Source organism: Lepisosteus platostomus, chromosome 10 (genome assembly GCF_059453375.1).
Source record: "Lepisosteus platostomus isolate fLepPlt1 chromosome 10, fLepPlt1.hap1, whole genome shotgun sequence".
Taxonomy (NCBI): domain Eukaryota; kingdom Metazoa; phylum Chordata; class Actinopteri; order Semionotiformes; family Lepisosteidae; genus Lepisosteus; species Lepisosteus platostomus.
The window spans coordinates 40,022,082-40,143,977 of record NC_142620.1 but is presented as its reverse complement, the minus strand read 5'-3'; the positions used below and the strand labels follow the sequence as shown (position 1 = coordinate 40,143,977).

At 36.0% G+C, this 121,896-nt stretch overlaps 1 protein-coding gene across 2 annotated transcripts; it reads right to left on the bottom strand.

The window, feature by feature from the left end:
* Nucleotides 1–2,112: 2,112 nt before the first annotated feature.
* gabrb4 (gamma-aminobutyric acid type A receptor subunit beta4) lies at nucleotides 2,113–115,828 on the bottom strand. Of its 2 annotated transcripts, XM_088648982.1 has the most exons (10): nucleotides 114,388–115,828; nucleotides 112,523–112,611; nucleotides 52,112–52,179; nucleotides 31,590–31,810; nucleotides 24,446–24,528; nucleotides 18,560–18,697; nucleotides 13,789–13,941; nucleotides 13,003–13,259; nucleotides 11,138–11,227; nucleotides 2,113–10,763 (listed from the first exon to the last, which is right to left on the bottom strand). In XM_088648982.1, the coding sequence occupies exons 1-10, from the start codon at nucleotides 114,465–114,467 to the stop codon at nucleotides 10,410–10,412; spliced, it is 1,533 nt and encodes a 510-aa protein (XP_088505108.1). In that variant the 5' UTR covers nucleotides 114,468–115,828; the 3' UTR covers nucleotides 2,113–10,409. The 2 variants fall into 2 exon arrangements, with proteins under 2 accessions (XP_088505108.1, XP_088505109.1); XM_088648983.1 differs by lacking the exon at nucleotides 11,138–11,227.
* Between the last annotated feature and the right edge of the window lie 6,068 nt (nucleotides 115,829–121,896).

Here is a 121,896-nt window from a genome sequence, read left to right as displayed (position 1 = left end):
CTTGTCCAATCTCTAGTGGAGGTATAGAGTAGAATCCCACAAGACAGCATCCGCAATTTAGTACAAAATATGTGTCACTAATTTACACCTTCCAATGGTTGTCACATAAAATATGCTACTAGCCTATGACTTTCAATATAGATCCCCCGTTGATCGACCCTATTAATGACAAATGTTATCAGATGTCTGTCACGATCGCTAACCCCTCCTCTTAAGGGCGCTCCAGCCCTTCCTTGTTATGCCCCATTGTCTGCACCTGGTCCCTAATCCCGCTCCCCCTTAAAAGACAGACGCGGACCTTACTCCTGGTTCCTCATTGATTTCCACATCATGAGAGCCCGGGGTCTTGCTGCGTCTGGCTCCGTTATGCTTTTAACTTTCTGTTCCTAGTTCCTGGTTCCCCTTGCCGGTTCCGACCCGGTTCCTGTTCCCCCCTCCGGATGGATCGCCTGGCTATGGACTTCAGCCCTTGTTTCTGATTTCCCGTTTGGATTTCCTACATGGATTGTTCGCCTGGATTCACTTCCCCTGGACACCTGCACTGCATGGACACGCCCCCCCCGTCTCCAGACCCTTCTCCTGCATGACCATTTTTCCCCTTGTGTCTTCACTATTCTGGATCGTGTCATCCGCATAGGGCCCGGAAAGAACTGTACGTGACAATGTCATCATATTTTGTAATGACAAAATGTTCATATCATACAGTAGATAATGAATTCCAAAAGAATAACAACAACTAAACATTAAATGTATTGAAAAATTATAATTGAGTGTTTATTCAAAGAAAATTTGTCTTAGCTTAGGATGAAGAGGCTGAAACCCCCATACAGAGTGAGGAGTTAACCATATGGTAGCTGCAAAGGTAGAGTTGGGGTGGAGGGGGGATGCAAAAGATGAAAGTGAATTAGAGAAAGGACTTATGGTATTTACGTTTTTATTTTCTAGATATATGAAATGAAATCAGAAATAATTATGATTTAGGACAGATTAGGCAAACTGGACTTGGCTGCCATAATCCCATCCCAAACTTTCTTTGTAAACTCCACTTAATTTCTGTTCAATAAAATGTCAGTGTACCTTCTACACAAATTATTTTGTTTTTCTGATAAATTATTAATGATAGAAACTTGTTGCAGTGATAATTGATGTTTCTGTTGATGCCCAGAATATACAAGTACATATTACACATGCAACATTTTGAATATCCCAAGTAAAAAGTCAAAACGAGAGAAGACATTCCACCTGTCTCGCATTTTTGGATGCCAGAAACCTAAAAATCCATTAATTACATTAAGCCACTTCATATATGCCTGTAAGGTAAAGTTATGATAAACAAACACCCTTTTCCCACCATTCATCACTTTGTGTTCTCTTGCCACCCCATTATTGCCCTTGCAATGACTCATCCCGCCTTGTGGGGCTTCTGGTCCTTAGGCTAAGCATTAATTCCCAGACAAATTAGATCAAAACCAAATCTAAAGTTTGGTAAAGTGCTCACACACAACAATGCTCAAAACTAGGGCTAGCTAAGATCTACAGGAAAAAAAAGGCATTTATGCTGATATAAAACAAGATGGAATTAGACTGAAATAAATCAGTATAAGAGGAATAAAGAACAAAAGGATACCATCTCCTTCCCTACACCTCAGACACCTAGCAGTTGTGTCTTTTTTCAAAGTTTTTTGACTCAGACGGAAGGGGAGGATAACTGAGTAAAAGCAGTTGCTTGTCATTCTCAGTGACATAGAGTTAGAACCAGTTTACGATGAAAGGGTTAAGCAATGTTAATCCTCACCTTTGACAATCCTACACTGACCATGTACTGTATCTTGAGCCAATGGGTCTTAATGCCTGTCAACTACAAACAGAACTAATTAAATGAATTAAATAGAAATAAGATCTTTCAAACATCTCCAAATATTCCCATTTTGTCTGAAGAATGGTCTTTTCAAGCAATCATTGTGTCAAATTGTATAGTGTCAAATAATTTACTTCTCTTTACAGTACGTCTCATTATATAGCTCTGCTTCATCAATTCACGTTTTGGATGTTTTGTTATGTTAGTAACGTTTCTTCAGAAAAGGGCCATTCACTCAGAAAACGTAAACTCTGTGCGCTTCAGCAAGATTTATTTTGCTTTTATATTCAGAAAAAAAAAGAAAAACGATATTTCCTTCTGATATGACAACTTTGCAATTGAATGTTTGGATGCATTCCAAGAAAAAACAAAAGTTTTTTTCACTTATGACTGAAACAAGCCCAATCAATTGATTTACCCATCTCATTATCAAACACCTCTTGTGAAAAGAACTGATTAATAAACAGGGAGTAAAAACCAGCAGAATGGCTTGAAATGAACACGGTACAGAATTTTTGTTTTTACTGTTTTCCAAAAATGTAATTATTTACCATTTGGGGACTAACTGAGTAAATGCCAGTATTTGCCACCAATCAGACAAATCCTGAGACCAAACAGAAATTGCCAAAAGAAAAAGATAGTGGTAATTAGTCCTCAAAGGGCAAATGAAAAAACTTTGCATTCTCATTCAGTATAAGCCTTTATTTGTAAAAATTCAGTTGGTTTCATTATAACTCTTTTTTTGTATACCACATACATCTTGAATTAGTAAAAAACACATTTTGCTCAAACATCTAGAAAAGCAGATTTACACATTACATTAATTGGCACTGACAAAAAATTGAAGGAATACAGCTTATAGCTAACTTTATACAAAAGATGAATCAAATTTTTGGAATTATGAAAAAGAGTTGTATGTGAAAGAAACAAAACACTTGAATAAATAATTGAATCACTAAATGTGTGAGTAAACCAATATCATAAAAAATGCACTTTTTTCAGGGCAGGATGTAACTAGAAATGTGTTTTCTTCCAATTGGATTATGTAAATGAAAGAAAAAAGTGTTGTGTTTAGTGGGCTTTAGCAAATGAATTGTATACTGCAGGACTTCCCGAGAATTTGTACGTTGTGATAAAAACTTTCCTTGAGAGAGTTGTGTTTGTTAAACAAATTCTACAGATCCATGTTCAAGAAGTAACTCCACAATGGAGAGGTAATAGAAACTGAGCATGTGTGATAACGTTTTCACAAAGTTAGTCATTAACCTTATTCTTTATACCAAAATATGACCATGTTCTGCATATATCACAGTCAATTACAATAATATTCACATTTTATGTCCTAAAGTGCTCATCTGAAGGGAAAAGAAAGGGCCTATCTAAAGAGTGACCCCATAATAGTGAGTTTAATTTAGCTTCTTCCAGTTAACATTTCTGTGATTCTTTTCATAATTTTACTTATGTACTAACATGTCTGTTACAATGTATTTTGAACAAACTTCAAACCAGTAGAGAGCAATTTGTGGACCCTAGCGTCATTAGTATTTTGTAGCATTTTTCTGTTTGTAAATGTTTTTTTCAATGTGTTTCAATGATGAGCCAGTGATGATAAACTACTATCTGTGAAGTACTATGTGCAGTTTCTATCACACACATGGTTTTGTGGAATTTTGTATACCATTTTAACAAAACACATACAAAAAGGACTTTTTGGTAAAGATACAAAAATAAACCTTTTGAACTAAAGTCATGCGAAATTAAGACCTTTCAGCAGGTTTCATTTGCAGAAGAATGCCAGTGCTGCAAAAGCTGTACATGCCTAAGAGGAAAAGCGAGCTGCCATTACGTACTGCCCTGTGTTGTTCATGCATTAAGAAATATTAAGTGAAGTTATTATATTTACAGTACAATTCACATGTAATTACACACATACACAAGAGGCAAGAAAATTCACATTGAAACAGTTCCACAGATTTGCACCTCCACATCTTCTCGTGTCATGTGGATGTGTCAACGAAAGAGATATGGCGAGAAAAAGAAGTACATTATCCCCAGTCTATCTTCACAGCCTCCTAAGACAGTACGAAGGGTCAGCTCTGAAGCCCAGAGCACCAAGAGGCAGTTTTCCCAAAATGAATTCATGTGTATAACACGTAACGGGTTGTTATAAAGTCCAATATTTTTAAATTTTTTTGGCTACAGCTGAGCAGTATTATACACAGAATTGTTAAAAAAGGGCCACATTCTTGAGCCTTAACTCCAGTACAAAAACAAGTTTGATAAATATTGTTTTGTAAGGACATTGCTGGGACTTTTTACTGCATAGGTTATTTTTATTCCTAAATCCATAACTTGGATGTGTTATGATCCAGTCATTCCGCAATGAAAAGGAAATAGCACTTCTTTTCTGGGAGGGTTGTCTTTACTATGTTTTTTTTATCAAAGAGACTAAAGGGATATTACAGTGATATTAAGAGGATTGTATACTCCCACTGTCACTGAAAAGTTGTGGCATAAGGGATTTCACAGTGCGACTCCGTAAGCTGATAAGATTTTATTTGTGACCACCAAGGTAAACTACATGTACAGTATAGTGCTGTTTGTTATCTGGTCACCAGTTTTAACATTGAAGAAAAGGTTAAAAATGCCTTAAATGCTGCGGAAAATTATTTCATTTCCATTAAGGCCAGAAAAGCATTCAACAAGGTTTCCATCCATTCACAATAAAAGTAATCAGACTGCCCACAAGGCTGTAAGTCAAAGAATCTGAATGGTTTCTTTATAACAACCCTGGAATCCTGGCTATTGGGTGAATTGAAACGTGAAACACAAGAACTAAATGCCATGGACTGGCACAGCCAGATATCACATTTTATGATCACCCTTCAGGAGTTGGAGTTGAAAAACTCTGACAACCCAAATGAAGATGGAAAAAGGTCAAACTTTATTAGATACACAGGTGGCACACAGGCAAAGCCCCCATGAGGTGCAAGGCAAGAATTTTCATTGCCGGCTAGAAATTCCACTTCGTGACATAGTCCATATTTGAATCCACCGAACATCTGGTTCTTACGCAGAAGCTTTGAACAACTGCCTTCCACTCAGTCAGAACTTATGGTTGATGACTTTTTTTCATTCTTATATGTGGTGCCCTACGATAAGGCCACATTAGAAGAATCTGGGGAAAAACAAACTTAACGGTCCTAGATTCTGCTCAATAAACCTATGGCTTTCAGGTTTAAATAGGAATAGTTGTCACAGAATTGTTAATTTACTGGTACATCATTCAACCTTTCTTACTTTAATTTCTAATAACATGGGACAATGAAAATGTGCTTTAAACCAAAACATTGCTGAAAACTATTTTCATGTGATTGCAGTTATCAACTTGTGCACATTTTGTATACCTGTCATGCGCAAAACTACAAATACGTGGCACCATAATCTTCTTCTGCAGCCCCTTTCATAAAAGTGATGATTACACTATATTCAGAGAATGTGAACAAATTTCAGATCTACAAAATAAGCACATTGGCACCAATGTTTTACTACTGCATGTATTTTTAAAATAACAGCACATTTAGTTGGCCATGCGTTTCCTTATTCTTTTCCATGTCTAATACTGAAAGCTTTTATTTCAAGTATTATAGTTCAGAAATAAATATCAGAGTATTTATCATCTACATAAGGCTCAGTGTGTTCAGTTTTGTACTGTATCTTTTTGAGGTATCTGTAAACTTTCATACCAAGCGACTGAATAATATTTAAAATCACGGAACAAAGAGTAACTTGCCCATATGTTTGTGTTGTCTTTTAAATGTTAGCTAACTCCAATTGATTCCTGATTAATTTACATATGGATCAGTCATTTAAAAAAATGTTTTAAAACACCTTTGATTAGCACATTGTATGGCACTATAGAGAAATATATAATGCAAAGCTCATTCATTGTCTGGGGGAGGTGTCTTAATTACGATTTCTAGACAAAGCAGTTGAATTGCATGGACAGGCAGTGCAAACATTGCATTGTGACCAATGTTAGTGCAGAATTTCTTTGTGATACATGCATTTGTATTAACATTATAAAGCAAAAATGCATAGTTACAGTAGATATACATTAATGGTTTCCTGGTTAGCTGATAAAATTTCAAGAGGAAATCAAATAGTTCTCAATGCAGCTGAACATTGGCTATTGCCGATATTTAAGATCCTAAAAGTTTACATGTTTACTACTTGGAACAAATTCTTAAACTTCAGAAGGAGCTTTCATTTTCCCACTTTGAATTCATATTAACCTCCTTTTATAAATTTAAGTACCCGCTCAACCATAGCTCAGAGTTCTTTATTGTGCATATTAATTGCATTTTGGAAAAAAAAAATCAGAAAAGCTTAGATTTTCATCTACTGCACATAATTAACAAGTTGATTATTCTTGAGAGATTACTCTGAAGCTCATTTTATGTCCTTTAAAGGGTTATATTATTTTGTTAGTTTACAGATATAAGATTCAAATTGGCAACCATTTATGGCATTCTTATGTACAATAAATACTTTTCTCATACATTTAAATTATAGGCCTATATTTTATTAAATATACATCCTTTTAACTTTTAAAATGTGTTTTTTGGTTCTTATTTTATTTTTACACCCTGTAAATGTCATTGAATTTTTTATTCAGCTATAGCAATATCTTGGTTGTTCCACTAACTTCTTGCACATTTGCATCCATGTCTTTCTTCATCATATTAGAAGTATAAAGTTCTTATAGGAAGTAAGTAAAGCCTGGCTGTAATCTGAAGTCATAGATACACAACACTATTCATAATGTATTTACTGAAATGATTTAGAAAACTCTATAAAAATGGAAATACGGGTGCTTTATTCTAATTCATAATTCTATCCACTAGGTTTACGAATACTCTGTTTTTTTGGAGTCACTCTTTATCACTCCCAAGTTACTAATCCATTTTCTCATTGTTATTTTAAGGCATTTTACATGTTTATTACTGTAGATATTTCGTTAAAATTATCATGTGTTTGGTAGCATAACTAAGTGTGTAAGTATATTCAGTAAAACAAATAAAAACAAATAGTCCTAGAAAAAATTTCAAGTGGCTAACATTTTTAAAAAAATTACACCTCAAAATAAAAGTGCTACTTATTGTCATAGGGAACTGGTTTATCATAATAATTCTGTGTGAAGACTCACACCTTATTATGGATTGGAATCTCAAATTTAAGCCTGCTGTGATCACACAATTATCAAAGATATCAAGTGTTAGTGTGATCCTGTTTTATTTTTATTTCCAATCAAAGGACTTGTGCCAAGTATGTTCCTTTTTTGTTTTTGTAAGAATTAATTGTATCATCTTTACTTCCCTCTTCCTTATTTACCTTGCCTTCTCTTGTGATACATTTTGTGTGATTGTTTTTTTCTTCCATTAGGCCATTAGCATTTTTAAATGTTCAAGAAAACATTGGCTTCTGAAATCTCTTCTCAACCCTTTGAGAAAATATATGACACAAATGAATCCATTTGTCAGCCTATCTTGCTTTAGCTGGTGCTCTACTCTTAAGCCCCCCATTGTGACTTTCTGTGATTGAGCTTTGAAGTCTTTCCAGCAATTACTATTTTTGCTGGAATAGTACATTTGTGTGTCAGATAGCAATCTGCACAAAAGATATTTGACAATACAGCAGGACACATACAACAGGACAGGCACTGACTGAGAAATAAAATGACATGTAAGTGCAGGTGACAAACTACTCTCTCGATGCGTTCCTTTAGTGTTCACCACGACGTGCTAATCAATAAATAGTTTGATTTTTCAACAGCTTTCCATTCCGTTTACAAACCAGCGCTCATCAATGCAGTCACGATTCTATCCTGTGATTGTATTCACACAGTAAAGTTTCAAATTAAAAAGAAAAAGCAGTAACAGTGACACTGAAAAAGAGGCCTCTTTGGCATTGCTGTGAAAAAAAAAATCTTCATCTCACAAATAAGATGGCTGCATTTGTAATTAAAAAAAATGAAATTGCTAATTATTTTATCTTTTCAGACACTCAGACACTCAGTCTGGAATTGTCAAATTGGAAAGCCTATTATCTTGGCTATAGCCCCAGTACTAGCAAGGAGGAAACAAAAACTTAGACTGTTTTTCTTCTGACAGCAAAAGTACCACCTTGCGGCCTGATTTTGTTACATCTCAGCAAGGCTGGGCCAGATTACTTCTCAGATGAGCTCTAAGAAAAAGCAGGTTGCTGCTGCAGCTGGTGTTGTGGACCTGTAGATGGCACTCTTGCCTCTGGACCAGACTTTCTAATGCAAACCACTATGGTCACACTGTGCCGAAGGAGGTGCCATGCTTTGGATTAGATGTTATGGCGCTGTTTGCAAGTGTAGGTATGTTAATCCCAGTGTCATGGTTTTATTTCACCAGGGCTTGCAAAATCTGGCCTTCTGGCCTTCCATTTCTCGGTTCTCTATCTAATCCGCTGTGCAGTGGAGCTGCTGATCCATAATGGCTGCCACGTGTCACCCAAGTGAATGCTGCACTCCAATGGAACAGATGAGCCCGGTCCCTTCCTATATGTAAAGCACTTTGGGATTCAACAGAATGAAAAGCACTCTACAAAATTAATTAATTCTATGCTTCCTGTAGAACCACCCACCATTCGATATGTTATGGGGTCCACAGTGTCTAACAGATTTACTGTCAGACGGAGGAGTAACAGGCCTCTCACTGAGATGCCTGTAAATCCCAGGAGTCACTGCTGAGTGGCAGGATTAGGATATCATGGCCAGCTGAAGCACAGATGACAATGCTCAGTCACTTACAAAACATCACTTGGGAGTCCTGGCCACTGTCAAGTACCACGAATTCTAGCCAACGTCTTTGAACAGGAATCATACTTTGTAGCACTTCTATTTGAGATACAATGGGGTTCCTGACTGATATGTACTATTGTGAAAGGTGACTGAAATATACAGGAGAGTGATGCTACAGAACTGTTCTCATGAAGGAAGGCTCCTAAGAATGTTGACAGATTCTCTCTTAAGGTGTGCTGAATTCCTGTCATGTGCAAAGGAGGTCATCCAAGAGTACAACTTGTTTTGAAGATGAAGGAACAGAAAGTTTGACATTAAAATGTTTTTTTAACCCCCTGAAACTCCAACCATTTCCAGATTCATACTCAGCTGTGCACAAAGGCAATGTATTGTAGAAACAATATTGCAGGCTGCATAAAATAGTATATGATCTAAGATGGAACTTAACGAGCAGGGTTTCACTAACCATGCTACCAGTTTTAAAGGCAAACTAATCAATTCATGAAACTTTTGACAGGTATTGGTAACAACCTGAAATATTAATAACACTTCCAGGGTGTAAAAAAGAATATGTACATATGATGAAGGAGCAAAGCATATCATATAGTCCACACTGTGTTGAGATGTAGTTTTACATTTAAAATAGGAAAATGTAAATTGATATTCCATTTTTAATACACAATATTTTTTTATACATCTGAATATGGTTGATGGAATACTCTTCTTATCCAAACTGTGAATAATCAATGCTCATTAGGGGTTTCTCGCTAACTACACATAAAACAAAGCAGTGAATATCTATAGAACAGATGGAGCACTAAGAACCAGTTCATAAAAATAATACAGTAACGAACTAACCATGTAAAAATGTACTTACTGATTGAAAGAATGTACAGTAGATGCTATTTTTAAATATAAATTAATTATGCATAATTGTGCCTCACTATCTAATAATGCACAAATCCTAGAGCTTGTGATAGTGACACTCTCCTGAAACACATTATTTTCAAGACAAAATAATCATAATAAGAATTAAAAAATACCCCAAGGAATTTCTCCAAAGCATAATGACATGAAAATCAACATTTTTGCGCTGACTCTGAATCATATCAGGTTACTCAAGATGGCTACCAAACGTAGGCCAGAGCTAGAGCCAATGTCCATTAAGCAATTCCTTTCCAATTCAGAACCGAGGAACAACACATATTCCAAAAAGTTACTATACAGAGTAAAAACAGAGAATTCTGTATGTTTATCCATGGTAACAAAAAGAAGATTCAGACGCTGCTTATGAACTTGTACAGCTGATTTCCTGGAAAATAAAAGTTCCACTGGTTGAATGAGCTGCTGGCAGAATGCTGAGTAGAACATGTACTGATAAAAATCCAGTGGTACAGTCTGAATTGTCTTTGCTTAAGAACTCTTTCTTTTAGCAAAAATATCATGCAGTCTTGAGTTCAATCCCACTGTAGTATTTTTTTATAGATTATTTTTCAGAAGAACGAAAAGAAATACAAAGGCTTGAAATGTTTATCTCATTTTTTTTTCTTAAACATTCAAGTCATTCTTATAATACTTTTTACATCGGTAGGTCTTTTAAACACACACACACATATATAAATATTTTCATATATATGTGTGTGTAAATTCTTTCAGTCATAACAAAGCCAATTTTATGTGCTCTCAAAATATGGCCCACGTTTCCTGGGATGATGCACATCAATTCACATAGTACAACCAATAGATTAAATTGAAAAATCCAAAGGTAATAGGAAATACAATCCTGGACCATTTGTCAATGGTGCTGACGTCTGTAAGGTTTGGGATTTTAAGCTTCAGCTTAGAAGATCGCCTCCGTAGACGGCAGTTGGCACGGTTGCGTGCAGCACTACGGTCAAGTGTGGCATGGCCAAACCCATCTCGCGATGCCATCTGCTTTCTAAACTGCACCCCGGAGCTATCAAAAGACATAACGGAATTCCTGGAGTCGCTGACACTGCTGGCAACTTCAGAAGGCATCACCTCGTTGTTCATTTCCAATGTTGTCAGAAGAATGTTCCCATAAGGATCAACCTAAGACACATAAACATACAAACTGTCAAAATGTAGCTTTCTTGCAGTTCCTAACAGATACTGTACAAGCAGCTAGGAACTGCAAGAAAAATGTATTAATGAAAACATGATTACTTTAATACTGCTTTAAATGCAAAGCAAATGGAATGATGGTTTATGAACATAAAATGCACTGTATAAGTTAAATATACATCTTAAATGTTAGATACTGTACCAAAGAAAATAGAATAATACGTTATTTGAAGACAGTTGCCCTTTTTTCAGTTCAAATGAATACCAATTGCTAAAAAATGGCCATAGAAGGTCAGTATTTACATTTTCGCTATTTGTTAAATAGCTGCCTCTTAAGTAATATGATTTCTAAATGCATGTACCCCAACTTTTCTTTGTTCCTCGAGATACAGATTCCTTCGTTGTGAATATGACCTGATGGTGTTGGTTTGATACGGCGCTGAAATGGAATCCTTGCAATGTTGAAAAAAAAAATGAAAAGAACATTAAAACGTCCATAAAACAGCTACAAAAAGGCACATATTTATATATATATATGCAGAAAATCAACTACAGTAAAAAATGAAGTAAAGCAATACATAAACACATTGCAATTTTGTTTAAACAAAGACAAAACAATTATCATAAGAAACAAGCAAAAGCCCAGCCAACTCTTCTACCAGGTGAGCAATAAACTAACTGTGGTGCTGGAAAAAAACTTTGAAACCTACTAAGCACTGAACGGCTTGCTAATATATTATATAATAATAACAGCACTAATGCAAATTGATTTCTTTCTTCTTCTGTCATTTAATTTAATATCAAGATGAAATTCAATCAGGATCATGATCAGTTTATTCAGACTCCCAAGTGGTTCTAATTTAGAGAGCAGGTTTACTACTAGGGATAGTAGTTCAGGTGGGTAGCTGTGTCAGCATGCTTAGGCTGCAAAGGAATCATAGCTTTATTCCATGCTTAAAAAAGAGAAGAAAGAAAACACACCCGAAGAAGGCTCCACAGCCGAAACGTTGTGTTTTCTTTGTTCTCTTTTCAGCATGGAATAAACCTATTACTTGTTCCTTTGCTTACTACTAGGGATGCTTGTTTGAGGATGGGTCATGTCACTATCCACTTGTGACTGGAATACTCCAAGTGGCAGCATACAATTGACAGATCTTCACTGGGGTAGGGTTGTTTGTTACTTGTTGTGTGCCTGTAAGCTTGCAGTCAACTCAGTGAGAGATGGACTGCTTCTCTAGTTGGAGGAGGAGTTTGCTATATTTCAAAAAAGGAAATGGCTCTGACATCTGGACATGGCAGAAGAGCAGGACCTGGTTCTTTCTGTGCAGCCCAGAAGTCATAGATATAAAGTCAAGTCAAACTGAACTGGCAAGTCCAAGTTAGGTGGATACGCTGCACAATAAAAGATCAATTTAATCTTGACCTTTATCAAGTTAAAAGGGTTGTATATGGATTTCCTGTATTCTAGGAATGCTTTCCTTAAATTCCAATGTCATATACTACAATACACAATACACATACTACAATATCTTCAAAAAATATTTTGAGGCCTGAGCATCTGTCTAACCACCTCGTATGGTATCCATTTACAAATCCTGTAGAAATTTTACATGAAAAATTAATTTCAAAACAAGCCTAGAATGGAAATATTCATTACTCCACCTCTGACAATTCTATATTTAAAAAGCAGTTTTAAATGACTCACAACTCAGCGGAGCATGACTGGGCCAAATGTGAAAGCAATGGCAGATGGATTTATTGTATGGAGTGTAATATGTGCATTTGTCAAAGATAAAATTCAGGAATACTTCCTAGTGCCTTGGACAAAGAGCTGATATTGTAATGCAGATAACTGAACATTAGTCTAGAATCCCATTTCAAATAACTATGCAGTAGAATTTTATCAAATAAACACTATTCCAAGTTTTTAATAATGAAGCTGAGTAATACAGCACTTTTTAAAATACACCCATACAGCTAGACAAGGACATTAGATGCATTTATATTGATCATTTTTTTCTAAAGGAATATTTTAATAAAAAAATAAATAATTATTCAAAAAGATATACTGTACAGACTCATCAGCGTTCCTGTCTACACAACCCCCCCTGGTAAAGAGTCTCTTGGCAAGCAAAGTCTGGGCATTTTTCTGAAACTCAGATTGGCATACACGTGAAACATGTCAAAAGATGTAATAAGAGACAAAGTTAGAAGTGGAAATGCAAACCTGTTCCCTCAGGCGCTTCTCTTCATATCGTGGGCGCTCGTTGTTAGCTTTATTCAGTCTCTCGTTGATTTTTTTCTGTTGCTGGGGGCCTCGGCCAAAAAAGACATAGTTCACAAAGGCATATTCGAGCAGGGCCAAGAAGACAAAAACAAAGCAGCCCATGAGGTAGACATCGATGGCTTTCACATAAGGGATCTTTGGGAGGGTCTCTCGAAGGTGGGTGTTGATGGTTGTCATGGTGAGCACCGTTGTGACACCTTTAAAACAACGAAAGAAAATGGAACGGCAATGAATGTTCAAGAACATCCCATTATCCTTGAGAGTTGATGTGTACAGTTCTGCAGGCACATAGACAATACACTGTCATTATCTTTAATGATAAACCATTTGAACTCCAAGTATCCTACGGCTGTAAGGTTATGGTAGTAGGTCATTCTCATATTTATTTTTCATCAACATGTTGGTTAGGGGTAAATGAGTGACTTCTTATTAGGATAACTAGTCAGCATTGCAAATAGCCTTAAACTGGGGACAGGCACTGTCATCTGTTCAGAACAAAAACAAATTGAGCTCCTGCAAAGAACAAAAACTTTGTGTTGTTTGTGCTGCTTTATTTAATCACACACCACCTCGCCTTGTAGCAGTTGGTCTCTTAGCAACCAAGCACATGGTTGTGCTGTGCAGTATGGCAGCTACAAATGCAGTTGCTCCCCTCAAGCACATTGACAGCTTAAACAGTGACTGGTTCTGAAAGCCAAAATCACACAATGCAAACATAACACTTACCCAGCGCCACCCGAGCAGCAGAGGCATCATAGTTTATCCAGAAAGAAACCCAGGAGAGGATTGTGATTAAGATAGAAGGCATATATGTTTGCAGAATGAAATATCCAATATTTCTTTTTATCCTGAAACTTAGGGACAACCTGGGATAGGAACCTAGATAAAAAGAAAAGCAACTTTATTAGCATGGGAGAAAGGTGTGCACATTTATATGGGTTATAGCGTATTTTATGACATGAGCTAGGCCTGGGGAACCTTCTCTCTTCATTCAAATACCCCTTAAGTGCATTATCAAAACACAAAATCACTTTCAGCACAAAAACTGAAACAGTGCACACAAAAGGAAAAGAAGCATAAACTTCTTCCGAGCTAAGAACACAAGGTTCTTTTATTCTGAGTTCAAATTGCAATTCTGTAACAACAAAACAATGGAGAGATATTTTGGCCCAATAATCTATCCAACCTGCTGAAAAAGACAAATTACTGCAATTGATTCGTTATTTTTCTTAATGTTTTAATATATAAACAAATGGTACTTGGTCCCTATTCTGATGATCAATCTTAGTATTATTTCAAATGTAACAATGCAGAAAGATCAAAATGATAAAATATTAAATATCTTACTTACTTGTCAGGTTGCCAAAATGCTTTATTTGACTCAGGCATTTTCAAAAACAATTGCAATTTGGAATGCATTCTGATTTGTACATTTCATCATCTGACTATCATTTTGGTGGTGAAACACTCAAATTTGACATACTGTAGTATACTGTACATCCTTGACATTACAGCGTATTCAATGGCCCAACAAGCATTAGCGAAAGAATTTATTATGATCAATAAGAGCATAAAAAACGTCCTTCCAAAATGACAGAAGCATGTTCAAGCAATAAAATCAAATTGAATCATATGTGGAGCCTGACAAGTGCCGTTATTTAATATTATATTAGTAAGTTAATATCAACTCTTTAGAGCTCCAAGCAAAGAACAGAGAGTGATTAGCTAATTTCAGTTCCTAACAGAACCAACATTTTCTCTTTAAATTATTAAATAACCATACACTAGTGGAGAAGACAAAAGAATGCTTGGGATATTTCACATCAAGAATCCAAAAGTTTACGAAGTGAATCTCCCCCTCAATAAAAAAAATAATAACAACAGAAAGGTTGAGAAATTCTGGCACATCTTGCTCTCGCAGGTGTTGTTCATGAACTGAGATATACATACAATATTACCTTTACATTCACAATATGCTTTAAATGCTATAAATGAAGAAAGGCACAGTACAAGGAAACATGTAGACCTCCATTGCTCAAACTCAGACATTACAAAAGTAGCAACAGGTCCATGTCAAACCCCCAAGGGTCAAAACTGTCTTATGTAAGAAAGCTAGGTCACAGTGAGGACCTAAACAGGTCAGATGAAATCCGAAAGGAGCAGTCACAGAGACTTATCAGAGATTGAATCTCAACCATCATGTGAATGAAAGTGATACCTGAAAGAAAGGCTGTTTCAAACACCTAGAAGTGTGTGTGGGGGGATGCCATATCTAGAGGCTCAAAGCAGGCCTGCATCAAGGCCTACCCGACTAAAAGAAAGGTCACAAGCCAGAGTCCCAGGAGACACAGGAGACACTGAAGAAAGAGAGCTATATAGGAAGCCATTAAGGAGTTTTCTGGGCCATGACTGAACCCAGTAATGTTATGTCCAATAGGCAGTCCCGCTCCTGGAGAAAGAACCATGACTGACAATGTTTCAGCTTCCCGACAAAAGCATTCCAACATATGGAATTCAATCTCCAGATGGAAGTGTCATTCCACATCCTCTGGGCCACTCATGAACAGTGGATCTGCCGCTATGTTAGAGGGACCCAGAAGGTATATCTGGAATACAGAAGTTAGATGCCTTGTCTGCCGGGGCAGACAGCTGTTGCAATAGTCCACTGGGCCTTTTAGATCTAATGAGAAGCTCATCTGCACATTTATGAGGGGATAATCATGTTCTACCAAGAAACTATAATGAATTAAATGATGAATAGGGATTTTAGGAATACAAATTACTGCTATTATCTAAAAAATAACAATTTTGACACGGAATGACCAACAGAAAACAAAAACTAGACTAAGAAAACAAATTCTATTCTGCCTAAAAATGATTGTTTTATTTGATTGAATGTGGGTTTCATAGATTAATTGTTTTAACCTTTCTGTTAGTTATTAATTCTTTGATAGTTTATTGTTATTATTCTATATTTGTTATATTCTGTATTCACTGTTTTTATATAATATTTTACTATTATTTTTTAGTTTTTATTTTATTCCTGCTTATACTTTAATTAAATGTTTAGTATTGCCATGTAAATATTTCATTCATGTAAACTGTTTTGAAGCACCACCTTTGCAAAAGGTGCTATATTAATAGTTTGAATGAAGCTTGATTATTTAAGCTTGTACACTACAATATCTTATGCACCTACAATATCTCAAATTTTGTCATTTCATAAGCAGGAAAGGTGCTAAAACCTTATATTTCGTAATACTATTTTTATAATAAAACATATATTTAATAATTAAATCTGAAAATATATTGTGATTTCCTGATATCTTCCAGTACACCTAAATGATTAAAAACTGAGATGCTGACCATGATGAAGTAAACAGGAATATCCAGTTATAATAAAATCCAAACATAAATTATACCAAAGTGCAAGTCACAGTATACTAATTTATTGTGAAACAATTGTATGTTGCAAACATCTCCATAACTCCACAATGTCAATATCAACATTCACTCCTCTCAGTGTAGCTTTCTGAGTCACTAGATATGCCTGAGTCACAAAGAGGAACTTGTATTGAGGCATCACACCCTTTGCAGCATCTGTAGACACTAAAACATTTGTGTAGAAATACTTTGATCTAGTAAAAAATGCAATTTCATTAATCAATAGTGGTCCCATAAAACAAGATACAAAGAAACAAGCTTATTGAATGATATTATTATGTATTTGATACAGTAATTTAATGAGTTTTTTTTATTTTGTTTCAATTGCTAGTTGTATTACATGCCTCAATTGAATGGTGTGTATCAATTATGTTTTCCTGTTATTTAAACTTTTGTCTGTTTTTATTAAACATGTTAACAAGGCTTTTTGGATATAAATAGCTTCTGAATAGACATCTCCAGCTAATTAACAGGAAGTTGCTCAGAAGATGCTAATTAGAATCAGAGAGGTCTAGTAATATGAACTTTGGAGTTTTTCTCTCTTCAGCTGTTATTTATTTTCTATACTTTTGTCCATGATCTTGTTTTTGGAAGACATGCATGAACATTACCTTAGCAGAAACAGTAATATCAAATAAAACAGTTCACATGTAACAGAAAACCACTTCTAAAATATGCAAAAACAATAGGGTAGACAACCTACCAAGTACTAAAGTACAGAAACAAGAAGGGTAAAAAACAGAGTAGTGCCATGTTTACAGCTTATTGTCCTAATGGTGAAGGAAGAGACAGAAATACAGTATCACACATTTGCACCGCTATTGAAATCAAAAGATAGTCAGCTAATCTTAATTGTGCTTGACTTAATTGTGATTTCTGAGCAGTGTTGAGGAGAAAACAATGTTCTTGCAAAGCTGCAGCTACAACAGAAAATTAATTGATCCTTTTTCTTGAATAGTAAATGCTAACACAAAATCCTTGATTATTTCATATTGCTAAAACTCAAGCAGAAGGAAAGCTGACAAAGTATCATTTTTGCTGGACTTAAAAATAGACAGTCTGCCCTGTTGCTTGTCATTTCTCCTAAAAGGAAAGGAGTTAATCAAAGAAGACAACAACTTAACATTTAACCATCATAGCTGTACAATGATCTGACTAAGTGTGGAGGTGAAGCTGTTTTATATTATAACAACATGTTCAAATCACAATTTCAAAGGAATGTCATGAGAGTGACCTTAAAGCTCTTGGCTTCTTTCTCTGAATTTCTAAGTACCTCATTGTGAATTTGGTTTGCTTCTGTGGATTTAATGATCAAGCTATCCTGTTTTCCTGTTTAGCAAACAGTTGATCGAATGTTCATGGCAATTCACTTCCCTTTCTACAACTCTCTCATTTATCCTAGTGTGTGAGTCACTGAGTGTGAATTCACCACGGATTACTTTTTTTTGTCCATGATCAGTGCTATTTGCAAAATATTTGATGTGGGATGATGGAAGGTAATTAAACTGGAAATGTCTCGTTAAGAATTCCAAGAAAGAGACAATGATAGTCAGTTGTCATGCTTATGAATTTCTCATGCTTCTACAACTAATGAATTACTAATGGTTCTACTACCTACTGAATATTTGAATTTGCAGACAAAATGCAGTATAGGCAGCCCAGTGGAGAAGTTAGATACCAAATATTCTACCGAACCATATGCAAAAAGAAAGATAGGAATAAATGTGAGCTCCGTCATCTTGAACAGAACACCTGGAGCCATAGTGGAATTGTCCACCTTTTACGCAATGCTTCTGTGTATACATTAGATATTAGATATGTTACTGAACAGAGACATATTTTGGCTGTCCATTCTGCTTATCTATATTTTTGTGCAGTCACAATACTATTAAGGAATATTTATTAAGGATTTAATTTGGTCTGCCTCTGTGAACATATGTACTGTACCATAATAAATGGAGAAAGTGAAAAAGTAGCATATGTAATGGAGGAAAACAAACTGTATTGGTTATTATGATAGGTATGAAATCTGCATACCAGATTTAACCCTTACCTGTTGTAAACCTGACTTCCTTGGACACCAGCCGCAGTTCAACAATTGAGAACTGAGGCAGTTCCAGTTTGTCTACCCCTGTAACTGCATTGTCACCCCCTTGCCAGAAAAATACAATGTCGTCTGTCGTGTATCCATCTATAAGAAAGAAACCACAATTAAGGACAGTCAGGGTTTTGCACTTCTCAAAACAGGTTTTAAAAGGAACTGTACAGTGAGAGAAAATAAAGACCATGTAGAACTTTTGAACAGTTCTGGACCACATTTATTTCCAGAACAACATGGATAAAGTACTAAGAAAGTAAGTTTAATATTAATAGTAATATTAGTAATAAACTATTAGCAGAATAGCAATAGTAGTAATAAACTGTTAGCAGAACACCCCTTGAAGCTTTTTGGTTCAGTTTAAAATGTGCAAATCCATGTATTTTAATTAGAAAATGTGTTGTGATTCCTTATTTTAAATTACCTTGTAGTAGCTGACTTTCAAAGATGATGTCATTAAGCATTTTCTTTCTCTGAAGCTAAAAGCATTTACTGTATGATCGTGTCACTGGTATGAATTTGTTCTTCACTCTTAAATGGTGTCATTTAAGACACAGTAAACACAGTCGAGTTATACCTTATTGAGATTAGAGTTAGTATTTTTAGATATGCTACCAGTTCTGTTTCCAACAGGAGAAAATACCTACACTATATTCAGTTTCCTAATTTTCTATTAGGCTTTTGGTTTCCTGGACCTTTACACATTTCATTCATTTTTAACAAACCAGCTTGCTGGCTTTCTGTCACAGATGTATATTTTAAGAAGGTTAGGCATTAAGCTGTTTCTATTGTTTATTTAGTGGTTTTAATTCTTTAACTGTTCTTGGTCATAATTGCTCATGTCTCGAAAGTGTCTATATTAATATACTATAGAGTATATTAATAATGGGCTAGACATAGAAAAGATCTCCCAATAAAACCCATGCATGAACAGATTTGCAATTTGCTACATTTCCCTAATTTCCTTTCATTTTTAAAAAGACCAGTTCCTGCTTTGTAAAACTGCCATCCCTACTAGAACAGAGAATGCTGTGTAATCAATAATAGTTTGCAATACAGCAATTTTTGATGCTGCATATGGCAACAATAATAAAACCGAATGAGAAGGGAACAGATTACAAGCAAAACGCAAGCAATATACTGTAGCCTGGTGCAAGAAAGAACAAATGTACAATACAGAGTAGTACACATTCAAACTGCATGTCTCAGTTTCTAAAGACATTCAAACACAGACAACCATTTCAGGAGGGCCTAGGTATTTTCTTTACTATTAGAAATACAATCATTTGTACTGTCCAATGTACTTTATCTATGCAGACAACATTTAGATTTGCAGAACAAGAGGACTGCCTGTTTCATCTGCACACTCAAGGCTCATTAAGCTATCAGTGAAACACAAGGTCTTTAATAAACTAGCATCACGGTGAATCAACAGCAGATTCACTGTTCATTTGTCTCTTGCAAGACATCATTATCAGAAATCTATTTACTTTACAGCATCTGCACTCCCCTTGCAGGGAACCGACTGATGTTTCTATAACAGCCCCTCCACACCTGAAGAGAAGGGCTTACTCATCAACAGAAGTGAACCTTGTTATGATAAGATTTATCCTTTCATTTTAAATGCTTGTTAAGGTATCATTTTCTTTTTGAGTTTACAGGTGCTAGCATTTAATTACCTTCAATCAAAAAATTGCAAACAAAGCTTAAAGAAAAGACAGCCATGTTTGTGAGAGAGCAAACAGTTAACTGCTCATAACTGCTCATCCCTCTGTACAAGGGGGTCTTCGGAAGTCATGTTGTGGAGAAACTGTCAAAACAAATGATGGTATCAACGACTAAACTTGGATAATTCCATCTTCTAATGAAGTTGAGAATCATCTTTCATCAGATGTTCTGTGAAAGGTCTTTTGTAAAGAATGCACACATAACCAGCATGTTTTAATTGTCTGCAAAACCTGCATTCTAAGATTTATGCACAGCTACAAATCAATGATTATATAGTGAAATATTAAAATTATCACAATTCTATTCAAACAGGAATCTATGTGACTGTATCTTTCCAATGCAATGTTTCTCATCAGTGAGTGAGTTGTTGGTCCCACAAGTTGTTGCTGTGAGTTGTTGGTCACAGTAAGTAAATAATTTTCCCAATTAATTTTAAGTTAGTACAGTACGTTCATAGTTGGAGTTTACATGGTTGTTTTATTTAGGTGAGCACTTGATACAATATCCTCATTTTTCTCTTTTAATTTACTTCTTGTTTTGATATTCTGTGTTTTGCTGCTTCTGATTCATAACTTCAAAAACATTTTTTCTAGTCTCTCAAAAGTTACCTCCATCTATTAGTAATGGTTTATTTATGCCTAGGTTAAGGGTAAGGTTGGTCACCTGGTCCTCTTGCCTTTAACATGCTCTTAAGTGAGGAATAAGCTAACATCAATCATAGCCCCCAAGTCACTTGGCCACTCAGCTTGCAGCATGTACCTGGCAAAGACTGGAAATTGCAGGTTTGAATCCATGTTGTGCCTTTAGTGATTATTCATGGTAGCTCCCAAAGAGTGGTGCACAACTGGGTGGGCACCTCAATAACTGATTGGGTTTAAATTGCAGGGAATCCCCTGACTTACTGCTTTCTTGCCTTGCCTGTGGCTGCATGTTTGTGTGGCATCCAGTTTAAGCTATGTGGGTCCTTTGTCTGATTAAATAGTTTGTCTGCTTTCTGGACTGCATGTGCTAAATGAGGAGAATGTGCAACACAGCTATATTTGGAGGACACCTTTGCGTTCGTCCCGCTGATTCTTTGACCTGTGACTTTTGAGTTGGGATGTAGCTAGCAATTCTTAACTGGTGATTACATAAAGGGAAAAATACATATTATACCTCAAATTGTCAGCACGTAGAGTGAAGGTGAACCTCTCCTTGAAACACCATTGCTTTTTTTACTGATCACAGCAGGTTTTGGCCAATACCGTAGGACAAAATTTAAGTTCTCAGAACCAAAAAAGTGATAAATTTAAGCTCTTCTTTATAATTATTTGTAATCTAGCAATAAATACAGAAATTGGAATGGAGACCTATGCAGTGTATTAGTGTAAGCTGTTGTTTTATAGTTTTCTGTGTTTTTTTTTGGTCTGTAGGTACAGTATGTTGGAAGACTTAAAATATATTCAATATATATTTTCATCTGTAACTAATAATTATGCAACATCAGTTACCTTTTTAGAATCTTATTTTATGGGATTTAGAGACTGTGATAACTCTACACAAAATGTAAGAGCTCACAGACTTTTTTGTATTCACTAACACCAGACCACAAAATGACAGAGGGTGTTACTGTGCCTGTGCTAATAAATAAGTGTGTTTTCACTTCAATGTTCTAAAACACAGTGTTGCTTATTTTAGGCACTAAGCAAAGTTCAATGAAAGAAGTAAAATACTGTGTGAATTTTTGCTGGCAAGAACATTCCCACGTGAATACACTTGGTCCCATTTATGCATCCTCACTGGACTTACAACTGTGCTACCAACTGACTTGAAGTACTTATGAGCACTTGACACTCTCTGAACGTTATATCACACCCAGGAAGGAAATGTGGGAAAACATCTCCACAGCAAGAGTTTAGTTTATAGTTGCTGACACAATTATTTCAAAAGACCTATTTCTTGATTAAATGACTAAGTGACATATGGTTATATAAGTACAGGTTGAGCATCAATATGGATGAATAACAAGTTGCTGGGAATTGTATCCCATTTGTTGAATCTAGATTTATAAACAACCCCTTTTCTGTTATAAACACAACCGATTGGAATAGTATATTTTGGCAGTGTATTAAAAAGGTATATTTTTCAAATCTTCTCTCATTCTCTCACCCACAGGGGAAAATGAAGAAGTGTGTGCAGACTCAAACATGCCTAGTTTTTTAACATGGCAGTGTCTGTGCAGTCCTGTGTAGGAGGTTTAGTGCTGATTGAATGACCCATCCCAGTGTAGACTGGATTTTACTAGTACAGTGAAGAGAACACTGTGCTATAGGAGGTACCATCCTTCAGCAGAGACACTGAACCAAGATCCTGCCTACTTGTTCAGAGTAGGAATGTTAATTCTGCATTCAGTCTCCTATAATTTTCTCCTTAATTCGTTTGGTAAAGCAGTCTGGTCTGAAGTAGTAATCTGCTGTGTTGTGGGGCTGCTAGAGCATAATGAATGTTGTGTTTTACCATGATAGGTGCAGCACTTGGTATCCTTTGAAGAGCAAAAATAAAAAATATAATGTGCTATAAAAATGTAAGCAATGTAATTATTATTTTTATCATTATTATTAGTAGTAGTATATGTAAACCATCTGTAGCTTTGTCTCATCTTAATTTATCTGGGATCTGGTGTGGTTTAGGAAGAGTTTCAGTACTTATCATAAATACTGTATATCATTAACATTTCTCTTCAAATCAGTCACTGTACTACTCACTCAGAATCACATGATACAGATACAGAAGCAGTATGCAGGATTGAAAACACAATTTTTCAATATTTAAATTTAGTTTTTAATTTAAAGACGTTTCAGCTTGTAACTTATCTTTACTTGTGAGGGCAACACCACGGTCTTTTTCAGTGCTTGTTCTACTTTGTTCTACACTACCTAGAATAGTGAATGCAACGCATGTGAAGAGCCTTCTTCTCTAGGCAGAGAAGGAGACACTTTAAAAGTTACTTTTAACAGTATGTATTTTGTGCTCGTATATGTTCCTTTTTGTATGATGTACAACTACTCACATCATTTTTAACACAAAATAAATAGATATAATCACAGCATTAAGTTGAAAAGGACCTTAAAAAGGAGGTACATACTACACTATTGAGGAACACTGGTGCAATAGATGCTCATTGTAATTTTACAGCATACAGTAAGTGTACTATACACTTGACATTGAGCTAGTGGTACAGATTTTGCCCAATGCACAAAGATACTAAGGAAGCCCACACAAAATGACAGGGAAGCAGTTTTATAGTAAGCATACTCTGCCTTTGGGACATGCTGTCTGTGGTGCACTGAACAAATCCATCATTTGGCTTTCTAGATGTAGCTTTATTATTATTATTATTTTTGGATGTTCCCTGTTCACCTTTTTGTTTATTCCTTTTAGCTAATATTTCTTCTTGTCATCCTCCAGGGTTTTATTGTTGTGTGACTAGTCTAGTGAGTGTCATAGAATTCCAAATATTTGTTTCTAAAGCCAACTGGCTGTTTGAAGGATCTCATAGAAGAATGTCCTTAGATTTGGCACAAAAATAATGCAGTTGCACAACACGTAACTGGGCATACATGCTGTATATCACAAGAGGAATTTGCATATAATTCCCCATTGGTTTATCAAATTCTATTGAGGATTCAGAATTCTGAATATTTATTCAAAAATCAAAAAGGGGGAACTACACTTTGACAAAAGGTCTCACAAAAAGGAGGACAGATTTTGAGCAGAAGTTTAATCCTTTTTCAGTATATCAGGCAGATGAAATGACTACAGATTTTGTTTGGGTTCTGATTTGAAATCAACGTTATGATCTCTGGCTGTATTTGACTTATCACATGAAAAGGGGAGTCGGATTATGAAGTCAGATGGTTACAGTGTGGCCACTTATGATAACAGGAAAGACATATTTCACACATGACTCTACCACATAGAGCAAAAATTGGGTTACAGTGTAAAGATGCCCAGCCTTTAAAGGTTTTAATGCAAGATTAAAACAGTGAATTGTACTGTGCAATAACCCTAATACCAATAAAATTAAATGTAGCTAAAATAAATACAAATAAACAGGGCTGGGAGTAAACATACAGCTTTCGATTTCAAGGGTACAGTTCTGCTGATCCAGGGGGTATCTCCGCAGATCCATCATGCAGGCAGCCGTTGTGGTTATCCTGAAAAATAAAGGAATAGAAAGAATTACTGTTACCTTGGAAACCTTTGGAAATTGCAGCTTAGCCTTGACTGCACCACGTGAATCTTTAAATGAGTAATTTCAGCAGCTGCTGTCTTGTGCTGAAAGAAATTTTAATCACTTGCTTGCTAAGGTTGAATACAACCTGCTTGTGGTCCTTCTTCAGGAAAAGAGGGAACCACTGCAACTGGGCTGTTCTTCTGGATGCAGGGCCTTTGTTTTTCATGCCTGCCCATGGAAAAAGCAGGAAAGCACATCGTAGAAGCTCTTTCAATGAGCTGTCCAGCACCTGCTTGGAGCATGCCAATGTGTCATTTGTTCACCATGCAAAAAGTATAACCTCGTTCTGCCCTTTTTTGCATCACATTCAATGACGTTTACAAAGGGGATAGAAAAGCAGTCCTTTTGGGAAAGCACCAGCAGGAAAGAATTGGATTTAAAGTGCAGTGATATTTACATCAGCAGGAATTTAGATCATTAGAAGAGAATGGGTTCCCCAGCAGCTATACAATTGCAATTTTGACTGGTCGGCATGGCCAAAGGGATAGAATGGCTTCAGTGAGTTGCCTTTCATTGTGGCCATTTATCTGTTTTTTTCCCTTTTTCCTGTAATACAGTTACATTCTATAACAGAACACATCAAATCCTTAACAGAACAAAGGCCCTATTAGTTTTATGCTCAATGAAATGACCTCACCTTGTTATTGTATACTGTTACCATGTCCACACATTGCATTGACCTGTAACTAAATCAGTGTTATATACTGTATTACTTAATTGGATAGATGAAAGCTTTGTGGAAAAACACAGGAATTGACAGGGAAGGTTTTAGGCTAAGGGCATACAGTAAAAAGCCTTGGAGTTAGTCTGAGGATCCCCCGTGTAATAGCAGGTGTACTGTGTGAGCACAGGAGTGGAGCAGATTGGAGGCCTGCGGCTAAGATTCACTGCAGGAAAAGTGAATTGAAGTCTCCATGGGGTGAGGAACTCCATGGTGGAGAAGCTCCAAGACTTTCTTGAAGTTTTGATTAGATGAAAACATTTAAGAAATTGTGGACAATGTATGTTTGACAGTAATATGGCCATTATGAAAATGCTTTCATGATATGCACTCCGTATGATATCAAGGTCTTAATTAGTCTTAAATCCCAATGCAGTTCTGCATTTAGAAAATGTTGTTGTCTTTACAGCATATTTGTTTTCTACCCCAGTATCCATCAATAAAAAAAGACCAAATCTTATTTTTCTGTGTACTGTAAACAAGAAGCAAATAAACAAGAATAAAACCTTTATTATTTTATTTTGGGCTCATCATTCCTGTACTATTGTTGATGTGAAGAATCTGTTTCTTAATATTTTTTTAGTTTAATTTGGAGTGGAATATTATGGAGCTTTTTATTTATTCTGGAATAGTGAATAATGCTTTTACATAAAAAAAAACTATTTTTCCTAAGGGGGAATGAAGATTAAAATGTGAAATTAGTTACCCTTTTGCAATAACTTAAGTTTCTTCAGAAATCCAATCCCTCTACCTCCTCAAAAGCATGACCTGCTATAATTAAAGTTTGTTTGATAAGTCCCATACAGCATCAACACTACAATTGTCTTTGACTTAGTGCTCAAAACATTAAAAATAACACTGACAAGTTGTTTAAAACATTGTCATATATATTTTTAAATATACAGTATCTAAAGCTTTTTCTGATTAATCAATTTTTCAGTAGATCTTTTATATTTCTCTCACCAATGGGCTATTGATATTACTGCAAAACACTTCTAAAGATTATAACTTAAGAAAGTAAAAGCCAGTGGTATTATTAGATGCATAGGCGCTCATGATCATTAACCTTTAACCTCTAACAAGAGTTGCTACTACTTTGTCATAAGAAAAATAACACAATGCCATTCTAATGTGATCCCCTGGTATGGAGAATCCCTAGGAAGATTACATATCTTTTGATCTTGTGCCAATTCGTCAAATCAACTGATATGTCTTTATCTTTTCAAAAATTGGTGCTTAAAAAGATTGGAACTAAAGAGACAACAGAAATGGAACAGAAATCATTACATCTCCAGGACAGCATCTTGTGTGCTACTTATTTTCACATCCCACACCCAGCTACAGGAGATGACTTCTCTGCATTCCATCAGGGGCTTCCTACACAAGCCTAATTATTTTAGGCCACATAGTACACTAAAGAACCCTTCTGTCTAATAGTACTAGTACTGTATCTTTTTAGCACAATTTCATCTGCGTGCCTTACACATAACAGCCTTTTCTGGTCTTTGTGAAATAGCAAGGCACATTTTGCAAAGTAAGTCATTTCAACAGGACTTCTTTCAGTTGGAAATCAGTAGTACAAAAACAGCATTTGATGTTGTTACATATTTGAGTATTCATGTGTGTGTGTGAGGGGGAGTGTGGCATCGTATTACTTACTAGGGCAGCACATTTTAGTAATTACATTTGTGATATTAAATCATACAAGCTCTGTCAGCTCTCAGCTCCTTTTGCAAATGAAATACTCCTCTCTATGTTTGGAACAGAATGAATATCATTTTATCATTTCTCTGGTAAAGAATGCAGTGATACAAAACAGGGGGAATTTGATACATATTAGGTGTGTGGGGGTCTAGTGGCTGTACAGGTTGCCTGCTAGTGCAGCACATTTTAATAATTACATTTGGGATACTGAATCATACAAGCGCAGTCAGCTCTTTTACTCTTATTGCGAATGAAACAGTTTGCAATCCAAGGAAGCAAAAATGAATTTAACTTCATCTTTTATTTCAGCAACACTACTGCACCAGAGTAGTCCTTGTGGGGGAGGCATGACACTCACAGGACAGAACAGTTACGAGACCATTTTATATATAGTAAATGTAACAAATCACTAAAACTCATCCATTGAAAACATGGGATGTTTATCAGCCGAAAGTTCTAAGAAAACAGTATCAGCATTCACTTTGTTTACCTGCAAAGGACTTGTGCTCCTTTCAGGGGAGTCTTGTAACTGTAATCTCCTAATGTTACAGACAATGAGATATTCTTTGGCCCTGTAAATCTTGTGAAGGACTTAATATTAAGAATCATAGTGCTCACTTTGTTCAAAATTGTCACCTATAGTATATTTCTGCATTCACTCACATCCTCACAGTCATAGTGAAAAAATCAGCAGATTGTACAGACCCAATTGCAAATGTCTTCCTAATTACAGCTTATTAGAATGAAAAAAAAAACAGAAGTCTATTAGAGTGTACTCACTTAGACATCATTCTATAAAATCTGTTTGTCACAGTACACTAGTTCACATGTTTGGTCTTTAAATCATATCTCAGCAGAATCCATCTAAGCATTTGCCTAATAGGTAGGTTCTAACAGGTAATAATTTCTAATTAGAAATTCAACATTAACTGAAAAAAATGCAACTGGATGCTTAATTTAGATCTGCCATGAAATGACAGGCTCACTTTGCTATTTCAGGCAAACAATTGTGCCCTCATTAAAATGAGTGTGCGCTTGTCTCAAACATTTGTGTTTCTAATTGGCCTGGGAGGCAATTCTCCAACATTGTTTTTCCTTGAGGGTTTTTTTCTGTTAATATGATAACATCATGTTAGTTTAAAGCATGAGTTTTAGATGGAATGTGAACAAAGAATTAGTGTAAGGTTGGTAAATAATATTTAATAAAAACTGAATGTGATCAAATATATCATATTTCCTTTCATCTTCTATCAGTGCATTAGAATAGTGTCTATCCTCTGGGGTTGCTCACCAGAAACTTTACTGGATGTCCCTTCTCTTATTTGTCTTTATCTACAGTTCCCTTATATCTCAATTTACTCTTATTTCTTGCTTCCATCAGGTTTGTGCCAATAAGTTTGAGAGATACATACAGTATGTGCTGGAATGATCAGAAACACCGAAACAGGAATGTTCTTTGGACCAGTTGGATGTTTTTTCAGAGCCTAAGTAAAGTCAGAATAGACAATTTTCTAAAACTGTTTTTGATCTTTCTCTTAACCGGAACTATTCACCCTTTTAATTAAAAATGAAATGTAAGATTTTGCAGCTCTGTCAAGAAAATAAGAAACAGAGCTTGCTCCCTCTGAGAATTCCCTCTGAGTATGTATTAAAAACTTTTTGCACTCATCTTCATTTTTCTCACTTCCAAGAAAATAAACAAGGAAACAAAAGCAAGAGGTTCTCAGCTCACCAGTGTCTTGTCACACTTGGTAGAGGTTCCCCAGTGTCAAGCTCACAGTGAGATTTACTGTACGTCCTAATTTTTATAGACATTTTTAGACATCAGAAGAAAACTGAACAGCATCAACTTGGTTGGTTTTGTTAGTAGGATAAGAAATCAAATCCACATAATCTTCCCTTTGGACTACATGTCACAATAGAGGCCAATGCAATGTTTCCTGTGGGCTTCCAGTCAGATAAGCAGCTAAGCAGAGTGCAAGCCATCGACCTTTCTGTTATGCGAGTCAGGCATTACTTCAATCTGTACCGTTAGGTCTCTGAGGACCCCTCCCTCCAGTTCAAATATAATCATTAAACAAATAGTATTAGAAATCCATTTTGTAAAGGATGCTAAGCAAATATATTGGACATAATGAGACTAAGAAGAAGGTGTCCCTATTAAGTAGGAAGGGGGAGAAATATAGAAGGTTTGATACTGTACAATAGCTGGAGGCTTCTGATAATTAACATAATTGACTATTTTTAGCTCTGAAACATTTTACTACAGTATGTGCTTTTGCCCTGTGGAACAAATAATAACAGTTGTGGAACATCATTGTTTATATAACCCTTAATAAAGGCTACGAGTGCATTGCATCTTCTTTTCCATGCTATTTTCTTTTTTGCTATTTATAGAATAGGATGTATGCAAGCGAAAAAGAGGTTTAACAGGCAGAAAATAACCAGGTCATTAGAATGGCTGCACTGTAAATACACTGCTAATACTGTTGTGTATGTACGTATAGTACTTACAAATATCATACTGTATGCATACAAGATATCTGATTTCATATATGCTGACATACAGTACAAATATAAGATGGCAGGACCATATATACACATGTACACTATATTAGCAAAACAATGGCAGCAAAAATAGTCTGTCAGGAGCACATAAACAGTATACAGTAGAACTTATATGCTCTTGCCAGACCTAATTTTGCTATTGGATATAGAATGCCCTTTATGTCCTTTCACTAACCATGTCACTCTTACTGTACTGTATATGTGTGAGTAAGACGATATAAATGAGTACCCTTTTTCCTGGTTATTCAAGGTGGTCTTTACATCTGAAGCTTAAATTATTATCCCAAGTGGACAAAGTTGATCTCTAGGGGTTTCAGGCACCTGCTAAATTACACAACTGACTCACCTTGCAATCATTTGAGATTCTGTGAGGGTGACCTCCACCCAAGTCAAAAGGGTTCTTACAAAAGGTGACGGTGTTTTTTTTTTTCTGAGGCATGGTTCTGTATATCCTCAAAGCATTTTTTCTGTACAGCGAAGCATTTAAAAAACACGTATCTGTACGCCACCCATGTGTGTTAAAAAGCATAAAGCTATCAAACTAACCTGAAAAATGTCTCTCATAGTGCAGTAATATTGTCCACAATGTGCCTCCAATGGCAATCTCGGCAAACAATAATACATTAATCCTTCATTCTTTGTTGTTAATGAATCCTCCAGGTAGGAATTTGTTTTCTTTTATCAATTTAGCATGAACATAGTTATCAAGTTAATGATGTTTATATATACTCAATTGCTTTAGAATATGATGCAATATTTTATAAAGAGGTAGCCTTAAATCAATTTCTTTGTGGAAAATGCAACGTAAGAAAAATACAAATGAAAAATCAAGATAATGTATTGCACAGGTCAATATATGTAATTTAGTGCAGATTGCACAAATGTTGGAAAATTTGATTGTGAAAGGTATCTGACATACTTTTCACTGGCATAATTGCCTAATATCTCAAGAAGACAAATGTTTTTCTTGATTATTTTTTAAAATTAGAATCTGCTTTTTTAACACAGCTCAAACAGCTAAGCCTTCATCTATTGTATAACATTGCATCTGCATTGGAGAAAGAAGTCTGTGCAAACCAGCCTTTAAAATAACTGCCAGAGCCATGTTCCATTTTGTATGATAGAAAGCATGACCACCTGGAAGATATTTTAGATTTTTCTTTGCAGGATTTAAACTTCCTTTTTCAGCACTTCCCTAAATTTTCAATATTTCACTCATTTTCCAAGGATGTTACTCAAGGATTTTAGGTTTTTGTTTGCTTATATTGTATAAATGTATTTTTTAAGGATTTGTTTAAGTACACTGTAAGCAAATGCAGAGAAGAAATTGAGATATGTTTTGTTAAATTAATATTTCTTTTTGGGAACCTTTAGTATTTTGAAGTTTGATGCATGTTTATCATACTGTTGACAATACCCTATTCTCTACACAAAGCTGATTTGTATAGCTGTCAAGTAAAGTATGATGATAGCGGTATCACATTATGGGGATAAGTCTTAATAGCATGGACTGCAGGGATGTAAAGTGACACACACAGAAAATTAAAACTGGGATATATATATATTAGCTGGACAATGACCTCAGCCACAAGGCAAAGCTGATAGAGACATATACAAGAAGTTGCTTTTAAAGGTGCTTACACCAAGTCCTGGCTTAGGGAGCTGAGTACTTATGCAATCAGTAAATTTAACTTTTTTTTTTCAATTTAAACTTGAATACTGAAGTTTGGAATAGAATATTGTATACATTACTTGCAATTTTTCAAAATGTGACATTATTGTCAGGTGGTTAATACGTTTCACTGTATGTACATACTGTATACTAAGACATACTGCATATACAGTAATGTGGTGTGTTTGACGATTAAAGCTTTTCTGTGTGATAGGAATACATTTTTGTACATTATTAAATTCTTTCCTAAGCTATTCAACAAGCAAGACCATTAAGCATCAAAACATCAAAACACAGACAATTAATGAAAAATTACCTTAGGCCGTACAACACTGTACCATCCGGATGCAGACGGATCATACGGTTCTTCACCGTCACACCATGCAGGAAAGACTTCTTGTCATTAAGAAAATAGGTGTCTGGGAGCCAGAGCTGGTCAGCAACACGGTTGTCCAGAGTAAGGTTGAGAGCAAGCTCTGTGTAGGCTAGACGTTTGTCTCTCCAGCTTTGCTGGAAATACATTGTAATTGTATAATCCTGTGAAAAGAAACAACAATTTGTCTTGATACTGTATATCTATCCATTACTATGATTCCATTCAATCATTCATTTTCAAACCAGTTTTTCCAAATTAGGATCCCAGGGTGGGACAACACCAGTCCATCACCTAGCACACACAGATATAAACACGGACACATTCACAGCAGAGTGATTAACCTACCAATATGTGGGAGATTCTTCCTAGAGAGCTAATTAACCGACCAATATAAACCAGAGCACCTGGAGAACAAACATCTGGAGAACAAATTATAACCATGTAAATATAATCCAGAATTGAACCTGTGGCCCTATTATTATTATTTATATTATTATTATTATTATTATTATTATTATTATTATTATTATTATTATTGAATTATATATATATACTTCCTTGTCTTCTGCCTTTGGTCTACTCTTTGTTGTGGCAGCAAGACGAACATGCTGATTTTTCTACAAGTATTGGAAGTACTTGTAGAGCACTACTTTAAAAACAACTTCTTATTCCTGTTATTTTATTTGTGAAGGTATACAGTAGACTTGCCTTCTTTTGCCATTTCCTGTGAGATGAATAAGTATGCCTACTAGTTCTTTATTCTTTTATTTGAAATCAGGAATTTCATACCTGATGGGGCTATTTTTATCTGTGATGATGTGGCTGAAATATACTATGCTTTAATATCTTCAAGAATGTTGAATTATTCACTTTGACATAAACAAAGAATGGCATATTTTAACAGATTAACTACAGAAAAATCCTGGAGCCCCTGAAAGGACAACAATACATTTCTGAAAAGGTATTATTAATTAGTATCTTCACATTAGTTTAATGGTATCCACAAGTGTCCACCATTAAATAGGTCCTCTATTGGCCAATACATTTTCTATTCAGTCTCAGTGCTCAAGAGTATACAGTATACTGTATGCTTTGCTGGACGTAAAGCAACATTCAATTTGACATCACAAAGTGCAGTTACAATAGCATTATTAAAAAGCTTTGCAATGTACCCTTTTAAATCTATGAATTAATACTACAACAAGCAGCTCAAGTGTCCTTGACATTCACACAAACACAAGCCTTTTTTAAAAGTTATGAGATAAAGACAAAGACTACATTTTGGATAGCATCCTCACAGCAAAGTTGCTAAAACATCTAATACAAAATGGATTTCAACACAGATCTGAGAAAAAGTACAATAGATTAAGAATCCTTTTTTACTTACAGGTAGTCAAAAAAGAGACAGTTTATATTTGAATGAATACTGAACAGTATTTTTTATTTTGTGAGCAAGAAAAGTCTTGTGACTTTTTTCACACAGATGGAAAATTAATCTCTTCATTACTGGGAAAACAAGTGCTTGGACACATTAATTTGGAAAAATAATCACCTGTTAAACTGTAAAGTGTAACAAGACTACTTGGAACAATGTAATTAAGAACAGAATATATAATTTCCCCAGAGAGTATCCCATTATTAATATATTTTAGTAGTAAACAAAAAATTGAAATACAAATTATGTTATATCATTTCAAATTGGATAATGGCTTAAAGTGATACCAGCTGAACAGAAGAAGAAATAAAATGACTTCCTTTGTTTACTTTTAGCATTTTATTTTTGTGATTTTTTCTTGAATCTTTTTTCCATACATTTTTCTATTTGTTTTTACTGTTATGGAGAATATACTGTAAATGCAAACCTTAGACCTTAAGAAAAAAAGAATATAACTTAGTTTAAGCTTTATAAATAACATACCAAATTCAGGGACATTTGAGGATTTTAAGGTATCTCATTCATTTCACCTTTTACCTTTTAAAATCATTTAATAATACTTATTTAAAATTTGACCATGGCTGTTAATCACGCAAACAATTAATCTGAGCATGCAGTTAATGTTAATTGTTTCTCATGCTTTTCTTTTTTTTTGTTTAATATTTGTATAAGCAATAAAGCATGCTTCAGTAGACATTAGTATTAGTAGTATGCATGTTTGTGTCTGTGTGCACCCTGCGATGTACTGGCATCTCATCCAGGTTGTATCCTGCCTAGTGCCTGTTGCTTGCCGAGATAGGCTCTGGCTCCCTGTATTGGATAAAGTCGTTAGAAAATGGATGGATGGATTTCACAATAATTATACATTATTGAACTTAGGGTCTGCTTTTTTCTTTGTTTGATGATACCCATTTTGTCCTGTCTGCTTTCTTTAACATTTTTTCTAATCTTTTTGGTCAAGGCTTATCCAATATCTTCAATAATTCATATCTTTATGTACCTTCACAGTGTACATAAATGCTATCAATGTCTTTTACTAATTCAGTAGTCAGAGGGAGGGGGAGTTGTCCCATTTGATCAATTCTGCACTTCAAAACTTCAAAAATTAAGTAAATGTAATTACATTTTTATCTTTTTTTTAGTGTGGAACAAAATTCCTACAAATTTCATGAAGAAGCTTCTTCATTTCCAAATCTTTAATATGTCAACAGCTTTCCTTTTTAAAAAAAGCATAGCCTGGTCAGTACCTGGATGGGAGACCTCCTGGGAAAAACTAAGGTTGCTGCTGGAAGAGGTGTTAATGGGGCCAGCAGGGGGCGCTCACCCTGTGGTCCATGTGGGTCCTAATGCCCCAGTATAGTGACGGGAACACTATACTCTAAACAGGCGCCATCCTTCGGATGAGACGTAAAACCGAGGTCCTGACTCTCTGTGGTCATTAAAAAATCCAGGGGCGTTTTTCGATAAGTGTAGGGGTGTAACCCCAGTGTCCTGGCCAAATTTCCCATTGGCCCTTAGAAATCATGGCCTCCTAATAATCCCCATCTATGAATTGGCTTCATTACTCTGCTCTCCTCCCCACTGATAGCTGATGTGTGGTGAGCGTTCTGGCACACTATGGCTGCCGTCGCATCATCCAGGTGGATGCTGCACATTGGTGGTGGTGGAGGGGAGTTCCCATTACCTGTAAAGAGCTTTGTGTGGAGTGTCCAGAAAAAGCGCTACATAAGTGTAAGCAATTATTATTCTTATTCTTATTATTATTCTTATTCTTATTCTTATTCTTATTCTTATTCTTATTCTTATTCTTATTCTTATTCTTATTATTATTATTATTATTATTATTCAGCCAATTAGTAAAGTTCCATTTATATTTCACAAACAGATAATTTTAAATATGGAGGCCAGTGACTCATGGAAATCTTAGCTGATTTGTTTTTACCTATGCAAATGACATGAAAGCTAATGGAATTTGCAAAAGACAATAACTATATATTGATTGGAAGAGATATTAGAATGGCTTTATGGAACTTTGTTTTCCAAAAAAAAATATTGCTGCTGTCGACAGAAATGCCCAGGCAGTGGACAAGTTTAAAATGTAATTCATGGCACCTTATGTAAACGCTTGTATTACATAAAATATATGTGAGAGGCAACTTAGGAATCATTAAGTAGGGTTAATCTTTTTTACATATTATAGTGATATGTAGCTGTGGCACATCAAAATATTGCATTTTGTTAAATGATATAACCACAACCTTGTGCCTTGTGATTAAACATATTAGAGTATAAGAGTATGATGTCCTGTCTCTTGAAACATGAACATGGGAGACCAAACCTATTTTTTAGAAGGAATTTCATTATAGTCCAATGCCAAGATTGGGGCTACTTAGTATAGAATAACTCACTTAGCATTCGGTGCAGGTGCAAAGCAGGCCTGTAACCGTATGTCTGTAATTTGCCGACAATCTGCTTGAGATTGTGCATATCAATGAATCTGTCAGAGGGGCAGCTGTATACACAGGCAGTGTTATATATCCCTGCTGTGTGTACTGGATTGTTCTACAGGTGATTCAACGACCTACACCACAACCATTAGACTCTGCATAGACTGTAGCTTATGTGCTGTATCAATGTAGTATTTTTATTTCTTTTCCCATATTTTGAATACATTTTCAATACATTTGATCTTTTTTCTTCTTTCACAATGGTTTGTGTGTTATAACCCTCCGGTGCGAAGTTTGTTTTATAAGACTAAGTTCAAATACCGTGTTCTTTGCTGGTTGCACAAAACCACTGTTGTTTTAATTGCCCCAGTATGTCACACTTTGGTTTTTTTATGTTTTAGGATTTTTTATGCCCATTTTAAAACACCACTTCTCTGTACATACAGTATGAACAGGAATAGGTAAGTATAGGGGATAGTCCTTTCTCAAGGTCTATTCTGTAATGCCTCAGCAAATCAAAGAAATGATAAAGTGCTGTTGAGTTCACAAAAATAGAAAATATGGTTGATCTTTTCCTGATTAACAGGGACACTCTACTGGAGGGGAAATAGTAAAACAGAGCCAATTTTCCTGAGCAGAACCTACACTAATGCAATGCTCGTCCTGTATCCCAAAATATTCCAACTGAAAAACCTATAGATTTGTGGCTTATCATTCACTACTCCAGGGGTCATAGTGGAATATTAAAAATAATTTAATCTGGCACTCTACACTTGTCAAAGGTATTAAACATTTTACTGGACACTACAAAGACAGCTAATACATACAATTATAAGCATTTCTCTCCTGACAGACCACGCACTTCTAACACAACCAGAATGGCAGAAATTATGTTTGCTATATGAACAGTATAATTAAGAATATACTGCAGGAACATACAAAAGGCTAAGGACAAGAGGAGGCCGTTTGACTCATTTAGCCCATTTGTAGTAGTCAATTAATCCAAAGTTTAGCCATTTTTGTGGCACAAGCTGGGGTATTGATGTCAACAGCATGGTCAGGTAGCTTGTTTCATAGTCCTATAAACCTTTGGGTAAGCTTTTGTTCTCAGTTTTAAATGTGTTTCATGTAGTATCCACTTGTGCCCTCTTGTTCGTGTTTTAATGTTAATTCTGAAGAAATCCACTGGGTGGACTTTGTTAAATCTTCTGAGCATTGTATCACATACATGAATATTCTTCTCTTTCCAAGTCAAAAAGGCTCACTTCTTTCAGAGGTTTTCTTAAGCCCTTGGACTGATTCCAGACCAGCAATATTTTTGCATACAGTAGCATAATGACCACAAATATACAGAGTCTTCTTAATGAGGCATTAAATGATGCATTGCACAATTTAAACATAACATCTCTATTTAAATTCTATGCTCTTAACTATACAGTGAAAAGTATTGAGACATTATGAGTCATTTTCAAGTGTACTGTTCAAACTTGTACAGTTCTAAATATGAGGCAGACATACAGAATGTTAGCTTTTATGTCTAGATATTTTTGTGCATAAATGATAAACCACATTAGAACAAAATTGTTTTTGTATTCACCCCCCCCCCCCCCACACACACACACACACACACACACACACACACATTTCAGGTTAGCATTGGAGCAAATTAATTGGGGCAAATTAACTTAAAGAAAATTAAACTAAACGAACATACTCTTTATGCATGTATACAATAACTGCATCAAGTCTGCGACCCATCAAAATCATCATACTCTTGATATGCTCCTTTGAGATGCTTTGCCAGTTTTTTTCTGACTTCAGTTTCCTCTTCAACAAGTAAATGCACGCTACATAGGATTCAGATAAGGAGACTGACTTGGCCAAATATTTCAACTTCTTCCTGATGAACTCCTTAGTTAATTGCTCTGTATGTTTTGGGTTATTGTTTTCCTGCAGTGTGAATTTCCACCCAAGGAGTTTGGGCAGACAAGTTGATTTTGTACTGTTCATAATTCATTCTACTGCTGCTCATCAGTTACATCATCAATAAAGACCAGTGAGAAAGTTCCAGAGGCAGCCATGTCATGAGACTACCTTCACCATGTTTCTCAGATGACGTGCTGTGCTTAGGATAATTTGCAGTGTACTGCTTTCTCCACACTTTTGCGTTTCTATCACTTCAGTAAAGGTTTATCTTCGTCTCAGAATTGATGTGGCTCATATTTCTACTTCCTTGGAAATTCTAATCTGGTCTTTTTGTTTTTAGCAGTGATAAGAGGTTTTCATGTTGCAATGTAGCTCTTGTACTTCTCCAGTCTATAGTCTTCTGCGCACAGTAAATCGAGATACTTTCAACTCTGCACTGTGTGACTATCTACAATCTCTTTTGCTGTTATTTCTAGGATGGTTTTGCAGGGCTCTAATGATTTTTCTGTCACCAAAACTGTTGTTACAGTATCTTCCTTGGAAATCCTGTTCTTTGCCGATTGCTTTCTCAACCAGTAATTTCTTTCTTTTTGTCTGTTTTTGTTGTTGTTTTGCCCATTCTATTCATAATTGTTCTAATTGGAATTCTCTTTGCTCCCATCTTCACAATTCCTTGCTTTTCCATTATAGACAACTCTTCTGTTTTCATCTTGGTTTATGCCTTCTATCTCAAGAGGTGGAACTAAATAAGAAACTCCAAAGGCTGGAACCAAGGCAGTACATTGACAGCTCTTTTATGTCTTGAACAATACTGCAACATGTAACACAAGAAGCAGTAAGTCCTGTCTATATTTCTAATACTTATATTCACCTGAAATGTTCAGATTGAACACAACAAAAGACGACTAAACCTATATGCAAAATAATACCAAGAAAAAACAGCTGAAATGTTATACTTTTTCCTCATATTGATCCAGTTATCTGAAATACAAATGTCATTGGTAGCCAGAAAAACAAAAAACAATTTACATTTCATTGTCCCAATACTATGCTTTACAGTGGACTGTACATCTAGTATTTTGTTTTCCTTTTTAACTACTTGCCCACGTTTTCTAAAAGGTGGAACTACACCAAGATATTGTGTCAACATAAACATTCAAATCAAAGCCTCTTCTAGCTTAGCATTTCCCATTTTGTAATTGTAGTTTACATTTTTACACTTTATTTATTGAATTTGTTGCCAAAGAACAGCAGTGGCCCTAATACAGATCCCTGTGGCACACCCCCAATCAGAGCATTCAACACTTTTTGTGCTCTTTATTTTTTATCTATGAACATGAAGTCATGTTCCCAAATACCTACTGTTTGTATTTTGAAAATGAATGTTTTATCAGAAATTAATCAAAATACTTTTGAAAATATAAGTATGACCTAATACTGTATGCTCTGTATTTATCCACTGTATCCACTGTTGTTACTGTAAACTGAAGTAATTAATACAATTTCCTGATCACTGATGCAGTGATGCTAGTACAGACCTCTGTGCTATTCCATTAATTACTTCATTCCAAATAGGTGAATCTGGGTGGGGAGAAACCAAGCTTAACATTTAGGAGTTTTTAACTGGGATCAGATCCAACAAAAATGTGATCACACCTCAACTCAAGGACAACAATGCACAGAAAGCCAATATAAACTATATTATAAACTAATATAAACTAAAAAAAAAAATCCTTCATATTTACTAAGCAGATATTGTTGAGTTGTTGTCAGCTTTTCCATGTCATTAACACACAGTAATTGTGCTTTTTAACATATCTACTCTATAAACTGAACTGATTACTTTTTATCGTCCAAAATACATACATCTTTCCAGGTTGACTATTAGCTTCAACAAGTCTAACATTTTAGTATACTTCTATAGAATTGTGTTTCAGTATAAATCAGCGAAAATATTAAGTATTAAATGATGTAAAAATACAAAATATTTTTGTACCACTTTTGCACAACAGTGTATTTATGTATGGTTTGCCAAATAATGCATGAATCCTCATATGCCATCTAAAGTCATTGCTGCTGCAATGACATTTTTTATTTTGCCAATTTGTCACTAAATATTTCTGTCACATTTCCAATCTGGAAGACATAAAACCTGACCAGAATGCCTTGTAACAGATGTCTGCACAAAATCCTACTGATCAATGTGATGAAATATACCTAATCTCATGGGGGCAAATTACAAGAATCTTGGGAAATCAGTGTTAAAGAATGAGTCAATCATATTTTAAATCTAAATTTATAATGGGCATGAAGATAGATATGCTAAATTAAAGGACACCTTTCCTATGGTGTCCCATTTTGTGAAAGTACAAAATAATGTGTATGCATCCTTTCCTTAATATTGTGGTCAAATCCTGAACACTCATGCTAAAGAATACTAAGAGCAAGATATGGTACAGTAAATGTCAGCAAAACCTAAAGAGAAAAAATGAAACATGTTGACTGCATAAGTATTCAGACTCTTGATCATAATATTTGGTGGAAGCACCTTTAGGGATAAATCTCTTCCAACTTTACACACCAGTTTGGTGCATCGTTTGCCTATTCTTTCATGTTTTTCCAGTATAAAAAGGGAAATGTTAAGTGTTAATGGATGTTAATGTAATGTATCCAAAAATCTTGCACAGCTGTGTTTCTATGCAGATTTACTCCAGTTATCTCAATTTACTTGGGTGATCATTTATAAACAGCAGTTTTCATGTCTTTCCACGCACTTGACCACTCAAGGACTTTTACTTTCTTATTCAGAAATCACTTCGATGCAGCTTTGGCCATGTGCTTTGGGTCATTGTCTTGCTGAAATGTGAAGTTTTTTCCCAGTTTTAGGTCTGAAGCAGGTTTTCCTGTCTAAGATTTGCCAGTACTTTCCTCCATCTCTTGTATGTTGCCATCAATATTAAAAACCTCCAGAGTCCCTGATGATGAGAAGCAGAACAATATAGTGCTGGCACCACCACACTTGACAGTAGGAACATTTTTGTCTGAGTCTAACACTATGTTGTGATTGAATTAGATCTTAAACTTTGTTTTTAGACCAAAAGTGCTCTGTAGCAGGATACGACTGAAGACTTCTGAGTGAGAGCTGCATGATGCCCATCCAGTTGTCACACTTTCCTAAGTCCTCTTTCTTTGTCAACTTGACAACTTTCCACTCTTCAGGTACTCTTTAAGTGCCCCAGATTTTCTAGTATTTGCTGGAGAAGTTTTTGGGTTAATAGAACACCACCCTTGATCATTTCTGCACCATCTCTTTGTGCTTTCTCCATACTGGCGACTTGATGGCATTTCTAAGTTCTTCCTCTGTAATAGGACCAAGGTCTATATCCAGGTCTGCAGATCTAAAGCGAAGTTACCGTACATTTGTTTGTCTTGATCTCCATGTCTTTGGCTACATTTTCCTGTACGACTTTCTCCTTCTGCAGGGGTGATTTAGTAGCCAGTAATCTCTTCTTTATCTCCTTTTTTCATCAATCTTCTTCCAAGGTTCATTGCTGGTTCATATTTCCTTCTTGTTCCATCTGAAGCCCAGCACTTCCTTCTATGCTTCTTCCATGGCCTTGCTGAACTTCTGTACCTCTTCCTGTGGAATACTGAAATTGGTTTTCTTTGGAATCTTTCAGTTTGTCTACATACAAATGCTGCATCCCTGTGGTGCATCTCCTAACCTTCCCCAGTTTCAGCTTGAGTTTAGCTGGAGATCCCAGATAATACTAATACTAATACTAATACTAATACTAATAATAAGATTATTACACACAGACAGGGAATTTGGTTAATTGTGTGAGTAATTAATGTAATTTGTATATACCTTAATGTGGTTTGCCCAAGCAAAAGGTTTGAATATACTGTATATTCAATCATAACTTTTCCACTGTTATTTCATATTCAATACTTACTTCTTTATTATTATTGCCACAGATGTGTGAAGTATGTTGCATATATAAAAATGACTACTTATTTAGTGTGTCATGAGTGCACACTTTAATACAACAAAATGCAAAAACTGCAAGGGTCTGAATTCTTTTGCAAGGCACTGTACAGTATATGGCCTTCATTCAGTTGGATATTGCATAAGTATGACAGTCATTCAGCTGGATATAAGATGACCTACATTTCCAGCCTGTTTTTGTAAACAGAAATACTCCAAAAATAAACTAATTGCTTTAGTGTAAACGTGATGTAAACTGGACCAATGTCAGATCAGTATTTGAAATATAGAGTTTCCTAAATAAAGCATCCTAAAACATTGCAAATTATCACCTTATTCACTTCTAAAGTCTGCTAGATTTTGCAAGCATAGTCAGATTCCCTTCCAATCTGCTTAAGTGCAACCACCTCATTAATTGCTATATGGATCTTGCTAATTATCAATTAAAGAAGTGATGAGGTGGTCGTTGCATAGACATAAACAGTTTTATTCCCACAATTCTTACAGCAATTCTAAAAAAAATGAAATCTGAATTAGTCCATGAGCATTGTAATAGGTAAACTTCATAGTCTTGGAAACCAGTTACAACATTTGTCTGATTCAGCATTGTTTTTAAAAGGGTTCTTCGGACATCTTGGGTTGCAATCAAAAAAATAAAATCCAAAAGAACATGCTGTGTCTTCAAAAACAGCAGAGCACAAAGGATGTTTTTGCAATAACTTGATAATGAATAAATCAAAGGACCATATTGCTCGACAAAGGAAGAGAAATGAAAGCTTTTTTAAATGAGATTTAAAAAAGGTTTACTGCAGAATTGCATCAGAGCACAACGTTACACTGGCACTGCAAGGAATTTCTCCTGAAAAGGCAACTTTGCATTGCTTGTAGGTTTATCTAATTTTCAAGTAAGCATGTCACATACACATACTGTACATATGAGTAATGAAAGCAGAAGGAAAGAAGAAGACCCTCGGTATGTGGCTTACTTTACAGACACATGCTACTCTAGGTGCCTTGAATTGTTTTTTCATCAACAGGGAAAACTACAGTATAAATCCTCATCAATTGTGATATTGAATACTACTTATAGTATATTTAATTTAAGATTCCTCCAGAGACGGTGGGTGAGTTTAATAAATTACGAAACAAATGGATTCCCTAAGCCAAGTAAAAGATCTGCTTTTATTATTTATTTGTCATATCATTAATCTCTTTTGGAACAACAGTTATTCTGAATCGTGAATCCAGGGCGTTAACATTCCAAGAATTTATTACATTGCTGTTCATTTAATAAAAATCACATTATAAGGTGACCTTTGAGCACACTTTGATAATGCTGTCTCATAAAGCCATTAGTGGGAACTCCTCTTTCTATATCACTAGGCAAAGAAATCCAAATTAAATGAACAATGGACAGAATTACCCCCTTAATTACCAGATTAAGATGACATTCATCAAGGGCATGCATTTTCATCATTGTGACCAAAGACAATATTATATTTACACAACCTTGGAATCTACGGTATTTCCATTTCAGCTAAACCACAAAATTAACTTAATCACTTTCACAACATTTATGTTTTTGTTTGTTTCCTGTTGAATTTTATCTGCATTTCTTTTGGGTATCTTCTGTAGTGATGTGATATACACGCTGAAAACATTTTCATAGTGTTCAGTTTCCACACCATGCACCTCATCCCTCTTGTTTAACAGACATACTACAGTGACCAACTGCATATGAATAAGCTGAACAAGACGAATACACTATGCAGACTTCATTTTATTTATAGAGCTGCTGTAGCTTCTGAATGCATTACAAAATTGGCCTTTTCAGGGAACCTGGAGCAGGGTGGCTTTGTATTTTTAAATACAGATTTCTAATTTACTGGTGAAGCAGGTTCTTTTAGTTGCAAGAGATGCATTATGGATGAAACATGGACTCAATTGCAGGTCATTATAACCCCTCCATAACCTGAGTTTGACCTAGTGTTTATTCTTGTTGACAGAAAAGTAAAAAGTAGAATGTTAAAAACCAGAAAAATACAGGCAGACCTGCATTGAAAGCTTTGATTTTTTCTATAACTTATAAATGCACAGTATGAAGCTATGTGTTTCACAAAAGGAGAATTAACTTGGGGAATTTTAATAATTGATTAATGTAGACTATCATTTTATTTTTTAACGTTTTACCCTTTGTTAGTCCATATGGTAGGTATTTGAGAAATACGTGCAACAGGATTGAAATACTTTGGATCGTTAAACACACCGGTTCATAAATCAACTGGAATCAACTTAGTGGCAGAATCGAAATTATGATATTTAATGCAAAGACACTTGAACATTTGAAAAAACATTTATTGCTTAATTTCAACTGATGCCCATTATATACCAAGGAATAGTCCTTTGAAATATATAAACTGATCTACTTACTAGCACAACAAAAGGACAGTATTGTTTCTATAATAGAAAAATAATCTCAGGAACCTAAGAAGTCTGAGAAGAAAATGCGGTTGCATAATAAACATTTCAAAAGCATGATATAATCCAGATTTCTGATATTAAGTATTTCTGTGTCACAGTGCCAAAATGGTTCATCACTGTTTAACAGCTGATTATTGCATTACACGTATAACATCATGAACAGCACGATAAACTGCAATAGAGCAGTGAATTCTTTGTGAAAATTATTTCACTCCTTGTTCTGTCCTCCATATTAGTAAAATAATAAGAACAGTGGCAAAATATTCCTGATGGTCATGCTAGAGACCTTGATTCAATTAACTATAAGGGAGTTCTTGGTTTAACAGCAGCATTTTTCAGATTTTAAATGCTAAGCACAGTTGCTCTGATCACTACTGGGATGGAAGGCCCCTAGGGAAAACATATTTACTCCTGTATTTGATGCTGTTGGTTGACCAATAGGTGGCATTCTGTACCAGAATTTCCATCCAATGATGCAATTGACCTTCTTTTTCCCAGACAAAGTAATTGTTATCAAGGGACAGTGTTTGCCAATGTGTATGGTGTAGACTGGCAATGTTACTTAAGCTGAGAAAGAGGATCATCATCACATCTTTATCACATGTAAATTAAACACCCAAACAAACTGAAGAGAGCTGGAAATCTTTACAGAAGAAGAAAAGTTTGCTTATCTAGCAACTTGTTTGTTTACAACACATTGGGTCCAGTACCGATTTCATTTGTAGGTTTTGTATTCACTTCCAAAACCATTTTCATTTAAATTTACCCTTTTATTTTGGAGAGAGTAGAAATAGATAATTATTGCAAGAAAATACCTATATTCCAGGTAATTCTGTACATTTTCAATAGTATCTGGTTTCACAAGTTATCTTCTTTTCCTTTTTGGCACATTTCAAAATCCATCTACATTGACAAGCTAAAGCATGCCTTTTGTTTGATTGACAGGAGATAGAGGCTGACTTGACTAACAATAGCGAATCAATGTTCCTCCTTGAGACTCAATAACAAATGACTGGGTAGGAGGTTCTTAATTTTTAACACACACTTTCAAGGCAAATCAGCCATATGGCTATTTTGTCTATACCAACTGCTTTTGATACCTTGTCAATGTTAAGTTTTGGCATCTCATATATAAAACACATTTTTTATCAGAAAACTCTCCTGTGAAAACAAACAATACGTGAAAAAACATTTAATGCTTAATTTCAACTACTGCTCATTATATATTCTCTGGTGTATGAGTTATCTTCTGTGTAGCTTGGGACCAGATGAGGGTTAAATATTATCCATCCATCTTCTAAGCTCCACACAGATAACAGCCCAAGCATTGAGGCCAAGGCCCCAGCAGTGTAAGGCAGCAATGCTAACCGCTGTACCACTGTGCTGCCCAGTTAAATATTGTATGTACAGTATCATAATTTATATTAGTAACTACTGCTTTTAAAAATACTGTAATTTCACAAAACGTTTTGTGAAACAATTTGACAACTTAAAAGTTTATAAAATATTTAATTTCATAGCACTTCATCTCCTCCAATTACCCTCTTAATTCCTATAAGTACTGTATGCAGATGCAGTTACTGTAACTGCTTCTCACAATGTATCAATTACAATTGAAACTGCTAATTGCATATTTTGACTTATGATTCATGTAATTGATCATTGTCTTTTTATCACAATTACTAGTGGAATTTGGAAAGTATTCAAAAAGCATTTGTCTTACGCATTGAAAATGTACTGTCAAATGCAAATACCGTAAATATGCAATAAATACTTATATTAATGTATCTAATGTTTACTAACATTTAACATGAATCACTATTAAAATAATGAATAAATGACTTACTTTACAGACTGTACATACTTTAAAAGTTTAGTCATTTCAGATTATGTCTAATAATAATAATAATAATAATAATAATAATAATAATAATAATAATAATAATAATCAGTCATTAAGTGATTTTAATTTGTGCTATGCATTATATTATTTAACATTTGTATATTAATACCCATGTTTTAACAGCAATTGAAAACAAGAGCATGCTTTTGTTTAAAGTGATATCTAATCTGCACTGTGCCTGAATTCTAACACTTTAACACAGCTCCACAAATCTTCACGACATATTGCGTGATTTCTGCTGCTTTTTCCCCAGATGCCCGGTGTAGCTGCCAGTTAAAGTACCTATGGAAATACTGAACAGTTGCATATAAGGAAATGTTTTTTAGAACACTATGCAGAATAGGTTTGGAATCACAGATACACCTATACATAATTCCCTGCTCTTTGCAATCAACCTGTCACTCTCAGCATACACAACTACACACCCAACATGCAAATGCACACACAAACGCACAAAAAAACATGGATCAGCCAGATTGTTCTGTGTCAGAACACATTTGTGTAAACAATATCCATGAAGCTATGACAGAGGTGAAGGAAGGCACAGAGCAGACAAAATATGCTGATTTCCATGATTTTACTGTTGTTTTGGTTGGGATTCATTTTTACTGCTTTACTACACTGCATTATGGTTTTTGTAAACAGGCTTGGCTCTTGGCTTAGGCGAATTAGGTGACTGCCTTGGGCCCTGAGGCCCCCAAGGGGCCTTCAATGGGCAACACAACATAGTTTTTTTTTAAATCAGCATGTTCACAAATGTAAAACATAAATTCCCTCCAGTGGCTTTTTCTGTTGCTGCTGTGATAAGCCAGGCTATTAATGTTTGTTGGTTATAAATTATAATATTATTAGTTGCGAATCTAAGTGTAGTAGCTTATTTCACTGTTGATATAAGTTAATGACTCTCATCTTCATCATGACTGACAATATCAGTGCGGTTTCAGCTGCTGCTCCATTAAAGCTGTATGTTTAATTTCGGAAAGTAGTAAATGTTGTGATAATCAGTGTTATTAAACTTTCATTACATCTTACATGAAATAAAAAATTACAAGTGACTTTTTACTTGCATTGCAGACTATGTTGTAATGCTTTTAAATTAAAATCATATAGTTGCAACTGGTAAATGCACATCGTCCTCCAAAAGGACATACTGTACCTATCGGGCACTGAGAAAAGGAAACCCAGAAAAGAAGAGTAGGATAAGTCTTAAAAAATGAGGTACACCAAATCAAGTCACTGTGAGAAAGCATTTGCATTTCATTTGGTTTTGAGCCTGTCAGATTCATGTAAATAGCGAGTGGCAGACATGCCACATTTTCTAACTAGACATGTATGACTTGAATTGTTCTATAGAAGTTAGGAGATTCACATTTCATGTGAATGTTTTCATGTTATCTTTGTAAAATGTTTACTTCTTGTTCTTCTTTGTAAGTTATTTGTTATGTGTTCTTAAACCTGGTTAATAAAATGTTTTCTAGTTATATACTATTCTATTAATTAATCATTAATCTATTAATTGTTCTAAATAGTAAACTAAGTTTGGGTTGGGAGCTGATAATAGTAGTGTACATGAAAACTGTGATCCAATTGTGATGAGAGAAGATTTCCAAAATCTTGCCTAGGGCCTCCAAAAAACTAGGGCTTAAAGAACATTAAAGAACAGAGAATTTAGCTCAGAAACAAGCTAAACTAAACATACAGTAAATACTGAAATGCCTGATGGGCTTGGAAATGACAACCATTTACTATGAAGGTTTCCTTCTGTATATTTATTTTAGGAAGGTTATTTTTCACAGATAATCTAATTTTCTCAATGACACACTGCTTGTTGTAACATACACACATTTTTATATCTAGGTAATTTAATGAAAAATAGTAAAGAACATAACCTATTTAACATTTATTTAAAATAACTTTAGTATAAGGACCAGGTGGTGCTTGTTAGAAAAAAAAGTTTATAGAATGGACAAAAGTCATTGGATAAAATGGTGCAAATTGAGAGAATACATAGCTTGCATAAAAGGAAGATTTGTCTTGGATTGTCAGTGTAGCAGTGTTTTTGCACACTAGATGCAGTGTAGTTAGTGCTCTCTTTATCATGGATGTCCTCTGCTCTTTCCTTTTGGTGTTTTTGTGTTTGTTTTTTAATTGTTTTTAACTGTTTGGTACAGTGGTTCTCAAACTGTGGTACCACTCCTGGTACGCGGAGCGCCGCCAGCTGTTATGCCATATGACCGCTGTGCGGTCGGGACCGGTGTGCACTGAAAAATCGGGATGGGTTTTCATATTTTCTATTTTAAGACGTGTCGAATACACAGACTACGTATAACGATACAGCGAGTGCTAATACTTGAGTGGACACAAGAGCTACAATGTAATTCTATACCACTCTATAGGAATGCGTGCTATGAACGTAAGTGACCAATTGTATTTAAAAAAACGCATCTCCAGCAAATAGAGAGGTAGGAGAATGTGCGTGATTTTGGAACAATGCCAATGTTGTAAACACAGGAATGTATAGAAATGCGTGCTAGGAACACTGGTAATCTCATGAGCACAGGAAAGTGGGATAGATAGAAAAATATTTAAGAACTGTTCTAGGTTAATTTGAGAAAAATACACAGAGCGTCTCTGTTTCGCTCCCATGCTCATAAAATAAAAACTTTTTTTAACTTCTGAGACAGACTCCTGAAACGGAAACAGGGAAAAATGCAAGCTTGCGGATTGCTAAAGCAGGTAAGCCCCACACTATTTTTAAAGAACCTTATTTTCCATTGGCAAAAGAGCTGACACATATTATGTGTGGAGAAAAAGCTGATAAACAGCTCGACCTGCTGCCCCCTCTGAAAGACAGTCACAGACTTATTGAAATGGCGGATGATATCAAAAGTACGCTGGTAGAGCGCGTTAAGGTGAGCAGATGCTTTTCACTGCAATTAGATGAGTCTGTAGTCAATTTGGCCAATTTGCTCGTTTACGTTAGATACGAGTTTGAGGGTACGTCCTATGAGGACTTTCTGTTCTGTAAACTGCTACTAACAGGAACTACAGGAGAGTACATATTCCAGCTTCTGAATGAATTTATCGAAGAGAATGGCATCGACTGGATAAAATGAGTTTGTACAGATGGTGCTAGAGCGGTGCTAGAACACAGCGGTGTAGTTGCACGAATTAGAGAAGTTGCTGCAGAAATGAATGGACGTATTGCAACATCCACCGTGAGACCTTTGGCGTCAAGAAAATGCCTGATGATTTAAAAGCTGTTAGACTCTGTTGTGAATTGTATCAAGGCTCAAAAAATGAATTCACATCTGCTTTGCCCTCTCACTGAAATGGTGCTTTTTTATTGTTTATTTTTATTTGTTGTTGTTCCTGTTTTTTTTCTGTAAACGGCTTTGAGAAGCCACCTTTAAAGGCGCTATATCAAATAAAGTTTATTATTATAATATGTATTATATATGTATGTGAGTGTGTGCGCACGTGCGCGCCCATGTTGGTCATTGAGAATTTCTGGGGCTCCTATGAGAAGAAGACTTGGAAGTGGTACTTGGATGCTGTAGCGGCAATGCTTGTTAATAAGACAGAATTAAGTGTTGCTAGGCTTTCCCAAATGAGGCCCCATCTCATGTGGCTGCACCACAGAGAAACTATTCATGCAGGCTGATTTAAAGATGTTTTCTTTTGATAAGGGACAGCTCCCAAATGGGGATGCACTTAGCTAAGCCTGGCTATCATGATCAATGGTCATCCATTGGCGCCTATCTGTCTAGGGAGTGCCAGATGGACATCTGGACTGCATTCCTAAGTGTCAGGAGTAAGTGACTCATATCTCACCTTGATCAACCAATCAGGGACTGGTAGGGCCGAGTAACCCACGTGGGACTCTGATGCCCATGGAACTTTCAGCCAATGAACGAGCTGAAGTTCCTCCAGGTAAAAACAGGCAACTCCGCTCTATTCTATCTAATTGCATCTCTGACATAAAAATTTGGATGACTCATAACTTCCTTCATCTTAACTGTGACAAGACTGAAGTCATGCTTATTGGTACCCCCCATCAACTTCGTAAAGCCAGTCCTGTAACCCTGTCTGTAGATGGCTCTGTACTTGAGCTCCAATCAAAATTGAAAAACCTTGGGGTTATATTCGATTCTGGCTTAACATTCGACCCACATGTACAGCATACTGTCAAAACATCTTTTTTTCACCTTAGAAATATCGCAAGACTACGCCCTATGCTATCATTAACTGTGGCTGAAAAGCTGATCAACATATTTGTATTCTCTCGAATTGACTACTGCAATGCTCTGCTCCCTGGGGTATCTAAATCTACTCTGAACAAGCTGCAGTATGTCCAAAATTCAGCAGCCAGAATCCTGACCAGATCTAGTGCAAGTGTCCACATTACTCCTATCCTGGAGTCCTTGCACTGGCTTCCGGTCAAATTCCGCGTAGACTTTAAAATCCTCATGCTCACCTACAAGGCTTTACATGGCTTGGCACCTCAATACCTGTCTGAACTTTTATCACCCTACTCCCCACCTCGCAACCTCCGCTCTTCAAATTCTGCCCTCCTTACTGTCCCCCAAGCCCGTCTACATTGTATGGGCGACAGGGCCTTCTCCTGCTATGCCCCCAAGCTCTGGAACTCCTTGCCCAAGGATATTAGAGAGTCACCTTCTCTAAACTCCTTCAAATCCAGACTCAAAACCCTCCTTTTCAGAAAAGCCTTTACCTAACTGGTTCCATTCTTCACCCCTCTGCTCTTCTTAATACCATCTTCCACGGTCTCCTCTATTGTTATTGTTGTATTGTTGTAATTATAATTGTGTCCTGTCTTGTGAAATTTTCTTATTTATTGTTGTAGTCTTCTTATTTATTGTTATTGTCATCCTGTAAAGCGCTTTGAGAAGCCACCTTTAAAGGCGCTATATAAAATAAAGTTTATTATTATTATTATTAACACAGAGGGCCTGAGAGACTTTTTCGGACTTTTCTAAAGGGAATTCAAAGGAGAATTCCAGGGCAGGACGACCCAGGAGCAGAAGGCTCCCAAGGGCAGGACATTCTCGCAGCGCGCCTCCTGACCATCCTGAGACTCAGCCCGGACAACCACGGAACGGCCAGTGTGTCCGAGTGCCAGAACTTTCCTTTGTTCTAAGAGTCTAGAGCGGAGGTTGCCAGAGAGTAACCAGAGGATCCACCCGAGGTTAGCACCAGCAGCAGGCCTCGTGAACAGTTCAGAACTGTGGACGGCTGAATCACTATTCAGAACTAGCTCTTCATCAGGAACGAACCGGTCCTCTTCCTGACTTGCTGGGACCCACAGTCATCATTTCTCCTGTGCAAACTTTGCTAGTTAAAGCCAACATCAGCAGCGCACCGTCGCAAGCTGCACAGCACAGCCTGGCACCAAGCCAGAGAGCGCAGATTGGACAGCAACAGCCTGAAACTGTTTCTTTGTGCCCGCAGGAGATCTGAATCCCCAGAGATTGGATGAGTATTCAACTTCAATGCATTACAGCTCGAGAATTCAATTGTTATCCCAACCAGTTGATATCAATTTAATCCCTAGAGGTATGTACTTGTTTTGAGTATCTAATGTAGAAGTTATAACCAAGTTCATTTATGAAACGGTCTAAATGAATGATATACTGAACGTATGTCCTCTTGATATGTGTAACACTTTGTTACTGACTGAATATACACCTTTTGTATTCTGATAACCCTCTCGATAAGATCTGATAGGTTTATATGCATATTCTATGTATTAATAAATGTATCCTCGTGTATCAGTACCTGTGTGTGTGCGTTGTTTGAGTTATATCCCATGGTTGGATTCTAAAGCCATCAAAAGAATCAATTTTGTGATTTACTGCTACAATTAATAATTGTCCCAGTAAATGCCCAAACCCTACAGAACTGGTGCCTTCAGAGAGCACACTACAATGCTTTGGTTTAATCAGGGCTGGTACTTGGTCCAAAAAGTTTGAGAACCACTGGTTTGGTACAATGAGATTACAAGTAGATTATGCTCAGATAATTATTCAGTAAAAACATTGGTGTATACATACAGTAGGTACACATGTAAATTACTTTGGAATCAAAAGTCATTGGAAGCAATCAATAATATAATTTTAAATTGATTTAAAAAACTCCAAAGTTAAGATGTGGCACTGCAAGAGTTACCTGAATTTTTTAAATCTGGAATGATATTCACTCTTGGGCCCTCTGGCCAGTTTTATACTCTTTAATCAATACACAAGTGAATTGTATACTCACCATGTTCACTTCTGATATTGAATCGATGCTGGCGATGTTTATACTCATGCCAACTATCACTGGAGGACCTTGTAAAGATAAGACAAGAGAAAATCTGTTTAGTGCCATGTTTTAATGCTTAAAGTCTTGAAAAATAAAAAAATATATTTTTGGTTGCTTAATATGTTATTTCTGTAAAAAAAGAGGTCAAACTGGAGTTTCAATTCATTCTAATGGTTAATTTGAGCTGCACAAAATTGTTTTTTACACCAGGGATGCACAGTGGCACGGTGGTTAGCATTGCTGCCTCACAGCACCAGTGCCCTGGGTCTGTGTGCGTTTCCTGCCACGATTGTAGTCCCTCCCCCTTAAGGGCGCTCTGGCTCTTTCACTTCTGAGTTGATTTTGTGCTCCCTGTTCCAGCCTCCTTTTCAGCCCACCTTAAAAGCCAGATGCTCACTCTGTTCCAGGCTCTACATTGGTTTCTGTACCAGGCGAATCTGGGACCTGCCCCCTTTTTTCCCCCCGACCCTCCACCGGATCCCACTCCGGTTTTTAATCCCATTTGTCTTCTTCTCGGATGGACCGCCCGGCTCTGGACATTTGCCTCATCTTGGATTTCCCTTTGGACTCCTTTTTGGATAGTTTGCCTTGGACTCACCCCCTAGAACACCTGCGTACCACGGACATGCCCCCAGTTTTCATTCCTGACCCCTGCATGCTTTTTTCCCTGTGTTTTCCTCACTCTTCTCCAGATTGTGTCGTCTGCATAGGGTCCTGGAAGAACGCTTTCGTTACATTCCCTGTATTTGTGTAGGTTTGTTTTGGGTTCTCTCGTTTCCTCTCACAGTCCAATGACATACTGGTAGGTTAAATGGCTTCTGGCAAACTGGCCCTGGTGTGAGTGTGTGTTCGTGTCCGTGTGTGTCCTGTGATAGACTGGCATCTTGTCCAGAGTGTATCCTGCCAACAGTACGTCTGTTGATTGATGGGATAGGCTCCCTCGTGACCCTGTATTGGATGAAGTGGCTAGAAAATGGACGGATGTTTTACATCAGCTTCAGCTCTTGCCTTTGTGGCTCTGAATAAGGAATCTCTGGCTTTTAAAACAATAGAGTGTAGAACCTTATAGTACCCTGCCAGAGAGAAATACAGTAACTGCTCAGCAAAGAATAAATGCACAATTATAAATTATAGCAAACTGATGACTGCCAAATGGATACTGCAAATGGACTTCAATAAACTGTTTTCCCACAGGTTCAGCCTAATCTGGTAACAATGACATTGTAAGGGCACTGCTTGTGTCAACAATGTTTTTTATTCCAAAGTGGTTTGTCTTTTTCTTTTTTAATAGAAGAAATCTTAGTCACTCAACATAAACAAATAAAATAAGAATTTCCCCTTGTTTTCTGAGTGTGTTTGAGACTATCACTGTCTAAAAAAGTTAGCTGATCATATAAATCTTCTTGCCCCTGAAATACGTGTTCTGTATGACCTTAATAAAACAGTTGGGCTAAGTACTGTACAAATAAAAAAGTAACATTTAATAGGCAAAATGCAAACACACACCCGTAACATCTGTAATTTACAGCGTCGATATATAAAGTACTATATGAATTTCAGTTGCTAGGCACAGATTTGTACTCCTTTCATCTATTGTAATGAAACTAGTCCATATTCCCATTTCAATGTTGGCTAGAATCTATTACAGAAATGAGAGGCATTACAACATAACCAATGTCAGTGTTTCTAATACTCATCTGTTGATATCAGGGATGGGCAACTCTGGTGTATGAAGGGAAAATTTCAGTGGGTTGTTCATGTTCATAATCATGTATGCTTCAACTACCAAATGATTAAGGTCTAAAACCAGAGGTGATCTGACATATTATCAAAATAATTAATTTCTTCAGTACTGATTACTTCAATTACGTTCACAGGTTGAATAAAACAGAGACATTCCCAGGTTTGTTGGCCTGATTCTATTTTCTAACTTCTAACTGTTGACTAACTAAAATGAAATCTCTGCATCCAAGGACTATGACATACAGTAGCTTTGCAAAATACATGACATCAAGCGGGTTACAGTGGTAGAGATCACCCAACAATCGTGAGAAACACTGTGGAATTTCTCATGCAAAGTAGGATGTAAATTATAAAGCATGGAAAATTGCAAGGTACCAACTGAAGATATTTCCAGAAAATAAAGAGGGTTTTCAATTTGTGGAAGTAATTTCTTCATTAAAAATTCACATCGCTTCTGATGCAGTCACATTTAGTAGAATGGAACATACATAGTTATACAGTATATTCTGTTATATATACAATATAGACACTAAGAGGCATTAAAAACATAAGAAATTACTATTGGAACCAACAACATTTTTGTGGTTTTACTGACTCAGTATAAATTTTAAATATACAGCACCTTATTGGTATGGTGTTTATTATTGCCACAAGATGTGCCACAAGGGGTCACTGTAGAAAACCCAGGCAGTGGAAAATAATGTGCAGAGGGTTGTAATGAAGGGGAATGGAGCAGAAAATGCCAGATGGAGTCTCATTTGGATGGCTTGTTCTCATGAGACAGAAGTATTAAGGTCCTGGCAACTTCCATTGAGAAAACCATATTTGGTCTTTACCACAGCATCTAATTTGCTCTAAAAAGACTGCACAGCAACACAAACAAAATAATTATACCATCTGCAACACACAATGTATTGTAATTGAAACTGTTGAAACAAAAAGATTAATTAAAACAAACGTCCTTGGTGTTAGACTTCAAGAGACACAATTTATGTGGTTTTATAGGTCTTACTAAAACTTACTTTATAGTCTCCATTTTACACCTGGTAAACTGTTAGCATAATTAAGTAAGTGATTATTTTCATTGCCTCTTTAAAGGCTTAGATTGAACAAAAACAAGATAAGCCTCAAGGACTAAATTTTTGGAACAACCATGTAAGCAATCCAACAGCATCCCAGGCTTGGCATGAAACACTGACACTGAACTGCCAAGCACAAAGTTGATCTCAATGAAAATCAATGTTATAAAAATTACGCATTATGTGTTCATGCTATTGGAAGCCATTAAAAAAGCATAACTCTGTGGTGTATCAGCAGAATTACAAACCAATGACTTTAGATTTTCCCATTTTTTTATTTGTTAGAAATCTTATTTAGGACTACAAAGTATATATTAAAATTATATTGAAATTCATTTTTAAATAAAATATGGTTTTGTAATATTCAAGATGTTGCAGTTTTCACCGACATCTACAGTCTTTCTTATGTTACCATGTTTAAATTCACATAGAAGATGCACAATGTGCCATTAAAGAAGAACTTCATTTAAACTTTTGGAATTTGGAGTTGTTGTAGATTTAATGTGAAACTCGTCCCTCAGCAGATCCCCAGTTTGATTAATTAATACATTTACATTTGATCTTAGAATTTCCTCCAACAATTTCTTGAAAAAAGACAGAATATCAGCTTCAACCATATGGTTTGGCAACTTTTTCCACACTCCCACAACCCTTTGCATAAAGAATGCTTCTCATTCCCAGTTTTAAAGGCACTTCCGAGTAGTTGGACCCTATGCGGTGTCTTAGTTGTTGAAGACGGGGCTAGGCTGTAGACGTGGTCGAGGACGAGATTCAAATCCGAAAAGACTAGAGAAGTAACTTGGAAGAGAGGGCGAGGTAAGGACCTCCTAAAGGAGAGACCAATACCGGGCAGTCAACAGAGGGCAGTGGAGTTTTAAGTATTACAGGAGGTGGAAGGTGCAGTGGTTAGTGAAGTGCCTTGGTTGGTTGATTGGTCAGAACAATGTAATTTGCTAGAAGTGCTCAGGGCTGGAGTGTAACAAAAGTGAGAATGTTTCCATGTTGCAATCTGGTTAGTTGTGGGTGTGACACTTCCACATAGCTGCCACTTCTGCCCTCTGCTTTGTGTTAAGGTCACTTTCTTAGCCATCTACAATTTCTTGCATTAGGAATTTGTCTTTTCACATACCCCAGCTTAGGGAGAGAGAATCTTGGGGTCAGAGCGCAGGGTCAGCCATTTATACAGCACCCCTAGAGCAGCTGAGGTTAAGGGCCTTGCTCAGGGGCCCAACAGAGTAGGATTCCTCTACTGGCCTTGGGATTTGAACCAGCAACCTTCCAGTCACAGGCACAGATCCTTAGCCACAGTGGCACTGCTCCGCCACTGCTCTGTCACTGTGTTTCGCTGTTCATTCTGAAGCAGGACACTAAGTTGATGTCAATGCCTTTGAGGGTTTTGAAAACTTGTATCAAGTCCCCTTAAGACCTTCTTTGTTTGAGACTTAAGAGGGTAGTAGCAAATTTGATCAAAATTGCACACAATATTCTAAATAATGCTTTACTAGTACATTGCACAGTTTTAAAATAACATCCTTTGACTAAACTCTATGATTTTAACTATATACAGTATATGGGTGTAACTATACTGTATTTGTACTGGCTGTCCCATATTGTATAGATTATGTAAATTATATGTTAAAATAAACACCAAGAAGTCAAGAAGCCACTTCTAGCACAGTTACTCATATTGCATTTTTAGTTTTTGTTCTTACTACTTGCATGAAAAACCCTGTGTATGTCTGTATTAAAAATAATTAGCTAAAATGATTTCTAAATCTTTTTTTCCTTTACTGTTTCTGTAGTGTTTGATATTCCTCCCAATTTGGTATCAACTGAAAACTTAACTAGTTTATTAACTATACCAGAATGTAGATCACCGATATAAATTAAAAACAGCAGTAGTTACAGTACCTACAGATCCCTATGGTACTCCACTAATTACTCAACTCCAATCAGATCATTCACACCTTTTTATGGTGTTTATAGCATATTCATTAACTGTTTCTCAATCCAAACATACTCATTTCCCTGAGTACTTACTGCCTGTAATTTGAGACTTGGTCTTTTAAGAGATACTTCATCAAATGTTTTCTGAAAATCTGAATATATTACACTATATTGTGTGACCTATGTACAGTATATCCATTATTGTTGTTGTTTGTAAACTGGTTCCATTAATGAGGTTTCCTGTATTTGAAGTTGTTCATGAAAATGTATGAAGTGTTTAGTCAGGTCTTATGCTAGTCATACTTTAAAGATGATTAGAAACCCTTAATTCACAGATGGATTTTTTTTCTATAGAGTGCAACATATTGTATTCATTTGTACATCATTGTTTCCTGACATACAACTTTCAAACAACTGTGGTTAATTTTGCTTCATTAACAGAAATTCATTACAATTTATAGAAATACAAAGACATGTAGAAGAACTGTATAAGAATACACCCTTCTGTGCTAGAAATTTGATTTAACTCCCTTCTGGTGACATGGTGAAAATACAATGATTCAGCAAATGTGGACAATCCCCATTACTGTCTGTGAACATGGGATCCTCATACAATAGCACTCACTGTGAAGTCCAGGCAGGACACAGAAACTCCACCACCCCCCACACACAAACATTGCATATTATACACCCACAACTGCTTTTTTCACATGGGTAGGAGCAGCTCAAATCCAATCTCATGTTGCATCTGATGAGCTCCTTGAATTTTGGAGACACAGCGCTGAATTAAAACCCTTGTGACATTAGTTAAAGATCTGTTGATGGCTTCCGACTCTGCAGTAGGTCCTGTAATATTCTGTTCTTTCTGGCAGTTTTTGAAACTGTCAGTCATGGCATTCTTCTAGAGCATGTGGAAAATAATCTTGATATCATTGGTATGTCCCTAAGTTGGTATGGCTCCTATTTGGTTAACCTCTAAGGTACCAAATAGGCTTCAGCACAGTCAGAATGATATGAGTCAAGAACTAGAACTACATTGGACTAGCATATAGCGTCTGTTCTACGCAAATTGCACTGGAAATTTAGCATGGACTTAAAGAATCTCTAGCTCACATTTAAGGCATTGAATGGTCTATCTCCAAGTTATTTTAAGGATTTATTGCGTTGATCTGCTGCGTGAGCTTCTTACATTATCAAAGACCAGGCTCCATACCATGAACAAAACCAGCTTTTGCATCTGTGGAACTCACTAAGACTTTCAACATGCTTAAAACTTGCTTACAGACCTATCTGCTCACTAAACTTTTTTAATATATAATTTAATTTGGCAAGTGGTTTTATGTGGGTAATACACTGTACTCTTTCTTTCCTTCTTTTACTTTTAGTATAAAAGTAAAAAGTGAAGTGCATTACATACGCTATTATACAGTTTTTTTGAATATTTGGCCTGAGAATTGGCTTCACTCCAGATTACTGTAAGTCACCTTTTCTCCAATCTATGCCTCTGCAAACTGAAAGGAAGGATACCACAATCAATTGGTTTAAGCCTGGTGCCACCAAAGAAAATGACTGTGCTAAGCCAAATTTTAGTCTTAACCAAAAATAATCTGATATATTTTAATGTATAGGAAGCACACCTGGAAATTCTTAGCTGAGCATAAGCAGGCAATAGCATGCACTTCTTAAGTATTCTGAATCTTTGCCTTTTATGAAACTGTAAAGAAAAGATATGTCAATGCATAAATTTGCAGCTGCTGTGAGTTTGCAATGTCACATCTTAAAGGAGAGATCTGATTTCTCAGACATGTACTTTAAGGATCTGTCATTATTAAGAATCTTGTCAAAGCCAAAACTACAGTGACCTTAGAATTCTTTAGAAAATGCTTCAGTTGGCAGGTCTGGCAGAGAGAGAGACAAATCATATTAAAATACTGTGTCACAGTCCCAATTTCCAAATATACAGCATGCCATAATGAATACTGCAGACAAGACCTGTTTTCATGTGTTTGAGAAACATAATGGTCTTGATACTGAAAAGAAAAAAAGTAACAAAACAAACATTTTTCTTTTTGCTAGCATAATTTGTGCAGAAACATCTGCCAAAAAGACACAAGTCTTAAAAGTGACATACTGTAAGTTATCTTATTTAATCAGTGCCCCCTTAATAATTTGAGAGAAGACTGGAAGAGCTCATTTAAATGAGGTTACTTTGTATTGTTATTTATCATACTGTATTTTTCTTTAATTATTCTGCTTATTTTTAAAGGAACACCCAGCATTTTTATCTTGGTAATGAGTGTGTCCTATACTCCAAATTAAAACTGTAGCTGTAAAAATAGCTGGGGTAAATACATAGCTAGGCAAGATGGTGTTCAAATTGCATTCTGTAATTTGAGTCACTATAGCTACATTTTAAATTAATGTAAATTACATAGATTGGAAACAACTGAGGAGCAATAGTGTTACAGTAATTTTGCTAATATTGCTTATTGTTTAGTAATATTATTTAATTTATTGTGGAAATATTGCGTGAAAAACATATCATTGTTACCAGTGAATAAACAACAATGGCTTCTGTTGCAAAGTGTTTTACTACCAGATGTACCTTTTCCTTTGATGACATTAGAAATGTTTTCTCTCTGGAGTTTTGTATTGTTCCTGTATAAGCAGCAGGCATTGTGCTGACTTGCAGGTATGTCTGCAGAAACAGTAGATGTTCTGCATGGTTGTTCCTGCATTAAATTTCTCCTCGCTTCTACTTCACTGATTCCTTAAATACAACAAAGGAAGTTTTAGTTTAAAAAAATCCATAAAACTTGCTACTTGAGTTTGTAAAGACTGCAATAGTATAACTATTGTATCATGGATCACACATTTTTTGGTATTGTAGGTGACAATCAATTTTACTCACATGCACACTTAAAAATGGACATTTTGAGTGACAGTAAATCATTTCCTAACACACTGTACTGTGTATAATCCTTCCATGCATTAATTTTCTCATCTGATTAGTCTGATTAGTATCTGATGAGAGTTTATCAGTTTAAACACTTCATGTTACTGTCTAGTCAGAAAGTTTAAACAAGCAAATTTTAGCCAACCTCACCAAAAAATATTCCATTTAATAAATGGGTCTTTGCTAATTTCATAATTTACTCCTTGCTGCATATTTCATTACTCATGTGTTCATACAATTTGCACTGCTTACACTTTTTTTAGATTATCACACTGTTTTTACAGAAGGTCACTTTAAAAATAACCAGGCAAGCAAAATCTCATGTACTGAACACCCATCTCCTTTACAATTGTTGTTATACTTCTTTAGACTTTCAAAAGAAAAGGTACAGTAAATGTTTGACTTCCCAAAAATTGTTTACTTTTCCTTGCTGTGGATGTGATTCATGTAATTGTGGTGAACAAATAAAAAGTAAATAAACAAACCATTTACATAGATTTTGGTGAATTTCAAATGCAGAATAATTTCAATTATAATTATTATTATTTCTTCCAACACTTCTTTAACAAATTGATGTGTATCTGTGACCTTCAAGTAAGGCAGAACTTACTTGTTTGGTTTTTTTAGTTGGATTGAAAATATGTTCGTTTTGGAAATACTGGATATCTTCAGAATGTTGCCCAACCACAGTGGTCTAATAACATTCCAAGTCATTACCCTAGCATTTGCAACCCTGAAGATAAAATGCCTGATTATTTTCATTTTAAAGCTGGGTGCCTTCCCCTCTCAAACACGCCAGATTGTAAAATCCATTCATCCATTTTATAACTGCTTTATCCTACACAGGGTTGCAGAGAAGACAAAGCCTATCCTGGCATGCAACGGGCGCAAGGCAGGGTACACACTGAATGGGACGTCAGTCAAACGCAGGGCACCTACAGACACTGACATACACACTCACAGAAAGGACAATTTTCTCTGAAGTTAACTGACCTCCTGGTATGTTTTTGGACTTTTGAAGGAAGCTGGAACACTGGGAGACCATACAAACTCCATACAGATAGCATCCCAATTTAACCAACCAAGGGATGCAAGGCAGGGATGCACTGCTGTGCAATTGTTAGCACTACTGCTAAACATTGTGCCACCCTGGGTTTAAAAATTGTATATTATTTAGAATAATATTCAGGGTTCCAGGGGACTGTTAAGACATATTAAAATTTTAGTTTTATAGTAGCCTGGATATAAAGAACTGAAAAAAAGATGAGTTCATTTGTGTAGTAACAGGGGCATGCTTATCATTTACTTGTGCTTTTGCCTGTAGCTGTGCACAGCATTTATTTCCAAAAAAACAACTGATTTTAATTTTTAGAAAAACCACTAGAAAGTTGAAATTCATGTTTGCAATAAATAATTTTATAACACAATGATCAACAAACACATACAAAAACAGACCCATTGAGCAAAGGGGCAAGACTCCCTTCTCTTGAAGCAAAAATTGATTTGCTTTTAAAGATATTTTGATTCCAATATGATTTTGTAAGGAACAAACCAACCTGTTTCCAAGGAACAGGAAATTAGAACAGAACACACACAATTTATAAAAAGTATCACAAAACAAATATCAGTGTGATATAGATTCCAGCAGTGAATGTGCTTACAGGTCATTAATGATTACTCTGTAGTCACAGTTCACACAACCTAAATTCCAAAGAAATAAATTCAATTATTAAGTAGTATTATTAATACACTACAATCAATAATAGTTGCATAATGCCCACATAGTAAATAATTTAAAAACAGGTCACAGTGGTGTTTATGCAGTGATTCATAACTCGGGTTTTCCAACACTGCAATGCTTTGTTGGTAAGTGACTGGGTATCTGCTTTGTTTTGAGTGTGATACTGATGCCAGGCTCCATAATTTAATTTTCACCTGTTCTCTAAGCTCTGGGTTAGAGCCCCATTGTGTGTTAATTTCCTATTATACAGCATTTATGATACCGTGGTTTGATGTGCTGCGTAGTAAGACAGGTCTCAAGAAAGCGAGAGAATGCATCAATATATATTGCATGGCTCCAAATTGTCCCAAACAAGGATGCTTCCTCTACAACCCCACATAATTGATTTGGATTTTTTTTTCATAGTATTGAATAAAGAATTTAAAGCTCTGGAGATTAGTTTCACTTCAGCAGGATGTAAATGAGTTATTTTCCACTATATCTAAACAAATTACCATTACATAACTGCAGAACAATCTTGCCGGGCCATTGGGATGTTTTATGTGTGTGTGTGATATTAAAGAAGAAAGAAGGCAAGCTTTTGAACATATTTGTGGATGATAAATAAGAAACAAAAGACAAATTATTAACTTTTTCTGTGTCTCGTGTCTTCTGTGTCTTTCAATCATTACTTGAAACAAAATACTGTAAAAGCATTTTGTTTTCTGTCAATGGTTACACATTGGTGCACATGGCAACTTCTGAAGCTACTCCAGTATTACATCTATTGAGACAGGAGCTTGTTGGCCTAGTAAGTCCCCTGATTGAAATGCCAGTTTTTTTTAGTCTTTTCACTGTCTCGCCTACAAATCTCAATATACTTCTATCTGTTTGTGTTCAGACACTGTGGTGTTTCTTTTTCACTTGCAGTTCAATATTGAGTAAAGTACGTTTGCTAATGAATCTCACCAACCTTTCCTGTATATTAAAATTTCCATCCTCCAATACCATAAGACCCCAAACAGAGGCGGTAACAACAAGATATTTTAAACTACATTATATAGGAAACCCATTTAAAGTAACTTTACCAAAGTATTTATGATTAGTGTGAGATACAACATGAATTCAGGTTTCATTAAATTTTTATCTAAAAGTGTACAAGTGGTCAGAAATAATTTTCAACGGAAATCGGTCTAGAGTATTCTCATCCAGTTTCCCCAAAACTGTATCCAGTAACCCTGTGTAACATTTAGGGGCAAACTAATAGCTTGTTTCTTCTATGATATACAGTATGTACTGTAAGTGGTTTTATATTTTGATCAAATGACCAACATTTCAAAGGGAAGCCTTACAAAAGCAATACAAATTCAGAAGCACTAAAAATGGGGAACTTTGCCTTTCATGTTCGATGGGGCTAGTTCATGATAATTTGGAGGTAACTGCTATAAATGTTCACATAAGCAGCTTAACACAAAAGCACATTGAGCCTGAGTAACACGTGCTGCCTGAAGAGAGTGACATGTGGAGAACACAGCAAAGCTCCAGGAGAGACACCTGAAGGAATGTTTGTGAGCAAACAAAAACAACAACAAAAATACAGTGAAATCAAAGAATTGATCATTGTTTGCTTTCATTTCTTCACCATAGTTTTTATAATGATGTTATTTGACAGTTGAGTTGAACTAAAATTATTGTCTGCATAAGACAACTTGAAAATGTAGAAGGAAATCTGAAGAAAAAGTGCAATTTTCCAAATCAATCAAATCACTACCCAATATTGTTACCATTGGTTGTTCTTTTTCCCATTAACACAAAACACTTGCGAGACATTTTTTAAAACAAACAGTTTAAGCATCTTTATACATTTCACATTTTGATTTTTTCCTTGTGTATTGGAAGGCTAAAATGCATTTTTCTCTTCTATAAATGTAACATTTACAGTATACATTTTGAAATTGACAGTTTTGTCAAAAATCACTCAGCTGAAGCCTGGTTTAAATCTGAGCTTTATCACGTATTTGGTTTGGAATTTGTGATAAGAGTTAAAAATACAATTACTGTTATAACGATGTTATAATGGTGTTATAATGTCATAATTCTCCAGAATAGTAATATTTATGTCAATACTTTTTAATTGTGCAGTGTCTGAAAAAAAATATTATTGCAATGGAAGGGTTAGAGATAATCTCAGTAGTGTAGTTATTTTTAGCAACGTGTACTATTTATTTCGGGTATTACTGTACTTGAGGATGTTGTGAAGGCCATGTCCTCAGCTGTGGTTCTCAGCCCTTGTCCTGGAAGACCCCTGGGTCTTTTGGTTTTCATTCCACACGTTCTTTATCAGTTAGTCTCCAAATCAGAATGATTTATGGTCATAAATCATTCTTGGTCATCAAGAAATGTTTTCTGTTCAAGGACTTGCACAGGATTATTTCACACATGGCCTCTTTCTGGCGGGTGGAATGTACAGGAAAAGACTTAGCCTCCGCAGATCACGGAGTGATTTGTTTTAGGGGGAGGGAGGGTTTAATACACTGTATACATCATTACTTGTTCACTTATTCACAGATACACAAAAAATACAGAAATCCCTCCATATGGACATTGAGGAGGAAGGTGGAGCTGTTTCTTGATGTGGTTGGCAACGATATACCTTCTGCAGAGTGTATCTGATAACAAGGACTGAGTGCAGGGTGAAAATGTCTAATCAAACATGATGTTTAATTAACAGGACCGACTAGCGATACAGTGATTAAGAGTTCACTTGGATCAAAACCAAAAGACACTGGAGGAATATCCTACATGACTAGGATAGAGAACCACAGAGCAAGAGGGACCCCTAAAAATGAGGTGATGCCTTCATAAACTAAAATTGTGGGCTTCATAAGACACTATGAAAATGTGTAAGGAAATCAAAAGAAACTACAGTGGATATAAAAAGTCTACACACCCTTATTGAAATTGCAGGTTTTTGTGATGTAAAGCCAGAAATCAAGATAAATCATGTCAGACATTTTTCCATCTTTAATGTGACCTTGCAACCAACAAAATTCAAGAGAAAAAATAGATAATTATTAGGAAAAATAAATTACATTAAAAAACCTACAACACCCTGGTTGGGTAAGTGTGCATAAGCCTCTAGCAACTTTGCACACCTGGACTTTGCAATTTTATCCCATTCTTCCTTGCAAAAAAGTTCAAGCTCCTTCATATTGTTGGACCCCAGCACACAGACATGCACACACTTAACACCAGGGCCAATTTCCCCAGATGTCAATTAACATTCCAGTGTGTCTTTTAACAGGAACACCCAGAAGAAACCAACACAAACACTGGGCGAACATACAAACTCCACACAGACAGCACCCCAGGTCCAGAATTCAACTTAACCACTAACCACTGTGCTGCCGATTGCCTAATTCTGATACCACCCAGTAACCTTACTAGAAAGGAGGTCAAGATCAAACAGACACCTTCCCCAATTCTAAATACCAAGCTTTCTAATTTATAATGAACATGGGGTATAAGCAATCAATTTCTTTGCATATTAGCAAATATAATGTTATATTTTACTGTTATAATAATGTTATATATCATAGTTAAGCATACTGTCCTATCGTTAAAAGGGAATGCTTTATTTGTTGTGAATTCTATCATTTGCTATGATTACCCTAACATAAAATAAAAGTGTGTATGGTCATTTTCATACAGTTCCTCTCTTTCTTTTCTTGGACTGTTTTATTGTTCATAATATAAAATGTGTGGACAAAAGTTATATAATTGTATGTGAAAGGTGGAATAAAAATGACAGAAAATGTATTCTTGTGTGCTGCAATATTGTGTATGACATATTACATTGTAACACCTCCATGTTACCTGAAAAAGCTCGGCACATATAATGCACTGGCTTACACATTTACATAGTTGTAGAATTTAATGTTAATTGGGAGATTATGTAAAGAATATCAATTTCAGATACAGTATGTGCCCTTACTTGTTTCTGTGCTCAAAATATATTCCCATTTTGTTTCCTTAGATGATGCATGTTATTGATACTGAATTGTGACACACTTTGTTTCATGAGGCATATGAGTTTTGTCTTTAACAAAATGTCTTCCTTGGGGGTTTTGAAACAATAGGCTTGCCAAACAAGTTTTTCTTTTTCATACATATATCAGGACGGTAACTGTAACCATGCATAAGCTTTTTTGGGAAAAACAGATACTTGGGATGTGTTAGTATATTCATGCCTGACAATACAACAAGTCAGTAAGAAAAGAAAACTAAAGAGGAAAAAGATTGACTTTTGAGTAAATTGTTTTTTTCCAGTTTCTTAAATTATTGCAGATTCCAAGACTGAAGTATGTATTATTGCTAACATAAAAACACAGAGTAGTTATAAATGAGAAACCTCATATTTGGTCAGTCCAGTTCCTTTGGTTGTTAGTAGCTAATTGATTCAATTGATTCTTATGCAACCCTTTCTTAGAAAAAGCAGGCTTTCAGCTTCAGCAACGTGGCTGGGTATCTTGTTCCCAATTCCTATATCACTGTATACAAAGTGCCTCTTGTCCTCAATTTTATATTGTAGAAAATCACTGTTTCTGTTATAAGAGTTTTGGGGACACAAATTAATAAAATACACAAAACAGCCTTTGTTAATACCATTTCATATTTAAATTTATTTGAGATTTTCATAATTATATTATTTTTCATTTCTCTGAACCCCTTTCAACAAAATAGTAATTAATATTGCAAGGTTAGAACTTATTCAAAACCAACATCTTCTCCTATTCCAGCCAGTGACATACCCTTAAATAGACATACCCCATTAACTAAACACAAACTAAAGAATGATTCAATTATCCAATTAATGATTTTACCAAATGAACTATGACAAGTCTTTAAGGCCCTAATGATAGACCAATGGAACTACCCACCACACAAAAGCAGTTCTCTGCAGTTTCTACTTATGACTTGTTTATGTATGGTTTCCAACATCAAATCACAGTATGTATATTTTAGAAATAGCTTCTGTCTTTCTGATGTTATATTTGTTTTTCTACCTATACGTGGAATAGGAGGATCCTTATGCATGACTAGAATCCCACAGGCCACAGAGTAGCAAAGGGACAATCCAAAAGACAAAATCCAAAGGCTGGGTCGATAAGGGAGGCAGAGGGTCCAGTAACAAGAGATATCCAAAAACAATCCAAAAGTCAAAAACCAGAAGCAGAAGCTTCATAACAGGAGATCAGTCAAAAGGTTTGGAAACACACACTGGAGAATACTACAAAAGGCTTCCCAATAGTGAGCATAGGAAGGTGTGCGAAGGGGGGTAAAATACTGAAAGGAAAGGGGTGTGATTGGATGATTGGTTAGGGAGTGAGAATTTGAGGAATCTGATGCATGTGAGAATGTGATGGGTTCAATCAGGGATGAGATTGTGAAGCAGAGGTTCCGGGAATGTAACGTCGTTTGCGAGGGAGAGTGTGGAATGTGACAGGGACAGAACGCCGTTTCTGAGTTAGAGTGTGGGGCGTGACACCATGCAACACTGCACTTATAACTGCCAAGTGTTCACTCAATGGTCTCAATCTTTTTGTATTTCCTTTGCTGTTTCTACAGTGTTTGTTAATTCTTCTGTTTTGTTATTGAGTTTACTATTTAACTAAATTAAATAAAATAAAAGATAATTTATATTTCTATAGTTTCGTCTCCCTATTTCTTACCTAGGAGCTGCTTTGTATATACTTTATTCATTCAAGACATTATTTATTTCTTTTTGAGATTGAGATGTGATCCAGCCCCTATGATTAATGTTTGTAATTTGCCCTGGAGCATATGCATGCTAAATTCCTCTATGTAGAACAGATACGCAGCCATGGTACAGGAATCACATGTGAAACAACACTGTTTACTGATTTGCTAATAAATAATATTTAATGATTGTAAATCCCTTAAAAGAAAAAAATATTCCTCACTTTGAGCATTCTGTCATCTCATCTCTTTAATTTGCTCTGATGCCAAACTGCTCTCATGCCGTTCTGGCATCCAGAGACCTTTATGACCAAATCAATATTCCACGGTCAGACTAGTTTTGAGGGAGTCTTGCATCTGTTAACTTTCTGTGCCCCCTAATAAAAAGCTACAGGCTTGGCTGCCTCTTGTGCTTTTCTTCCATCAGACCTTTGACAAGCTTGAGTGGAAGTATCTTTATGTGGTTCTACATCCTATGGACTCCAGATCTAGTTTCATGAATATGATAAAAAAAATTCATATGACAATCCTTCATCAATAATGTAAACGGGTAGCAAGTGTTCTTACAAATTTCTTTTTTTCTAGGAGCATTAGCCAGGAATGTCCACTTTCAACTCCACTATCTCCAACCCTAATTCCTTCAGCAAAATTCATCGTTGCATATTTGTTGTGTGCTGTAGATTTTGTTATTAGCAGACAATGCTTCTCATGTTGTCTCGTGTTAAGTATTTGGGATTATTTCAGTGTTCTATGAGGGTATAAAATCAATTTCTCCAAGTCTGCATTATTACTTTTAAGAGTAGAGAACGTTTGTGACACAGATTAAACACTTCAGAAATATTGTTTGTATTTCCATTGACAATTTCCATTGACAATTGTTCTTTTTTACATGTGATCACATTAAAGACTTTTAAAAACGTTTTTCAAGCATGCCATGCTTATTATATGCTTATTATTGCCATGCTTACATTTCAATAATAAACATAACACTTTTTGACAGAACCTGTGCATTAGAGGCCATGACATTTGTTTCAGCATGTCTTCATAACTGATATGTTATGAAGTTATGAAGGGATTATTAAAGTATTATGCAGATCCATTCACATTAAGCATTAAATAATAAATAATAAAGTATCACCAAATTAATTGATCGTATTACGTTTCTATATCCTTACAGTACATCCAACTGAGGAAATTCTGGTTTTGTATAGACCATATAAACATACAGTTCAGGTACAGACATACTGTAATATACAGTATAATACTGTTCCCTATTGCCACTGAGAAGGAAATAATAATAATAATTGCTTACATTTATATAGTGCTTTTCTGGACACTCCACTCAAAGCGGTTTACAGGCAATGGGGACTCCCCTCCACCACCACCAATGTGGATGATGCACCTGGATGATGCGCCAGAACGCTCACCCCACATCAGCGATCAGTGGGGAGGAGAGCAGAGTAATTAAGCCAATTTATAGAGGGGGATTATTAGGAGGTCATGATTGATAAAGGCTGATGGGAAATTTGGCCAGGACGCCAGGGTACACCCCTACTCTTTTCGAGAAACACCCTGGGATTTTTAATGACCACAGAGAGTCAGGACCTCGGTTTTACGTCTCATCCGAAGGACAGCGCCTGTTTACAGTATAGTGTCCCCGTCACTACACTGGGGCATTAGGACCCACATGAGCCGCAGGGTGAGCGCCCCCTGCTGGCCCCACTAACACCTCTTCCAGCAGCAACCTTAGTTTTTCCCAGGAGGTCTTCCATCCAGGTACTGACCAGGCTCACACCCGCTTAGCTTCAGTGGGTTGCCAGTTGTGAGTTGCAGGGTGATATGGCTGCTGGCCATAATAAATGTGTGTAATAATTGCACACTTAATTACAGCAGGGAATTTGGTAGAAAGATTAATAAAATCCCAGAGGATTCAGCATTATTTTTCTCTTATTATCCATAATTATAAGCTTCTTCCAGATATATTTCCTTTCCTCTCTCCATATTGAAGGAATACATAGTTTCACATTCTAGCAGATATGAGACAAATGCTTTTTTTTCCTGTTTAGGATTGTTTTGTTTTTTACTGATTTTTTATATGAAATTTAATAAGAATTGTGTACTTAATTAAAAAACATTAAATTACAATTAAAATTAAAATTGTTAACAAAAACTACTGTAGCACCTACTGCAAGACCCAGCTTTTCTAGTAGCAGCAGTTTTTATGTAAACTGTGCTATTCCCCATAAGATCTTGTACTATGTGACTTCTACACAATCCTGTATATTAAATAAATTAAACTTCAGATTTACTATAGATGAAATAATGCACATTAGTTATTATGTATACAGATATGGTATGTACTGTATGTTTTAGTGAAACAGGTGAATTAAACAGCATGTATGTACAGTATTAATGTGTCTAGAGGAGAACAGATTATTTTATTTTCACTGCTTGACATGCTTACACCTTACATTACTGTTGATTTGTGAAATGCCTGTAATTGAGCTTAGGTTTAACTTATGGTATGTATAAATAATTTTTGTTTTTACTTTTACATTAGCGTACTCATTCAACACTATCTTTATGGGATTAATTTAGCACAAGACAAGCAAAGAGGATTTCAGATGTTGTCTTTTGTCCATGAATAACCATCAAAGCATCTTCCTTCCCACCCACTCTTTTTGATAGTTTTTTTTGGTGTTGAGGATATTAATTGATACACATCTGTGTGATGAGCTGTCTGTCTGGCTGATGAGGCACACAAACCCTTGATTAGGCTTGCAAGTGGCCTACTTGGGTGGCCTGATGCAGTGATTCATCTAAATGAGAATGTGGCAGGATGCCTTGTTCTTATTGTTTGGACAATCACTCAATCAGCAGCCTGGGATAAGACTGCAGTCTTTTTAAAAAGCAGAGACAGTTTTGTTTCAGTTCATTCTTTTGATGGACTCCACAGAGTAAATAGTGGGTCCTTTTGCAATGTGTCATTAGTTATTTTCTTTTGTTGTGCTCCAAGCCATTAGGATTGCTTTGTATTTTTATTGTTTTTTTCCCATTTATAGGGTCTATCCCCTTTTATTTTTCTTATTTCCTATTTGAAAGATGTTTTTAAGCTTTGAACCATAAGTCTCCAGTGTCTCTTTGCTGCCCTGCAGGACAGCCCAATCCGCAGTTTTTAAGAAAGGGCTCTGTATAGAATGAAGCTGCATTCTGACAGCGGTTCTTAAAAGCTTTGATAAGCTGAACCCATCATATTCCATTAAAAAATAACAACTAGAAATGTTATGATCACAAAGAGACCTAAGACTAGCTTTTCCCCTCATATATTTCTTACTGGACTAATAGCAACAATATTTCTCCTATCTTTGTTGTCTGTCCAGCCTAACAATTATCATATTTCTCCACCTTCTGCTTTACACAGTATTAACAACAACAGTGAGTGGAGTTCTCCTTAGTGTGGCCTTTTATAATACCAATTTTTTCATCTTTGTTGCTGCCATATTGACACAGCATCCCACCTCTCTCTTCAGTGCCCTGCAGCATTATGGTATTCTCTGACCCATCTTTCTAAAAACCAAATTGAAAGCCATTTTCTAGGCAACAGCAGCAATTTTCCTCTGAGATGTCAGATTCTATTCGTGCACAAACGTAAACAGAGAGTGCAAAGATTTCTTTCTGCCTATTTTTGACCTATCCCTTTGAAACAGAAGGCTGGATTTTCCAGGGAGTTGCTCAACTACTTACAGCCCTATTGTTGTATCTTCTGAATGCAAAAAAAAATGCTGCTTGCCTGAAATACCAGGAGTGTCAGGCACCATGTGAAATACAGCTGTTAAATGGACATAGAACTCTCCAAATATATGAAAAGCTTAGTTTTGGTGTAGGACAGATTATTTCTTAGAGCCATCCTTTTACATGGAATCCACATTTGCTTGTCAAGAATTCATATATTATATTCTAATTTGTGTTCATATACAGTATAAAATTTAACCCAAGATGCTAAGATGCACTCTGTGAGGCTCCTACAGTTCCCAGAATGGCCATAAATATTTATGAGAATTTAAGCACCAGAGTGTATATAAGATATATATATATATGTATATAAGATATACACTCTTATACTGTATAGTGTATATGGACCATAAATCAAATTATGCTATTGTTAATTGTAGTTTTTCATTTACTCTGTACTACTGACAAATTCAAAGGACTCAAGCACAAGCAAGGCTAAGAATGGACAGAGAAAAATCTCCTCTGCTACATGCAATTAACACATCACACTGTTAGAACCTTAAAATAATTTAACACTAAGGCATTGTGTTCAGCACCTCCGTGTGTTCACACAAGCTGCCAACAACAAAAATGCAGAGGTTTCTGGGTGTAAGAGGTATTCTGAGATTAGTATGATACTGTATCTTGTAGGGTATTGATGAGATGAATTAAAGAATCATAAAGTGTTTTTAATAACGTCAGGCAGCAGGCCAACACTGGTCTTGTGCTGAGGCACACGAAGAATGTAAAAATATCCTTGTCTTTTTAGTGTTTGCCAGTATATCATTCTGCTCTTTGATTTCTGAAGCTTCCCTGACTAAAGATGACAAGCCTCTTTAAACAAAATGCAGTCTTGCTTTGCTGTACTTGTGGGTTTTTAATCTTTTTAATTAAAATGCAGAATTGATTTTAATTCTAAAACTTTAGTCTTTTCTCTTAAAATAATGATATTTTGGTTCTGAGGTGTCTCCTCTTTTGTAATGATGAATAAGTTATAGCAATTGACCTACGGTGTCTATTTAAAAATATCCTCACATATTACTCATTCTATAGTCAGATATCAAACTTCCTTCCCCCACTGAAATCAATTTAAACCCCCCCACCCTTCCTTCAGCTTCCTTCAGCTAAACCTCACTCTTCACCTCCTACTTCACCTCTTCCTACCTACTGTACTTGACCATGTTCCATGAACCACAGAAATTTAGTGGTTGTTGCACCATCGTGATGCCTGTCCAGGTCTTCTTTTCAAAAACCATGGTTGAGTTTTTTGGCTGTCCCAAATCAATTCGGGCAGGAGGAAAATATTTCCCCAAAACAGATTAGTCAAAGTCAATTAGTCAATTCTGTGGTTAGAATTTGAAATCCTTCAGTGTATATAGCAGAGTCGAGCAACATTCGCACTATTGAAAAGGTAGCTTCAGAAGATAATTTTTTATCATCCTATTTAAAGTACATCTACTCTAAAAAGCAAATGTACCAGATTTATTCTTGGTTGCTTTGTTGAATTTTTTCAACCTCTTAAGGACACTCCTTTTACGTGTCTATCAATTCTCTTTTCTTCTGTATTTATGGTTTATGCATCTAAGAGTTAAATTGCATTTCTGACAGTAACAGGACTGTTAGAAGAAAGATTGCTTCTTAAAATAGCACATGCTAAACAAGAATCTCTCGTATTTGTAATTGCATTACTGGTGAGAATGCGTTTGATGTGTTTAGCATCATGAAAAAGTGAGACAACTACAGGATGGCTGTTGTGGTAAGTCAGGCTTCTGCATGGGTGGAACAATAATTGGGAGATGGAACTGTTCCTTGTTGAGATGCACAAGTGAAGAAATAGTCCTCCACATAAGGACTTCCTGTATTGAAAACTAGGTTTTCAAATTGGGGTCACAAGATAATTTGGTTTCTGTCATGGTCGTCATCCCTCCTCTAGAGGGCGCTCCTACCTCTTTTGTATAATTTTTCTTTAAGTACCTTCACCTGAGTCTTGTCCCTCTTTTTGTTATTTAAGCCCAGCATCTCCGCAGTTCCTGGCTCAGCTTTGGAAGACGGATGCCCGGGCACAGGAGTGGCCCAAGGGCATTGGCTTCATCACGGTGTCCTGACTCTGAGCCTGGGGCGCCCAGTGTCATTATGTTTTTATATTCTTTGTTCCTGATCCCAGTTCCCTGTTCCAGTTTTTAACTGTCTTTGTCTCGGATGGACCTCCCGGCATTGGACATTGGACTGCGCCTGAACTACCCCATTGAACCTCCCTTGGATTTGTTACCTGCTCCTTTTCCCCGTGCACCAGACCAACACTGTCACTGTCCCCTGTCTGTCGACCCGACCTTCCCTGATGTGCTTTTCCAGACACTTCCGAATTATACCATCCCGCATAGGGTCTTTTACAACCCACTTCACGGGAGTCAGAACTGGCTCTTCCAAAGGAGAATAGGTGATCACTGGAAAAGCCTCGCAACACCTTGTCCAAAGGAATTCATATCAATCCAATGCTTTGACTCCATAACTTACTTTGCTCTCATCAACAGAAATGCTCCATCTCTTAGCCCGCTGGATTTCTTTAAATATTTTATTAACATTAGTGTACTAATTACTATATTTGAGTTTGATTTAGTATCATTATAAACTAGTGGGGGATCCGTGTTAAAGCAGTAGGCTGAAAACAGGTTCTCCTGCAAAAGCAGTATGGGAATTCTGATGCATACTATTGTAGGTCTGACAGAATGGTTAAAAGAAAGTTCTCACACTCTGAGACATTGACCATACATTGTAATCAATGGTCCTTATATTTATGTAGATTGCAGCAGTGAGTGATATGTGAACTTAGTATTAACATATAATAAGTAAAATAAAACAAAATGTGACATGATTTACAAAGGTAGAACTTCATATTTAATTTCATGATTCTATTAGTTCTTAAAGACAGGATGTATTTAGGTGGCTGCTAAAAAAAGAAAGCTTTGCTAATCTTCAGGCATATTGACAAATATTCAATAAATACAAGCTGTTTAAATGTAATGAATTTTAAAAATAAAATACAAATACATTTTATGGCACTTGAGATCACCAGTGCATGCTCATAATTTTTGCTAATGTTGCTTAGGCTGGTTTTTAAAGTTCACAAGATATTGTTTTACTGATTTGAAACTGTTGATGATAGCGTTTTACCTGGATAGATGCTACAGAAAGGTACCATGAAAAATATGGATTTGGAATTCACATTTGGTACAGCAAGTCCCAGTTTTGCTGTTACATCTTGATGAAGAAAATGTACAAAGTCTAAAAATAAATCAAATATTATATTAAAAAGTTTATGTTTGTTTACAAAAGGACTCAAGACAAGCAAACAATTTTGGGTAGGCACCTAGCCAACCTCTGCCAATCAGTCTCTTATTCTTAAAAGAAATTGAGAGAATAAAAAATAGGATTATGATCCTCCAGGAGGTGTAGTGAATAGGTGCTGGAAAACTGGCTGCAGGATACTACATTACTCTCTGTTCACAGCCCTTGGTTATTAAGTCCGGAGAGCAATGCAAGCCCAGTTTGCTTAATATTCAGTGAACAAAACAAAATAACAGCGTCAACGCCTGGCACAGGCATACCCTACAAAATCAGGGAACCTCATCATGTGCCTCAAAGATTTTAATACAGTCCCTATCACTTCTACAGATGGCCGCCAATCCACCATGGTAGTGGTATTTACATATATGACATCCAAGAAAGGCTACTGAATTTTCTCTGGAGGAATTTGGCTTGTGAAGCTGGTGCTCATGTCTTGAACATTCAAAGGTTTACATGGTTTTGAAATGACAGATATGCTCCACTTGACCATGCACTTTTTAACTCCAACTCGAACGCTTACGTTTACCAGACCAGGGAGACAGACACAAATCATTACCCATGTTTAGTAGCCAGCAGCAAGAAATCATGACAAGTGCCCTACTTGAGATCACCCCCACAACGTTGTCTCAACATTCAAAACCTCTCAATTAGCATTCCAACTGCAATTCACAGTGACAATTAAAAACTAGTTTCTTCCTTCTCCAATGAAGTGCACACATATTGTGGCCTTTTTGAAACTCTATAAATAATATTGCTAAAACTTCCATTGAACCAGATAAGATGTGAATCAGTGATGAGACATAGAGCCTAATTGCCAAGTAAAGCAATGCACAGCTACAAGGGTCTGAGCAAGACCCAGACCAGCTTTACTGCCATAGATCAGCTGATAAGAAACAGACAGTTGCAGTGGTTTGATGGGTTTACTGAGACAATTATTAATTGTAGCAGTAATCACGAGGTTGTTCGTTGGGGCTTTTAGAAAATCAATCGTCAGAACAACTAACAACGCACACACACGGGTTCAATACACGAGATACATTTATTAATATAAACTGTGCACCAAACCAATACTAGTCTGCCTGGATACGAGCGGCAGACCTTACTGTGAGGGTTATCAATATACAAGGTATATAATCTCGAAGAGATGCAAACACAAAGAGATACACAACAGAGAATATATGTCAATATATATCGTTCGGTTACCAAATCGCTAATCAGTGTTATTACCCACTGTTACTCTAAACTCGGAAGTAAATACATTACTCATGAATTAAATTGATAACAACTTGTGTTGAGGTACAATTGAATTCTCGAGACGCAATGTAGAACATGGGGTTTACTTATCCACTGTGTTTGGATTTGGAATTTCCCGGCACGAACACCAAACCAGCTGACAGGCTCTGTTGCAGCCTCTGTTCCAGCGGTTGTCCAATGAGCGTTGTATCGGCGTCCTCTGGCTACCGGCCAACCAGTCAAGGTGCAGCTCGGAGTAGGACGGGCGGAGGAATCTAACTGCGGCGCGCAGGGCAGTCGTTGCTCCGAGGGGATCTACCAGCAGTCTGGCTGGCTAGTAGAAAGTCTCTATGCACAGAGTGTGACTGCGAGTCCTCACAAGTCACTCTTTTGCCAGGGAAGAAACTGGTTCGTTTCCTGGTCCAGCGCTGCTTCTGAATAAGCTATTCAGGTTGTCGACGAGGGTCCAACTGTAGGCTGCCGTTGATCAAGCGGAGCATTCACGTTGGTAGAATTCTGAGTACGTACGGGATCCTCGGCCTCGCGCTTAGAACAAAGTCCAAGTCCTAATGCAGACAACAGCAGTTGTCACGTGATTGTCTCTGAGGATGCGCGAAAATGGCCAAGGAGAGCTCAGAACTGAGCTTGCGCTACCTTTTTGATCAAGACCCAGATGTGTGCTGATTGGTTGAGAGTTTGGCGGGCATTGGAGACCCACGTGGTATTACCACGCCCTGCCAGTCCCTGATTGGTTGGTCAAGGTGAGATATAAGTCACTTACTCTTAGGAATCCAGTCCAGATGTCCATTCGGCACTCCCTAGACTGATAGGCGCCAATGGATGACCATTGATCATGATAGCCAGGCTTAGCTAATTGCATCCCCGTCTGGGAGCTTGTTTCTTATCAAAAGAAAACATCTTAAATCAGCCTGCATGAATTCTTTCTCTGTGGCTGCACCACAGAGATGGAGGGTGAGATGGGATGTTTACTTTAGGAGCATACCAACGCTTAATTCTGTCTTATTAACAAGCATTGCCGCTACACAGTGTACCATGAACTCACTAATTCCAAAGTCTCTTACACCCTTAAGCTAATTCAAGCAGCTAGTGGGGGCTTACTGTAGCCCGGCATTTTTCAGCCCAATCATAGATTGCAGTGACTGCCTTCAACTTGTACACTGGAAAGAATTCTAACTGATAAATTGCTCTCCATCATCTCCCCTGGAAGTAAGCTTGTTGATCGCAGAAATAGAAACTGAAAACCTCAAGCTCTCCTGCTTTTAGCCATCTGAGGACAGCGAAAGCTGCTCTTAGAAAAAAAAGGAGAACAGTTGGGTGCTTGCAACGGCATGACAGAAGTGCTGATGTCAGGAGGACTAGCTCTCATAAAATGACTAACCAAGATTTTTCAAAACCTGGAGGCTTTATACTAACAGATTGGAAGAAATACATCATCTTTCCTTTTCTAAAAGGACAATATATGCAGACACAACTGTAAAAAGTTCCACACTGCTCCACTGCCCCAGAATGCTTTTTGCCCTGATTTTACTGGGTTACAGGAAAAAAAAACTTTTTGAATCACGCCACAGGAAAAAAATGGTTTCATCTCCCATCAACTGCATCTCCACATTGGCCTCTCTCTTGGAAACAATTTCAGAATTTGTGAGAATTTTGGTCCCTTTTGCAGTAGTCTCTGTGCATCTCAAATGTCACTTTTGACTATTATAATGCTCCTTGTCTTTTCTTTACCCACATCAGATTTTTGCATAGGGATAGGAGAAGGCACTCTACATGGACATTGTTAGTTGAGCTCATGTGGATGGGCAGTCCTCTGAATGGTCTTGAAAAGTGTTGAGACAGCATTACTGCTCTGAACCTGTTCCTTCTATTAAAATGGATCCTGCAGTGCATGGTTCACAAATTCTTGCTGGGAACAACTCCAAGAAATAAGGCGTTCAATGACCATTAGTATGCAATATAAGTAATGATTTGCTAAGACACTTGCAGAGTTATAGTTCTCACTGATCACGTATAATCTTCTATAATGAAGTCCTCCCATTTAGCCTTACTGTGCTAAAGCCAAAATACAGAGCACCCATGAGCAGCCACTCACCTTCACCAATGTAAAAGCAGCAAACACTTCTAAATTAGTTAAATTGTTCACCTACAGTATCTTGAGTTTTATTGAGCTTTATGTTTATGTTAAAAAATATTAAATGTTTCATAAAGATTAAACAATTGCATCAAAATTCATCCATTGCAACATCAATGTAAATTACATAAAGGTACTGCAACTACCACCACATCTAATTTAAGAACCAGGAAGGTTTCCTAAACAATGTTATGTGTTGCTCCAAATTCAGTTCAGTCTCTGAGGCTCTTGCCTCAGGTAATTACATTAAAGAAAGAAAAGTTATTACAGAAAGTGGTAGACTCATTACACTTTCAGAAACCACATATGAACTTTCTGTAAGAAGTTACATTTCATGAAGGAAATTAATTTTAAGAAAGGCACATTTTAAGAAAGTTTTCAATGATCTCAATTTTGGAGTATGATTATGTGCAGAACACATCCTGTGCAAACAATGTAAAGGTAAAACATGATTTTTCTTTCAAGCCCTGGAACTCGTATAGGACCATCATTTACAGTGTATGCAGACACAGTTAACTTCAACAAGAACGAATCACCATCAGCAGAGTACTGTACCAAATATTCAATTTGGTAGTCAACAATCAACAACTAAATCCATTTAATGACAATCTTCTTTTCTTCATCCTCTCTACCAACACTTTTCTGGCTAAAATCAGGGGACGTTTGTGGGCTTGGGTGAGAGAGGCTGGGTTGCCTTGAAGAAGACTCAGGTAGAAAACCAATGATGTAATTCACAGAAAGCTCCACAGTTGGAATGGTGAGTTTTTTTCTTCATTCTATTTTTCAGCATGTAATTAACTTCTGATTTTCACTTTGCAGCTCACACGCTGACATAGCTTCCCACTCTAATAATGCAGCGTGAAAACAGAACTGATCATAGTAAAACAAAATAAATTTAAGGCCTTGCAAACTTTTTAGAACTGCTTAATGTGTTTTAAAGACGAGACCCTGATCTTAGTGCTGTGTTGAGAACTCTCTCCTAGCCCCTTAACTACCTAACATTTGTACTTTGCCCAGGAATAGCTATTTTATTAATGAACAGATTAACATAATATCTATGGACACATCTTTATATTCTGTACAGTATGATTGAGACTTCAATAATGTATTGAAAATTTCACTCATATTTACAATACCACTCATATAATATAAGGTAGAGTATAAGTATAAGAAATCTGCATTACCTTATATATATTCTTGGTGGAGCTTTGGATATCTGTCCATCACATCTAACACGTAATGCACTATTTGGATCCATGCTGTATGATTGTGTAAGAGTACATGAATGTAAATATTAATGTATTCCTTTTATAGCTTAGTGCTTTTATTACATACTTTACTACTAGTTTTCTTTAACTAAGTCCGAATCTGAAGGCCAAACAGAATAAGAAAGGAGAATGATCACTTTGAATTTAAAGAGTAAGCGAAGAATTTGTCAAGGTGCTTCAGTTTAGCAAGGAACTACTATCGGGAACAAGAAATAAAACTGCTGAGAAAAATAAAAAATAAAACTGCTCAGAAAATTGAGGGATCCAAGACATACTCATGAGTAGAATCTAAGCTTTGAGTTCACACAAAATAAAACCTTATATGAAATCTTTATGCTTTAGGATTTTAGATGGTTTCAAAATTCTGTATTTTCCCCTAATTTTACAAACAGGAGACAGATGGTACTATCATCTGTGTACATATTTGTATGGCAGTGTTTAAAGCAGTTGCCATCACTAGGGGGTGCAGACTCAATCCCTACTTATTTTTTCTCGGAAACCCTTGCATCACCAAACAGTGGGCAATATGAATGGAAATCCCTTCAGCTATGGCACATACTCTCATTCTGCCAACTACTGTTTTAGTGGTACCTATCCGCACTTCTAACCCCTTATACAGTACACACCCGATCTCTTGGGCTTTCCCTCATCTTGCTATGAGCTTTGTTTTCAGGATAGCATGTTTTAAACTGTACTGATTCCTTTATTCAGTAAGCCTCCTTTATTATTATTGGATGATACTGCTAAGTACATAGAAATTATAGTCTCTTTGTTCATTTACAAATATGTTTTCTGTAGCTCCCAATTCCAATCCTAGAAGGCTACATCCTGTTTTCTTTAAATCAGCACCTCATGAGAAACTAAGGAAATGTATTTAAAAATAGCTCAAATACGATCATCTACCACAAACAAAGAACACTGCACTCAGTAATATTAGAACACAATAAAGACCACTTCCTACAAATGCAGCCAAATAGTATGTGTGTCAAAACTCATGTTAGTGGAAACGAAACTGTTGTACACCGGATTCTGGTCAGGTATTCTGAATCCAGCCTTTAACTGCTCAAGAAAGATCAATACGTGGCACTTGTGTTGCATTAGATGTTATTGAAATTGTAGCTTCATTTAATCTGTTTTTGTTAGTCTAATACAGTGCCTTGCGAAAGTATTCGGCCCCCTTGAACTTTTCAACCTTTTGCCACATTTCAGGCTTCAAACATAAAGATATAAATTTTTTATTTTATGTGAAGAATCACCATCAAGTGGGACACAATTGTGAAGTGGAACGAAATCTATTGGATTTTTGAAACTTTTTTAACTAATAAAAAAATGAAAAGTGGGGCGTGCAAAATTATTCGGCCCCCTTGCGTTAATACTTTGTAGAGCCACCTTTTGCTGCGATTACAGCTGCAAGTCGCTTGGGGTATGTCTCTATCAGTTTTGCACATCGAGAGACTGAAATTCTTGCCCATTCTTCCTTGCAAAACAGCTCGAGCTCAGTGAGGTTGGATGGAGAGCGTTTGTGAACAGCAGTTTTCAGCTCTTTCCACAGATTCTCGATTGGATTCAGGTCTGGACTTTGACTTGGCCATTCAAACACCTGGATACGTTTATTTGTGAACCATTCCTTTGTAGATTTTGCTGTATGTTTGGGATCATTGTCTTGTTGGAAGATAAATCTCCGTCCCAGTTTCAGGTCTTTTGCAGACTCCAACAGGTTTTCATCCAGAATGGTCCTGTATTTGGCTGCATTCATCTTCCCCTCAATTTTAACCATCTTCCCTGTCCCTGCTGAAGAAAAGCAGGCCCAAACCATGATGCTGCCACCACCATGTTTGACAGTGGGGATGGTGTGTTGAGGGTGATGAGCTGTGTTGCTTTTACGCCAAACATATCGTTTTGCATTGTGGCCAAAAAGTTCGATTTTGGTTTCATCTGACCAGAGCACCTTCTTCCACGTGTTTGGGGTGTATCCCAGGTGGCTTGTGGCAAACTTTAGACGAGACTTTTTATGGATATCTTTGAGAAATGGCTTTCTTCTTGCCACTCTTCCATAAAGGCCAGATTTGTGCAGTGTAAGACTGATTGTTGTCCTATGGACAGACTCTCCCACCTCAGCTGTAGTTCTCTGCAGTTCATCCAGAGTGATCATGGGCCTCTTGGCTGCATCTCTGATCAGTCTTCTCCTTGTCTGAGCTGAAAGTTTAGAGGGACGGCCGGGTCTTGGTAGATTTGCAGTGGTCTGATACTCCTTCCATTTCAAGATGATCGCTTGCACAGTGCTCCTTGGGATGTTTGAAGCTTGGGAAATCTTTTTGTATCCAAATCCGGCTTTAAACTTCTCCACAACAGTATTACGGACCTGCCTGGTGTGTTCCTTGGTCTTCATGATGCTCTCTGCGCTTTCAACAGAACCTTGAGACTATCACAGAGCAGGTGCATTTATACAGAGACTTGATTACACACAGGTGGATTTTATTTATCACCATCAGTCATTTAGGACAAAATTGGATCATTCAGAGATCCTCGCTGAACTTCTGGAGTGAGTTTGCTGCACTGAAAGTAAAGGGGCCGAATACTTTTGCACGCCCCACTTTTCATTTTTTTATTAGTTAAAAAAGTTTCAAAAATCCAATAGATTTCGTTCCACTTCACAATTGTGTCCCACTTGTTGGTGATTCATCACATAAAATAAAAAATTTATATCTTTATGTTTGAAGCCTGAAATGTGGCAAAAGGTTGAAAAGTTCAAGGGGGCCGAATACTTTCGCAAGGCACTGTAATTATATTTGTTGAAAATATATTTTATATGTTATATTAAAATATAAAATACTTAGTTTAGTTACAGATCTAAAATGTAATTTGTCTGTACAATTATTTTTTTCTGAAACCTGGATTAAATGCCATGAATGGAGTCTGGATCAGTCAGATTGAAAGCTCTCGGTTTAGACCCCTATGTGTGGTACATCGAGGTACAGTTCCATAACATTCATGTTCTAGAAGCCTACTTCTTTAAAACACTTAATATGCAATCATGTAACTAAAGGGAAATTTAGATTTAAAATAAAAATACCCCAAATATATTATATTGTTTCCAAATATTAATTTCCGACTATAAATGTATTATATTTATATGGGTGGTAGCGGTAGCTAAAAATAAAAAATATAAGGTACAAAACAATATTCCAACGTCTTTATAATTTTTTTTTGTATTTAATTCTTTAAGTTAGTTACTTGCCGTGGCTATTTTTGGAAGGTTGTAACATGCTTGTTTTAACTACATTTCCCATAAATACTTGCAAGGTTCAAATGAAAACCAATAAGCAACACATGACTGAACAAAAATAAGTCACATAAGAACTTATAAATCAGCAGGGCTGGGAAGGACCTGCAGAACCGGTGACTTCTGGGATATGCCATTTTTGCAGTGATTACTTCAGCTTTTCCACTCAGCCTTCTTCTACTCAACTTTCTCCAGAGCCACATTATTATGGAATTATATGTTCCTTCTTTTATTGATTTACTTTTTAATTACATATATGAAAATGTAAAATTAATGAAATATGAAATTCAAGGTTATTCATTTTAATTAATTTGAAAATCATTATTACTGTTGTCAACCAGTTACTCATAAATGTATTTGTCTATAATGTATAGTATTTTTTACACACTGCTCAAACCGATGAAAATGATCATTTTAATTGTGACTTTTGTGATATAAATGTAGGACAGCAATTTCATATTTTTTGTGATTTTATATTTTATTCACATTTCTCTTTAGAGATTCTCTTTAGAGAAAAAAACAAAAAAAATGGGTCAACAGGCTTATAAAGTGCTATTTACTGTATCCATGAATTGTTTTTTAGGAACTCAAACATTTTTCTAAATGATGTGCTGTATGGCATGTCTGTAACAGAGTAGACAAAATATACTATCTTCATTCATGATACTAGCAAATAACACAACTTCTATTTTTAACTTTTCATGTTACAAAATGTACTAGAACTGTAAAATCACCCAGCAGTTCATGGAGCATTTATATTCATTTCCCCACCCCTGCTCAAAAATGTTGCCAGTAGTTGGAAGAAAGCTGTTTAATTGCACGAGATATGTCTTTATCATGTAAATCGTCCCATTGTTGTTTTTTGTAAATGGACAACAGGGATAAATGTAGTGAACGTTTATGAAAAAGGCGACAGAATAGTTTTCTTCAGAATCTCAGCTTCTTTAAGAGAGACAAAGCTATTTACAAAATTTTCAAAAGTCTTTTAAAATACTTGTTGGTTTGGCATCAGTACATCAGTACACTTAAGTATAATAGGTTGGGAAAATTAATTAAGATAAGTAGCAAAATCATTGAAGCAAATCAAATAAAACTAAATGCCCTCTAAAAAAAGAGGGTTCTAAAGAAAGCCATGAGTATAACTGTATGTATTATGTGGTACACCCCTTCTACTGTAAATTTACACTACTCCTATCTTGGAGACACCTCTATGTCCCCAAGTGTAACATTTTCTAATCTTCACTGAACTGTTCTGTGACTTCTTGGATCCCTACACACTGTGATTCTCCTTCAGACAATCAATTAATGAGCTGTAAACATTGCTAACCTTTGCAATGGTAAATGAAAGCTAGTAAACTAGTCATGTTTGAATATCATACCAATTCCGGAGAATTAGAAAACACTGCAGAAAAAGGAAAAGCAATTCAAAAAGAGTTTGATAAAATTTACATCTGTACAAGCAGCTGGAAAGAACTCTAGTATACAGTATAGTGAAATATGAGTTAATTCCTTTCCCCTAGAAATTTTAAGTAAACAATACAGAAGTGCAGTACAGAAATGTATAAATATAGACTCAGAAAATATAACTGTTCAGTTATTGACTGCATTCTGCTGTTCCAGGTTTTACCCATATTCAATGAGCACCAGAGATTCTCTTTCAGAGCCACACTTTCACTACAATGCATCAATATTAACAACAACATGTTTTTGATTTATAATATGTTGTTATTTATAATGTTTCTGATTCTCTTCTCAGTAATTATGCTTACTTTTTGGTTCTGGTTTGTTTGGTTTCACTTCCTCTGCAAGAAATTACTGTTTGATGTCAGTAATATTAATTATTTGTTGTTTATATGTTTTACATAATGCTTCTTTGCAGTGTAATAGAAAATGAAGCTTCATATCAAATAAAACCATCACTAAGCAATGATTGTAGTTTCTAATTTAGCTCATATCACTAAAGACATTACTAAGAAACTACATTTCCCACTGACCCACAAATTAAATCACTCAATCAGAGTGATGCACCACTGCAAATGTGTTCAATGTAAGTGGGAAGGAAACTTTTAATTGTGAAAATGTTAAAACCATACCTGTTTAGTAATACTGTACACCCAAAAACATTACTAGTACAATACATGTGTATGATTCGCAATATTCGTAATTACATTTGCCACTGTATTAACAGATGTGGTTTATTTTGTCCCTATGATATAAATTATAATTATCAATTATAATAAGTCATCGTTAATTATTGTATATAGTCTACGGTACTTATAAAACTGGGAATTTTACTACTTATTGTTACAGTGGGATAAATTGTATTAATTCCTTTTACACACACTCAACCTCGACTGACAGCACACCAGTGTGCAGCAGCAAAGGGTTTTGGAAATTTAAGTTTTCACTGCGCCACCTGGCAATATTACAAAGTAATGCAATCCTGCATTTGACAATTTGGGAAAAATAAGAATGAGATGCCAGATATACATGCCACATGTACAGATTTGGGAATCTGTACACCTCAGTGCCAAACGTGGCATGCCTTAGGATACCACAGACATTCTAGATGGCTGCATCTGTATGTCCAAATTATTTGCCTTTCTCTCTTTTAAATACTGATTTAAAGATAATCTACAAATCTTTAGCTACATGTTTAGAACCAGTTCTAGTTTTTAATGGGTCAAACCAACCACATTTAAGTCACAAATTTATTTCATAATACTGGACACCTCTTCCATTTAATTCATGTATAGGAAAATATCAACACTTCTACACTAATGATCTCTCTAGATGTAGAAAAAAACAAATTTTGGTATTCATACTGTAATTTTGGACTATTTTTTTAATTTTGTGAAACATTTAACTTGATTTAAACTATATATAGCACTCCTTCAGCCTCAGTGACTACAAGTTCCTTCTGATTGTATAGGGGCATGAGACAAGGCTGACCTTAATCCACTCTTCTCTATTTTTAAAGAACCTTTGGCTGCTACAATCTGACAGACTTGCAACATAATGGGTATTGAGACCTCAAACGTCTGTATATACTGTACTATGAAACTAGTTTATACATATATTTTTATGTACTCACATGAACTAAAATGTAGTAAAAATCAAAGTTAGTGAAGAGGTGTTCCAACTCATCAATAAATGAATTAATACCAACTGGTCCAGATCATATGTTTTACCCCTGATCCAATTTAGCTAGAAAGCTATTGCATTAAAACTTCCATTTAGGTATTTGGGAATTGTAATATCTACTAATTTTATTTCCTGAGCCATGCTACCACTTTGAGATGAGATGATTACTGAAGATCTGCACAGATGGTGTAGTCTTCTTTCTTTTTAATAGGAAATATCAGTGCGGTTCGAATGTTGTTCAAATTTTTCCCATACTTAAGCTACTTATTTTCTATGATCACTACATTTTCAAAAAATAAATGGGTTGTATCTCTTAAAAAAACAGGAAATAGCTTATTAGAAAAAGAAAAAAATAGAAACTAATAATACTCCATCCATTTTCATCCAATTCAGGTTGCAGGACTAATAACAATCCAAAAGAGAAAATCCAAGTGGGGACTTTCAGCACCTGATTTATTCAATCTCTTGTTTGGAGATGGATCTACCTAGAGCAATGGTAATTTTTTTTTTTTTTTTAGATACAGAGACTGTAGTATGTACATCTATTTCACTGGACTCTTACACATATGGGAGAGGGGATTTCAAGCAGTTTAAAAGCTAGGTGGAAAGCAAGAAAAACTGTCAAGAATAATTTATCACCATGTTCAAAATCTCCCATATGGCATAACTCAGACTTCACAGTTGCGGGGAAATCCTTTGGCTACAGAAGGCTAGTTACCATTTGGGACACATCATTGATGACAGAAGAGTGCTCTCATTTGAGAGCTGAGGTAAATACTGTATATTCAAAAATATATACAAACTTATTTCCAGTTCAGACGAAGATCATGATGGTCCTTAAGGAAAGTGAAATAAGGATTTAAATAAAAACAGACAGTTTGAAAGCAATTTGCATCACCACGTTTACTATTTTATGCAACTGTAAAATATAATAAATAGATTCCATTTAAAACATACTATACAGGAAAGAGCTTATTTATTATGAGGTTACCAAAAACAAACATGTGCCAACAATTCATAGGAATTACTACTGACAGCTATATTAATGCCCACCAGTTCATCAATTAAGGATCCAAAGAACCATTCAAAATTCTGTATTCTGTATTCTGCTGATTCAATTTAGTTTGAAAGCTATTGCATTAAATCTTCCTTTTAAGTTTCTGGGGATCGTAATATCTACTAGTTTTAATTTTCTAATCTTTCATCCCACCTATTACAAAACAAAAAGTTTTATTTGTATTTCTTACCATAGCAAAGTAGAATTACTCAATGGGAATAGCAGAAAAATAGCACTACATGAGCAATGGCTTAGCTTACTGACACAACATGAAACAACCTGAGTTTCCCATGAAAAACCTACAGTACCTGCTTTTAAACAAATAAAATTAATTTCAGTGTGATTGGAAAATATTTTTCACTCACCTTCAACTTTCTACATTTCAAATGATTTGTAATTGACGTTAACAGTAGTTAGTGGTTTATTAATGTTCCTTTATTCAGGTTTTCTTATGAATATACTATGTATGAAATTATATCAATACCCCTTTTATATGGTTCCTGTGTTTAATTGAAAACCTGCTCCAATTAACATTGATTTTTTTTTTCAAATAGATCACCAAGAGCTGTACAGGACTGAAAATCTCAGGATTGTTGCCCTGCAGGACTAGGTTTAGGAACCTATGTTGTATATGCTTGATACACAGACAACTGCTGCAAAACTTCAAATATTCAGCTCAAGGCTTCCTTGGTTTTTATGCTGCCTGAGATTGCAATGACTTATTTGAAATAAAATATTAACTTAATTGGTTTAAATGACTTCTACTTTCAAATCTTTAGTCACTGAAAATGGTTAAATGTTTAGTTTTGCTGGAACAAGAGTAAATGTCACTGATGTACACCTTCCTAATCTGATTTATTGTTCTTCTACTTCTTTTGAGCCCTGTAGCCCCCATTGTAAAGAGATCTGAAATATTATTATATAAAACAACACTGAACGATGAGTAGAAATAATGCAGTTTTCATTTCATGTTCCCAATTGAACCTACAAATTACCTTAAAATCTAAAATAAAATGGAAATCTATTGATTGTTGCAAAAACAGGGTTGCAAAAAATTATGCATGATGTTGCTTACATAAGTCAACACATTGCTGATATTTGATATCGTGTAGATCAAAGTTACAAGTCTTTCATTTTTGTGTGCAATAAAAAAATACAAAATCATTGAGAGGCACTGTGCATAAGAAAACAAAGGTGCAAAATAAAACATTTATAATGTACAACTATATTTTAGAGTAATTTTCATAAATTTAAATTGTCAGCAGAGTGTTAATATAATGCTACTTAAAACCTTTTTTCTTGTTTTGAAGGATTTCTTTAGAAATATGTCTGACCAACTAGGAATCTCCTATTGTTTCTTTATGTCTCAGTTCAAGGAAATGGCTCTTGTACTGTATGTCACAGGCAGAATGGCAGCAGAAATCAAATTTTAATATTCTGTAAGATCCACAGAGGCATACAATAGGGGTAATGGTACTTGGGGGAGAAGTACATTATTTTTACTACAGGTGGGTAGCTGCGTCAGCATGCGTAGGCTGCAAAGGAACAAGTAATAGGTTTATTCCATGCTGAAAAAAAGAAGAAAGAGAACACGGTTCGGCTGTGGAGCCTTGGATGAAATTAATAATTCTAAAATGTTAAAATAAATGCATGACAGTAGTTGTCCAGGCTCAGCTGTTACCGTACATATGGAGTTGAAGGAAAGATGTCGGTTATAAATGATATAACATTGCACAAAGGGATTTTGTTGGTGTAAGGGTTTTAAAGTCATCCCAGCAAATTTGAGTGAAACACAAATGGAAACTACATGAACTGCATTGAAAACCGAGAACAAAGGCTTACTCAAAGAGTATGGAACATGTTACCTTGCCATGTTGCTGAGGATGATACCCTGGATTCTTTTAGAAAGAGCTGTGAGAGATCCTCAGATGAATTAACTACTTTCTACCAAAATGCCGAATGCCATTGCCTCATTTATAACCTTTTTGTATGTTCTTTTACTGAAACGTAAAAATGTAATGAATATCCAAACATATTCAAATTAGAATAAGCCCTTTAAAAGTTCTGTAGAATTTTTTAGGAGTCTGAATTATTTTGAAATTTGCAATATGCTAATAAATACACATAAACAATTTCATTCTTTAACTATTTTATGACTTAGAAATGCTAAAACATTCTAAAATGTTGAAGAATAACTGAGATTGATTAGATCCCATTTACAAAGATCAAGTCAGTATATAAGAAAGGCCAGAATAACTACATTAGTCTTTTCAAAGCATTAACAGATTTAATTAGTGTAACTAAGGTTAATGAAATGGCTTTCTGATACTTGTGGTTTTGACTAATGGAGGGAGGCTATTATCCCATGTCTTTTAGTAAATGGCAGTGAGGTCAGGTAACGGGATAAATAAGAATGGAAAAGAGCAGAAGGATGGCTCAAGGACATGACCTGTACAACTCTCAAATTGAACTCCTCAAAAATAAAATGTGTTTTTTAAGTACCTTCTCCATCATTAACATAGGATCATTAATGCTGTTCAACACAATTTTATTTCTTTAGCTGCGTATTTTGTGTCTGAGAAGTATGTTTTAAAATAGCGAAGAACAACTGATTACTTACCTTTTACAAAGATCAAGTCAGTATATAACAAAGGCTAGAATAACTACATCATCCCTTCAAAAGCATTAAGAGATTTAATTAGCGTAACTAAAGCTAATTAAATGGCTTTAAGAACACAAAAAAGGTTATAAACAAGAGGAGGCCATTAGGCCCATCAAGCTCATTTGGATTCTAGTAGCTAATTGATCTAAGAGTCTCATCCATTGGTTTCTTAAAGTAAGACAGATCATTATTTTAAGCAATATGGCTTCAGACTCCAACGACCCTCTGTGTAAAAAAGTTTCAGGTTTCAACATTAGTTATGAACAAATACTGTACATTAGGTTGAGAGCTGTCGGTGTCTTTAAGATTTATAACTTGTATCAAACTACCTCATACTAGACTAACAAGCTAATAAGTATTGGATTTTTAAAAAGGACATTTAGAGACAACGTGTTACATAATTTAGAAGCAGTGTCTTAAATAGGCATTTTCATATTATTCACAAAGACTTTATACTGTATTTACATTATGTACTGTACTTTCATCTGTGAGTCTTTGTCCATCCATGGAAATCACTTAAATTAAAAAATAATGTGTTGTAAGTGCACCTTAGAGTACCTCCCACGTTGCTTTATTTTCCTCTTACAATTATTAGCCTTTGCTTGTCTGCCTGCTTGAGGTCATGCATTAGCCAACCGGTCAAGGCATAAGATATGGATGTATTTGTGTGACAATGTGAAACATTCTGGAGGTACAATTCCCTCAAACAAAAATGTATCAAATGTATCAAAATATCAAAGAACTCTCTATCTTAATGTATTAATTAATTACACATGTATTAAATGCAAATTTCAAAAAGATAAAAAGACTGTACATAAGATACTTATATTGTTTTTTCAAACATGGTGTCCCCATGTTTGAAATGTTTCTTTGGTAGTGACTAAAACATTGGAATTATTTTTAGGCTTTTATACATTCATTGATAAGGGGTTAATTTAAACACAAAAGAAAATAAATACCATTTTAGATGTCCTTTCTTACGTATACAATTTATGTGAGTTGGTTTAAATCCACAGAGATATTCTCTAGTACTATTTTGATCAGTGTTATTTTTAAAGATCCTGAAAAACACTGCAGAATATGCTGCACGGATAAAGCATTTTTTTGCAACTGACATAAGGAGAAAGCATTCTTAAACATTTTACAATGCCTAACAATGCTTCTAGTCCATTCAGTATAAATCATATAGCAATAAGTAAAATTAGGAAGAGATCACTCCAACATCTCTGTATATTAATTTTTACAGGGTGACAACACCCTATATTTAATGCTGAGTATGTTTAGCCGGAACTTAAACTACAATGTGTAGCTTTAGCCCATAGCTTCAGTACATACAGTATATACTGCATGTGTAGACAAATTGCTTTTAATGCAGGCAGTGACATGAATAAAATGAGGATTATGAATGTATGGATAAATGGAAAAATAAAAAAAAAATTGATGTGCAATTTGATATTTTCTCATATGATCCATTGTGTGTATGGTAATAAAAGAATGCTGAAAAAACATTTCTTTTCAAGAAATAAAGAAGTAATTTGTGTTATATTTCCATGCAAAGATCTCATTTCAGCCCCTCCACCCCCACAAAGAAACGTCTGCTTTCTTTTAAAGTACAGTTTAGAAAATGATTAATCAACATCTCAATAGTGAGAAAAGTTGATGTGTTGTGTAATTCTCTGGACAGACACATCTGAATATTAAAAAAAATAATTTAAACTGTGGTACATAGTGTATGGAGGAGCACGGCCTGGGTTCAGTTCCAGACTTGGGGTGTTCTTGTATGTTCTTCTAATGTTGTCATGGGTTTCCTATGGATGCTCCTGTTTCCTCCCACAGTCCAAAGACATACTGGTAGGTTAATTGGCTTGTGGAAAAACTGTCCCTGGTGTGAGTGTGTGCATGTTTGTTTCCCGTCCAGGGTGTATCCTGCCTTGAGCCCGTTGGTTGCAAGGATAGGCTCTGGCTCCCCTGCTGCCCTGAATTAGACTAAGTGGTCAGAAAATGGATGGATGGATGCTGTAAACACAACAAGACATACTTGATGGCAAGTGATTTGTTTGTTAAATAAATAATAATCTTCAAAATCCTTCTTAACTATCCTATAAAAACAAACTCACTTTTATTGTCATTAATCTCATGATGTTGTTGACTGCAATATACACTAAAATCACAGATGAAACCCTTGGCAGAAGAGAATAAGACACAATATTATTTTTTCTATGATATTTAAATCAGTGTCTACCTAATAAAAACAAAAACTGGAAGGGATTGAAATGAAAAAAGAATTGAATAAGGCTAGATCCTTTGACCCAAATATAATTCATTTTGTCAAAACAGATTGTTCAATTTATAGAAACTATAAAAATTAGTAGTAATAATTAGTGACTTAAAACTAGAATCAGGAGCAATCTTGATTAGAATCTGTGCAGGTGTCCAATATACACTGGCTCTGCATGCACTTTTTATAGCCTGCATAGAGCTCAATTTGTATGCGTTATGCAAAAATTTGTAATGTCTGATTTGTCTTTTTTGTGTGAGTGTTGTCTATCGTTTGTGTGAATCAAGGGAAATTATTGCAATACTGAAAGCAGCAAATGTTCAGCCATATAATTTGTATATATATGTACTAATGTTTTTTCTTAACTAGGTGTCTCTTAAAATAGTTTGCTTGTCTAGGGATAAGGCCACTGAAATGTACTGCCATTCAGTGCAGTAAATTAATATCAGTTTTTCAACTCTGCATTTGTATATACATTTTTGAAGAACTGGAAAGATGATTTAAAAAAAATAACAAGGCATTCCTAATTCAAAGGCAAAGATATTGGATTTTAAAAGTCAGCTTTTTGTGCGAATAATTAAGTGAAGGCTATAACTGCATTATTTTGTTATTCCAACTTTCTTTGTCAAATAATTGCTATTTCTGTCTGGTATTTTTGTCTTTTGAGGCAAATATGCTGAAGCTGTCTTATGTTAAGGTGGAATGTCAAAACTTAACATAAATATCACATGTATATGATCTAATATGTTATATATGTTAAATACAAAAAAAATTGTTATAAAGCAGATAACTAATAATGATAGAGTTTCTAATTAAAGCTTCACAAAATAGCAAATATTTTTAAAAGTGATTTAGATACCATGAGCTGTCTTTAGATTAAGCTTTCTTTGAAGTAATTTCCTCTTCTGAAAACATCTAACAGATTTGTTGGAAGACATTATGACGATTTATTCTGCATTCTCATAAACTCAGAGGTAATTAAAAACATTAAGGATGATGAACAGCAAGCTCATCATAAACTGAGCTTTACTTCACTGCCCTATGTGACATCTATTCTTAATTTGTATGAATGAAAAGTTGGAGTCCTTATTAATTCATTATAGATTGTTGTATCAATTGAAGAATATGAATGTATCTCAAGCAAAAACAGACAAGCAGAGCTGTATGGCAAAAGGGAGTAAAACAGAATATATTTTTCTTGATATTTGTGTGGATATACTATAATTTTGTTTGTCAAGCCAGTTGTACTATGAATACACTGACATAAGTTCACTATTTTTGTTCTTGAAAAGATCTTTGAGCTCCTTAGCATTGCATTTGTGGACTTTTTAAGGAAAACTTTCCATAACATTTAGATATGGTAATTCAGCATAGTTTTTGTTCCTTAAATGTATGTACTCCCATATTATGGACCTAAAAAAAGTTCATCTACATTAAAGTCTTAATGGAAGATTAAGATAACCCTACTAAATAATTCATTCAAACACATAAGATATTTGAATTATTCAATAAAAAATTATCCATCAGTAAATATCCTTGTGTGAATAAGTATGGTAAACCTTGGTTTCAGTAACTGGGGGCACCTCCTCGAGCAGCAATGACTTCAACTATACGTCTCCTGTAATTGAGTATCAGTTAAAGATAGCAAGTCATCCAGGTCCTGAGGCAGCAAAGAATCCCCACACCATGATACACCCACCACCATACTTGACAGCTGGGAGGATGTTCTTATTCTGGAAGGCAGTATTTGTTTTTTGTCACAAAAAACGTCTTGTTGTGGTCAGAAAGTGACATTTTTGATGCATCTGTCCAGAGAACAGTCTTCTTGTAATCTGACAAACTTGAGAAAAGAGGTAATGCTATTTAAGAGAGTCATGTTTCTTCTCGGCTGTCCAAACATGAATATAATTCCCATCCCTTGTTTTCTGAGTGATGAGGAAATGAACACTAATATTAGTTAATGTGTCAGATGCCTGCAGATCCTTAGATATTATTCTATATGATGTTTCAGGTGTCTGCTGGGGAGATCTTGGCTTTGGGGAGAGACAACATGGTCTCTACTCAGGCCAAAACTCCATCCTTTTGACTGTTACCCAATTATTAAAGACCCTGTTTCTCGTAACCCCTTTAATGGTGCTAAGTAACTAGGGGATTACTTATTATTTCACATCTACTTATTTTTAACTATTCACTTTTTTGTTCTTCACAAAGCAGTGCATCTCAAGAAACTTTGAATTGGTAAAAACAGATCCCTTTAGTTATTTAAAAAATGGTTTTGATTCAACATTGGCATTATCGTAAGAGATCACAATTTCCAAAAAATGTATTGAGGGTTCAAAAAACTTTTTCTAGGTACTGCACCTCAAAAGGTATCATCAGTATTTTCGAAAATAAAGTAAAAGATTTGAAAGAATGAACTTTAAGATAGAATGAAAGTACTTATATTCCCATACTGTGCGATGCACCTCTGAAATCAGGTTTAATTGTGATTCACCCTGTTAAGCTTTTCACAGGACTGTGCACCAATGGTAAAAAAAAAAAAAAACAGTTTAAAGACACATGCGCCAGCATCTCCTGCTTTTTCTTCCCTATGTTAGAGGTAGGAAAAAGGCAGAACTGTAGCTTTACTTGGCTTTGTAACATCAGAGGGCACTAAAACAGAACTTGAGGAGGCAAGTGCTTTAACAGCGGTCTTTCACTTTCATGGCCTGGTGGGGCCCAGGCCTATGGGGAGGACAGCCACGTTTGCACTGCTAGAGATATGTCGCCACTATTTCAAGCTTTGTTAACAGTGGAAGCCAAAACCATAAAACCCATTTCACTTGTGATGACAGCTAGATTTAAACTGCTGTCTCCAGAGGTATCAGAGGCACTCACTGTTTCAGCTCTTAGCCTCTGTGTCTTGCTTTTGTTTTCTGAATACACAAGATCATTACACTGTATCCCCTTGGCGGAGACTCCATCGCACACTGCTGCTTTACAGTTCCTTCTCACATCACTCTGTTTTCTCTACCAAATCAATGACTGCTACTGCACCCCCCCAACATTAACTGTAACAATAAAGTAGAAAACACTCAATGCCTCAGATGTGCCCTAACATCATTATCCTGCTCTGAAAGTTTACTGAGCAGTGGATTACCAAGATAAAAACATGATAAAAGCCTAGTTAAGTATGAAGCAGCTGTAAGTCATGTTTAAAACACCTGTGTTGTTTTAATGCAGGGTGTTACACTGTGATTGTCCTGTGCCATTTCTGCTTTTATGTACTATGTTTCAAATCTTTTCACTTACATAACTGGAATGCTGCAAAAATGTGAAAATGTTTCTTATAAGAAAAGAAAGAACTGTATTCCACAGCTTGACGAGAATGTGATCTGTCTGACATCGATAGTATTTCTACTAAATAGTATTAGAATGGAACAGGCAGAAGTGCTATAGGTACTAGAAGCACTTAAGATTAGCAAATCCCCACAGCATTGGTGGTATTCTACCAACTGTACTTAAAGAAACAAGAGATGTTATTTATAGACTGTTAACAAAACTCTTGCAACAGTCACTCAATACAGGGATAATACCCACTCACTGTAAAATTGCTAATGCTTCTCTCATCCATAAAAATGGTGACAGAACTGAAACAAGTTACTATTGACCAATCAGTCTTATTTATATTACATGTAAGGTTATAGGCAAGATAATTAGAACTAAAACAGAGGGTCATTTCCATGGCAGTAAGATTCTAAGGGACAGTCAGCATCGATTTAGGAAGTGCATTTTGTACTAGACATAAGAACATAAGAAAGTTTATAAACGAGAGAAGGACGTTGCTTGAAAGAAACTACGGTAGGGAACTGTCTTCAACAAGAAAATGGATCAGCAGTTGCTAATACTTCATATCTGCCCAAATTTGCCAAAAGAATAAGGAAGCATTTATACAGATATAACTTTGAGAAAATGATAATATAATACTGTTGCTACAAAATAGACAAATTCAAATAAGACAAAGGTTTCAAGCACACAAAGCTTTCCCAAAGTATTACAAATAAATTTTGAATGCCGCAGGCACTTAAGTAAAGCTTGTTCCATACTCCCACAACCCTTTGGGTGAAGAAGTGCCTTCTGTTCTTGGTTTTAAATTCACTTCAACATTGTGCTCTCTATTTCATATACAGTGCCTTGCGAAAGTATTCGGCCCCCTTGAACTTTTCAACCTTTTGCCACATTTCAGGCTTCAAACATAAAGATATAAATTTTTTATTTTATGTGAAGAATCACCAACAAGTGGGACACAATTGTGAAGTGGAACGAAATCTATTGGATTTTTGAAACTTTTTTAACTAATAAAAAAATGAAAAGTGGGGCGTGCAAAATTATTCGGCCCCTTTACTTTCAGTGCAGCAAACTCACTCCAGAAGTTCAGCGAGGATCTCTGAATGATCCAATGTTGTCCTAAATGACTGACGGTGATAAATAGAATCCACCTGTGTGTAATCAAGTCTCTGTATAAATGCACCTGCTCTGTGATAGTCTCAAGGTTCTGTTGAAAGCGCAGAGAGCATCATGAAGACCAAGGAACACACCAGGCATGTCCGTAATACTGTTGTGGAGAAGTTTAAAGCCGGATTTGGATACAAAAAGATTTCCCAAGCTTCAAACATCCCAAGGAGCACTGTGCAAGCGATCATCTTGAAATGGAAGGAGTATCAGACCACTGCAAATCTACCAAGACCTGGCCGTCCCTCTAAACTTTCAGCTCAGACAAGGAGAAGACTGATCAGAGATGCAGCCAAGAGGCCCATGATCACTCTGGATGAACTGCAGAGAACTACAGCTGAGGTGGGAGAGTCTGTCCATAGGACAACAATCAGTCTTACACTGCACAAATCTGGCCTTTATGGAAGAGTGGCAAGAAGAAAGCCATTTCTCAAAGATATCCATAAAAAGTCTCGTCTAAAGTTTGCCACAAGCCACCTGGGAGACACCCCAAACATGTGGAAGAAGGTGCTCTGGTCAGATGAAACCAAAATCGAACTTTTTGGCCACAATGCAAAACGATATGTTTGGCGTAAAAGCAACACAGCTCATCACCCTCAACACACCATCCCCACTGTCAAACATGGTGGTGGCAGCATCATGGTTTGGGCCTGCTTTTCTTCAGCAGGGACAGGGAAGATGGTTAAAATTGAGGGGAAGATGGATGCAGCCAAATACAGGACCATTCTGGATGAAAACCTGTTGGAGTCTGCAAAAGACCTGAAACTGGGACGGAGATTTATCTTCCAACAAGACAATGATCCCAAACATACAGCAAAATCTACAAAGGAATGGTTCACAAATAAACGTATCCAGGTGTTTGAATGGCCAAGTCAAAGTCCAGACCTGAATCCAATCGAGAATCTGTGGAAAGAGCTGAAAACTGCTGTTCACAAACGCTCTCCATCCAACCTCACTGAGCTCGAGCTGTTTTGCAAGGAAGAATGGGCAAGAATTTCAGTCTCTCGATGTGCAAAACTGATAGAGACATACCCCAAGCGACTTGCAGCTGTAATCGCAGCAAAAGGTGGCTCTACAAAGTATTAACGCAAGGGGGCCGAATAATTTTGCACGCCCCACTTTTCATTTTTTTATTAGTTAAAAAAGTTTCAAAAATCCAATAGATTTCGTTCCACTTCACAATTGTGTCCCACTTGTTGGTGATTCTTCACATAAAATAAAAAATTTATATCTTTATGTTTGAAGCCTGAAATGTGGCAAAAGGTTGAAAAGTTCAAGGGGGCCGAATACTTTCGCAAGGCACTGTATATGTTATGTTTAACATTGTTTTTTTCTGAAGAAATCTGCTAGGTTGATTGAGAATTTCAATACTTGTCCCCTCATAACCTTCTCTGTTCATGACTAAAAAGTTCAATTCTTTCAGCCTGTCAGTGTGTGGCATTTCCTTAAGCCCCAGATTCACTGTATGTTATTGCTCTTCTCTAGACTCCAGAGAAGCTACAGTACATCTTTTCCACAACGTGGTGACCAAACCTTTGCACAATAATCTAAAATACAGTAGGTCTTACTAGTTCACGATGCAATCTTAACATATAATTATTTTTAATTAAATATATATAATCAAGTGATATTGTGTTAACATTGTATAATGTAGTAGTGTGAACTCATTTTGAATATTGTGCATACTTTTGGTTACGGTGTTACAAAAACAATACTGGTGCTCTACAATCAATTCGGAGATGAGTGATCAACAGGATCAGGATTTAAGTGATGTTTTATTTTAAATGATTCTTTTAAGACTTGAAAAGAGAAGTTCAAAACAGGACCTGAATCAAGTATTTAAAAGTTTTAGGGACATTAATAAAGTCAAGGAAATAGATCTCTCCTGAACAGACAGCATAGTCTGGTCACCATGTTGCCAGTGCAAAACAAAATATTTCTGCTCAGGAATCAGTCCAGAGAAGAGCAATCAAGAACCTAATCTTAGCCAGGTTGTCAAAACCCATGGCCTCTTTTAAGAAATGGTTGGTAGAGACCATTGGATCAATTTGCTACTAGCGAACAAATTAGATAGAGGGCCAAATGACCTCCTACCATTTTTACGTTTTTCTAAATTTAATTAAAACACCAGTCCATTAACAGTGATTTTAAAATAGCAAAATCTTCCCATTTAACAGTAAAATAAAATGTATTACAGAGGAATAAATATCAACCAGTATGTTTTTAAATGACCATTTAAAAAATGGTAATCCATTCAGGCTGTAATCTCACCTTGTGTCCTGCATTTCTGGGACAGACTCTGCACTGCTCTGACCCTTACTAACAATAAGTAGCTTCATGACTTTGGATGGATGTATGACAATTTATATTATATTTCTATTTAACCTGTTTTAAAAATTCTCTCTCATGTCTTTGATTAAATTTATTTAAAGTGATTTGTATATTGTAAATTGCTGGAAATTTTCACATGGTCCAGGTACTGTATCTCCTTTATGTATCCTATCGTTATGGTCTTGACTTTTTCTGGAAAATGAAAATATAAAGAAAGAAAGAAAGGACCACATGCTTGTTTGGAAAAAAAAGTGGAAATTATAGCCTCAGGTTCTCACTCTCACCTCTGTGGTAACATTTTTTCCTGTCTTTTACTTTGGGCACTAAATAAATCACTGTCTTAATGAGTTCTGTTATTCTCTAGCTATAGTGAGCATAGCGATTTATCTGAGATGCATAGGCCATTTGTATAATATATAAGCTCAGCAATGCAAATGACAAAATAAATCAGAGGCAAGAGGATATTGCTCATTAAAGATTTTAATTTAGAGTTGTTTTCATTCTCACATGCAGACATATGCTTAGTTATATATGGCACAATATAGATTTTTTTTTACTGAAGGCATTTCTATTTCCTATTTAATGACACCAGTCTCTGAGTAATATATTTTACGTATAGCACCTTATATCTTCTGAAATATTTTCACTCTTGCATTTTGTGTGTAAGGAACTCAGTACCTGTCTGAACTATTATCGCCTTACTCCCCACCTCGCAACCTTCGCTATTCTATTTCTGCTCTCCTTACTGTCCCCCAAGCCCGTCTACATTGTATGGGTGACAGGGCCTTCTCCTGTTATGCCCCCAAGCTCTGGAATTCTCTCCCCAAGGATATCAGAGAGTCACCTTCTCTAAACTCCTTCAAATGCAGACTCAAAACCCTCTTCTTCAGAAAAGCCTTTACTTAACTAGTTCCATTCTTCACCCCTCTGCTTTTCTTAGTACCACCATCCACGGTCTCCTCTATATATTGTAATTGTGTTTTATCTTGTGTATTCTTCTTATTTATTGTTGTTGTCATCCTGTAAAGCTCTTTGAGAAGCCGCCTTTAAAGGCACTATATATACTAAAGTTTATTATTATTATTATAACTCCAATAAAGTATAATGTATCTAGTAATACACAAAAAAGTACTTGGGGAATTGCTCTTCCAAAGTGTCTCAAAGGGTCATAATTGCATCCATCTGAACAGTAAATCTTACATCTGTGTGTGGTATCATTTTTATTTTATTAATGAGAAAGAACATTTTTCTTAGGCTAATTTTCAGTAGTTATCATCATATTTTTCAGGTTTGTGGACATATTTTAAAACTTTAAAACCCCAAAATCAATTTTAAACATCCATCCATACAGAGTCATGGGAGAGCCAGAGCCTTATCCCAGGAAGCAGAGGGCATAGGGCAGGACACACCCCTGGATGGGGCACCAGTCCATCACGGGGCACACACACAGATACAGACACCAGGGCCAGTTTTCCCAGAAGCCAATTAACCTGTCTGTACAGCATGTCTTTGGATAGTGGGAGGAAACTGGAGCACCTAGTCAAAACCCACTCAAACACAAAAACTCCATGCCTGTAGCTCCCCACGGAATTGGGCCCAGGGTCCCAGTGCTGCAGCAATACTAACCACTCTACCACCTTGCCACCCTTTAATTTCAAACACAGACATTATCAAATAAATGGAAATTAAAGCCTTCATTTGTTTCTGTATTGAGAACATTTTCCCTCAACTTAAACACACCTATTTCAGATAATAAACATTGCTGCAATCTTCTATTCCTCCAAGTTGCTCATCGTATAATTAAGGAATGTTGTAAAAAAAAAATAACATACTTGTACACATTTGTGTAAGAGAAAAAAATCATGTTTAAATAAAATTTAAATTAAATAATTATGCTTGAAATTATCCTTCCAAAGCTTTTAAAAATCTACTAGAAGCATTTATAATTCTTGGACATGAAAACGGTATAACAAAAAACACTGGTACAGTTCACTGAGCAATCCTTTTTATGAGGTTTCCATTTGACCACAGAGGCCACTTTCATCACACACAACTACTGTACCTTACTTTAGGAAACAAATGTGATTAGCAACTATCAGTTTATGATTTCATTCAAACTCAAAATTCAATGGTTTCTGTCACTGACCACTGTGTTAATTATTTATCAGTTGTTGACTGAAATGACAATCTTATCACCTACTGTATTAATTGACATGCTTAGTGACCTTCTGGAGAAACTCTGGCATTTTATTCATGTAGCACCTGACGGCTTCCCTCTAGACATTGATGAATTTATGAATGCAGTCTGCAGTATATTGATTTATTTTCATATATTCATTCACCAGTGATTAGCATTGCTACCTCGCAGCACTGGGACCCTGGGTTCAATTATGGAACTGAGGCACCTGAGGTGCGAACTGTGTGGAGTTTGTATGTTCTCCTCATGTTTGAGTGAGTTTTCCTCCTGGTGTTCTGGTTTTCTCCCAAAGTTCAAAGACATGCTGTTGGTGAACTGGGAAACTTGGACTTTGTGTAAGTGTGTGCATGTTTGTGTATGTCTGCACCCTGCAATGGACTAGCATCCTGTCCAGGGTGTATCTGGCCTTGCGCCTGTTGCTTGCTGAGATCCAGCTCTCCTGTGATCCTTAACTGGATAAAGTGGTTAGAAAATTGATGGACATGCATTCACCTTGATAATATCCAGTTTTGTTCCATTTTTTAGACTTAGGTACTGTATAACCACTATGAAATTTAGCTAATAGGAGAGAACTGAGATACAGCATTGCAAGGGGATTCAACAAACATATATAAGAACCTTGTTTAAAAAAAGGCCATTTTATGTATCTGTCCAATCATTTGTGGACATGTTTTAAGACTGTGAAAGTCACTTTTTTTAGTTTACGGTAGAAATGTGCAAGATAGAGCGCAAAACTGTCATTCCACCTGGCATTCCAGCACGGTTCCCAATTAGCCAATTTTCCCCACCCTGTTTAATGCTGCTTCACACACTCTTTTGTGCTCAGTATTAAGGTTTTCCTGGCTTGAGCTACTATCACTTTCTTTGCGACTTACTACTTGTTTATTGGCCCTGGTTTGTTCCCCGACTACGTCTCCTGGTTTTGGTTTTGGCACTTTACTAATCGCTCTGGTTTTGACTCTTTGCTTCCTCACCGCTTCGGCTCTGCTTCTGGTTTTGTACTTTTGCCTGGCTTGTTTACCTAAGGCTTTCGGACCTCGGATTGCCCTCCCGACTACGCCTTTGGATATCGTTCAGGTTTTCTACAAAGGGTCCTCACTACTATTTCCTAACAAAAACTGTTTCAAAACAGACAATACACAGTATTTAATATGTGATATGTGAAGACATAACTTGGATGCATATCAACAAAATGGATGTCCAGAAACCATAGCCGTCTGCTAATACCTCATATCTGCAGGCTATATTTGTCAAAAGGATAAGGAAATAATTATACTGATAACCTAGAGAAAATGGTAAAATAATACTATTGCTACAAAACAAAGACTTTTTTTATGCTTTAGTCACAAGTAAAGAGTTTGGTGTATGCCAAAGGAAAGGCATGTGGTGCTTACTTCTGTGTTATTAAACAATTAAGAGTAAGCCATAAAAAACAAGGATTAATTGTAAACATAAATTATATTTTTGTTATTATATTATAATGTATTATATTATATTTGCAGTTTTTTTAAAAAAGGAATAGTAATTGTTTTACCTCTCCTATGCCAGGTAATAAATTCTAGGAACGAATATGACTTTGCTCTTTGTCCAATCACAATGTCACAACCATCTTTGTTTTTATTTTATAGATGCAAAAATGCAGAATAAGAAGCCACAAAACACTCTGTCAACTGGTTCGCTTACAAAGTGAAAGTTAACATTCATACCCACAATTCACTGGAACTGGAACACTGTATGCAAGGTATACAAATAAGGATATTAAAACAATAAAATTATAAATAAAGAAGGAGATGCAGCCCAACCCATCATAATGAATAATAAAATTCTGTACTAACCCCTTCAAATGCTTTGTATACCATGAGAGCAATCAACAAAGGCTACTATTTGTTTATTTAAAAGTGCAGAGCTACCATTTAATTACAACGAAAACTAGGAAGAGGTTTTGTAAAGAAATTACTTTTATATTCAGGTCTATGCTCTTTGTTTTTAATACAGTTAGTCCAAATCTTATAGTTTAAGATAAAAAAATATGATTACAAAATTTATATGTAGCTGTTAAATGTTTTTTCTTTTTCTCAGTACTTGCTAAAATGAATAAGGTGGACCACCCTGAGATTTCCTATACAAAAACATAATTTCCACATTTATTGTCAGTTTTACCACCATTTATCAAGTTACTGACCATTTACAGCACTGAACCTCAAAGACTGCTGCCATTGGCCCTGAAGCTTTGGGACAATTTTGCTTCAGCTTACCCATATTTTTGTTTAATAATCCTTCTCACCACCTTCAAATATTCCTTCTTTGGTTGCTGACAAAAACAAACCGACAACAATCAAAGTTTGTTCTCTTGTGCTGATGCCTACCTTGTGCTGGTGGTTCTACCATTTCATTTGTCATGGATGCAACACCACATAATCCATCCATCTATCCATTTTCTGTTTCATCCAACACAGGATTGTGGGGGAGCCAGAGCCTATCCCGGCCAGCAATGGGCACAAGGCAGGATACACCCTGGATGGGACACCAGTCCACCACAGGGTACGCACATTAACATTCAGGGTACACACAGACAGAAACATGCACCCACTCAGCCCAGTGCCTATTTTGCCAGAACCAATTAACCTAGCAGCATGGATTGTGGGAGAAAACCAGTGCACCCAAAGGAAACCCACAGGAGCATGGGAAGAAAATACAAACTCCACACAGACAGCACCTCAGGACTTGAACCCAAGGCCCCAGAATTTAAGGGGGAAACACTAACTACTATACTACTGTGCCTATGCCTTAAAAACCCTATAACTAACCTCTATCTCTTTTAGGTGTACAGCAGTGTACCTTTACTGCAAATAGGCTGCCAGGGTCGGCTTGCCAACTGAATCTGGGGGGAACTCAGATTAGCAGCCTTCTGGCCCTACCACCTGGTGTGGAGTGGTGGCTCTTTGGCTAAGGATCTGTGCCTGTGGTTGGAAGGTTGTGGGTTCAAATCCTGCAGCTGGTAGAGGAATCCTACTCCATTGGATATTAGAATATCTTGGATACTGATGTCCTTCACCAGAGCTTTAACTAAATCCTTTTTTAAATCTGATTAATCTCACAAGAAATAAAGTTTAGGAGAATGGTATAACATTCAGAAAGTTTCGGCTTTATTTATTAGTGGTAACTATTTGGCGCCCATCAGTGACTTGGATACATCAGTAATTGAGACCTTAAGCTGGGCTGAAATCCTGGACATATGGGATAATTTTAAAGAATTTTGCTTTACCTTAAATGCACACCACATTTTCACTCCTACTAATACCTATTAATTTTCTGTTAATAACCAAAACTGTGTTGTTATTATTTTGCAACAATAATAAGGCAGCTGCCATATGAAAAGTACTTAAAAACATTAGCTGCAGCTGAAGCAATAACTCCTTAATAACACTAGACAGGAAATAAATCATTTTATCCTAAACAATGACTGATGAAACACCAAAAACATTACAAAATACTATGAAACTTTAATAGAGAAGTATGGATGTGTTTCATTGTTCCTTAATGCCATTCAAACCCCTGTGACGCCTAATATTCTGAGCTTTGTTCTTCTATTCATGTTTCTATTTAGAAAAAGCAATTTATTTTCTCTGTGTGCCATGTTGTTCATTTTTTTAAACCAAAATAATGCTTTCAGACCTGAAGCAAAATGACCTCCCCATGTTGTGACTTAATTCAGACTTCGCTTTGATGATTGAATTATTGATTTATTTATTTTAAGACTATTTCTATTGAAAAACATCCAGACAACAAGTCTTTGATCGTAGAAAAAAATGACAACACAGGAAGCACGTTTGATTCTTATAGAAAACAGATTACTACAGCTGCACCAGCCTGGAATCACACTTGGCAATCTAATTGAAATTATTTGATAATGTTAATAATGATTTTATAATGTTAATAAACTATAGTACAGACTCTTCAATATAAATAAATATGTACATATACTCTATATACGTAACATGGAACAATGATACTCTCTGGTTAGATTAGTAGCATCACATGTTTGGTTGAGAAGGCAAATACCATGGCTTACATTCTAATAAGCTGTTTTACACTGTACTAATCAACAGACATCATTATATATGATGACTGATGAAACGTATATTCTAAAACATTTCTATAACTGTCAAATGCCATAAACCATTGAATATCAGTTATGGAAATTGGAAGATAAATGAATTACAGCATATAATATTGTGTATGTATAATACTATGTCAACCAAACACTTCTGGTTTCGTTTAAATATGAGAAATGGTTTTAATTTATTTATTTTTATTGCCCCAGGTGTCAGTAATGTCGGCTCTAGTTGACACTAACCACACTGGATTTTGTGGTTCCCCTGAGATATACCACTTTTGAACTCTTCGTATCACTGCCCCAGACATAATAACATTCATGGGATCTTTGGGGCTGGTGTATGTACAGTATGTGTACAGGTATGTATATAAATACAGTATGTTTGTATAAAGACTTGATTTTCAAAGTCCGTAAGTCTCTGAACCAGTAAGATTTATGTATTTGCTGGCTAAAAATTTAGTGGCATGTATCAGCCAGTGTTATTTAAGGTAATATTGGAAATTGCTGTCTATTATATATTAATGGACAAAGCTGAATTACTGACTGACCAAACACTTAATAAGCCCTTAATCTTACTTGTTAATTTATAGATTGACTGACAAATTGTATATATTCTGAACATGAAAAAAATCACATTGCATGCAATTGCAAGAAATTCACTAATTGATCATGAGGAAAATATATTTTTGTAGCAGGCAGAACGATAGTGTGTTTAACAGACAAGACAAACAGTATATACAATTCATCATGCAAAACAAGATTTCCCATGAAGAGGGGTGATCAACACGGGATCTAGTGTGAGTGTCACAGGCTAGTGGTGTGAGGCCACTGTTAGAAGCATTTCAAGAAATACATGACATACTGTATGCTTTGCATCAGGTTACAGATGCTGTCTTATGGAATTGTCCCATTCATCTTGTGTTATGCTGGACAATATGTGCCCATTCAGTGGTCTCTTAGCTCTAGGCACTACACAACATCCCAGTTAATTTCACAAATGTTCAATGGGGCTCAAGTCTGGTGTGCAGGGCATGAATGACATAACTGAAAGCCATTGTTCCAAAAGCATCACATGGACATGCATTTCCTCTTGGAATGCTGTCTTGTTAGGATGAGCCTGCAGGAAGGGCTGCAAGTAAGGTCTCATGGACTTGATTAATAGAGCACTGTGCGGTCAAGTTGCCATCAATCACAACTGGAGTTCTCTAGCGACTAGACGCTCCTACCCAGTCCATCACACTTGGGGCTCCACATCGATTGGTCTGTTGTACACAGCAATTAGCATATCATTATTCACATCTGCACCATGCTCCCTGACATCCATGAGGGTGGTGTACAATACACCTTAATTCATTATTACACGGGGCTTTGTTCCTATTAGTGACTCCACCTGGGGTGCTCCTCACACTACCTATATCTTTGCCATTGATGAATACTGGTGTGTACTGGGCTGCTTTGTGTTCATTTTTCTGAAAATTAGGACTGTTCAGTTTGCCTCCTCAAAAATGAACTGCTAATGCATGGGTTTGTGCTACCAGACATTTATGATGCAGTGAAAATAGTATTAAAAATCATCATGAAGATGTAGCATGATAACGTGTCAATCTTGGTTACTCATGATAGATAATGGACTGTATTTGACAAGCAAGGTCTGGCTGTAGTGTCTTTCCAGGTGGCAAACTGCTGGCTGTGAATACCTCAGTGTTCTGACAGTGCTCTGACTTAATCCAGTATCCAACACACCTATGTTCTCTTGATAAGCAGCAAAAAGAGGTTCCTGGATGCCTTTCTTCCTTAATTTTCATGGTGCTCATTGTTTAACAGGTTAAATCACTTGTGGCCAATTTTGCTCTCTCATTAACGAGGATTTAGTGCTTATGCAACAGTAAAAGTCACTTCAGTATATTCCTATCAGTCCATCCATTCATCTTCTTACTGCTTTATCCAGTACAGGGTAGCAGGAGCTGAAGCCTATTCTGACAAGGAACAGAAGACAAGGTAGGATATACCCTAGATGGGATGCCATTGCTGGACATACACAGACACAAACACCCACTCACAGACACCTGAGTCATTTTTTTCCAGGAGACATTTAACTTACTAGAATGTATTTGGACTGTAGTAGCACCTGGAGAAATCCCACAGAAAACTCCATCTGTGTGGAGAACATAAAATCTTCACACAGATAGCACCCCAGCTCCAGAATTTAACTTGGGGCCCAAGAGCTGTGAGGCAGCAATGCTAACCACTGTGCCACCATTAAATTGTGATCAATTCATCAAAATGACAAAAAAAAAGTTAATATCCAAATTCTTTTGAATTTATATTTTAACAACATGTATAAGTAGAGTGAAACATTTCCTTTGATGCTTGGAGTATAAATATCTCTAATCCAGGGGCGAACATAACATCAGAGCTGATAAGATGATGATCTACTGTACATTTCTATGACACATACTATCAACACCTCACACCTACATGGTTATCTTTGCCTTAAGAACAATATACCATTAGTTGAACTTAACATTTAAAAAACACTTCATTTAACAGCTCAGGAGAAGCCAGTGACTAATGTGACTTGTTGTATGGGGGTTCCCACAAAACACATGTGAGCTTCTCTGTTTCGTCTTTTACACAAATTCTTGCAGTGATTTCTGCCATCATTTAACTTCTTGTATGTGCAGGGACATCGCCATTGGATGCTTTCTTGTCAAATAGTGGTAGAATATATGAGATAAATATTTCATGAATATTTGAAACAACATCAATAAAACTGCTAGAAACCTTTCAAACGATATTACTTAACATTTTATGTATAGCTTTATCTAACAAGATATGCAAGGGCTTAGCCATTTTAGTTTGTCATATTTTAGGATGTCTAAAAATGGTGAGAAAAGTATTGCTAAAATAGTCATAAATCAAATATGAACTGGACATATGTTTGGGTGGTGTACTCAGGAGAGGCAGTTATATATGAAGTTATGAAAAGCAGGGCATGTAGGAGTAGAGTTTTATAAAACTTTTATAAAAGTTTTTTGTGATATATTATGTTAGTAGTGTCTTATAACGCTAGGAGTGTGGCTTTAAAACTAGAAATGTATAATATGTAGACTGTACAAGTAACGTATAACTTGGTACATGTTAGCATGTTGTACTTTAAATGTTATGATCTTTTTTCTGATTAATTTTTGTGATCTTTGTGATTGTGTGAAAAATATGCATATGCTTTTAACTGATTCAAGTACTCTCAGATACTTTTATTTTCAATTTCTGAGTGGTAAATTACACACAGTCCACCAGTGTGTTTTTTCACACTTTCAGAACATTAAACTTCATCATAGAATGGTCAAGGTGGTGTCCTGAATAAAATTACCCATGTAATCATACAAAGACAGAAACTCAAATCAAGGCACCAGAACACTGCTACTGCGTGGCCATTCACCAGAATTGAACCTCACTAAGCACATATTGGCTACCTCATATCTACTGTAGCTAATAACTGATGTCAGTAAGCCAGCCAGTAATGGGCAATCTGGAGACCAAGATTGCTAATCACATGCATACTTTATGTAAGTGTCACACATCAGGCAATATTGTACCCATTCATATTTTGAAAGTATTTTGTAATTAGAAACCAGATTAACGAGTGTATGAGAGGTCTGTTTTTTCCTGTTTTCTTTTTTCTTCCTTTTCTCTAGATGTCCACCAATCCTTTTTCTAAACTCTTTATCAAATCCATTGTCGCAGGGAGAGGGTGCTTGTCCCAGCAAACAAATGGCACAGGGCAATATACACCTGGACAGGATGCCAGTCCATCACCGGGGCACACAGACATACATTCACACTAGGGACTGTTTTCCCAGAAGCCAATAAATCTACCAGCATGTCTCTAGACTGTGGGAAGAAACCCATGAAAACACAGGGAGAACATTCAAACTCCATGCAGATAGCACCCCAGGAACGAAACTCAGGGCCCCAGTGCTGCAAGGCAGCCATGCTAACCACAGTGCCACCATGCAGGTCTTATTCTAGACATGCTAACATTTATAGAGCCTATAATGTAAAAGCCTGGGAATTAATTCTAAGGTGAACATTCTTAGTCGCATTACTAATTAACAAATTTGTTGGGCCTTAATGTTTAATTAAATTTGGTATGTTCATCCCTTGGTGATATCTGTTTCTGCTTGGCTGTGACCTTGTCTGATAATAACTCCATATGCTTTTGGTTGATAAATCACAGCAAAAACAAATAAATATGGAAAAGAACTGGTGCAATAAAGCATAGGGCAGAATTAAACTTGAACTAAAAGCGATACTCTATTAGACCAGATTTACATACCACATATATAACAGACTTATTACCTATTTAAGTTTATTTAAGTTGAAAAACATTATTTTTTGTGCCACTGGAATGGAACCTTGAGAAAATTAAAAAAGATTCCCAATCATTTCATACAATTTTCTGTCCTTACTTAAATTATGAGGAAAATGATCAGACAAATACAGTAGTCAGTGTAAATTTCTCCAGCATCAAAACATTACACTGTCTCACAAAGGTAGACTGTTGGATGATGTTTTTTTTTTCATTTTCTGATGCTGAAATTACCCTTCTTTATCTCAGAATACCACAATAAGACAACTGTAGCAAATAAACTTACATGCATATTGTTTGTGGCAATAAGTGAATGGGTTATATTACCTCTTAAAATGCTCATTTCATGGTGCAGTTTTTTCACCCTCAGAACCCCAAAAAAGGAAAGTGCTGTGTTCTGTCAGTCCTTCATGGCTTTTGCCAGCAGTGCGCTAATGAAGCCAAATGGAAAAACATACTACTCTCAGACAACTCAGCTTGTACCAGGACAAGACCTGATTTGGCAGGAAACCTGAGAATGCACTCATCGGCATATGGTAAGGGATAGCATCCAAGACTCTCAGACAATCACACCTCAGCTATGTTTTCATATGTTTTGTCAAAATTCACTAAGGCCCACCTATCTCACTTCAGGTTGTCAGCAAGTACACTTTTTTCTGGCTTCTAGCAATAGATATGTCATCCAGATATGTCTTTAAGGTCCTGGGTAGTAGTTCTATTACTTGTGTTACAGTTTTTAAAACAACTGGACAGAAGACAATCCAGTAAGCAAATATGAACAACTTCACCCCGTTAATGACATGCACGATTTACCTCACGAGAAAAGATTCATAATCATCTATTATAGAAAATAATAATATTTAAGATATTACATGTTGATATTTGCCTACTTCCCTTTTAAGTCAAGTGATTATTCAGAGCTTTATTAAACGTCTTCAAAATAGCTACGTTGTATGTGTTAAAAAGGGCAAAGAATGAAGTCTCACTCTTTTCTCTTGGAAAATGTTTTTTGTGCTCGTAGGGATATCAAAAACTCACACCACCCATAACCACGGGGAATATGGAAGCTATTCAGCACTCAGAAAACACTCAAAAGGCAAATTGTGATTTTAAGAATATGAACTCAATATGACTGAAATTGCTATCACTAAACTCAAGTTAATAGATAATCCCTTACTTTTGGAGAGAGGTGTATAATAATGGAAGCTAATGTATTTACGTTACCAGGGAAATATAAAAGTAAGCTTAAAATTGTCAAGAACAATTACAGCCCATTCTCACTCACATTGGTCAGTAGACCAATCCAGAAAAGTTTTAACTGGTAAGTAATATGCAGTACAGCTTTGGTATGAATACAAGGACCATTTGAGATTCAAAACTCAGATTCAAAAGATTTGAGATTGTTTGTGAACTGTAATAGAAGATGTGCTGAATTTAAACAGGTTTCTTAATTACTCAGAGTGCATTGATAAATGGCCTCATGAACTAGTTTTTAGCTGGAATGTACAGAATGGGATATGTTACATATTGTTTTTGAGATGCTGAAATGGAATACCAATCACTTCTAAAAACTACAAAAGTTTAATTGTATTAAAAAAAGCCCTTTGTTGTTTTTGTCATTGTCTTTGCATTTTTTCTTATCATTTCTTTCCAGCAACTCTGCTTCCAAAAACCTGAGTTTAGAAAAATACTAAATGCAATCATTAAAACTCATTAACAGCCCCAAAAAGTAAATGTTTTAGAAAGCAAGCCTGTCAATCAGGATGTCAGAACTGACTGTGTGTTTGTTTTCACTTGCAGTTTTCTCTACTTCCTTTAACAGAGCATGGATTTTCTGCCTTAAATGGCAAATTCAGCAAGTGTACAAAATAGAAGACAGAAGGTGAGAAGTACACAATGGGACTCTGTTATTAGAAGAAATGAGGGTGGTAATACATGATTTTAAAATATACAGATCTTTTTAAACACATATATGTGTGTGTCAGTGCATGTTTCCAATTTTAGCTGTGCTGTTTCCATTTGTTAAACTGATTTTTTGTTATTTTGAGATATTGACTTGCAAATAAGTAGAATTTTGTGAACTATGAATATACTAATTCACTGGGTCTTATAAACATTAAGAGTTTAAGAGCATGTTACCAAACCATCTGTTTAAAAACCCTCCAGTCCAGAAAACCTCTGAGCATAAGAACATGTACACATGAGAGTCCAATTGGTTTATGTAAAAAGAACAGATATACTTTACAAAACTCCTGGTGCTTCATGCCAAAAAGTCTAACTATAGGTCTAGGTTTTGAGTTAGGATTAAAGTCATGTTTATGACTAGTGAAAAGACAAATGTTAGGATTACAGTCAGAGCTAAGATTAGGTTTAGGGTTGGGGTTGTGTGTAGACATGTGTCAACACTCCAAGCCCCATGTAACTGTTTTAATAGAACAAATCTAGAACATCTAGAGGTGCATTTAAAAGGAAGTGGCATTATACTTTTCAAAATGGTGGCACCTTAAAATACTTCAGCAGAAAATTACCAGACCTTACCTGTTATGCCATGTTATTATTGTCTGAATGACAGAAGCAATTTATAACAGAAAGTAACCACTTTAACTAGATCTTGTCAGTTTTTAGATGTCTTGCAGTTTTTTATGCTTGTGCCTTTTTTTTTTTGCAAACGTGCAATCTAATAAGAGCTTCAAGGGTGTCTATGAAGCTGAAATGGACCTGCCTGCAAAAACTGCTAACATAAATTGTCAGTCATTGTAAAGGTTTGACCTGTACAGCTTTTACACACCATCAGCATGAATGGACAGCAAACAATTAGAAGACAACCATTTCCTACTCGTGAAACTACAGTTTCCGCTAAAGGAAAAAACGCAAAAGTATCAAATATGAATTGATCAGAAGTAACTTTTGGACATCTGTGCTTGTTTATTCCATTTTGTAGAATAACATCAGACACTCGAACTTACATGAAATACATGATGGACTGTGTTTGGCCTGAGGATAAGGCTGATTACTGTCAAAAAAACAGTCTGCCATATCTAGTGAGTCTTTCTAGATATTAATCTGGGTATTACCTTTTTATTACTTTATTCACAAAAAAAACAAGCCGTGACCAAGGCTAATATTATCAAAGAATGATTTTTAACCCCTAACCTACAGTATTAATCAGATGGTGATCCATTTGTCTGTCTGTCCTGGATTGGAGCATATCTGAATGTCTGTATTATGTACTGGCTAACTACAGAAATGACAGACCCAGATAAATGATTGTTCTGTTTTGTGCAAGAGAGACTTGTGGGATGAACTGATGAACATGAAGTCTTAAAGTTTGTTACTTAAATTTAATGACAACTTCCCATATTTCATGAGCATAAAGCCAATTTATCGCTAATCCCACTGTTCGCTGGAAAAGAAAAAAGAGACCACTGTTCAGAGTCTCAGAATGAAATTTACAGTATCATACCTCCGAAATCAGGTCGCAGGCGGATGTCATACCCCTTCAGCAATTTGTCCACTGTCTTTTTTGCCACAGATATATTTCCGGTGGAAGGGCTGATAAAAAATAACAATGACAAATTTATTTTAAGCATTTCATTTTTGTAATATTAAGTCTGAAAAAGTTGAATGTTTCCGCCGAACGCATAGCAGTTATACTTTATACTTTTTTCCAGACTTAATACTAAACTGAAATTGTTGAAACTGTTGGTTTTCAAAACTGTTCCAATATAAAGTATATTTCTGTCTATAATTGGTATTACAGCATAAAAAATTTGGGATGCAGAGACTGTAACTCCTTTGGCTGTTTATAATTCTCCATTCTCAGGTACTGTACCAACGCTATTACTGTGAAAGGATGCACTCAAACCCCATTTTTTAATTTTCCAGGGAGGCTTTCATAGAGAATTGGACTTCAGTTAAAAATAAAATTAATAAAATGGAAAACCGAGCTTTTTGAAGACATGATGACAGGGTACTGTATATTTGCATTAATACAAATACACAGAGAGATAAAAAATAAGCAGCTTGGTAGAAAAATTAAAATGCATTTGTATTTACCAAAATAAAAGGGGGAAAAAGTTAATTTATTATCTTGACTTTTTGATTAACTTCTTGTATTTTAGACCTTGAGAAATAAAATACTTGACAAATGTGTCCGAAGATAAGGCCTTTTTCGTCAGGGTTCACGCTGGTATATCTTATTACAAAGCAAAATAAAAATGGACACGTGATATGTATAATATATTTCATGTTGAGGATATGTCTAACACAGAACAAGAGAATTGAAATATCACAATATCAAAATGGAAGACATATTGTTCAGGTTATAGCTACAGCTGGTTTATACTCGTGAGAACCGCGGTTTAGTAAATACGACAATAAACGTCCATTATAGAGTATAACGGTTATCCAGTTGCCCAATGCCTACGTTTTATCAAGCAGTTTTTTAACGTTTTAATAAAAAATAATTGTAATAAGAATGGCCCTGATTACTTTATTTCCATTGCTCACGTATATATAAAGAAATCTTACATACAACAATGACAAATTATATTTTGAACATCCTCTGAAAGAATAACTGAAAGAAAAGCTTATACCATCAAAAATCTACTTATAGGTATTTATAACTGTAAATAAAGACTTTACCTGACTGCACCTGTGCTTCTCTCACACAATGATCGGTGTTAGCCTTTGCTGTTGACACACATCTGCGCTGTTTTCATTTACTTTAATGTTGAAAATACGATATTGCATTGAGATTTCACAGTAATAAGCTTTTAAACAGAGCATATCTTTCAAAATCCGTTTATGATTATTTAAAGTGATATTGTGCACGTGCAATGCCTGTCTGTGCAATTAAAACTGGTTAAAAAACTACGTGGTTAGAATTATCCCCCAATACATCAACAATTTGCTTTGAAAAATCCATATTTGAGTAATTTGCATTACTTCAGCCCATTCCACTACAAGTAATTCCACCCCTTTCCCCCACCATGAATGTAATTTTGTGCACTTATTTTTTGTTTGAAAATGTGGAATTATAGGATTTAGTGTTTGATCTTCTGTCACGTACACCCGTATAGCTGTCAATTTCTATTCAATCAACAGCAGACTCTTGCCATTTTCTTTTGCGTTTCAGGTGTTAAGAGTATGGATTAAAAGGGAGAAAAACAAAAAGTGTATGTTGTGTTCTCATTTTAAAAATTGTGTGCACATCATGGTGTTTGCGTATGTATTTCTGAGTGTACTTGTGATAAGTGTATTCATGTACCCGTGTGTACAAGTCAAAAACGTGTTTATACTTCAATGCAATGTTTAATATTTTCTTACCTTTGAGCACAGCAGACAAGTGACAGAGCCGCCAGAGCACAGAAAATTCCACATAATTTATCTTCCTGGAGACCCCACATTTCCACTATTCCTTTTTCACAGTTTCAATAATCCAACCGCCTTTGGTCCAAAGAATTAAACGAATAGTACAATAAGAAATAATAAGAATACTAATTCAGTAAAATAATTAATTAAAATCCACTTGGAAAAATAAAGAAATACACGAAAATCAATAAGGCTGGGATATATATATATATGAAGGTAAGAATTCGTCAGATATTTTCCCACCTAAGGAAATCCGTGCAAATCACAGATCCCTTCTACCAACACCATAAAATCAGGCATCTTGTACATAAACGAATGTACAAAAAGAATTAAAAATAACAGACAAAGTAACATAAAGGAAAAAAAATGCAGCAGCTTCTTCCAAGTTAGATTAGCTGCTGCAATTTCCCAGTCGAGATCTGCAGGAGACACATTGTTCCAGATCTTCTCCTTCCAGGGGCGAAAGCTCCTCAGTGTGTTTTGTGTTTAAGGATTTCTTTCTTTTTTCAGATGTAAACGTTTGGGTGGGTGGGTGAGGGGTGGGGGGGTGATCTGCATTCCCTTGTTATTGCTGATGATGATGTAGATTTGCTCCTCTCATTGCAAAGTCACTAAGGGAAAAATTTGCACATTGCAAAAAAAATGCACTGAACAAATTGAGATTCAGACGTCAGAGCAGGCTATATTAACCCTTTAGTGAAAAAGGTATACCCTTTTATTTTAAAATATCCCGAATTCCATCAGTAACTGTACAAGCACGGTATTAGTAATCTTGCAGTCTACTTCGAATGCCGAAAGATAGGCAAGCTTTGTTGCAAAAACATAGGTCTCATTTGTTTAAGCGATAACTAGCAGTACATTCCCCGTACACCTTTGTAGTTCCGTTATTTCGTCCATTGCACCATTGCACAGATGATGCTTAAATGAAATCGAAATAAATCACGTATAACAAAAAACAACGACTTTAAATATAATTGTAAGGGAAAAATCACAACTTTGACGAAATGTTTAAAGTAATTATTAATGCCAGTAAAAATGGCCAATAAAGATAACACTGAACCAAAGACGAAAGAGATCTGTCTTGCCCCCACGTCGAGTGGCGAAAAAAAGACGTTGAGAAATGGTGCCTTTAAGAGACGATTCTTCCTGCAACCCATTAAAATGCAGTAAGTGTATCCCGGTGCATTTTTTATGCAATTCTGGCCACTTTGGGACCATCTTTGATGTCACAGAGAACAAGGTCTACCAGCATAGTCCCGAAATGTATACATCTTTTTAGCAGAAAGTGATAAAAAAAAATACTGGAGTTTTCACTATTACAATAACTGCACAAAAAAATAAGGTTTTTTTGTTTATAGAAAATGAGAATTTCTGCTGGGTTCTGTGTGCTGCCTAGTTGCTTAGCAACACAGTGTGAGCAGTGATGCAGAGCAGCAGCACAAGTGTTCCGAAGGCTAAGTGCGAAGACACATTTAAAGGAACAAGGCACTTCAACGGGACAGGAACATGGTTTGCATCACGCTCAGAGTTCGCACACATTTACATTTCATTTGTTTGAGACAAATATGAAGGCGCGCTTTGAAAGGCGATACCATCAAACTGTGCAGAGCTGATGATAAGGTTAAATTAAATATGATTTAGACAGGTATTTGTGATTGATGTGAACGTGCTTTTATTTCCGTTTTTTTAAGAATATAACATAAAAAATTAAACAAGTACAGTTACAGACTACGTACAATATGCACACCTGTATCTCTTGCAATCATAATAATATATATATATATTTTGACTCATATAATGGTTCAGGCTATATGGGTTATTTAAGCCTCAAAAAGTGCAACAGTCGTACGAATAGTGCGGATCCTGAACATATGAACGGATATTCGACATATTTTACAAGATCAACACTCTTTTGAGAGTGTAATAAAATAATAAGTTGATTGTTTTTATATAGAGACTTACATCGTGCATCATCTCAAAGCGCTTTACAATCATACAAGAAATAGTTAACACAAATATTAACACGGCAAATTAAGCAAAATTCTATGTTATCTTATACACTTAAATTTCTAAAACGGGAGTTTAAAGTGCTAACTGACATGCAGTATCTGATCATCTGTAAGACTGGAGTTCGTCCCACCGACCAAATCAAGGTCAGAGGCAATGAAACTCAAACTACGTTTAGGCGTAAAATGAGTTAAGAGTTCACCGATGGAGTCAGGATCCAAACCATGGAAGCCCTTGAAGGTGAACTCAAATTTTTGACTGAAGCATAGCATTTAGAAATGTAAACAAAAAACACATTTTTATTAATATTAGTTTTAGTCCGAAAAGAAAAAAAAAGGATTAGATCTGTATAGTCTTAAATGATGGTGATGGACAGGAGCTGGAATGAGGTTTTCCATGAAATATACAGTAGATCACCACATCCTATCCTTATCACGACTAATTATTTAACGGAGAGTTAGTTAAATTAAAACCCCTATACAGTTTATAAATTAAATATGTAAAATTACTTATGGTGTGACATATTCATGTGTCTATCCCATATGTCGCCACGCATGTGGAAAATTAATATGTAACTGGTGAAATGTGTTTAAATCCGATGCCAAACGGAAGAAATCTTTTAAACAAGTCTTTAACAATTTAAAAGCTATAACTTTACTTAGTTGTATTAAATTCCCCCAGTATTTCAAAATGGATTGTTTGCAAATTCTTCATAAAATCTTCAGATTTGTAACTCTCCGGGACAAGGAGAACAGCTTCACCCTATCAATTCTCAATTTCCCTAATTTAGCCTGGAGAGATTTCAGGACCATGGACAGGTCATTCAACGATGATGCTATTAGCACAGCCGTAAATTTACTGGAATTATTACGTAAAAGTACGTTTAATAAACATCAACATTAATAACTTAACGTTGTTTTTACTAATAATAAACATGGGTTAATTGTTAATTAAAACTTTTTAGATACAGACGAGAGACCAAATGACGTGATGAATCATTTAAACTTTAAAGAAAAGGGGAGATTGTCTTTGTATTAGTCAGCTGCGTGGCCACAACAAAAATACTTGATGAAAAAACTGTTAAAACAGCTAATCCATAACATGGGATTTAGAATTACCCGATGATTCAATACCATTCCAACACCTTAATTAGTGAAGGGTAGGTGCCGATTTTAAAGTTACTGCAACATTTTAATTAAATATAGACCTGGATATATTTTAGCATAGAGTAAAGCCAAATTCATTGGAATTACACAATTCTGACTGATGATTTCCCCATTTGAAATGCACCACCACATTCACATTGATTTATTATACCTGCTTGTGTGTATGGTACATCTATTTTAATATTAGAGAACAGTGCAAACAATAGCATTGGCTTACAAAAAAAAACTTCCATGTTACTTTTAGTAACTTTTGCTCTTTTATCAGGAAAAGACATATGTAAGAAAAACATATGTTTACACAATTTTGCTCAATGCTTGTTTTTTTTACATTTCCCTAGATTCATTCAATTTTAAAGCTCATTATTGAATGCACCGAATATACATACAAATAACTGTCTTTTACTGTTTTGAAATAGATTTAAAAAGTAAAATTGAAAGCATGATAACCTGCAACAGGTGCAGGAAAGAGACTTTTGCAGGTGTTTTGTGTTTCATTTCCTTTAGTTTTACATGTGCATTGCATTCTTCAACTTGGCTTATGGCTTCAGTCAACCAGTGACTGTATCTCGTCAGCACTGTTCCAAGCATGGATACACTTTTTAAACTGAATACAAATTATCCAATTAACCATCCTGCGCTTTACTCTGCATTTGCAAGGGACGTACTCCAAAACAGTGAATACATAGTATTCCAAGTACTCAAATCAAAAATAGGTTAAAAGTGATGACACCACTATTTTGAAGCTTTAGCTGTTTTTAACAGATATCAAGAAAACAACCACATTTAATTGAAACAGTTGTTTAAACATTTAAAGCATAATCTGTGAATATTAAATTTTAAAATTAAATTTAAATTATTAAATTATAAAGAAAATGGGTGTACACACATATATGTGTAAGGCGGTAGTAGTTCAGGTGGGTAGCTGCGTCAGCATGCGTAGGCTGCAAAGGAACAAGTAATAGGTTTATTCCATGCTGAAAAAAAGAAGAAAGAGAACACAACGTTTCGGCCGTGGAGCCTTCTTCAGGTGTGAGAGAGACAGGGCAGTAGGCAAAGGTAAAGTAGCTGGAGAACAAAGGTTGGGAGGGAGGAGGAGTGAGAGGCGGGAGCAGGGGACAGAAAGAGAGGCCAATCAAGAGGTGTGAAGTCAGAATGGGTGCAGAGAGGTGTGAAATGAAACTTCCAATGAATGGAGAAAATTTAAAAGAACAGTAATCTGTCGTTAAGGGAAGGGAGAATGTGTGATCCTAACTGCAGAATAATTTTAGTTTCGGTGGTCTTTCTGATGTATGAGTTCGGAAAACCGTCTTTGAGAACACAGATGGAGAGATTAGTGTGGTCGTGGCCGTCAGAGGTGAAATGAGAAACAATGGGCTTGGAGAGATCTTTAATCTTCACAGCCCTGACGTGTTCTCTGAAGCGGTCTCCGAGTCTCCTTCCTGTTTCACCAATGTAGATGGCTGGGCATTTACTGCAAGAGATACAGTAAATAAGGTTGCTGGAGGTACAAGATGCTGTCTGGGTGATCCGGAATTGTCCTGAGGGGCCTTGAATGAGTGTGGTGGTGGCTGTGTACTTGCAGGTGACACAGCGAGCTCTGTTGCAAGGGAAAGTGCCTGGTGTGGATGGTTGTTGAGGGCGGTCAAGGGAGCTGTGAACAAGGAGGTTACGCAGATTAGGTGGTCGGCGATATGAGATGATAGGGCGATCAGAAAAGAGGGCCCCAATGGAGGGATCATCCTGTAGGATGGAAAAATCCTACACTGGTTGACTGAAGCCATAAGCCAAGTTGAAGAATGCAATGCACATGTAAAACTAAAGGAAATGAAACACAAAACACCTGCAAAAGTCTCTTTCCTGCACCTGTTGCAGGTTATCATGCTTTCAATTTTACTTTTTAAATCTATTTCAAAACAGTAAAAGACAGTGAATGAATGAATGAATGAATGAATATATGTGTAAGGTACCTATTAAAGTGAGATTACATACTTACATAATTCCATAGCATTTTAATTGTTGTGATCAACTGTGGAAAAGCTCTTCATAAAACTGTCAGTTCCCCTTTGATTTTGATTTTTCTTTATATTTCAGGCCAGTAGCAGGACCCCTGTGGGAGTGAAACTCAGTATGTTCACCTAAAGTGTGGTCATAGCTTTGTGAACCTCTGTTTGATGGTATTGATTGCCTGAGGTAGTGTCCTGTGTTAGTTGTTTCAGTATGAGTGTTATTCAAGCAATAAAATACCCCTCTTTTTTCACACGAATCAAATAAGCTAAAATAAATATTGCAAAGGCATTTTATTCAGTAGTTCCATTCTTATATGTGATAGAAAGACAAAATGTATTAGAGGCTGTTTGGCATAACTTACCTGGCTGAGGGACTGGCAGCCTCACCATAAGGATAAAGCTGACCGTATCCCTCCATACTATGGCAAGGAATGAACCAGGGAGCTGCCACAAGGATGTATAAAAGGGAGGTTCAGAAGAAGAAATATAAATGTAGGAAAGTGAAGCCAGGCAAGATTAGAATCTAACCTTCCTCCTGAATTGCTCTCTAAAACTCCATTTGTCACAGTGAAAGATAAAAATGAAACATGTGATGACATTCATCCAACAGATAAATTAACATTTAACAAAGATTCTAACAGCTGGAAACAATGAAACCTGAAGGACTGCACAGCATGCAATTATAAGTACCATCACAATCACGTTCAATAACTATTTATCCAATTCAGGGTCATGGTGGCCCAGAGCCTATTCAGGGAAACGTTGGGGACAAAGTGGGATGCACCCTGCATAGGACACTATTCCATTGCATGGCACACACAGACAAACAAACACTTACACCAGAGCAATTTACCAGAAGCTACCAGCATGTCTTTGGACAGTGAGAGGAAACCAGAGCACTTGTAAACTCAAATGAACACAGGAACAACATTCAGACTCCACATGGATACAGTAGGACTTCAGTAATTAAACCCAGGCCCCCAGCAATGCAAGGCAGCAATGCTAACAAATGTATATACAGTACTACATTAAGAAAAACGTAGAGGAACAAAAAGGTTCTTCCTGTAGGTAAGCATGATTTTAATACAAAGGGAATCATACAATTGTGTTGCAGATTTTAAAATAAAACAATGGAAAGTTTCAAGTAATCACGGCAGCATATGAAAGAACTAAAGTAAAATAGTTCAATTTGTGCAGGTTTTTCCCTTGGCTTATTCCAGCTCACACTTTAGAAGTGACACTTACAGCTCTCCAAGTTTCCATGTTTTTCTAGAAGCAACTTTGGTCACATGAAAATTAAAAACCAATTAACACTTTCTCAAGGTCATGTGCAGATACGTGATAGTTATAGCAGAAATTAGAGATGACGTGTTCAAGTCAAATAGACTATAGTCCTAAACTTTGCCCTGTAATCAGTTGAAAGCAAGAATGAATGTTAGGCATTTGCTACACCAAAATAAGAAATCACATTTTGGAATTATTTACTTTGTCTGAAACATAAAGGAATTCTCTTTGCATGGAGATGCACAAGTGTGACTGTGGTTTGAGTGCAATTGTGCAGTTTCACTAAAGAATCTAGGGTGTACAGTTAGTTATCTGTTAAACTTGGAGTTCTACTTTAGTCATCCTCACAAGTGTGTCCTCAAGAAATATCCTCTTTCAAGGATTCCGCTACCCTTAACCAAATGCATGTAGGAAGAAACAAGATACTATTTTAACCTCATATTTTATTACATACATTTTGAAAGCTTGCATTTAGTATGTCTTAACATCCACGTCTTTGCTTTGGTGAAAAGTCATAAGATGTAAACTGTTACTTATATTGTGTAGGAATCTTCATGCATTAACTCTATATGACATAATATTCATCTGACTATTGACACAGTTGATACAGCATCACTGCTTGATACAGTTTCCCTGCTTATAAGCAGCTTGAATTTTTGTAATGGGATCTCAGAAAGGGTTTGAGTCCACTTAACCAATTGAGAATTGTACATCTGAAGGAAATGATGAGAGAGAATGTAGTGCTCTAGCACAATTACAGTAAGATCAAAGACTTTTCTGTGTGCCATAAGCATACCCATGAGAGGAGCAGCGAGCAGCCTTGATGTAATTATTTCAATTGTGACGTAAGCATTCATTGGAGAATGTTCTATATAAAGGAAGATAAATTGCTAACATTTTTGTTTCAGTCCACATACAGTGCAACTTTTTTTGCGTTACATTGTATAGATTAACCCATAGACACAGGTAACACATACTGTATCTCCCTTTTTTCTGGTCTA

What these genes read in the sequence shown, in the direction of transcription:
- gabrb4 (XM_088648982.1), bottom strand. Translation starts at nt 114,467, where the DNA reads ATGTGGGGTCTCCAGGAAGATAAATTATGTGGAATTTTCTGTGCTCTG. An exon ending in TACCCTTGAAATCGAAAGCT is followed by an intron (nt 18,698 to 24,445) that starts GTATGTTTACTC and finishes TCTTTCTTATAG; the next exon opens with ATGGATACACGACAGACGAC. An exon ending in GGAAGTCAGGTTTACAACAG is followed by an intron (nt 13,942 to 18,559) that starts GTAAGGGTTAAA and finishes CTTTTTATCTAG; the next exon opens with GTTCCTATCCCAGGTTGTCC.